This window comes from Nelumbo lutea, chromosome 4 (assembly GCF_056320005.1).
Source record: "Nelumbo lutea isolate HS-2025 chromosome 4, American lotus-T2T, whole genome shotgun sequence".
Lineage (NCBI taxonomy): Eukaryota > Viridiplantae > Streptophyta > Magnoliopsida > Proteales > Nelumbonaceae > Nelumbo > Nelumbo lutea.
In genome coordinates this window covers 13,104,183-13,210,685 of record NC_142687.1, presented here as the reverse complement: position 1 = coordinate 13,210,685, position 106,503 = coordinate 13,104,183, and the positions used below count along the sequence as shown (strand labels likewise).

Here is a 106,503-nt window from a genome sequence, read left to right as displayed (position 1 = left end):
ATGGTGGCTAAGATGGGAGTGACGCATAAGGAGTTCAAATGGCACATAGTGGCCAACTAGCCCACGACCATCGCCGAATTCCTTGATCTCGCGGACAAGTTCATGCGAACGGGGGAGGAGATCCATCAAAGGACTGGGGTTGGGTTTGAAAAAAGAAAGAAGAACTCCCCAGCCAAGGAGACAGCCGGAAGGATCCAGCTCGAGCGCCGAAACTGAGCCAGCCGTTCCGAGCTCCTGTGGCAAGTTGGACAGACTATACGCCCTCGAACACAAAGCGGGTTGAGATCTTAATGACGATCAAGGACACCTCGTATGTAAAGTGGCCACCTCGCCTAAAAGGGAACCCAAACGAGCGGAACAAAAACCTGTACTGCAGTTTCCATAGAGATCATGATCATAGTACTGAAAATTGTAATAATCTTCGCGACGAGATAGAGGAACTCATCCGTCGCAGGTACTTAAGAAATTTTGTACAACATAGTAGTAACAATAATAATAATAGTAAGACAGGTCGGCAAGGGGAGCGCGGCAAGGATGCTCCTGAATCTAGCAGCAGGCCAGCCAAACAGCCACAGAAGCAGCCTCTGAAAGAGAGGCTAGTTCGGGGGACCATCCACGTGATAGTGGGAGGTTCGATTGTAGCAGGGTGCACTTCGGCAGCGGCCCGGACGTCAGTTCGCGAAGCTGCCCAAGAAGGCCAAAATCCTCCAAAGAGGCCGAAGGTGGAAGAGCTAATTCTTTTCACAGAAGACAATGCGCGAGGGGTCCACTACCCTCACGACGATGCACTTGTGATAAAGCTGAGAATCAACAACTTCAAAGTCAGACACATGCTTGTCGACTCAGGCAGCTTGGCAAACATTCTATTCAAATCAGTGTTTGACCAGCTCCAGCTGCGGAGAAGTGATTTGTAGCCCGCGAACACTCCCTTGGTGGGCTTCAGTGGGGAAGAAGTTAGGTCCCTTGGGAAAGTGACAGTACCCGTCAAGGTCGGCACGTGGCTCTGTGCAGTCAGACTCAACCACGACTTCCTGGTGGTCGCGACCCCCTACCCGTACAACGCTATAGTAGGGCGGCCAATCACCCATGTCTTACGGGTAGTGGTCTCCACCTACTATTTGACGATGAAGTTCCCATAGACCGGTGTGGGAGTAGCGCGGGGCGACTAGCTCGAGTCCCGCAAATGCTATGTGGCTGCCTTGAAGGGAAAAACCAAGATGGCCGGCGAACTCGAACTAGAACGTCCTACGGAGCAAGGCGAAGAGCGAGCTGTGCCCACAGAAGAAACGGTCATGGTCCTGATTTCGACAACAGACCCAGCTCGGACGCTGCAGATTGGTGCTTCCATCCAAGAACCTCTACGATCCGAACTGGTAAGTTTATTACTTCAAAATTTAGATATTTTTGCTTGGTCTGCGACAGAAATGCCCAACATAGACCCTGTGCTCATAACTCACAAGCTCAATACTGACCCTGTAGTCAGACCCATTAGACAGAAGAAATGCAACCTAGCCCCAAAATGTTGGAGGGCGGTCGATGAGGAGCTCGAGAAGCTCCTCGAAGCAGACTTCATCAGGGAAGCTCATTACCCGAGCTGGGTAGCCAGCCCAGTACTGGTAAAAAAGGCAAGCGGAAAATGGTGCATGTGCATCGACTACACCGACCTGAACCGAGCTTGCCCGAAAGATTGCTTCCCCCTCCCCAGGATTGACCACCTAGTAGATGCGACCTCGGGACACGAGTTACTAGGCTTTCTAGACGCCTACTCGGGCTACAACCAAATCAGGATGGACCCAACCGACGAGGAAAAAACAACCTTCATAACCAAGTTCGGCCTGTACTGTTACAAGGTCATGCCCTTCGGACTGAAAAATGCTAGGGCGACCTTCCAAAGACTTGTGAATAAGCTGTTCCAGCCCTTAATTGACACAAAAATAGAATGTTATGTAGACAACATGGTCGTCAAGACACAATTTTCGCATGAATTAGTACAAGACTTGCATTGTGTCTTCCAAATTCTTCAACGATTTAACATGAAACTAAACTCAAATAAGTCTGTCTTCGGTGTCACCTTGGGTAAGTTCCTAAGGTACATCGTCAACCAGCGCGGTATTGAGGCCAACCCGGACAAAATAAAGGCCATCTTAGATATGAGACCACCACGAAAAGTAAAAGAGGTTCAGAGACTAAACGGCAGGATAGCCGCTCTGAGTCATGTCTAAATCAGCAGACCACTAGCTCGCATTTGACGAGCTCAAAAGATACCTCACCAGCATCCCAGTGCTGACCCGACCCAAAGAGGGTGACATTTTAGAATTGTACCTCTCGGCAAGCGACGAAGTGGTCAGTTCGGTACTAATAAAGGAAGCAGATGGGGTCCAACGACCCATCTACTATGTTAGTAAGATATTGTAGGGAGCAAAAATGAGATATCCAGAGATAGAAAAGCTAGCCTATGCGCTAGTCATCGCGGCCCGCAAAATCCGCCCATATTTCTAAGCCCATACCATCATCGTCCTCACCGACAAACCCCTAAGTCAAGTATTACTTAGACCTGTGGTCTCTAAACAATTGACGAAGTGGGCCATTGAACTCAGTGAATACGACCTCTAGTACAAGCCCCATCAAAGCCCAAGCCTTGGCAGACTTCGTTGCAGAATGCACATTCCTCTCCGAGACTCCTGGCCTAACTGAGCATGAGGCTCCCAATTCGGGTGAGCTCGGTGCTTCTAGGAAAATCGAGTCCAAGCACCGTGAGGTCATACCCAGATCGATATCTCTCCTGGTTTGGCCAAGTGCGAACTGGGATGAGGAGCCCTGGATCCTTCACGTGGATGTCTCCTCGAATCAGTAGGGCAGCGGAGCTGGTATAGTTCTTCACGGCCTGAGTGGCATAAAACTAGAGTACGCGCTACGCTTTGACTTCGCGGCATCCAACAATGAGGCGGAATATGAAGCGCTGATAGCCGGGCTAGCCCTAGCACAAGAAGTAAGAGCGAAGCACATAGTCGTTTGTAGTGATTCCCAGCTCGTGGTCAACCAGGTCACCGATGAATATGAAGCTTGCGAGTCAACCATGATCGCCTACTTAGCAAAGGTAAAGGAGGCTCTCCTCAACTTCCAGTCACACTTCATCAGACAGATCCCGAGGTCAGAGAACACTGAGGCCGATGCCCTGTCCTAGTTAGTTAGCACCAATGGCAACACCATGAGAATGGTGTATACAGAGGACTTACCTCGGCGTAGTATTCTCAGGGGGGTAGAGGAGGTCGCTCCTGTCCTTGAAGCAGAGCCGAGCTAGATTGATCCACTCGCGAGCTTCCTGCTACACGGAACCCTATCTGCAGATCGCAACATAGCTAGAAGGGTGCAGCGCTAGGTAGCCAAGTATGTCATAATAGACAGACGACTGTAACGACGATCCTACACGCTCCCCTATCTGCATTGCTTGTGACCTACCGAGGCCGAGCTCGTACTACACGACACCCATGAGGGTTTGTGCAGCGCACACTTGGGGGCAGGGCTCTCGCCCAGAAGGCACTTCGACAAGGGTACTATTGGCCAACAATGAAGGCCAAGGCCACCGAGCTCGTTAGAAAATGCGACAAGTGCCAGAGGCATGCCAACATCCACCATCAGCCTGTCGCTGACCTCAAGTACCTCACTAGTCTATGGCCCTTTGCACAATGGGGCATCGACCTACTAGGACCATTCCCGCTAGCAACAGGTGGGAGGAAATTCCTAGTAGTGGCGGTGGATTACTTCACAAATTGGGTAGAAGCCGAACCTCTCGTAACAAGCACAACTCGAAACATCCAGAATTTCTTTTGGAAGAGCATAATATGTCGCTTCGGGTTACCTCGGATACTGATCTCCGACAATGGCAAGCAGTTTGAGGACATAAAATTTCAGGAATGGTGCCAAGATATGGGGATTAGATAGAACTTCACATCGGTCGCACACCCGTAGGCAAACGAAGTAGTAATACCTGCGTTCTATGGGCGGATGAGTTACCAAGTGTTCTATGGGCTCACCGAACTACCGAAAAAATCACCACGGGAGAGACCCCCTTTAACCTCACCTACAACACCAAAGCAGTAATACCAGCGGAGATCGAAGTACCCACACTGCGACTAGAAGCATACGACGAGCAGACGAACGGAGAAGAACTACGTACCAACCTCAATCTACTCGACAAGGTAAGAGATCTTGTGTACATCTGGACTGCAACTTACCAGCAAAGAGTAGCTTGGTACTACAATGCCAGAGTAAAAAAGTGAAACTTCTGCGTTGGCGACCTGGTTCTCTGTAAGATCATGGCACTCGAGCCCGACGTCGACAAACTTGGACCGAACTGGGAAGGGCCCTACCGAGTAAAGAGAGCGCTCGGGGGAGCAGACGAGCTCGAAACTTTAGAGGGCAACCAAGTACCTCGAGTGTGGAACGTCATTAACTTGAGACGATACTACCTATAGATCACCAAGCAAAGTGGACTAAGAGTCGCTACCATAACCTAAGGGCTAGAATGCCGAGCTAACAAGGACCTCGGCATGGGCAAGCAAAGGCAAAAAATGCTAACCAAAAGCTCAAGCAAAGTGCTAACAATGAACTAATAAGGACATCGACATCTCAGATGCCAATTGTTAACACCAAAACAGGCCGCACAAGTGCAGTAACTCGGGCAAAAAATGGATTGGGCATATGGTCAGTTCGGAAGAAAGAGTGGCAACAACACTTAACCAAAAGAAGATTGTTCCATTGCAATGTACTTTGTTTACATTCCAAAAAAACAAAAAAAAAAAACCAAAGCGAGTTCACAAGCCCGGAGGTACTTCTTCACCATCAGAAAGCACTTCAACGATACCCAAAGGTCCTGCCTCGTCCTCAGAATCCGGTTCATCATCAGGAATGCTGACCATCTCCTGAGTAATGCGCGAAGTGGTTATGGCGCTAATATCGAGCTCTGGGTACGTATTCCGGATCATCCACCGGCTTAGTTTAAAGTCCCTTCTGTATGAGCCCACCATCAAGTCGTCAAAGCGCGGTGAGGCGATATAGTCATCGGCGACCTTCTTCTTGGCATCCTCGATGCCCTGAGAAAAGATCTCAGTTCTCTCCCTAATATCCTCCTGAAGGTATTCGACTTAATGCTGCAAGTCCAGCCTCAGGTCCGCCATGTGCTTCACCACCACTCCCATGGCCTCGGTGTCTCTCTAAGACCTCACCAGCCTGGCCTATGTAGCACGAGAAGCCGCTTCGGTAGCTCGCGCCTACCTCGAGCTCCTTTCCGCTTGGGCCGCTAAGGCATGGATGGAGGAGTTCACCTACCAAAAGGAAAAATAACGAGAATGTTAAAAGAGTAGCAACGAAAAGGGTAACGACAAGGAGCCCAACAAGAAGTCACTAACTTACCACCATAGCGAAAGAAGCAGCACGCCTAGCCACATGGTTCAAAGGAAGCTCGGCCCACGCTGCGACCTCCTTAGGGTAATAGGCCTCCTTACTTTTTCGGAGAGCTTGGTTTGGCGACAACACGCTCCTGAGCTCACCTCGGCCTCCCGAGCCTAAAGGACCAGCCTGAGTATAAGCGGCCTCGGTGTAATGTGCCCCTGTATAAGCAGCCTCGACGTAAGGGGCCCTGCCACTTCTTCATTGGAGGGGCCACCCCGGGCTCCCTGGGCGGAGAGCTCGGCACCTCGGGCTCCGTGCCTCGGGGCAGTGCGACACGAACCCGTTTGGTGACTCGCTTCCTCCTCTTCATGGCTTTAAAAAGGTTCCCACCGCGAGTCTTTTCTAAGTCCATCGCACCTGCAAAAAGCAAGAGAGAGCTCGACATCAAAAAAAAAAAAAAACAACAAAGGCAAGCCTCTGAGTGAGGAACCTACCTGAACTCAGGCCGGCCTGGATGAGCTTGACCTCTGTCAAATAGTGGTGGCATTTTAGCCCGAGCTAGGCCCACTCCCGGAGGCCCTTTGTCGTCTCCCTATCTAGCGTAACACTAGGGTCAGGGGCAGTCAACCCCCACCCGGTTTGAAACGGTCACCCCGGTACACTTCGTGCCACGAAGTAGTCCCGTTTCCATGCTGAGACCTTGTTAGGAAGGTCGTTTAAAAGCTTGAACCCAGGGCGAGGAGACAGGTAGTATGCCCGCCTACTCCCGGGAAGGGGACCCGCTTGCTTCTTAAGCATAAGGATAGAAGAGAAGATCTCTAGGTTTAAGGGTAGAATGTGTGCGCAAAAGAGGGAGATGGTCCCAATCAAGTTACAGATAGAATTCGGGTGAATCTGACCGACGGTAACGCCGAAGTGGTTCATGACCTCGGCGATAAAGGGGTGGAAAGGTAGGCACAGCTCGACGACGAGTTGCTCCCGAAATACCACGATCTCATCTGGACCGTGTTCCCAAGGGAAATCACTCGAGGGTATAGAATAAGTATACTCCCCGGGCAAGTTGAACTGGGCGATAAGGGAGTGTAGCCCCTCGAGCGTCATGGTTGAAGGCCCAAACTTGTCTAACGCCCGACCTCGATGGGAGGAGGACACCAAACTACCCAAGGCAACTCGGCCTACGGGTTCTAACCCTTCCTCGAGCTCTTCCTTGAGCTTTACTTCGGGTTCCGCCTCGAACTCACTAAGGCTATCGGGGGCGGCAGCTCGATTCGAGGAACCTGCGTATGACCCCCTCAAGAAGTTGTCTGAGCTGTCCGATCTAGACATGGCGAGGAAAGAAAAACCAAAAAGAAAAATAGACTTACTCGGAAAAAGCTAAACGAACTACGGAAGGTTGACGCGAGCTAAAAATCTGGACACGAGCTCAAGAAGCAAACACAGGAGAATGGCGGAAGAAAACGACTGGGGGTTCCCCACTATTTATACCCACAGTGACCAAAAACCAAACGGCTCTGATCAAGACAAATCCAACGGCTCGCGACCAGGTTGACCACACGCCTCCTAAGACCGAGACATGACTGACTGCACGTCTTTGGAAACTGAAGCAGCGCTGATGCACGTTTCCCAACATTAAAAGTGGCGGTGGTGTTTTTTAAATTTAAATAATGCCTGCTGCCACGTCTCCCAGCATTGAAGGCTGCAACGACGGGATTTTTTGAATTTCAAACGCCCACCGTCGTGCCTCCATTGAAAGGTAGACAGGCACGTTTTTTCTGGCTTTTTAGCGCTCGAGGAAACTCCTGACGTCCGCGCACTTCACGCTGTCAGTCAGAGGTTTTGAAGGAATGGGTCAAATCCACCCGTCACCTCGCGAACTCCTCGCACTAGCGCAAAGACCCTTAGCACGAGGAGTGGGGGGCAATTGATGGAGGTAAATTTGACCCGACCTCTTGACCACCCGACACGTGGAAGCAGCCAAGGGTGACCTGGCAAGAACGACAGCTTGGCACGGCTGTGCTCAAGGCGCAAGCTCCAAGAAGAGGAACCCCGAGCTCCCCCAAGAGAAACCTGTGACCCGAGCTCCCCAAAAGAAGCCCGGACTCTCCCCCTGGCCCCAAACCTTGCGAAGAGCACAAAGGGCCACAACCCAAACTGGCCCACCCCAGGGCAGTTCGGGCCACACTTCTATCCGAACTCAAGACTTTACCTCGCGTACCACTCTGGCACTGTCTCCTGGCCACCGAACTGAACCAATGTACTTGACACTAGAGCCCGTATCCCGAGGCAACGCACTAGACTGACTTGGGATCTAATGCTTGACGGCTCTGACAAAGAGAGCAGTGGCGGTTGCCTGCCCCAACAGAGGTGACGACACCCGAACTGGCAGAAATACAGAGGTAATGACACCCAACCTGATAGGAGCTTGGGAGTGAGTGCGCGAAGTGGTTATAAAAGGCCCTCTTCCCCCCGAGAATGGAGGTACGTGATAACTTTGCGCTATCTGGTTTTGATATTGCCTTTGAGGAAATACTAACTTGAGCTTCAGAGCACTCTTCTCGGGTGCCTCCCCGGAGATTCCTCGCCTTCCTCTCCGTTTCAGGCACCTATTGCTCTAATCAGAGGTAAGGTCATTGAGAGCTAGGACTCACCGGATTGCACTAGATCACTGAGTATGTGAACCAAGTTTTTAATTGCTTAATTTAAAATTGCTCCTAAAATTGTCTTTACTTTGAAAGTTTGGTAAAAATTTTGGCCAAATTATTTTATATTAATACAAGACTCCCTTTGATTTCCAAATTGACACGTGAAAATTTATAGGTCGTCTACGGAAAGCTCACTAGCCTAACCAAGTGGGTAAGCCTCTTGGCCATTATTACTTGGAAACAAAATAGTCCGGAGGGCTATGAACCAGCGGATTGAGTAAATGATTAATTAAAAGAGAGAATGACCGATCAGCCCACGTTCAGATTTGTAAGTTGAAAGTACTGTCGGGGTAGGTGTAGTTTGGAATTAATGCCAATTCATGGGCATGGTGCATAGGGTGTGGGTTGTGGTCCTTTTGAACTCTGTAAACCAGAAATCTGCATTGAGTAAATCCCTACTTCTTCGTAATTAAAATGACGATTGGCTAAAAAAGGGTGGTATTGTCCCAAAACCATACTAATTTGTTTTTGAAGATAAATAATTTTATTTTTTAACCAATGTAAAAGGGGTTATTCCGTTCATGGTTCATTGTTTTTGAACCATAATAATGATATGTGAGCGTTGATTATATATGTTTCGTTTTTTTTGGTTTTTTGAAGGCAGTCTATTTTTACTTTTTTGACAAGAAACCAAATAATGCTTTTAGTGAAAAGAGAAAGCCTACATAACGTGGGTCCGGATCTCCCGCCCACAGCTTCCTTCTTACCCACTTCCCTACTCACGCCATAAATATTGGACACATGTCCATTAGAATTAGAAAATGCCTCTTCTTCACATGTGCAGAATTGCATGTGAATTCAATGGGATGTAATTATGTAATGGGACGGATGTTATATCCATTCTGCAGAATTCACCCATTAACTCAATTATTTTTATTTTTTTACCTAAAAATAGTTAATCTTTCCCCTTTCCAAGAACCCCAATAGTTTTGTTCTCTCCATTCCATTCTCCACAACTACTATTCCAGAGACCTTCATCGGCATTCGACGATCGACAACTGGCGACGTGTTCATCGACATCTTATTCTCTCCATACTCCATGGGCTAACCTTCTATTCTCCATAATGTCCTATTCCAAGAGATTCCACCGACATCCGACAACTAACAACCAGTAGCCGGCAAGCGAGGATGTGCTCATCGATACATCGATGGTTAAGTAACCTCAACCAATACAAGAAAAAAATGAGCATTATTTTCTTATAGTTCTTCCAATTAGGTTCTTCTCACTGATAGCTATATATGCTCTATTTTATTTGATTCACTTATTTTTTGCTTTGTTATTTTTTTTGGCCAAGCACAATAATCTCCCTAGTTGCCAAAAAGTCTCTTGGAATAGGATGTTATGGAGAATAGAAGAAGGTTAACTGATGGAGTACAGAAAGAATAAGATGCCAATAAACACGTCACAGATTGTCGGTTGCTAGATGATAGTGAAGTTTTCTGGAATAGTATGTTGTGGAGAATGGAATGAAGAGAACGAGAATATTTAAGGTTCTTGGGAAGGAGAAAGATTAATTATTTTTAGATTAACAAATGAATTGGATTAATGAGTAATTTCACGTCCATCCCATTACATCCAATTGAATTCACATATAATTCTGCATATGTGAAGAAGAGGCACATGCTACTTCACATGTATCCAAAACTTATGAGATGCAGGGGATCGGGCCTCCCCAAACATGCTCAACATTGTTATAGTAAAATAAGATGATCAAAATAAGAGGCATTAGAGTCTTGGAAGCTACCACGTGAGCTAAAACATTGTGCTGACATTGCCAAAAATAAGATGATCAAAATCACACTTGTGCCCCCCGACCCGAAGGTGCTAAACCACAGCTTAAGCATTAGAAATAGAAATGATGATGGGATTTCCCACCTCGAACATGGCCAGCTCAGCCTCATGGGCTGGTCTGCAAGACAAGGTAATCAATCAAAATACTCTCATTATTTACTTTTTTATCGTCGTATGACGTATGACGTATGACGTATGACGTATGGCGTATGCATCATCAATATAGCCATACTGCGCTATGAGACAATTTTAAACTGCCAAGTCATGCTTACATTTCATTTACATATAAAATTCGTGGAGTTTGATTTGACTCGGTGCCTTCCCCATTTTCTTTTGGAGGGATACTAGCGAATTAGCCAGCAGACATCACATTTGGACTCACTATACTATCCTTTTCGAAACACCCTAATTGTGCGGGCCCATGTTCTTCTTATCTAGGCTGTTCATAACAAGAACCAAATCGATTAAATCGATTAATTCGGTCTGGTCTAATTCGAGTTGGTCGATTTTTCTTCGGTATCTATCGGTTTTGGGTTATAAAAAAACATAAATTAATGGTTCGGTTTGATATGAAAACTGAAATCGAACTGATCCAAACCGATTTAGATATATATTATATTTCAGATATTATATATATATATATATATATTAGCTTTATTACATAAATATATATATTATATATAAAATATCAGTTGTAATCCATCAAATCATTTTTAATTTTGAGGCATCCAGCCTTTGTTTTCTTAGACTTGAATCCTTTACCGTTCATACTGAGAGAATCATTCACAAAACTGACCTAATTCGGTTCAAACCGATCAGGTCGGTTTTACTTAGTACTAGATCGGTTTCGGTTTCATTTTTAGGTAAACCAACCAGGTCGGGTTGGTTGAAAAAACGCCGATAAACCGACCCAACCCGACCCATGAACAGCCCTACTCCAATCCATAACCCATAACCCATAGGATTTGCAAAATCTTAGAGTTACCCAAACGGTGTTTGATTCCAATTGTGGTTATTTTCCGAATTCCATGAGAAATTTCCTTATTGCGTAGCTTTCTCTAAGGCTGTGCTTGCGTTGATGGAAAAGGGACAGTCCAGCCAAAGGATTCCTTCACATGGCAAAAGAATTTTCAAGGATTGAAAAATGAAAACACCCTTTTCCTTCTTCAATACCATGAAAGCGGAAGTCTTGCATTTATTTTTTATCTTCTTTCCTTTTTCGTTGGACAAACAGACTACACAACCAGCCAATAGACCTTTACCCCCAGCAAGCAAGCTGAGATCAGACTGGACAACTTCAAAATCATGCATTTGTTGGGTACAGAACAATTTCAACTCACATCAGACTGGACTGGAATGTTATCTGGTGGTGATGAGAAATTAAAAAAATAAAGATAAAAAATAATAATCCATCCTAACAGTAATTTCAAAAAGTAAATGCAACTTTCTCTTATTGAATGTAACACATCATCGTCCTCTACAATCCTGTTTGTCCCAATTTTTCAAAAGGTATAATTATACTCAGATCTGGGTGAATATAGAAAAGGTCCTTCACATGAAGGAATAATGAATTCCCATACTTTCCACGGTTGGGTGTTTGTTTTCAAGAACATGACCATTTATGCCACTACCATCAAGGGATTCGTCATTCCATTGTTTGCCGACAAAGTGGGGGGGATTGATTCAACGCTTGCGCTGCTGCTTAGCGACTGAATACTGTTTATTTGGGTGGCTATTTTTACTCTCACTCACTTTGTCAGATTTCGCTGTCCTTATTGGTTGTATTACTACTAGAACTCCAACACGGAAAGCATTCAATTTTGACTCGTGCACATAATCCTCCACTTATTCTTCACACGTGATTTTAGTGTTTTTCTACAAATTTTCCTAATCTCTTTGTCTCTATCTAGAATTGGGATCTGCTCCTCACATAGGGCGCCTCACAACGATCTCACAGGCACACCCCACACCATGCATTAGAAATATTTTCCATAAATAATAATACATAAGTATGAAAGATATGCTGCTGGGATGTACCTGATGAGGTGCCCTATGTGAGAAGCAGATCCCGTCTCCTCTGTCTATCTTTCCATCCCTCAAAATGAATATGAATGATAATGGGGTTTTTTTCATTTTTGGTCAATAGGATAAATGTTAAAAAATTATTGGACAATAAGGTTTTTAAAACCAAATCAAACAACGAATTGGCCAATGGTCCGATTCCCATGTTGAATGGGAAAAATAAAAAAAATAATAAATAGTTAAAACCGCTGAATGGTTCAATCGCCCGAGTCAATAGTTTGCTGATTAAATCAACGTTTTTTGACAAAATTCTGATTTTGAGAAAATTAAAACCGGTCACCTGATCGATTCCCGATTTTTCCAATCCAACCATCTAATCCGGTCTGGTTTTGGAAACCATAATGGCCAATATATGCTTGACATTTACTTGGGTGCATGATTCAAAATGTCCAAACACCCCTTTTTGACGTAGGTTAGGCTTTTCTTTTCTTTTTTTTTTTTTTAATATCTTAAAAAAAGTATCATTACCTCAAACATATAATACTACGATATTATACGATGCGGGACATATTGTACTAATACTTTAAATTGGGTGCATCAATTTAATTCTAAATTAATAATTGTATACAAAATTTTAGGTGGGTTTAACTTAGATTTTTAACCTCTAGGTTAGGACTAAATAGAAAACCTTGAGCTTTTATTTTTCGATATGAACCTAGGCTCACCCTTTTATGTAGACCAAATAGGCCCTTCTGGGGGGTCCAACTGATCAACTTGAACCCAACTTAGGCTTGACCCGACCTAAGTGGTGTGTTAAATTTTAGCTTAAGCTGGGTCTGGGTTTGGTATATCTGAATTCACATGTGTGAACCTACCCATACGCATTGGACACCAAACCAGATCACCTGCGATGTGTGGGGCAATCAGTGTCCGACGATGTTACTCCGGCAAAAAACGAACTCCCCTTTCTTTCCCTATAAACTAACCTCTTATAATTATTATTATTATTTCTTTCTTTTGCTTTTAAATGAATCCAGAACCGGAGGTACCCTATCTCCTTCCTCTCTTAAACAACCGAAGCTTCAAATCGGAAAGAACCTCCACTCTGAAACGACTAACTACAGCCAGGAAGTAATAGTTTCATCAGGGAATCAGATGAAACCAGCTCTTGCAGTAGATTATCTGACTTTATGTTTCCGTTGGCCACTGGACACGAAAGTTTGACAAATGAATGTTGCTGCCGCCGGCTACCTGTTCGTTTAAATATTTAAAAAGGGATTTTTTTTTTGTCTTTTAGTGCCTAGTCCAATCAATGAAACAGCCGTTAACTTAACTCCGTTAGTCTGTTATTTTGTTTGTTAACCCATTATTGGTGACGTGTTCAATGTGTATTGGTGGATTTATACTTCCGTGAACTCATGGGTTTACAGGACACTCCAGTTTTAGGGTTGGGTCTAGGACCAACCTGCCCAAGTTTAATCTTAATTTTATTAGAGTGTTTTTTTTTTTTGTGAATATACTTGGAATAGCAAATTTGCAATTTGGATTCCATTAGTCGAAGGTTGATTTAGGGTTACGGTTAGGGTTAGGATTAAAAATTAAAATGGAAAACTACGGACAGACCCAATACAGATTTCTGAATTCCTGTAAAGCTATAAACTTCAATGACCCCATTCTATATATCAATGTCTGCTCCCGTAAATTGGCATCAATTCTGAGCATGCACCTACCCCAAGGTCCCCAATTATACTTTGGGCCTAAAAATTCTGATCATGAGATGAACCGTCAATTCAAATTAAAATTGAGTTGAGTTAGATTTCAATACCATCCCTTAAGGGTAGGGTTTTCTCTCTGCTTCTATTTGTTCATGTCCTTTCTTGGGTCCTCACAAGACCGCATTTATGGAAAAATATTTTTATTTATGGAAAAATATTTCAGATGCAGAATTGCAAGTGGATGTAAGGACGGTGTGAGCACAGTCTTGCAAGGACTTTCAGGTGAATGTACTCTGGTGCCAAAAATTCAGGGTTTTATCATTAATATATTTCGTTCAAAAATTTGGGTAGTTTGCATCAATATAATTAAAAGTAAATAAATAAAAATTATAGATAAGATGAAGCAAAATAAATAAATTTAATTTTAAAAAGCCAAAATTTCCAAACCTTCAAAAAGAAAATCATTTGACATCAAGGTCAAAATGACCAAAATTTCGGAAATTTACAACCTTACTGATGCCTAATCAAGTAATCACCTTTGGAAGTGAAGATTGTTTATGTTTTCTCCAACCAACAGTCCAATAGGGGTGAACAAAAAAACTGAATCGACCAAAATCAAATCGAAAATTCAGTTAACCAAATAGATCGGTATATATATTTATATATATTTTATATATTATAAATTAATAAATATGCATTATATATAAATATATATTTATGATATATAATATATTATTTATTATTTAAAATGTAATATTATATATATTTCTAATATTTTATTATAAATAATAAAAAACTGAAAAGTCGACGAATCAAACCGATAATTAACTAAATCAGTCAATCAGTTAACCGACCGACTTCAATTCCACTTCGGTTAACCCCGGTTCGGTTTAAAAAATTAGTCCAACCGAACCATGAACACCCCTGAGTCCAACGGTAGCGTAAAGAGTAAGCTCTCTTCAGTCTTGTTTAGAAGAAGACGACCAAAGTGAATTGGGCACAGTGAACCAAAGTGAGGTGAATCAAAAAGGAAGTTGTTGAAACCTACCTCCGATGCAACGGGTTCGATTCAAAATAGCGTATTACTGTTTGGCTACGTGTCTAAAAAGGTATGGCATTTTTTTTTCACAGTGGCTGCTCTTAGGACTTATAATGGAAAACATGTATAATTTATCAGGTAAAAGTCATCTCATATCTGTTGCGTGCAGATATATTCCTTTTGGATGGAGTAATAGAGACTAGAGAGGAGGAAGCAAAAACTAAAAAGAAAAAGGTGGCTATATCTATATCTGTGCTTCTGCTTCAAACAACTGATGAAAAGGAATCGATCTATCCATGGATTCCTTGCAACTCTTCTCTCTGTTACTTTTCATTTTTGCAGCTTGCTCGAATCAGCAACCTTGTTTAGGGAAACAAGGATTTGATTCTCTTGGCAGTGAGGGAAACCCCTCGATAAGAGATGAGATAATTAGGCTGTCGAACGCTCCTGACACCGTGAATTGGCTGAAAAAGATAAGAAGGAAGATTCATGAGCACCCAGAACTGGCATACGAAGAATATGAGACGAGCAAGCTCATCAGGAGCGAGCTCGACCAAATGGGCATCGAGTATCGATGGCCTGTTGCAAAGACGGGTGTGGTTGCTACCATAGGCTCCGGATCCCCTCCTTTTGTTGCTCTAAGAGCAGACATGGATGCTTTGCCTATTCAGGTCTCTCTCTCTCTCTCTCTCTCTCTCATTAGAAAAGAAAAAAAGGTAAATGCATTAATAACCATAACCATTTAGAATGTTAAAAAAAAAAAAAAACTTTTATTTGCCTCCTCATACAATACAACGCTTTCTTCTTTTTCTGCTTTAGATTTTGGGATTCCGTTTTGCAAGGTGAGTGACCTGTACCTTTGAAAAAGTTCTCTACCATCAAGAAATGGCTGTTATCTGTTACTTTACCCACAACCTGACACTCGATTATTGTCACCCTTCTGTTGGATTGAGTAAGAAATCCCTCACAGCACGTTGCAGCGGTGCATTGAAAACGTCTGATCTCCCCATGCCGATGTGCGGCTGCAAGTTCTGTGAGGAGCGCTCTGATCCCATAAATTCCGGATTGGTCGGAGATCGATGGTGGCGTCTTTTCTTTCGTGTGTATCCGTACTTCTCTGTATTCTTTTGCCTGTTCAGCATCAATGTACGGTTATTTATTTATTTACTTTTTTCGCTTCTCCACCCTGTTGGCAGCGGGATTTGATGCTGTAAGCTGTGTTTCAAATATAATATATTTTAATGTCTAAAGCTTAGATCTCCGGGAACTGTTCAAACATTTTGCTTTTGAAAACTTGACACCAAAAGTTAGATTTGCAACCCACGGAAGGAAGTTAACTACAAAACATGAAAAAATATATATATACGAGAAAATATCTGTTGCTCGGTACCAGAGAAAATATATATCAGAGATTCCAGGGCCTTTGTCCGCGAGTCTGTCAAAATTACCTGTACCTAAGAATATTTAATTAACAGGAAAACACTGTTAACCAAAAAGTGGTAAAACGATTAACTAGATGGTGTGATTCTGATCTATGGATGAATCTTACAGCTCATCAAATTGTTGACAGAGCATTCCACAGACCAGCTGAAATCTGGATTAAAACCCCAGTTCAGCCATCAAAAAGCTTTCAAACTTTCACTTTGGGCATCCATGTCCTGTACCTGGATAGTTCCTGAAAATCATACTCCAACAGTAATAACACCGTGTTCTATAGTGATCATTTCTATATTAATTCATAGACTGAGGCTCGATGAAGTAATCCATCATTCAGTAGTACTCGATGTAATTAATACGAGATTGTCCTTGTAGGAAATGGTGGAGTGGGAGCATAAGAGCAAAGTTTCAGGGAAAATGCATGCCTGTGGACATGATGCTCATGCCACCATGCTTCTCGGAGCTGCAAAGATACTGCAAGAGCTGCGAACCACGTTGAAGGTCACATTACAGTAACACAATCAATCCATATAAAACATTAAAATTGTTCTTTGTTTTTCACCTTTTTCATACTCTCTTTGACACCCCCAATATCTGAATGCTTATGCAGGGAACTGTTGTCCTCATATTCCAACCTGCTGAGGAACGAGGTGATGGGGCGCTGAAAATGGCGGAAGAAGGGGCATTAAGAAATGTAGAGGCAATCTTTGCCATGCATACTGTATATCAGTATCCTACAGGTGTTGTTGCTTCTAGGCCTGGAGAATTTCTAGCAGGGTGTGGAAGCTTCAAAGCAAAGATCAGTGGGAAAGGTGGTCATGCAGCGATCCCACAACATTCCGTTGATCCTGTTTTGGCAGCCTCAGTGTCAATAATTAGCTTACAAAATATTGTTTCAAGAGAGACAGACCCTTTGGATTCCCAGGTAACCTTCAAACTCAAACTTAACCGTGTTTAATCCCACAAACCCAGAAATTCAAAGTTTGCTGGTAGAACCCGGGTGTTCAAGAAAACAAGTCCATACAAGAGTTAATAAACAATCTAGGAATTATATAGGAGATTTCTGTTAGTTATGAACTTTACTAAGAACTGTTATAGTTCGTTTTGATTTATTCAAAAATTATACTCTGATATGTAAATGTTTGGGTGGTGCAGGTGGTTTCTGTGTCCAACTTCCAAGCTGGAACTGCACATAACATAATCCCAGACTCGGCCCTGATTGGTGGTACTTTCAGAGCTTTCAGAAAGAATAACCTTAATGTGTTGAAGACACGAATAGAAGAGGTACTATCTAACAACCTTTACACATCTCCCCATTGGCCACTGTTTACTCCTCTTTAAAGAGACTACTTCTCAATTTCAAAAGCATGAAACTTTTACTTTTAGTTCTAGATTCCTGGTACAAAGACCATACACATATGGATAGACATTGAGCCTCTCTGAAAACATTGGATGGATATGAACATCAATTAAAACCTACCAAATCCCAATTAACGAACTACACCCAGAATGCACATCGATTGGATATCTCTACTTTCCAATTAATGCAGAGGATAAAAATGAAGTTTAGCCAAGTTTCCCACATGAATGACTTAGCAGTTTTATTTTTCATGCATCAGGTTATCAAGGGGCAGGCCGCAGTACATCGATGCTCAGTAGACGTGGACTTCTCTGTAGAACGTCCCATGATTCCGCCAACTGTGAACGATAAGAGGCTTTATGATCTAATGCACCATGTTTCAACTGGGATCATAGGACATGATAATATGCATGTAGCTCCTTGCTACATGGGAAGCGAAGATTTTGCCTTCTATTTAGACCAAATTCCGGGTACTTTCCTTTTGATAGGCACCAGGAATGAGAAGATTGGAGCAATTTATCCTCCACATAGCCCTTATTATACCATTGATGAGGATGTACTTCCCATTGGAGCAGCAATACATGCAGCATTCGCGCATTCATACCTTACAAATTCAACTATAAACATAAGTTGATACACCATTCCTAACTTGCTTTTCTTTTTGCAATCCTGAAGAAGTTGAATGTAATATCACAAGTGTGATAGATAGTGAACTACAAGCAAGATGTAATTCATTCGTTTATTAGTAGAAGGATATCGAAATTGGGGGGAAAGCACCAGAAATGCATGCTCACCCAAAGTGCAGCACGCCTCAATGGAATCTACCTGTGTACTTTAAAGGGCTTTCTCTCTTTTTCTTCTTTTGTAATGGATGTAGAGGTAGCTTGGAGTTTAAGAGCGCTTTGACATTTAAGACCTACAATGAAATTTTGCTTAATGCCTTACCATATATATTACGCTTGGTAGCAACAATCACGGTAAAACATACATTGATATTCTCCCAATATAAAATTGTTGCCCATAATGTATTTCTGCAACACAATAATACTGAATTATGCACTGTTTCAACCCCATATGCACCGACGGGCATCAATTCATGACCATGGTTGATACATTTAGACGATCCGTTGCTTGCGGAATTTTTCTAATTCCTCTTGTACACCATTTTAGTCCCTTGAAAAGAGATGGTTTGTTCTGTGTTAAACAGTGCATAGAGATTTAAAGTTTTAAACCATGCCTAAAGAAGTAACAATCTCTATTTCTTACCAAGTGCAGAAAACGAAGGGATTGACATAAACTAGAAAACAGCTGACAAGCTAAACTAGTATAACATAAGATGAAAAGCTAAACTGTGAAGGTCAAGCCGTAGCAGCCTGTTTTAGTCTTTGTAATTCTCTTTCTTCGGTGCAAGCTGAATTTAAGGATATTTTAAAAGGCATTGACTTAGCTGAGGCATGTGGCTTCTCTCATCTTTTTGTTGAAAGCGATTGCCTTTCTCTTATTAACTGTTTTTCGGAGGAGAATATATAGCAGCACGCCTATGGAGAATTTCTTTTTGTCAGACATTTTGACTGAAATTCATGGTTTGAATGTCTCTTTTGTCAAAGGTGGGCGAATCAGGTTGCACATATAGCTCGTAGAGGTCTTTATGGGTTTGGTTACCTCTTGTTTAATTTGGTAGGTCCTTCGGTAATTCGAACTTTTTTTTCCTTCAGTTCAGTAATATAGATTTACCAAAAAATAAAGGGAAGTTAATAACTTCATGTTCGCTATATTTAACAGATAAACATCTCACGATTTCATAAGGGAAATTTTTGCATGAAACACTTTGCTCATTCCAATTTCCATTAGGACAACTTTCTCGCCAAAATATCAAAATTTGAGTTAAAAGCCTGTCATCAAGTTATTATACAAATGGGTAAAATAAAGAGTTTTGTAATGACAAGAAAAGTGAAAGAAACAGATCAGCTCCATTTGAAAAGTTGAAGATGATCTGTTTCTAATGGACTACATTAGAAATAAAGAGTTTTGGGTGCTCAAACTTCAAAGCTCAATGGACTACATTGCTTTCCGAGAAGATGCCTGTGGTGATCCAATTTGGATATCTTTTGTGTAGATATTTGTGAGAGCAAATAGCAGCAGAACAAATACAACTTGTGCACTCATGATTCCAAAATGGCTGATGCTATTACCTATTTCCATCCAACTTCCTGTATTTCGGACCTGGATTTATTTTGAAGCAAAATCAAGAACAATACTAGAAAGGTCATACAGAAACCTTGAGAGGTGTAGGTAAGTATACTAAGCATACCAGGAAGAAGAAATGGATGGTCATGGCATCGGAAAATAAAATGACAAGGAAATAGCATCCTGAACGTGGAACTCGAACAAGCTTGGTTATAGCACTAAACGCACAGCTGCATCCATTTTCCAAGCAACAAATGTCAAGCAGCTTATCTCAGATACCACATACTGCAATGCCTGAAAGAGATTGCAATAGTTTGGCTACAAAGAAATGCCGACTTTTGGAAATCATGCACATATCACAAAAGCCAAATTTCTAATTAGAACAGCATTAATTTTAATATATTGTATTATATCAAGGCTGTCTTGTGCGTCTCCCCCCCAACCAACCAACCTTTCAACAATACCAATTAGCAATCAAAAAAGAGTAAAAAAGGATGGCAATGATGACAATAACTTTTTTTTGAGAAAGGTACCATAATGACAATAACACTTTTAACTGAATGTGCATGCTTCCAGCAAATGTTTTCCATATTATACTTGTATCAAAGTCACAGAGCCTAGGAGTATAACTTCTATTTTTCCTATTTAATAAGAGTTGGAGCATATTGTTGTTTAGAGATACCATTTTCTTTTATCAGATTACTTATTTACCAATTAGTTTCTCCTAAATCTAGGATAATAGTCTAGTCAAATGGCTCCTATTTTTAGGTGGTCATTTTCCCTGCATTCTTCAATTCCAGTCCCTATTTTACTTCAATTCCCGAGAACTGGAGTTCAGAATGTCTTGGTATTAGATCTCAATCTCATTGAAAGTAAATAAACATTAAACACCTACTCTTTGCCTCACACTCTTCAGACTGGAAAGACGTATTAAACAACAATCCAGAAAAAGCTAATAAAATATTTCCCATAAAGTAGAAGCTCCAGCAATTAGTCCATAAATCAGGCATTTACAGAAAGGTCGCCCCATGATAGATCTGCATCTCATTGAATTGGTAATGAAGACCTAAAAGACAAACTATACAATTTGGCAGAATATGACAGAATGGTTCCTCTAAAGTAACAACTCAAAAAATGGCATATAGTTCATCAAGACCAAAAATCATGCATTTACAAATTAGTAAGAGAGACGAGGCTTGAGACTAGAGCAGCCAGACAACTTAATTCTAATCAAGTTAGACAGATGATCTTTATCAGAATCTGTTTTAATCAGAAAACAATCCCTGTTCCATAAGCCTTGGTTTTCAAACAATACGAAAACAATAAAAGAAAAGATGAAGGGACCAAGTAGTTTCTTTTCCTCTTATTTATAAAGATCAGCAAGAATGTGGAAACTATTGCTGGTTGATCCATAAATTATAGCAGATACAACCAAAATCAACAATAATATTAACATTAGCAACAAACAGTAAAACTAAATTTGCATCATAAATATAACTAACAGTTATAGCCTAAAGAGGAAAAAAACTTCAGCCAGATGCTAATCCTTACTTTCATCATCTAGATAAAATGATATAGCAAAAAAACAACAATCGCTACTGGAACCAGCCAATGAGTTTTGAATTAGAGAAAAACAAAATGTTCAGAGAGTTTGATCATGCAGAGGTTACAAATAAAAAAATTATTTTAGTCGCCTGCATCCAAGAAGTTGCCATCTCTAAGATACAATGCCCTAAATAAGATCCAAATCATGCTGATGGTTGAATAAAGATGCTATATAATTCATGTTTGAATGACTCACAAGAGGGAAATAAAGTATATAGTACTTACATGACAAGCATGAATGGGATGAATAACTTGAAAACAAGTAGCGCTGCCATCAGAAATGGCTGCAATAAATAGCAGAACACAGTAGCTTCAATAGATACCCAACATGAAAACCAATTGATTATACACCAAACATCAGACTTAAGTTTTTACTTACATTGAAGACTGTAATGAATCGATACACAGATGAAATCTCGAAGCTTGCAATACTAGCAAAGTTACCCGTTCCAAAAAATGCAACATTAAACAAGACCATCTATAAAAGAGAAGTACTATTAGACTCTCGAGACTATGGAACACTGTGGATAAAGCAGTATCACAAATGTCATATCTATTCAAATTTTCAATATGTATTCAATTGCAGATGTCAATCTTTATATACATATATCCATGTTTTTCTGTACATTTTGACCTGCAGCAGAAACTAGAAAAAATACGTTCACAAATACATTGATAATTCTAAGCTCTTCCAATGGTTTGATGACAGGCCTCTGAACAAACCTTGTTCTGTAGCTGACTGATATTGTGGTACGTGCACCTATGTTCAGATGACATCTTCAGGAATGGGAGTGTGAAAAGGTGGAAAATTTGCTGGCAAATATTGAGAATCACCTCTCTATAATTGGCAGTCAAGGCAGCCATATTTGAAAAGGGGAGAAATCAGGGGTGTTCTCTGTCAGGCCCTGTATTAAACGCTTGTCAATAGGTTCTGATTCAAATTTCCCCCACAAGCTGGTTTGGGTTGTTAGGGTGTCTTCAAAAGTGTTTCTTTTTTTGCTGGACTGCATTGTTGGGGAAATGCCTCACCAAGGAAAATATTAGCAGAAGAGGTCTCATACTTGATGGGGCAAGGTGTGCCTTTTGCAGCCACAGGAAGGAAATAGCCACCTATTCATTCATTGCAAGCCCATATGGATGGTCTGGAGTTTTTTTCTTAAACATTCTACGTATAAATTGGGTATGTCCCCAATCATCAACAGAATTGTTGGAAGGTGTGATGCATAAGGGTCTAAGCAGCGGAGGAATGAAAGTTTGGAAGCTTATCCCAGCTGCGATCCTGTGGAGTAACTTGGAAGGAAAGAAATAGGAGGGTGTTTGATAATTGGTTTGCTCAAGAAGATGAATTTTTGAGGACTGTGTCTGCTACTATTTTTTGCTGGGTATCTTCCCTCCTCCCTGGGGCTTCTCTGTCATTCCAGCAGATCTTTTCTGCTGACTTTCTTTTAATTAAGGGCAGGTGGTTTGTTATATTGGATTTTTTTTCATAATTAAAATTCATTGAGATCAATAAAGATATGTAACTGCTACAAGCATCCCAGGGAGAGGCACGAGGTGCAGCCTCACTCTAAAAGAAAGAACAAGGAAAAACTACAATTGAGCCCAGTACAACTGATCCCTAAGTACCCCCTGCTTAGCTAACGAATCAGCCAATGCATTGGCCTCCCTCCTCCCACCCATTGCATAACCAGATTCATATTACTTGTTAACCACTTGAACTTCTTCACTTCGTCCCTATAACACCACATCACTGAATCTGGATCTTTCAGCCAGCCCGCTACCACCTTGGAGCCCTTCATTGTTATATTGGATTTTTGTCCCCTCTTTTAGGTGTACTCCAGGGTTTGAAGCTCGCAAAGACATAAAAATTAGTAATCTCATTGTGGAAGGTGATTGACAAGTTGTTATAAGATGCCTGTAATAACCCATGACCTTGGCAACATCAACATGCATTGAGATAAGGAAGTTCGCACAAGACCTAAGACTAAGAACCCAATTTCTATGGACAACGAGGGAGGCGAACTGCTTGGCTGATGCTCTATCCAAACAAGGGGTTAATAGAGAAAATTTGTATTGGGGAATCTGAGGTGGGGAGGATTTAATGGTTATGGCATAGAGAGATGACGTAAACGTAATAAGGTCTTTTGGGGTTCTATGGAACATCTTGTGAACTATATTTTATTTAGTTAATAACATATCCAGTTACCAATCGAAAAAAAAAAGAAAAAAAAAAAAGCAGAAAAGGGAGAACATGGCTTACAAAAGTTAATGGGACTCTCAAGTCAGACAACTGCAAGCATCTCTCATCATACTCGAAAATGACTCTATCTTCTGCACTTCTTACGGAATTAGAAGATATGTTCACTTTACCCAAACAGAAGACTGAAAATTCAAACAATATCCATGCGACAAGTACAAGAGACAGTGCGCTGTAGAAAACAGCTTCATATCTGTAAAACAAATTTGACAATGTTTAAGGAGTAGGGAAAATAAAGCACCATAAATTTGCATATTGTTTCGCTTGCATAATTGCATGATATTGGAAAAATATAACCATGGCAACAATCTAAGAAAGAATACCCAATTGATAGTAGTAAAAAGGCAGGTGCAAAACCAAGAAAAATAGAGGTCAGGCGGGCCAAGAGATCAGTTGGTGAAAACAATGGGAGAACCATAGAGAAACCTGCAAGGAAGAAAATTCGATGTAGTAAATATACATACTTTTTTTTTTCAAATTCACAGCTATAAGCTTCACAGTCATGAATGCTTCCTCAAGTCACTGAAATATAAATGAGTGAGGGGGATATTGAATATACAAGTTTAACCTTTACAAAGCAATAACTTAAATTGGCAACAGAAGTCAACAACATTTCTAAAGAAAAAAAGAATTGTCACATAAAAATTAGATAATTCAATCAAAGTTGAATAAATTACATCAGTAATATTTGCAGCAATTTCATAAAGAGTTTTCATCCATTTTACAATACATTTGTTTTATTTTTGGTTAACAAACATGAAGATTGAAGTCTCCAAATCTTTTTCGTTACTGGTAAATCCTATATATTTAACAAGACTACTAAAATCTGAACAAACATCCATGTGTAAACAAACTTAACATAGGATGACAGAAGTAATATCTGATTGAAGTACAACTTTAAGCATTATTAACAGCCGAACAGAGGAGAAGAGAGGTAGGAGAAGAGAAGAGGAAGAGAGGAGAGAAGAGAAGAGAGAGATTTGGAGACTGCTACAGTGCCGCTACAGTGCTGGCGGCGCCAGCTTATATTAATATATATAGGGCTGCCATAATTAGAAGGGAAAGGACCCTTATGCCCCTACTTAAGTTACAGCATAAAAAACAAAAGAAAAAACTGCTTTAATTTGTCCAAACGGACCCTAACTCAGCAGAATACAAACATAATAAATAAAGTTAACATTCCAACACTCCCCCTCAAGTTGGGACATGGATGTCAGTCATGCCCAACTTGTCACACAAATTATTATGCCGCACGTGTTCAAGGCCCTTGGTGAAGATGTTTGCAAGTTGTTCCTCCGAACTAACATAAGGAGTGCACACTTCTCCGCTCACAAGTTTTTCTCTAATAAAATGCTTGTCCACTTCAATATGTTTTGTTCTATCATGGAGGACTGGGTTAGCAGCCTTGTTGTCACAGTAGAGTGACATAGGTTTGTTAACTGCAAAACCCAAATCTCCTAACAAATTTTTTATTCACATCATTTCAGCAACTCCATGAGACATGGCTCTGTATTCTGCCTTAGCACTGGATCTAGCCACCACACTTTGCTTCTTACTTCTTAAGGTGACTAGGTTTCCTCCCACAAAGGTACAATACCCACTGGTAGATTTTCTGTCATCGATTGCCCCTACCCAATGAGCATCTGTATACACCTCCACTTTCAAATGCCCATGTTTCTAGAAAAGCAAACCAGCTCCTGGGAACTTCTTGAGGTATCTAAGGATTCTTTCTGTAGCTTCGAAGTGAGTTGTCTTAGGATTATGCATGAACTGACTAAGAACACCCACTGCATAGGCAATATCAGGTCTGGTCATAGACAAAAATAAGAGTCTCCATACGAGTCTCTGGAACTTCTTTACATCTTTCAAACACTCCTCCTGACTATCTCTTAGCTGATGGTTGGGTTTAATGGGTGAATCAATTGGTTTCACTCCCAACTTGCCAGCATCCTCTAATAGATCTAGTACATATTTTCTTTGAGAAATAAAGATGCCCCTTTTTGAGCGGGCAACTTCAGTTCCAATAAAATAATGTAAGGGGCCTAGATCTTTCACCTCAAATTGAGTGGCTAGGAATTTCTTCAGCTTCTGTATTTTAGTCTTCCAGTCTCCTATGATTACTATGTCATCAACACAGACAATTAACGCTGCAATTTTCCCTTCACCTTTTTTCACAAATAAAGTATGATCTGACTGGCATTGTTTGAATCCCATCTATTGCACTACTAAACGAAACCTACTAAACCAAGCCCGAGGTGATTGCTTCAACCCATATAAAGATTTTTTTAACTTGCACACCTTCTGCTCACTATCTTTGGCACAGAAACCTGGAGGTTGAGTCATGTAAACCTCTTCCTCTAGGTCACCATTCAAGAATGCATTCTTGATATCCAACTGATGAAGTTCCCAATCAAGGTTAGCTGCCAGTGAGAGGAGGATTCTGATTGAATTCATCTTGGCTACTAGAGCAAAGGTCTTTGCATAGTCTACTCCATATACTTGTGTAAACCCTTTGGCCACCAATCTAGCTTTATATCTTTCTACTGAACCATTAGCTCTATGCTTTACTATGAATACCCACTTGCAATCCACTGGTTCATTCCCTTCAAGAAGATCCACTAACTCCCATGTGCCATTTTTGTGTAATGTATTAATTTCTTCCTTCATTGCATCTGTCCATTCAAGTTTGGATAAAGCTTCTGCCACATTCTTAGGAACAGAGACACTGTCAATTGAGGAAAGGAATGCACAGTACAAAGGTGAAATATAACCATAGGACACAAAGTGAGAGATAGGATGATTAGTAGTACAAGACCTAACACCCTTTCTCTTAGCAATAGGAACATCAAGATCATTAACAACAGGAGGATCAATATTAAGAGATTCAGGTATATCAATGGGAACAAGTGTACCTGGCTGATGAGGAGGATCTACCTCTGGAGAGTCCAATGATATTGGTTGCATAGTTTCAAGTTCCATGGCTCTTGAACTCTATTGGCTCTTATGGCGGCGAAGAAAGACCCGAAATGGAGAAGGGTCGGGAAGAGGAGGTAGTTGAACCTGAGTGTGTTTCTCCTCAACCCTACTCTCCCCCTGAGGAGAAACTAAGAAGAAGGGTTGACTCTCAAAGAATGATACATCTATGGAGACATAGTACTTGCGTGAAGCAAGATCATAGCAGCGATAACCCTTTTGAGTTAACGGATAACCAAGAAAAACACAAGGAGTGGCACGGGGATCAAGTTTACCATGAGTAGGAGACAAGTCATGAACGAAGCAACGACACCCAAAGACACGCATTGGAATGGGGGACAACAAAGTTGTAGGAAACAAGAGTTGATGTGGGGCCTTGTACTCTAGTAACCGAGATGGCATACGGTTGATGATATATGCAGCACACATAACATCCGTCCAAAAACGTTTCAGAACATTCATATGGAGTAATAATCCACGAGCTACCTCAAGTAGATGATGATTTTTCCTTTTAGCAACACCATTTTGTTGAGGTGTCCTGGCACAAGAGCTTCGATGAAGAGATCCACACGAAGCAAAGAACTCCGTGAGATCACTATGGAAGTACTCTTTTGCATTGTCTGACTAGAAAATGTGAATTTCAGTTTGAAATTGAGTGAAAACCAATCGTTGAAAGTTTTTCACAATCTTTGGCATTTCATCTCTAGATCGCATAGGATACACCCAAGAATATCTAGAGTAGACATCGGTCGAAGTAATGAAATATTTATATCTAGTCTCAGTAGGTAGAGAAATAGGGCCCCAAACATCAGAATAGACAATAATAAAAGGATATTCAGATCTTTTATTTTTTAAAGGAAAGGAATTTCTACAATGCTTGCTCAATTAGCATGTATGACACTGCAATCAACAAATTAACAAAGACTTAAACAACTTAGGAAACATAAGTTTTAAAGACTCAAACGAAAGGTGACCAAGACGATTATGCCACAAGTAGGCATGACTCTCACTAGAAGAACTTAAGGACTCTGTAGCCACAAGACCAACTTTATTCTCCAACACGTAGAGGCCATCCACCATACTTCCTCTACCAATCGTCTTCCCCGAGGTCAAATACTAAAATACACACGAAGGAAAGAAGGTCACTGAACAATTCAAGAAATGAGTAATACTGCTAATGGAAAGTAAATTGATAGGTAATTTAGGAACATGCAACACATTAGAGAGGGTAAGATCAAGAGGAAGGGAGATGGTTCCTTGACCGGCTATGGTGGAAATAAGACCCATCATCCAGTCTCACCTTATCTCTCCTAGAGAGGAGGTTATATGCCTGAAATAAATTTGACTTACCAGTCATGCGGTTTGATGCTCCAGAGTCAATTATCCAAGGGGAATCAAATGTATGAGATGAAACATGGAAGGCAGTGGTAGTGTTACCTGATGTAGACGAAAAGGAGGTAGGAGTAGGGCTAGAATCCATCTGGCGAAGTGTCCTACCATATAATTCCAAGTGGTCACGAAAGGAGTTGATGATCTCTTCCTTGGGGTCAGAACCATAGTGTCGCTCTTGGGGTACCATGGGACTAGTCTCTTGGGATGCCACATTTGTTGAGTTATATTTCTTCTAACTCTGCTGGGTTGGCTTCTTACTCAATTCCTGAGCCCATTTCGACTTGCCATGAAGATCTCAACATGTGTCTCTAGTGTGCTTGGACTTTTGATAGTGAGTGCACCAAAGTTTGTCTTTGTCATCCACTCTCTTTTGCGAATCTCCCTTTTTAAAAGAACTTCCAACATTTGACCTTGTACCCTCTTGGACAGCTAGTGCAATTGGTTCCCCTTCTGTATAGTTCATCACACTTCTTCTACTCTCTTCAGACTGAACTAGAGCATAAACTTCTTGGATTGAAGGTAGGTTCTTACTTCCTAAGATTTGTACTCTCATGGATTCATATGTAGGATTCAACCCTAAAAGAAAAGAAAAATACCTGTTGTTGGGAAACAAGTGATTTGTAGGCCTTTGTATCCTCATCGCACTTCCAATTCACATTTTGATAATGATCCAGTTCCTTCCAAATTGATGTAAAGTCTGAATAGTACACTGAGAGACTCCTCTCCCCTTGCTTGCAAGTGAAGGATTCTGCTTGTAATTGATATATCTTTGCATAGTGTCTCTATTCTGAATAAGTAGATTTTGCTTGTTCCCATATTTCACAAGTTGTTTCAGCCCACATAAAAGTCTTCCTTACTTGTGGCAGCATGGAAACCAAGAGCCATGACATCACCGTGCTATTTTCTTGGCCCCATCTGCCATGTTCAGCACTACCAATCTTTGGTTCCTTGATTTTACCATTAATATATCCAATTTTTCCTCTAGCAGTAATATAAAGTTTAATTCCTCTAGACCATTCAAGATAGTTCAGTTCATCAAAGGGGATTACAGCCATGGGGAAACTCATATCTATCCCCCCACTCATTCCATTTTGACCTAAAATTCCTGAAGTTGCAGAATTCTCAGAAGACATGATTCAAACACCTTTCAGACCTTACACACACTTATGATCCCTCCTATCACCAAACAAACAGTCCTAGAAACACCAAGGATGAAGCCCACATGCACACACTGCAATCTGGACACAATCTGACCACAAGCCAGCCTACATTATCCAAAAAAGGCAAGATTTTAGGGTGATCTCAGAGCTGATCTGACCTAGCAGTCACACTCCACCAACTTCCAGACACCCCAAACACATTGACTGCTAGGAGGGGTCATAAACCAGTATGGTTACATCACAAGGGTTAAAAGATCAAGTCACCCACGACCTACAGATCTGAATTCTCAGACATGGGATCACACAATCCATAAAAAAAGAGGTTCGAACCTCACAGCTTCTCAGAAAACATTCAACAATCTAGAGTCATATAGTTTCTTCTTGGTATACGACCAAGGAAAAGGAAAAAAAACACTAAAAAAAATCTGTACCAGTCGTAGGTCTGCACTTTTTTTTATCTCAGTTGAAGAAGACAGCAGGTTGAAGCTTGTTCGATCTGCTCACAGGCCTAGCAGAACTGCTCTGATACCATATTATCAGCCGAACAGAGAAGAAGAGAAGTAGGAGAAGAGAGGAGAGAAGAGAAGAGAGAGATTTGGAGTCTGCTACAGTGCTGGCGGCACCAACTTATGCTTTTTTTGATGAATAATAGTAAGTTTATTGATTTAGAAGCAAATTAGAATGAGTTCATACATCATCCCAGTGAGAGGCGCGAGCTGCAGCCCCTCCTTGAAACTTATAAGTAAACTAGGAAAGAAAAACAAGAAACACAATCGAGCCCAAAATAATTCTTCCCTATTTACCCCTTGCTTAGCTAACACATCTGACAAGGTATTTGCTGATCTCCCCACCCACTGTACAATGACCAACATATTCCTTGTCAACCAACTAAATTTCTTCATTTCATTCTTGTAATGCAACATAGACTCTTCAGAATTTTTCAACCAACCCACCACCACTTTGGAATCCCCCTCGATTATTAGTTGTTGTACCCCCAGCTGGTTTTCAAATTGGACCCCTTGTACAGTAGGTAAAAGTTCTGCCCTGATGGAATTACCAACTCCCAAAGGACCTGAGTAGAGCAACAAAATCTCTCCCTTCTCATTTCTCAAAGCACCCCCCATTCCGAATAATCCTGGATTACCCATGCTGCTTCCATCAAAGTTCAACTTAATTGAGCCTTCGGGTAGAGGAGACCAGCTTGTAATTGATTTGGCCTTTAAAGATGAGCACTTTGCTACTGTTAACCAATTTCTCCAAATGACATTAAAGGAGAATTGACGAAAGATTTCCAAGGTCTTCAGCCAATGTATGGACCTGTTTAGCACACAGTCTTTCAAATCTTGGCTGTTCCTTTCCTTATCTTGAAAAATTCTGAGATTCCTTTCTTCCCAAAGAGTCCAAGTCAAGGCAGCACGAGCACATCTCCACATAATTCTCCCTATTTTTGTAGGCCAATAAAAGGTAGAATGGTTGAAGAGCATGTGAACTTCTGCTGGTAGACTCCAACTACCCCCAAACAACGAAAGTAGCCAAGCCCAAAGGTCTGCAGAAAAGGGACAAGATACTAATAGATGGTAACAATCTTCACGTGAGCTCTACAGAGGATACACCAATTAGGAGAAATACAGAGAAAAGATCTTCTCTTTTGTAGGTTGTCTAAAGTGTTTACTTTCCCATGGAAAACTTCCCAACAAAAAGCCATAATTTTTGGGGGGACTGGCCTACACCAAATTTCTTTTGACGGAAAGGGTTGGTGAATAGAAAGTTGAGAGATGGACTTGAAAAAAGAAGCACAAGTGAAGGTTCCATTGGGTCTAGGAGTCCAAACCCTCTTATCTGGCTTGGAGGGATCCAAACAAACTTGATTAAGACACCCAAGCAAAAAAGAAAGAGACTCAATTTCAGCATCCCTAAGTCCTCTACGAAAACCAAAATCCCAAGTAGGATCTAAGGTGTTCCCAAGGGTGAGACAAATTTTGAGACCACCTCTTTTTTGTACAAAGAAATAGAAAAAAGCGAGGGGAACAAATCCTTTAACGGTGAGTCTCCTACCCAAATATCCTCCCAAAAAAGGATAGAGTTGCCAGAACAAACTTCATACCTGATAAAATTGAGGAATTGAGGAAGGGTGTTAATATATAGGGCGACCATAATTAGAAGGGAAAGGACCCTTATGCCCCTACTTAAGTTATAGCATAAAAAACAAAAGAAAAAACTGCTTTAATTTGTCCAAACGGACCCTAACTCAGCAGAACACAAACATAATAAATAAAGTTAACATTCCAACAAGCATCAATCACAATGCCACCATCTATGAAAGGTAAGAAAAATGTAATACAAGATGCCCTTTTGTTAGTGAAAATAAGTAATTAACTAAACTACAATATAGCAGAATTTCTTTTTACACAAAAATATTGCCAGCAAAGCAGGAAGAACAGGCCAACAACATACCGGCTACTGACCAGTTTATCAACTGGTGTAGTGCAAGTAGTTCCTGCTTCTGAGTCCGGTGAAAAGTGCATAATGACACCATTATTGATGATAGCGCAACCAGGATAGCCTGTTCATGAAAAATATAACATATTATGAACAGATCTCTCCCAAGACAAAAATAGTTGAGTTTCCATATCCTGATGAGAATTATATTTGTAAAAGAGATGAAGCTGTTACATAATACAATGAATCATGATGGACCATAGTTATTTTTACCTGCAAGTAAAAAATGTTTGGTAATCTAGGAATTTGCTTGTTGTAGCTGAGGATCTCAAGCCAATATTTACTCTTCTTGTTACTCAAATAAAACCACCTAGCTGCCACTCCTATCAGGATTATCATGGCTCCACTTGCAACACTATAGGCAAAGAATTCATGATCAAAGAGTTAAAAAATGCTGATCTCAAACTGGCGGTACCTTAATTTTTTAGTAATCAAATATAGTTTAAGGGAAAAAAAAAGAATAGAAAAATTACTCTACTTGCTGAGAAGTCAATAACCATGTAAAATAGTTATATAATTCACAGAAAAATCAAGATTAACACATTTGATCTAATCAATTAATTAATTAGGATTTTACTAGACCTAACAAATATATGAGTGTTGAAAGAAGCAAGATTATTAAAATATCAATTAATTAATTAGGATTGCAGCTAGCCTTTTACCGCATAGACACAAAAAAGATGGACATTCTATATGTCATGATAATGGTAGGATGCGGGTAAGGCTAAGGCAAAAGCAACAATTTTCAAGGACATACAAGCTAGCATTTTCAGAAACATAGTTGGGCCTGGGCTGGAAATTCAGAACATGAACTGCACTATGGTTAAGATTGGATTGAGGATTTAGGCCCACCCAAGATTACTGATACATACTGTGCATCTATTTGCAGAAGATAACTATGAGTGTGTCATAATGAATGTTATAGTGGTGTTAATACTGCCATGACTGTTGAAAGAGATAACATCAATTTCAGTAGAGCTCACCTTAATTCAGATTTTGACTCATTTAACTCTTTTATTTGGAATGTTTTGAACATTGGTTCATTTACTAATAAAAGAGGGTGCTTACACCACATGTTAGGATTCCTAGAGTTTGGATAAAAAAAATTGCAAACAGTAGTAGCAGAAATTGAGACCAGGAAATAGTTTCTACTAAGAGATTGTAGTGTAAAAAACATATAACAGAAGAAACATGGTACCCATGACTTGCATTTTACATGTAACCAAGAATATGATGTACATGTCAAATGGAATATGTTTAAGCACCATTTAGTTTCAAGTTCAACCATCTGATCCTATTCAATTTTCAAAAAAAAACACTGGTTTGCCTGTGAATAGCAACCAGTGGGTCACTAGTTCAATCCCAGCTTATTTACCATGAAGGAAAAAAGGGAAAAAGAATTTCTAAGCATGTCATCATCCTTGAAGGACTCTAAAACTCCATCCCTACCAAGGATTTCAATCCAATTATAAGTTTCTAACAAAATTAATGAAGGTGTAAACCTTGGGCAACATGACTTACACTAAGTTAGTGTTATCAGGAATTTCTGCAGGCATGAGAGTGAAAATGGACAGAAACCAACAAGACATCCATATAAAGAAGGGTAGCACAGATTTCCCTGGAGTAAAGTAGAAAAGATAAAATGCAGCAACCACTCCTAAAATAAGGAAGCATAAAGTGTAGAGCTTCCTCTCTGTGAAGCTATTCACCTGAAGAAAAAAAAAAAAATCAGCAATGGGATGTACAGAGGTTCCACCAAGGGAAGGACATTAAAGGCATGTTTGATATGCATACCAGGAATTCAAGGATGAATATGGACATGGCACAAGAGGCAAAGAGTGTAACACCATAATTAAATTTTCTCCCAGATAGTTGTTCCCACAGCACTTTTAGAAATGGATATTCACTGAATATTTGTGTCCATAGAAACACTGTCATGGTGACATACACATGGTAAAGAGGGGGTGAATGCTCCACCAACAGTAAGATACAGAGTATTACCATCAACAAACATCCAAAGAGATATACCTGCGTGGAGGAGAGATGCAGAGCATAATAACAAATGTCAGATAATAATGATAGAGCTGCATAAATGATTTTATGTTACATCTCATCTTCTGACCTGACTGTACTGTAATGTGCACTCAAATAAAAAGAGTAGATATGGTTAATGCTGTTCATTTCAAAGGTCTTAATGTTCTTTGTCAACTTGAGGTTCTTTAGGGCATGTGGGACTCTTCAAACTCTTATTTGTATTCTGGGTCCTCTCCACAGGCCACATGCCCCACATACACATACACATAAAGGGGAAAAACAGAAAAACCTCCCTATTAAAGGAAAGCTCCACCTTGAAGTAGAATCATGAACTTTATTTCATAATCAAGTCAAAAAGCTTCGTTAAACCTACATTTGGATAAGTCCTTAATCTCTTAACAAAGCTAGAAGCAATATAAAGAGACCCTTCTGAGACCTTCAAGGTTTGCTTGTTCTTCAGAGGCTGCATGTCTTCTTGGTGCTTAGGGAGGGAGGACTTCCCTCTGGTGTGAAGGTTTGGGACCCCCAGGCCACTTCAAAGGTGGTGTTTATAGCATCAACAGCTATGCTAGGCAGGTCCTTATATAGGACAAATTGGTTGATTGAGGTATGTCTTTACAAAATATGGATTGAATACTATGTCAAGAAGGATGTGAAACTGCAAATCACTTGCTCCAATACAACTTCGGCAACGATCTTTGTGCCCATCTTCTGGAGATTTTCTATATGAGATGGTGCTTTTCAAGATCCATCAAAGGAAACTTTCATGATTTGTTATCTTAAGAGTAAGCAAAAGTGGTAAAACTATATAGAGTTTATTCCCGTTGATCGGTATATGGGTGATCTTGAGAGAATGAAAAGCCAGAATTTCCCAAGCAAAGTATCTCCATTTTAAGTTGTGCCAGGGAATCTGGTAGCCATAGTTTCCTCATGCCTGGCCATTCACAAGGATTTCAGGAAAGTCCAAGCCTTCGTATATTATTTTCTTATGATTTCTTGTATATCAAGTGTAGATAATTCTTTGATTTTTTTTTAATTGGTCACTCATTGCTAGGCCCTACCATATAGCAACTTCTTGTACATGAGTTTCATATGTACATCTATTCACCCTTTCAATGAATTGATGTAACTATACTTTATTTATCAGTATTGGTGCAACTATAATTCAAGATGAGTACCCACTTGTTTCAACATCACAAACAAAACTTGCAAACTATCTTTTTTTTTTTCCTTTGATCAATGAAAGTGATTTTATTAATAAAATGATATGAGAATTAGTACAGAGATTGGGTAGCCTCAGCTACCCCAATGTCCAATAACATTCCATCTAATATTTGCTTTACAATCTTACAACAGAGCCCAAAAACAATGTTCCCTATTAGCCCCTTGCTTTGCTAGCTGGTCCGCAAACCCATTTGCTACTCTTGGAATCCACTGAAATAATAACTGCATATCCTTTGTAATGTGATTAATTTTCTTGATCTCATTTCTGAATACCCATGGAGTCTTTCCATTCTGCTTTAGCCAGCTTATAATCACTTTGGAGTCGCCTTCTACAACCAACTTTCTTACACCTATTTCCATGGATTTTTGTATTCCGAAGATCATTGCTTTTAGTTCAGCTGTAATGGAGACCCAATAGGGCCGAAAAATAGCCCCACTACACTCCCCATGTCATCTCTTATGACCCCACCAATTCCAACCATGCCCAGGTTGCCAAAACTGCTCCCATCAAGGTTTAATTTGAGGAATCCAGATTCAGGAGGATCCCAACTTCTTATTGCCTTCTTTTTTGCAGATGACGAGGATGCTACAGTCCTCCAGTTCCTGATTATATCATCCACAGTAAAATCTGAGAATAAATCCATCGATTTTACCCATGAGATCACTTTTAACATAATCCCTTCTATCAGTAATTCCTTGCACCTTTTTTTTCCTTAAAAAATTCTCTGATTTCTTTCCTCCCATAACATCCAAAATACTGCTGCCCGTGTGCATCTCCACAGAGTTTTTCCTCTTCTTTTTGGCCACCTGAAAGTGGAGGATTCAAACAGTCTTCCCAAGCTCACTGGGGTATCCCACCTGCATCCAAAGAGAGAAAAGAACCAATCCCAGATGCTGCTAGCTACAAGACAGGAAACAAAAATATGAAGAGCAGTTTCACCATTAGATTCACACAAACAGCACCAATTAGGTGAAAGGCACCAACCAGGCCTCTTCCTTTGCATCAGATCACAGGTGCTAATTGCACCATGGTAAACCTCCCAACAGAAAGCACCCACTTTAGGGGGAATAGGGCAACACCAAACTTCTCAGACTGGAAATTGGACCTTGGGTTGAAAAGATGTCAAGGTTTTGAAAAAGGACACACAACTGAAAGCTCCAAGGGGGTTAGGAATCCAGATTCTAGTATCTTTCTTAGCAGGGTCAATAAAGACCCCGTCAAGCAACTGAATAATAGAAGACACCAAATCCAACTCCGAGTCTTGCACATTTCTGCGGAGACCCAGATTCCAAGCAAAACCAGGCTGTGAAGGAGAAGGGGACAGGAAATCAGCAACCGGTTTGCCCTTAAGGCAAGACAGGGCATAAATTGATGGGAATAAGGTCTTTAAAGAAGAGTCACCCACCCATACATCTTCCCGAAATTTAACTTTGTTACCTGAGTTGAGATCAAACCTGACATGATTGAGGAACAATGGGAGGAGTTTGTGAATCACTTTCCACGGTGAAGCACTAGAAACCCTGTAAGACACTCCAACATCCCAACCATTTTCAAAGGGCCCATGAATACTAATCACAATCTTGTGCCACAACTTATCTGTTTCTTGTGGGACCTCCATAACCACTTTCCTAGTAGAGCCTCATTCTTTTCCTTCAACCTTCCTAACCCCAATCCTCCAAACTCTTTCCTCCTAGATATTAGATCCCATCTTACTAAATTATCCTTCTTCTTCTCGCCCAGTTCCCACAAAAAGTCCCTCATTATTCTCTCTAGTTTCTTTCCCATAGCTTGAGGCATGCTGAACACCGAGAGGTAGTTAACTGGAAGGCTTGCTAGGGTAGACTTAATAAGAGTAATCCTTCCCCCCAGAGAAATGTAATTCCTCTTCCACATAGCGAGTTTCTTTTCAAACCTTTCCACAATTGGATTCCCAAAACCTATGCTTCTAGGATTTGCACCAAGGGGGAAACCTAAATACTTGAGTGGCCGGTCACTTCTTAAACACCCTAGCTCCTCAGCCCACACATTAACACCTTCTTGTGCTAAATTGATCCTTGCCACCTGACTCTTATTAAGGTTCACTCTTAGATTTGTCACTTTTCCAAAGAGTTTTACCAACATTCTTAGGTTTCTTGCTCGTAACTCATCTCCAGCCTCACAAAAAATAATGATGTCATCCGCGAATTGTAGATGATTTAACACCACCCTCTCCCTTCCTACTTTCCAACCCTTTAACAAACCTGTAGAGAACACTAATGTGGACCCCACTAGTGTAGTCCCCACTGTTCGTATGTCAGCAATTAGTTATGATTAGGATTAGTCTATTTCATCTTTCTCTTTTTTTCTTTTGATAAATGTATTTCAGCTTTATCTTTTTTTTTTTTATAAATGTATTTCAGCTTTATCTTATCTTATTATCTTTCTATGTAAGCAATAAGTTATCTTGCCATGTAAGCAAGTCAGTCCTTTTACAATTATGATACTATGTATATAAATTTAAGAGTGGGGCGGCTGTTTCTAACACAAACACTCTCTCTTTTCTCAGAAATCTCTCTCTCCTTCTCTCTTCTCCTCTTCTCTTCTCTTCTTCTCTTATTCTCTTCTTTTAGTTTCTATTCAAAACCTAAGACTAGTTGCAATCTTGTACAACTACTTGGTATCAGAGTACTTGATCTAGGGTTTCTCATGTGGAATTAATTCAGCCGACCACATGAGAATTATTTAGGGCTGAAAGTTTAGAAAGATCCTTCATTCGGCTGATTCTTGGAGGTTACAAGAAGTCTTCAGCAACTGTCCAAGGATTGGAGAGTGCTCCTTGTAATCAGGAAGAATCAGAGAAGAATTGAGTGATCAAGATTAGTTCTTTGATCAAGATTGAAGTTTTCTAAGAGGATTTTCTCAAGATCAGTTTGTTTTCAGAATTTTCTGGGGTTGATCAGAATCAAGATCAGTTTTGGAGCAAGACTGAAGGTGGTGAACAGAATTTCCAGAGGACTTTTGGATCAAGATCAGTTTTTTCAGAAATTTCTGGGTAAGATTTCATTCTTTCTTGAGGTCGGCAGCAAGGATAGCTTAACCTGAGAGGTACGGCTATAAAAAAATTGCCTTTTTTCTGATTTAGGGTTTTAAGAGAAAACCCTAAAATCCAAAACTGTTACTGTGTCCGGATAAGTGATTAGACTTGCCTCTCTTGATTTAAGTTTGGTTGGTATCAGATTTCTGTTCTCTGTTCTCTGTTTAGGAATTCTGTTCTCTGTATTCAAAGACCTAGTACTGCTGAATCTGATTTCTGTTTCTAGGCCAACAGTTATTAGAACCAGCAAGCTGACTGATACAGTGATTCAAGTTTGTTTCTGTTCTCTATTTCAAAAACCCAGTACTGCTGAATCTGATTTCTGTTTCTAGGCCAACTGTTATTAGTTTCCAGAACCAGTAGGCTGACTGATACAGTGATGCATTGAATTGGAAGGTTCTTTTAATTACTGAATCTGAATTCTGCTTCTAGACCTACTGTTATTAGTTTCAGACCCAGTAGGCCGACTATTACAATGATTAGAAGGTGTTTTTGATTAACCCCTAACCAAGAATGGAGTTTAAGAGCCAAGGGAAGGGTGTTTTGGAACTGGTTCAGGTAACATGACTGAGAACACTTTCCAGATTACAACTGTTAAGTTTGATGGATCAAACTACTTAGAATGGGCCCAATCAGCCATGTTGGCCATTGGGGGTAGAGGAAAACTGAACTATTTGTTGGGGGATATGAAGGAACCAACTAAGGAGGATCCCACTTATGCTAAGTGGATTCAGGAGAATTATTTGGTGATGACATGGCTGTACAACTTTCTGCAGCCACACATCAGCTGAAACTACATGTGGGCAAAAACAGCCAAGGAAATATAAGATGTTGTGAAAGAAACCTACTCTCAACCCCTTAATGTTGCTAGGGCTTATGATCTGAAATGTGAGGTTAAAAATCTCAAGCAAGGAGAGAAACAAGTCTTTGTTTATTTTTCAACCTTGAAATCCCTGTGGCATGAAATTGACCACCTTGAAACAATTGAATGGGAGATTCAGAAGGATGCACAGACTTATAGAAAGCATGTTGAAACTAATAGTGTTTGAGTTCTTGGCTGGTCTGAATTTTGAATATGATATTGTGAAACAACAGTTGTTGACAAGAGACAGTGTAACTCTACCCCAAGTCTATTCCCTAGTGCACAGTGAAGAGACTAGGATAAAAGTTATGCTACAGCAACAGCCTTTCGAATCAGCCCTGGCAGCAGTTAGGCCCAAATCCTGGGGTGATAAGGAGAGGGATGTGAAGAAGGAATCTAAGAAGGACCTAGTATGTGAGCATTGCAAGAAACCTAAACATACTAAAGACACTTGTTGGAAGTTGCATCCACATCTAGTTTCAGCAAAACTCAGAAACAAAAAGGGGAATGCAAATATGGCTGTTAAACTGACAGTACAACCTCATTTGGCACAAGAGGCACTCCTCTAGACACCCTAGTTGCTATCTGAGCTGCTAACTCAGCTGGAAAATGAAGTTGGTAATTCAGCTCCACCTCCTCATACACCATCAGCTCCTTCTACCTCATCTTTTGCTCATTCAAGTAATCAGGCCTCAGCTCACCATGCTTCATCTACAGGTAATACAGAACATTCTTGGATAATAGATTTAGGAGCATCTGACCATATGACTGGCTTGCCATCACTATTTACTACCTATCATTTATCTTCCAGCAGAGACAAAGTGTCCATTGTTGATGGCTCCCTTGTTCCTATTTCTAGCAAGGGAGACATCAAGTTGTCTAATGTTATTTCCTTATATTCGATTTTGCATGTTCCTAAGCTTAGTACTAACTTGTTTTCAGTTAGTAGCATCACAAAAAACCAAATTGTTCAGTAATTTTTTTTCCTGATTGATGTGTTTTTCAGGACCCGGAGACAAAGAAGGTGATTGGGACTAGCTGTGAGACGAATGGAATCTATCTGCTTGGAGGGAGTTCTCATTGGGAAGATAGTGAAACTAAGAGGTCATTTGTTTCTCAATCTATTGATTAGTTGAGTAAGTTGCCATGGGAAGGTATAGATATTTCCTACTATTTGTTGATGATTATACTTGATTTTCTTAGGTCTATCTTATGCTTTCTCGAGATGAGGTTCTAGCATATACCCGGATCTTTCATCAGATGATTTTAACCCAATTTGGGGTCAAAATCAAAATTTTTAGATCCAACAATGCGAAAGAATATTTTGCAAACCCATTAGCCTCTTATTTGCTTGACCATGGGATTATCCATCAGAGTACATGTCCTTGTACACCACAACAGAATGGGGTTACGGAGAGAAAGAATAGACACATACTGGAGGTGGCCAAAAGCATTATGTTTACATCCAATGTGCCTATACGTTTCTGGGGTGATGCTATTCTTACAGCGGTATATCTCATCAATCGAATTCCTTCATAGGTTCTTGACATGAAACCTCCTATTACCCTTTTATATTCTGATAAAGAGTTATTTACCGTCCCCCTCAAAACCTTTGGATGTACTTGCTTTGTTCAGATTCTTGGACCTCATTGTTCCAAATTTGATCCTAAGGCCTCAAAATGTATTTTGCTTGGTTATGCACAAACTCAAAAGGGATATTGCTGCTATGAACCAACTTCTAGAAGGAGACTTGTCTCTATGGATGTCACATTCTTTGAGTATGTACCCTATTATCCAAGGGTTTCTCCTCAGGGGGAGCGTAGTGAGATTGGGATTAACTCATTAGAAGTTCATTTACCTATTCCATTAAGTGAAGAGGGATGTAATGGGGAGGGTTGTCAGAGGTGCAAGGATGTGAGAGTCTATCACAGACGGTGGAGGCAGGTTGATTTTGGTCATCAGCAGTCTAGGCCAGCCCCAGTTCCTTCTGTAGATCCAGATCCAGGTACCACAATCCCTTTACCAGATATTACAGATGAGATACCTTCCACCATTGAGCCTTCACCCTCATTGGATGACCTTGACCTTCCCATTGCAGTCTGTAAAGGCAAATGTTGTTGCACCACATCCACAACTCACTACATTTCCCAGTTCTTGTCCTATGATCATTTATCTCCCTCTTACAAGTCTTTTCTTGCATCCATTGCTGATATTCCCATTCCCAGAACAGTACAAGAAGCCTTGTTAGTTCCTGAGTGGAAAGATGCAATAAAAGTATAAATGGATGCCCTCATCAGAAACAATACCTGGGAGATAGTTGATCAGCCTAAAGGGAAGAAACCGGTTGGATGTAGATGGGTGTTTACTGTGAAACAGAATGATGATGGTTCCATTGAAAGGTACAAGGCCCGATTAGTTGCAAAAGGATTTACTCAAACATATGGTATTGACTACTTGGAAACTTTTGCACCAGTAGCAAAGATGACCACTATTAGAGTCCTATTATCTCTTGCAGCCAGTTACCCTTGGCCGTTGTATCAGATGGATGTTAAAAATGCCTTCCTCAATGGAGACTTGTAAGAAGAAGTTTATATGCAGTTGCCTCCTGGATTTTAAGGTACAAAGACAGGAAATAAGGTTTGTCTGTTGAACAAAGCCTTGTATGGACTAAAATAGTCCCTCAGAACTTGGTTTGATAGATTCAGACAAACCCTTGAAAGGTTCGAATATGTGCAGGCCTAGTCAAACCACACCTTGTTTATTAAGAGAGTGGATTTTTCCTTAACCTTGCTTATTGTATATGTGGATGATATTGTAGTAACAGGGAGTGATAATAGTGAGATTTAGTCCCTTAAGGTGAAAGATCAGGGAGAGCTACGATACTTCTTGGGTATTGAGGTAGCTAGATCCAAGCATGAGATTTTTGTTTCTCAAAGAAAGTATGTTCTTGACTTGTTGGAAGAAACCGGAAAGTTAGGTGTTAAGCCTGCTAACACACCTATTGAACAACACCACAAGATCAGTGTTGAGGGTGGAGAGCCTCTTGAAGATAAAGCTATGTTCCAACGGTTAGTTGAAAAACTTCTTTATCTTTGTCTCACATGACCCGACACCAGTTATGCAGTCAGTGTTGTTAGTCAGTATATGCACTTTCCTAGAACTACTCACCTCCTTGCAGTTGAAAGGATATTGGTAGAGTTGAAGAGGTGCCCAGGCAGAGGCATTTTGTTTAAGAATAATGATCACATGAAAATAGAAGTTTACACAGATGTTAATCGGGTTGGATGTGTTGATGATAGAAGATCTACCTCTGGATATTGTGCTTTTATAGGAGGTAATCTTGTCTCTTGGAGGAGTAAGATACAAAACATTGTTTCTCGTTCCAGTGCTGAAGCTGAACATAGGTCCATGGCAAATGGTCTGGCTGAGATTCTATGGTTGAGATCATTATTTGAGAAGTTGGATATTGTTTATGAGAAGCCCTTAATGTTGTACTATGATAATCAGGCTGCCATTAATATAGCACATAATCAGGTACAACACGACACAACTAAGCATATTGAAGTGGACCGACATTTTATTAGAGAAAGGGTTACATCTCAAGAAGTATGTCTTCCGTACATCACCTCCGACATGCAGCTTGCAGACCTCACCAAGGCTATTTCAAGGAAAAAGTTAGAGGCAGATCTATGCAAGTTGGGAATGACAAATATCTATTCCCAACTTGAGGGGGAGTGTAGAGAATACTAATGTGGACCCACTAGTGTGGTCCCCACTATGTTTGTATGTCAGCAATTAGTTATGATTAGGATTAGTCTATTTCAACTTTATCTTATCTTATTATCTTGCCATATAAGCAATAAGTTATCTTGCCATGTAAGCAAGTCAGTCCTTTTACAATTATGATACTATGTATATAAATTTAAGAGTGGGGTGGCTGTTTCTAACACAACCACTCTCTCTTTTCTCAGAATTCTCTCTCCTTCTCTCTTCTCTTCTCTTCTTTTAGTTTCTGTTCAAAACCTAAGACCAGTTGCAATCTTGTACGACTATTTATCTCCTCTGCCTTCGAGATCAATCTGCTAAATACCTCAGCTAAAATGGTGAAGAGGAAAGGGGATAAAGGGTCCCCTTGTCTCAGTTCTCTTAGGGCACCAAAGAAATCTTTGACTGCATCATTTACCAACACTGAGAAGTCAGAAGATTGTAGGCATCCTTTAATCCATTTACACTATCTTGCTCCAAAACCACACTTCCTTAATGCTTCAATTAAGAATTCCCAGTCCACCAAGTCATAGGCTCTCTTACACACAATGCCCTTCCTTCCTACTATCTTGAAATCCTCCACAAACTCATTGGTAATGAGTATTTGATGTGATATTTGTCTATCTTGGATGAAGGCCCCTTGGAATTGAGATATGATTGATGGGAGGGCCTTTTTTAACCGAAAGGGAGAAGACTTTTGCAAGACTACAACAAAATGTCATGGACATTGAGCAGAAAAGATGAAACAGAATAACATGATTGAAAACCTAAAACCTTCCATGTTTGTATATGACGTTGTGTTCCTTAAGAATAAAATCCAAAATACAATATTGCCCTTAAATAAAGGGACTAAAACAAAAGGCATGGCTTACCAATCAAAAGGAAAAAAATGGCTTAGTTGCATCTGTTTTGTTAAGTTGAATTCCACAAGTGATGTCTGGGTAACATAACGGTATTCATCTAAGTTACTAAATACAGTTCATTACCTTGGTGGAACTAAATAAAATCTTATCCTACCTATTTAGAGTTGGCTACATGTATCATGTTTTATGACTCCACCATATCAACCCTCAATAAGATATTTTTTTATCAGCAAACCCTCAATAAGATCCTCTCTTTGATCACTTGAAAACAGATGCTGCTTAAGTGATGTGAAGAAGCCAGTAGCTCACTTATTGCAGCAACTGTTTTCTGATCTGGTTTATTTTCTGCAACTTTCCATAAGAAGTTGGGCACTACCTAAAGACCTTTCCATCTTGATTATAGCAAGAGGATCCATTTTGTGGAATCTCCTTGCTTTTGCAGTTTGCAGGGGTCTTTGGAAGAAGAGGAATTTCCACATATTCAATGGGCAGAAGTCTAATTCCCCAGACATCATATCAAGATGAAGAGAGTTCTGGTTAGATGGATTTTGGTTCTTATGAAGTTTGAGCCCTTCACACATGACCATTTTTAGACACTGGGCTGACATTATTATTAATTCTAATTTTGATGTATAGAGAATATAAGATAAACATGCACATGGATATACACGGTTTTCTCTCTTTAACCATGTAGAGCTTATATTGAATGGGGGCCTGTTGAGAATAAATCAGTTTATGTTCAAGTATCACCAGGTTCCATTTTTACCTTGGGTTATGTCTTTTCGTTTCTTATGAGGGGGTAGAACTATCTTTTTATTGTGTTATGTAACCCAAAATTTAAATATAAAGAGGGCAGCCGATGGTAGCAGTGCAAGTCAGGCACCTGATTTGAAAACTTTACACAATTTCAGGCTCAGGCTTCTGGGATGGGCCCATTCAAATTTTAACAAACTCTCAACCGAAGCCCACCCAAGTTGTACCCTTACCTGATGGTTGCATGGTTTCTTCTTCTCTTCTCCTCTTATATCCCATCATACAGTTGCTATTTTGGTCTTCTTTCATAAGCACAATTTCTAGAAACCATATGAATTAGATCAGGAGTTATATGGTGGATTGAAAAATCTAACAAATTGATTTATATTAATCAGTATGGCCTGATTTTTTTTCAGGCGGTTTGAAGATTTTTCTGCCTAGGTATGAGGACCTAGAGATCAACCTCTATCAAATAAGGCCATTACCCAATGTTGATCCTAGACATCTTGGGAGTTGGGAGGGTGGACTGTATAAATACATAACCTGTTTTTTTAATTGTTCTTATGAGCTGAATGATCTAACCAGCAGTTAAAACTTGTAAAACCATGACCAATCGAGCTTTATAGTTTTTGTCTGGTCTGTATCTGACAACATTGATTTAAACCCATGTCCTGGCTGCAAGCCTGCAAGTAAGATGTTTATTGTTCAATGTGTTATATCTCAATGTCACTGTTTGGTGGCATATCTTAGCTGAGTACTCATCCCAGCAATTTGAAACTGGATGAATCTGGCATAGACACATACCAGACCCAAAACCAACTAAACAAAGGTGTTGCTGAAAGAATATCCAAAGTATGAGGTCACCATCTGTAAATATAATAATGTACCATTTTCAGAGACAAATTATAAGGTGAATCATTTAGAAATTCAAATAAGCTTGTTCATTCTGACAAATAGATAACTGCAACAAAAAAGAGCTTTTTGTTATACATAGAGGTGTCATGTTTTTCTGATAAAACGCTTACCTTTGTATTATCTTTCTTCAAGTGAAATGCTTGGTTTTTCTTCCTATAAAGATTCTCTGGCAGAGAAGTATAAGATTGCAGCACATGGATAATTACATAGATCATCCAACCAATATATCCAAGAGTAACTGTGGTCATCAGCATCAACCAATCATAGGTTTGAAAATAATGAAGTCCTTCGAGTGACAAGCTTCTGAGATTTAGTGATAACTCCATTGCAGAACCATAGTTCTTAATTGATATCAGATCTTCAATTTGATCTAAAACAGAGGAATAATTTTCCAATGGTTTGAAGGGCTTGAAATGTAGTGAGTTTGATTGTTTCATTTCTGCTATTGTCAAGACAACAAGAAGAAAACAAAACAAGTCCCTCCCTCACTCCCTCTGCTTTATTTCCAAGATTTGTGAATATAAAGTATATAACAAAGAAAAACAAAGAGGAATCCCTCCCACCATCCTCCATGTATTTGCATCAAGCACAATGGCCAAGTTTCTTCTGGTCAAGAAGTATCTAAGGCAGAGAAAGATAATGGTCGGTGATTAGGGTTGGGGTTTGGGATAGGGAGGATGCTACCTATTTGTTTTCCAGTTTCCCGTTGCATGAGATGTACTACAGTGTTCTGCTTGCCCGTAGTGAGGTTGATGAATTTGGCTTCTACCTCTAATGATATACTCAGTTAGAATGATGGATACCTTCTCACATCTATCCATAGATGATATTTGGAGAAACTGGCGTGAGGTGGCAAGGAGCTCTTCAAGAAAGAAGCTGCAATGTGTTCCTCAGTCACCTCCAACTGAAGATTTCACCAAGTTAAATTTTGATGGGAGCAGCCTTGGCAATCTTGGCCTCTCAGGAATAGGAGGGATTTTTAGAAACAATTATTACATTGTTCTCAGGTCTAGTGGGTATAGGGGATTCAACTAGGGCTAATGGGATGGATACAGAAGCCGGGGACTCTTATTTGGGCATATAGGGACAAAATTAAGAAGATTAAATGGTTAAGCAGTAATATGACAATGAGTGTTCAGTGGGAGAAGTTGGCTAATGGGTTGGCTGATGCTCTAGCCAAGGAAGGGGTCAATAGGAATAAGTTATATTGGGCTTAATTGTAACTCCTAATATGTGTTGTTTCTATTATGACAGGTGAAACTCACACCTCTCCTGGGTTTGCCTTGTACTTCTGTATATATATTGATTGTTCTAATAAAATTGAAATTAATTATAAAAAGGAAAACAGTTACAAGACACAGACCAGACTTAACAGTGTAATCAGTTGCCTAATGAATTTTCAGTCCCAGTTTTTTTATGGTTTTTCTGGGCTGAAAATTTTAACTGTCAGTATTAGTTATGACAGGGGGGATTCCTCCCAAGTTAGATTTCTTGTTGTATGAGATGCACTACCATTTTGTTTGCCTCCATATGGAAGCTCATGGGTTAGGCTTCTTTTCTTATGAGAACACCTGAAATTTCTACTTCTGACTCTTTTTTTTTTTTTTTGATCAATATCTACTTCTGACTCTTTCCCTAAGATAATAAATCCTCTTGATCAATTATAAATCAAAAAAGATAAATAGTGGGCATGGGGCATCAGGACCAAAGCAAAGAATGACCAAGAAATTTAGGCCAAACAAGGAAATATGATATGTACAACTTGGAATGGATGCAAAGATGATTTCTATGTTAAATATGTTTTAACTTCTTTTGCAGAGAACAAAAGCAAGCTAAGTTATTCAGAACTATTTCTGCTTTCCCCATTAAAAACCAAAGCAATAACTTCCTCAATGCACATAAATTAAAATTTCTTTGCAAATTAAAAGGAAGAAAATGCTCAAAAGCTTTAAGAAAACAATATCTCAGCCAGTTGAAGGAGTTGGAGGGAGATTGATCCCTCTTCTCAAAATGTTTATTTTATTAATATGTGCAAAGGATACGGGACTTGCGAAGGAACTGATTTAGAACTTGTTTTGTGTTAGCCAGCACTGCTTCAACTTCATCTGCCTGGATAAAGAACAGACAAAGTTTCATTGCAACTTTACTGCTTAGATTGATATTTAACCAAACCAAAGCATGGCATATGAGTGAAAAATCTAACAATAAATACACATGGCATAACTACAAGACTCTTTAAGTAATGCAAACAGTATATACAGTGAAAGTATATAAAACTAACCTCGCTCAAATTAATGTAACCCAATGGTAAATTTCCAACTGAGTTCACAGGACATGGCAAACCAAGAAGAGTTGACTGCCAAAATTTCAAGGGCCTATCAGAACAATGAAGTTCAAGGTAAATAAAGCAAATTAATTTTCTATACAAATAAGCTAGAAATAAAGAACCAAAATAAAGAGATTATAGATGGTAAAACCATTAGTGGTGCTATATCAGCTTGATTAACATCCACCCGTTCTATGCTGCTGAGGCCCCATTCAATAGGTGTAGGCATGTTATGCATATGCTCATCAACAAAACGAAAACCAGTATCAAGATGGCTACTGTGGGATAACTGTTTGGGATGCTTAACACCTGCTCCCCAAGCTACAAGAGGGGTATCAGTGTTTGTAGGATGCCCATCTCCATGACTTCCTATCAGTATAAGTATAAAACAAATTATGACCATGTCAGAATTTTTCAATGCACAGTGACTGATAACCTAGAAGGTTATAATTGTAACAAAGGCAAAATGGCATCGGACAATAAGAAGCATGCAGAAGTAGCTAATGAAATTGTATGTTAAAAAACCAAATAAAACAAAAAGAGCAAGTAATGTATTTTCTTGATAAATAGCTTATGGATATTGATATGAAGACTTCCAATGCTTCAGCATTTCCTGATTGTTGTAGTCAGAATTATGATGCACATTTTTAGACTTCCAACGCTTCAGCTAAAGTTAATAACCTTCTTTAGCTGTTAATTAATATGAATTTGCTCTATTAAATACTTATTATAGTAGTATTATTTTTGAAAATAATGAAATTAAATCTATCCTTTAGATGTGATGATTTGCCACATTTTTTGAGGAAACTTAATGTTCTTAATGAAGAGAAATGCTATTTTTTCAATTAGCATACATGCTGAATGGTATATAAAACTAGGAAACAAGCCAAAAGTCAGTTTTTTATATTATAAAATTTTTATTGCCTAGGCGACTAGGTGACTAGGCACCCCAGTGTCGCCCAGAATTGCCTAGATGCCTCGAAAACTATGCTTGCTTTCATGCAATTTCCTGTTACTTCTGCACTGTTAGATGCACTATAACATCAGTTACATAATGTCCCCTCAACTATGGACATAGATCACAGAAACCATTGACAACTAAGATAGAAGTATAGCACGATTAAGAGCTATGCAGATCAAAGAATGAGGCTTGCATAAAAGGTTAAATTCAAAAACAGTCCAAAGTTGAACTTAGAAAAGATGCCAAAGTTTTTCAAACCTTTGTCACTCATTCCATGATCAGCTGTAAAAATATAAGCTGTTTGGTTGTCCTTGAAATAACCTTCTAAAAGATTATATACACCTTCTGCAATACGATCAACAACCCTTACATTATTTAGATAGATGGATGAATAGGGCCGATGTGCATGACCATTCGAATCACAACCAAGTAGGTGCAGAAATATAACCACATTATCCTGCATAAGTAACTGCTTCACTCTTGGATCACCCTCAGACCTATTTAGAAGTTCCTGGAGCTGATCAAAGGACCATTGATCCAAAAAAGATGCATCTGTATGGGGGAAAATCAATATGTAATGCATCAAAAATAATATCCATGGCATTTACAAAGATGACAGTCTCCTGATTCCTGAACCTGCATTTTTTTCTTTAAGTGAAAAGTTTTGCTACTGGAAAATCAGTGTGATAGAAAGTATAAAATTCAACATAAAAGGGATGGCAAACAAAACAACCACTAAACATTAGACACCAGAATCGCCAAAGAAAACCATTCATTCCTTTCCCAACACTGACGAAATTTTACCCAATACTTTTTCCTTCACTAAAGCTATTCAATCCATAAATCATGCATGTACTATACAGAGTTCAAAATATCAATATAATATGCCCCGTATCAGGCATATTGTAGGTATGTCAGGGCCACTGATATGGGTATTATGAAGAGTTATAAGATTTTGACTTTTTATAATTGAAATGTAATTCATTACTCAAAAGAAAAATCTGTTACAAATAAGCCCAGAGAGAGGCTCGAGGTGCAGCCTCACTCTTTAAGAATAAATCAGCACTACATGAGATACAAGTAACCAATAGTGGAGAGATTATACACCATCACAAAGCTGCCCAGAACAGAGAATCCCTGTTAGCCCCTTGTTTTGCAAGAGAATCAGCCATCTCATTAGCCGATCTTCTTACCCATTGAATCCTCACTATCATATTCCTTGTTTTGCAAGAGAATAAGATTTTGACTTTTAAAATAACTAATATATTATGTGACAGGTCTTTTGTCAAATTGTTAGACCAAAATATTAAAAAAAATAATAGTTTTGTTGAGCTGAAACTCTCAATACACAAAATTTACACATTGAGAGTATTGATACTTTGAACCATGGTATTATAATTGTAGAGATACAGCTAATTAATTTGTGGTCCCAGTTATTTGTTATTGTTTTGCTGTTAGTTATTATTGCTTCTTTATTGTTTCTTTCTTCCATATAGGCGAAAGGGGTATTCCTGTCTTCATATCTCTTTTTATTTGATTAATATAAAGAGCAGTCATTGGGGTGGCAGGACCACAAGATTCTACACCTTTTTTTTTCTCACTCTCTCTATCCTCTCTCTTCTCCTTCTCTGCTTTCTCTCTTTTTTTTTTTTTTTTTTTTGCTGTTTTTCTTACTAAAACGGGTCTGATTAGTGGTTACCACTGGTTATGGCCAAATTGGTATCAGAGCAGGTTTAGGATCAAGTAGGGTCCTCATGTGAACTTGATCCACCCAGCTACATGAGAATTCTCTAGGGCTGGAGTCTACAGCTTTCATCACCTGATCTTGGATGTCATTGGAGACTACAGGAGGTGCCCAGGTGTGAGATCTTGGAGATTGCCCAGCGACCAAGAGTTGGAGAAAACAGGTCAGTGTGAGGTTTAGGGTTTAAAAGTGGCGCTCAGGCTTTCTTGGGTAGATTTCCCATTATTATTGAGATCAACACCTATTAAAGTATTTTAGAATCCTCTAGAGGGAGAGATTATCAGTTTGACTTTCTCCAGGGCTGATTCTAGGATTTCCTCTGGAGAGTGATCAACTACTGTTTTTCAACCAGCATTTCATCTGTTATTCCATTTCTTTAGTTTCCTGGAAAAGGTTTGTGGGCTGTTGCTGGAACCAAGGAGTCAGATTTGACCAAGGAGACAGTCAAGAGGAAGGGCTCAGAAGTGTTGGATGGGGGGTGCTTCTTACAGTTGGGGTTCCTGAGAAAAGGGCATTGAGAAGGAGGGCGGAAGTTTGGAAGATAAGAAATCTGACAAGGCTTTTCCAATCATCAGGGGAGAAAAAGGAAGTCCAGTGGAGATTGAGAGTTGAGCTACAAGAAATATCAATGTTGGCAAGAGTTTAGGATTGCTCTTTTGGAACGGTGAGGAATTTGCTAAATATGCATTTGAAGCTTTTGAAAGGAGTAAGAAGAAGGAGAGGCTAAAGAAATGCATAGTAGGAGGAGAGGCAAGAAATGAGGATGGTGACGGTGAGGAAGAAGATTTTGGAGTAGAAGATCAAATGTTGGGGTGCCAGCATTTGGCAAAAGTTAGGATGGTGGCAGTCAGGAAGAAGGTTTGGATCAGGAATTTCAATTCTGCTGGAAGATCTTTGGAGAATGTGTTTCTCTCCTCATTTTTCTTTTCTTTTCTTTTTTTTTTTTTGTGGTACTTGGTTAGTGTTGCTCTGGGTGTTGTCTCAACACCTGCTGTCATCTATAATCAGTATTTTTTTATTATTTTAATGAAATTTTCTTTTTATCCTTCAAAAAAAGGTTTGTGAGCTATTGCTGAACAGCTCTTGAAGGGACTAATTTGTGTGAAAAGGAGTGGAATTGTGCAGTTTTCTCTTAGCTTGTGAATCAGTTGAGGTGTGTTCAGCATAGAGACAACTGGAAATGAATCCAAATCACATGGGGAAGGACTTGTGGGCAGTGTTTTAAAAGTACAAGGTGCAAAAAAGGCGCAGGGGTCAAATTGCGCCTAAGGCACAATGCAAGGTGCACACCTTTTTGAAGCAAGGTGCAAAATTACAAAAAAAAAATGCTAAAAAATTAAAAAAAAATGTCAGAAAATTCAAAAAATATTAAACATAATATAAATAAAAAATATAAACTTAAAATTTAAAATAATGTTTTAAAAAACCTATTATCTAAAATTAAAATACATAAACATAAGATGTAAAGCATATTCAAATGAGAATTTAAAAATAAAATCAAGCATATAAAACATTTTCAAGCATGGAAAACCTCTAATCTCTTTTTTCACTCAATTGCATTACTTCAAGTAGCTAATGTAGTGTAAAATATATTACTTCGCTCGCTCACCGAAGCTCTGAGAACCCTCAATTTAGTAATGTTGTCCATTCATTCATCCTAATAAAATGTCTTATTAAAAAGCAATTAAAACTATAAAATCATTATTTTTTGTGTGAAAACTAAGAATTTAAGACCTAACGTGGACTTATTTGAGTTGCCTCGAGGGGCGTGGCACGGGGGTTCAGGGGCGGAGCCCCCAACCCAGCTGCTATGTTCAAAAAAAGCAAAAAAGCGTCAAATTTTCAAAAGGTGCATGCCTAGGTGCACCAGGCGTGCGCCTTTTGAAAGGGTTGTGCCTAGGCCTAAGCGAGGCGCGTACCCTGAAATGCGCCTCGCCTGTGCGCCTAGGCGTGCCTTTTAAATCATTGCTTGTGGGGGCTGGAAATGTTGTAGACAGCAATTCTTTTCAGATTACCACAGTAAAATTTGATGGAACAAATTATTTGAAGTGGGCCCAATCAGTCATCATGGTTGTTGGAGGAAGAGGAAAGCTAGGATGTGTGACAGGAGACACTAAAAAACCAGCAAAGGAAGATCCATCACATGGTAAGTGGGTTCAAGAAAACTATCTTGTTATGACTTGGTTGTCCAATTCTATGCAGCCTCATATTAGCAGAAATTACCTTTGGGCAAAAACAGCTAAGGAGATTTGGGATAATAGTGAGGAAACTTACTCTAATCCCCTTAATGTTGTTAGAGCCTATGAGTTGAAACGTGAGATGAACAATCTTAAACAGGGGGAGAAACTAGTATCAGTCTACTTCTCCACCCTAAAATCATTATGGCATGGGATTGATCACTTGGAGACAATTGAGAAGGAGAACCAAAAGGATGCAACAACATATAGGAAATTAATTGCATCTCTACAGCTAATCATGAATGTATTATACAAAGTTCGAAGTATCAATATGATACGCCCTGTATCGGGCGTATTGTAGGTATCTTAGGGCCATTGATATGGGTATTATAAAGAGTAATAAGATTTTGACTTGTTAAAACACTAATATATTATGTGACAAGTCTCTTGTCAAATTGTTAGACCAAAATATTAAAAAAAAATTGTTTTATTGAGCTGAAACTCTCAATACACAAAATTTGCATATCAAGGGTATTGATACCTTGAACTAGGGCTGTTCACAGGTTGATTCAGTTCGGTTTTACTTAATATTATCAATCGAACCGAAAAAGTCGGGTTATCCTTAAGAGCAACCGAAAATTATCAACAACTAAAGAAAAACGACTTCCTTTTTCATTTTACCTGAAATCGATTTAATCGGTTTTAATTAAAGCAAACCGTAATTAATGTTTATTTGAAAAGGTCAATTGTTGATTGGCCCAACCTTTAACGGCTATGCCTACAATTATTACCAGCCTATAGCTATGCAGGCTATACCTACATCTGCATGTCAGTCAGTCATGTCAAAAGTCTGTCAAAATAGGTATATTAATATTTTTCTAAAATTTTTCTATTACTTTGTAAAACATGATGTCTCTTGCCAGATTTACTAACGTGTCAATATAGGCAAATGGATTGGACATGGAATGTAGTGGCTGTCAAACTAAGAAAAGACCAAAATCATTATGCTTTTTTTTTAACATTTTACATATACATGAAAGCTTTTCCATCGGTTCAGATCAGTTTGAAGTCGGATTATACAAGGTCAAAAACCGCAGCTGAACCGAATTGTCGGGTTCTACCATTTTTTAAACTAAAACAGACCAACTGCATTTTAGAACTGACCATGTTGGGTCGAGTTGGTTCAGTTTGGTTGGTTTGGTCGGTTTACAATATATTATGAACAGCCCCACCTTGAACCATGGTATTATAATCACAAGTAGAACTTGATCAAGTAGAATTGGTGAGAAATTTTTTTTACTCTTATCAATCGTTGGCACCTAGAGTGAAGATCTTGCTCACACAAGTCCCATTGTTGACCAACTTATTGACAAATGGCCTTGCCAAGGATAGAGTTGGGAGGAGCAAGTTGCATCTAAAGCCTGGAATCTAGGTTTTAAAGACTAATGGAATTTTCTCGCCTTATGTTTGTTCACATCCCTCTTTTCTGGAGGTGGGGTCTCTTCCTCTTTGCTTATAAGGTGTTGTAAAAGGTTATTCCTCCACTCCTACCTCTCAAAAAAGGCAAAAAAAAAAAAAATAATGTGGAATCTCATAGGAATAGGATATTTAATACCTGTAAATAGCTACAAAGGAAACAAGACACAAGGTTATATCCTCAGTCCTCACACACACACATCGTATGTCTTGAATATGGAGAATTGGTGAACTAGTTGTGCATCCAAAATAAGAGCATCTTTAAAATCTAGGGCTACTTAACTTTCTCACCTTGGCATCAACTGTTCCTTTCTGAGGACATCCAACATCTCTTTTGGAGTTGGCAGCTAGTGGTCTTTCAATATTAGGGGAAAAATCATGTGGATATGCTCATTGCATGCTGCAATGAGAGATTTTATAGGAAAGAAATCCAATTTTTTCCATACAGCATAACTCATGAGGAGGTAGCATGAGTGGTTACCTTTAGAGTCATCTATTAGGATGGGTTGGAAGCTTCCAGAGGCATCTCAATCAGTCTTTTGATGAGAGACTAGAGTATCATAGAATTCTCTAACACAATTTGGACAGTGGCTGATTTTCAAGAGGCATTTCTTATTGCTGTTAAAAACTTGACTTTGACAGGTGCTCCACAAGAAAACTGAAGGCATCAAGAATTTGAGGTGTTTTTAAAGACAGTAAAGAAGTAATGCCTCTATCAAATGTTGAAGAGAGGTGAGAGGATTTCTAGTTGCAATGTGTCTATACCAGGAATTAGCACTTTAACACACATCCCAAGACCCAAGACCCATATAGCTGGGACCAACATTGGGTAATGGCCTTTTAAGATATAGCTCCAGAAATAGAAAACAAAAGTAAGTTAATTAAGATGGTCTCGGCATATGGAGAGTTGACACACCCAAAACAATAGTAAGAAGTGACTTAATGCAACTAGATGGTTCTAGAAAACTCCTCCTACACCCAAATATAGTTGGGATAAGGCTTAGTTGAATTGAGAGGAATGGAGTTGCTAGCTCATTTAGGTCCTTGGGGTTTGGCAATTTGGTGATGGCTGAGATTCATTCCCTCCTACATGGGCTTCAATCACCCTTCTCACTACAGTAGCACTTGAGAGGCTTATTATACTAGAGAACCCAGATTGACAGTGATTGGATAGGTGTGGAGTTTGGTTTGTTATTTTGGAGCATAGCCTCTTTTTTTTTTCTTTTTGATAGGAGAGCACCTCAACCAGACCAGGTGATCCGAACTATACCATAGAACTAAAAGGTATGCAACTTGGGCTGGGTTAGTTAAGCATTGTTAAATCTTGAATAATACCAAGCTTGATGTAGTTGAAATTCTTCAAATTGGGCAACTTCAGTATAGAGTGAGTGTTCAGGGACAGCAATTAAGCAATACCCTTGTTGTTTTCAAGACCAATAAGAATTGGTGACTCCAATAGAGCAGAATTGCTTGCACTGTAACAAGGGTTAAGGCTGTGCAACCAACCAAAGAAAGGGTTAATACTTGGGTAAGCTACTGAATTTTAGAAATTTGATAATAGAAGGGGACTCAAGGACACAATAGTGGGCTGGTTAAGAAACAACAAGCAACCATAAAATTTGGTATAGTTAACAATAAAAAAAATGCACCCATAGAAGTAGAACCCAGTCATACCAACTTGACTAGGCTGGCCCAAATACCAAGGCACAAGAGACTACTACTGTGCATAAAATTTAGCAGATTTCAGATCAGAGAGGCAAGATCCTTGGCACTAGTAAACACTTTTTATGTTCAGTGTGGAGATTCACCATTCAAACAAATAATAATTTTTTATTGGTATTAAAGAACTTGCAAGTTGCAAGTTGAAGGGGCTAGAAAAGCTAGGAATAGAGCAAAATGGCCATGGGTTGAAGTAATAAGAAATGATTTAAAATGATCATAATTTAACAATGGATATGGCATTAAGCAGAATGAAATGGCAAAACAGGATTCATGTAGTCAACCCCATATAGTTGGGATAGGGCTTGGATGATGATGATGATGATGGTGATGGTGATGATTCAAGAACTTATGATATTGCCAGAGAGAGGCCGAGAGGGCTTAAAGGGGAGAGAGAGAGAGAGAGAGAGAGAAAGAGATTTGGTTTTATGTAATAAAAAAATAATCATTAAAAGAAAAATGAAGGAGATACAACAGGTGATAAGAAATAACCTACAAACAAAGATAAAAAAAAACACCCACATCTAAAGTCCTCTCAAGACACCAATTCCACCCAACAAAGAAAATAAAGTCCATAAAGGAAACAAATAACAACCTCAAAGCACTCACACCCCTACCAAAGCCCTGGTCCAAGCCGACACCAACAGCTATAATCAGAACACAAACCCCTATAATACCTAGGCTACTAATAAAAAAACTCCAGAGAGAACCCCCAAAAAACATCAAAACATGCATCACACAGCACCCCCACCCCCCTTTACATCCTCGAACCCCCTCAATTCCTCCAAAAGATTCATTTTCTCGCCCCACCACCTGAACTTATTTGCTGGACTCCTCACCAGTGGATTTAGCCTCCTTAAACCTCTCCTTTTCTTCCAATTCCATAAACATCTTTTGGCAATTCCTCTCACCTCTCCTTGAAGGAGAGAGATTTGTACTGAGGTTCTATTATGCAGATTGGTTCTTTCAAATCTCCAAAAGGTTAGGTCTATATCTAGTTCACGCCTCCTAAGATCCCAGATAGCTGGAACCAACATAAGGTAATAGCCTTTTTTGGCCATATATGTGCACTGGGAGCCCATTGCTACCTTTGGGCTTGGTCAGCCCTATATTCTTTTCTTTAGAGCCTAGGGGCTTTTGCATCATCATTTTCTTCATATAGCATTGCAATATTTACAAACATATAGATGGGAAAGTGAGCAGCCCTAGATTCCTTTTTTTAGAACCTATGGTGTATCTTCCTAGCTGATTCTAGGTCAAAGTAGAGGAGAGGAAAGAAGAAAGAAAAGAGAAAGAAGAAGAAGGAGAGAAGAAGAGTGTTCGGCCAAACTAGAAGAGAGAATATGAAAAATCACTCTCCTAGCCGACCCACTTGAATTTTATTCATAAAACTTAGAGTTACAAGAAAGACAATTTTGTCCCTCATAGAAGATGGGACACACAACTTAAACTCAGATACAATAGACCTTTCACTTTCAAGAAAATACACCAGATGACCAAAATACCCCTGACTCGAGCATTCTAACACTCCCCCTCAAGCTGGAGAGTATATATCATATAGTCCCAGCTTGTTACAAATGTAATCTATTCTTCCCCGAGACAATCCTTTTGTGAAGAGATCTACCCACTGATTTCCTGAGCTCACATGAGATGTAGTTATTACCCCACTTATCACTTTCTCTCTCACAAAGTGACAATCCACCTCAATATGTTTAGTTCTTTCATGGAAGACGGGATTGGATGAGATGTGAACAGTAGCTTGGTTATCACAATATAGTTTCATGGGTTTGTCAATTGAGAAACCCATGAAACTATAGTAAGTTCTTCGGCCATACTAGTTCACATGTGGTATGGGTCATAGCCCTATACTCTGCTTCTGCACTACTTCTTTCCACCACTATTTGCTTCTTGCTCTTCCAAGTTACAAGATTGCCACCCAGGAAAGTACAATACCCTGTGGTTGACCTCCTGTCTGATATAGAGCCAGCCCAGTCAGCATCTATGTACCCTACTATTTCAAGAGTTCCTCCCTTTTGGTATAACAAACCACGACCTGGAGCACCCTTTAGGTACCTAACAATTCTCAGAATAGCTTCCCAGTGAGGAACCTGGCAATGTTGCATAAACTGACTCACCACACTCACAGCAAAAGATATATTTGGTCGGGTAATGGTCAGATAGTTCAACTTTCCCACCAACCTTCTGTATCTTCCAGGATCATCAAACTCTTCTCTTGCATCCACACTTAACTTGGCATTGAGTTCCATAGGAGTCTCTATTGGTTTAGCACCTAACAACCCTGTTTCTCCAAGTAGATCAAGAACATATTTTCTCTGACATAGGTTGATCCCCTGTTTTGACCTCGCAACCTCTATTCCTAGGAAATACTTAAGCTTCCCTAGATCTTTCGTATTAAAGTGGCCCTGTAAGAATTTTTTCAGCCTGTCAATTCCATTGTTGTCACTTCCAGTTATGACAATATCATCCACATACACGACTAGCAAGATTTTCCCATCCTTTGAGTTATAATTGAACACAGAATGATCAACTTGACACTGTTTCATCCCAAAGGCCTTCACCACTTCACTGAACCTGCCAAACCATGCGCATGGAGATTGTTTCAGTCAATAGATTGCCTTTTTGAGCCTGCACACCTTATCAGCCTCCCCCTGAGCAACAAACCCTGGTGGTTGCTCCATATACACTCCTCAACAAGATCACCATGTAGGAAGGCATTTTTTATGTCAAGTTGTACGAGAGGCCAATCATACATAGCAGCTAATGAGATCAACACCCGAACTGAACCAATTTTAGCCATAGGAGAGAGTGTCTCCATATAGTCCACACCATATAACTGAGAATAGCCCTTGGCCACTAACCGTGCATTCAATCGTTCCACACTGCCATCAGGAAGATGCTTCACTGTATAGACCCATTTACACCCAACAGTGTGTTTACCAGGAGGAAGGGTGGTGAGTTCCCACGTGTGATTATGTTGTAGAGCAGAGAGTTCTTCTTCCATGGCTTGCCGCCACCCTGGGGAGGTAAGGGCTTCCTGTATAGTCTTGGGAATGGGAACCAATGAGAGTAATGATATAAACTTGTAATGAAAAGCAGAAAGGTGAGCAGTGGAAACATAGTCTGAAATGGGATGAGAAGTACAAGTACGTTTACCTTTTCGCAAAGCAATAGGGAGATCAAGATCTGAGGGAGAAGGAGCAGTAGCAGGATCTGTCGACAGGTGCTGAAGTGGAGGAGGGGCCGAAGCACTTCTGCAGGTATACACTTGAGTAATTGGCAGCCTCTCTGTAGGAACAGGCATATGATAAGCATCTGCAAAAGGAATGGGATCTATGGGAAGAGGGTCCACAACCGGTACAGGAAGAGGAACCACAGAGGGAGAAGAAGAGACCCCGGCATCTAAGAAAAAAGAAACTGATTCAAAGAATGTGACATCAGAGCACACAAACGATTTATGAAATTTTGGGTTATAACACTTATACCCTTTCTGAGTCCTCAAGTAGCCAAGAAACACACACTTCGTAGCTCGAGCATCTAGCTTGTCTACTCCAGGCCCCAAGTGTTGAACAAAACAAACACAGCCAAAGACTCTTGGGGTGAGAGGAAATGGAGACAAAATGGGAAACAACATGGAGAAAGGGGATTGACTTCCAATGATTGACATGGGCATCCGATTTATCAGAAAACAGGATGTAAGAACAACAACACTCCAGATATGCTTTGGGACATGCATATCAATCATCAAGGACCAAGTAGTTTCAAGAAGATGTCTATTTTTCCGTTCAGCTACACCGTTTTATTGCGGGGTGTAGGCACAAGAAGTTTGATGAATTATTCCATGATGTTCTAGGTATTGCTGAAATGGTGAGGAGATGTATTCTTTGGCATTACCGGAGCGAAGTATTTTCATATGAACACCAAATTGAGTGCGTATTTCAGCATTAAATTTCTGAAAAATAGAGAACAACTCACTACGGTCTTTCATAAGATAGATCCATGTCATCCTTGAAAAGTCATCAACAAAGATTACAAAATACTTAAACCCATTATATGACATCACTTTAACTGGACCCCATACATCAGAATGAACTAAAGCAAAAGAACTTGAGACAGACTATCAATTCTTGGACTAAATGAGACTCAATGATGTTTTCCCAACTGACATGACTCACAATCTAATGATAAAAGATGACTCAATGAATGAACTAGCAGCTTCAAAGCATTGAGAGAGGGATGACCAAGTCTGTAGTGCCATTGGAGAGAAGTAAGAGACGACTGAAAAGCCACTGGGGGGCCACCACCATCAAGGTAATACAAACCACCTGCTTCATGCCCTCCACCAATCTTCTTCCTCGTCTTGAGATCTTGAAACACACAAGAAGAATGATAGAAGGTTACAGAACAATTAAGGGACTTGGTTAATCTGCTAATAGACATAAGGTTAAAAGGGAACTTAGGAACATATAAAACAAATGCTAAAAACAAGGAGGAGAGATCAACATCACCAACACCACAAATAGGAGATGTAGAACCATTAGCAAGTGTAACTGTCTGAGATGTGGAGGAGCGAGAAAGGGAAGAAAATACATCAAGGGTCCCAGACATATGGTCCGAGGCTCTGGAATCAATGATCCAGGGTGAGGCTTTGGAAGCTAAACAAGTCATACCTGAATGGGCAAGTGTAGTTGTGTTCTGCTAAGCTGTTTGAAGGAACTGCTCATTTATTGCCCGTGGTACACTCATCATTTCCTGCCCAAAAGCATAAGCGGGTGTGGAGGGGGTTGGGCAGTTTGCTGGTTTCAGTAATTGTGCTACTACACTTAGATGTAGCATGATTAGCCCCAAGTGTTGGGTGGACCACGCAAATTATAGCAGAAATTAACTATGTGCCCCTCTAAGCCACAATGTGTACATTTTCTCTAAGCATTACTCCTTCATTTTCCACGGCCTCCCCCTGACTCTCGGCCTCCAGTCCACTAGCCCGGTTAAACATGTGTCCACCACGGTTGCTTGGAGGGCCATTGTTGCCACCACCACTTCTACTTCCACGGACACTCCCTTTAGTCACTACCAAACCAGATCTATCAGAGAATGAAGAATGTTCCACCGGCTCAATGGATGTCCTCTTAAGACGGCCAAAAACTTCTTCAAGTGAGGGGAGAGTTGATCCCCCCAATATCTCTGCTCTGACAGGCTCATACTCAGCCTTCAAGCCCACAAGAAACCTAGTCATATCAAGTTGTTCACGTTGCTGTTGTTGGATCTGGACATCTGATGTTAGAGGGTGATACACATTTAGTTCATTGCGGACGTTCTTCAAACTTGCATAATACTCTTCTAAGCTTTGACTTCCTTGCTTCAAATTGAAGTACTCTTGGTATAATTGATATACCTAGTTGCGTTGTCTTGTCCAGAGTACAACTTTTTAGCATGATCGCAGATCTCTTTGGTTGTATCTAGGAACATGAAGTTCATACTAATCTTTGGTTTCATGCCGTTCCAAAGCCATGTCATTATCTGTGCATCATCTTGTTCCCAATCACTGAACCCAGGGGAATCAGAGGGAGGTTTCTCCTCCCTCACATGTTTTACTTTCCTCTTAGCCTTCAAGAACACCTCCATAGATTTTGCCCATGATACATAGTTCTCACCATTCAACTTGATGGATGTCATTTGAACACTTAGATAATCTGGAGAAAGCATGATGCCGGTTTTGTTGTCATTCACATCTACAGATGAAGCCATCTCAATTATTTCACCTTTGAATATACACCATAATCTCACAATCTTCATAAGACTTATCTCACTTATGATACCACCAACTCCACCTTCTTCAACTGCACATTACACACTACACTCTAAAGCTGAAATCATTCAGTCAACACATCAAACACTTGGACTACACACCGCAAAACCATTTACCATCAACACACCACGGCTGAAATTGCTCAATCATTTCATCGAACACTTGTTCTTCATACTGCAGAACTGATTACACACAAGGTCTAGGGGTTCATTTTTAAGCATTTAGAATCATAGATATGTCAGCCACCGCAACACAACCATCATCACACCACTGTTGTCGTGGACATCAGTAGTCTACTACTCTTCTTTCAGCACACATGCGAGCAAGAAAACAAGGAACATGACTGATATGTGTATCAGTTTCACCCAGCACCACAACAATTAACTTTTGAAGCACAAAAATTAGCATTCACAGTCCATTTCTGAACACACAACAGCAGTGTCCATACCTGTATATGTCCATCCCTCTTCGTACACTGAATAGAGGGTCTAGTATACCACTTCAACGACCACCACAGCACCGGCCAGAGGCATTCTCACCTCCAGGCCCTCAAAACGGCAACTCCTTTTCATCCCTTTATCGAGTCTTCAATCAGGTCAGCTGTAGGATGATGAAATCTACTGTGAAACTGGCGGCGAACCCAGGAAGAAGACAGAAGCAAGAAAACACGAGGCCTTATTGCTCTGATACCATGTGAATAAACCCTAGTTGATTCTAGGTCAAAGTAGAGAAGAAGAAAGAAGAAAGAAAAGAGAAAGAAGAAGGAGAGAAGAAGTGTCCGGTCATATTAGAAGAGAGAATATGAAAAATCACTCTCCTAGACGACCCACTTGAATTTTATTCATAAAACTTAGAGTTACAAGAAAGACAATTTTGTCTCTCATAGAAGATGGGGCATATAACTTAAATTCAGATACAATAGACCTTTCACTTTCAAGAAGATACACAAGAATGACCAGAATACCCTTGACTCGAGCATTCTAACACATCACACAACACCCCCACCCCCCTTTACATCCTCGAACCCCCTCAATTCCTCCAAAAGATTCATTTTCTCGCCCCACCACCTAAACTTATTTGCTAGACTCCTCACCAGTGGATTTAGCCTTCTTAAACCTCTCCTTTTCTTCCAATTCCATAAATACTCTTTTGGCAATTCCTCTCACCTCTCCTTGAAGGAGAGAGATTTGTACTGAGGTTCTATTATGCAGATTGGTTCTTTCAAATCTCCAAAAGGTTAGGTCTATATCCAGTTCACGCCTCCTAAGACCCCAGATAGCTGGAACCAACATAAGGCAATAGCCTTTTTTGGCCATATATGTGCACTGGGAGCCCATTGCTACCTTTGGGCTTGGTCAGCCCTATATTCTTTTCTTTAGAGCCTAGGGGCTTTTGCATCATCATTTTCTTCATATAGCATTGCAATATTTACAAACATATAGATGGAAAAGTGAGCAGCCCTAGATTCCTTTTTTTAGAACCTATGGGCTTTTGTATCTTCCTTCTCTTCTTATAGCTATACAATATTTGCAATCATATAGATAAGAAAAGGTAATAATAAATAAACCCAAATTCCAAATAAAAACAAAAGGCAAAAAACTAAATTTCACTGATACAAACCGTGTTTTAGCAACATGACTAAAATAAACAAGGAAAAAGATAAGGGAAACGGAAATATTTTGTGGCATAAAAAAAAAATACATGTAGATGTTGAAAACAACAAGGTGAAACAAAAGGGAAAGACTAAAAAACAACCACGGTCAATGAGATAAGGTACGACATTATCTATGACAAGCATCTTAGCTTTTCAGCTCTCACGAGACAGCTACTTGAGTTACTTTTCTAGTGCTCACGCAGTCAAGTTTAGAAAACAATTTATTGAAAATGTGTAAAAAAAAAAGAGTTTGCATTAAGATCTTGTAAGCCTAACCGGTTGCAAAGTCTTCATACTCGTGTGGATATGTATTCCAGCTGCTATGTGGCAAGGCACTGCAGAAGATTGGGACAATATCTGGACTACCAAAAGCAAATGTATAATGGCTCTGGTTAAATACAGAATCAAATTCAACTGGATTAGCTTTCCATCCTGCACATGCACAAGATATCTTTAGTGAATGGTCAAGTTAGATGTAATAAAAAATAACAATGTTTAGCATAAAATATTCAGAACAAAGCAATTGAAATTCTAATCATTAGCGTCCAGATTAGCATTGATGTTGTCTTTTACTGATGGGGGAAAGCTGTTTGTGATTGAAGCAGGCTCTGAAAAATAAGTGTGGATGATACAGGCTAAAAGTAAAGCCTGACCAAACTGACAATTTGGTGGCACACACTTCACGAAGTGGTTCAAGACATTATAGTAGTCCAAACAATGAAATAAATTCACTTCAGGTATTCATCTTTCGACCCATAAGTTCATCACATAAGGTGGATTATTGTGACAATAATATTGAAAAAAAAAAAAGTCCTGAACTGGCATTGCTCAAATTTCTACCAAATTCCTATAATGAAACCACTTTAGGTGGTAAACTTCTGGTCTCAAATGCAATTTAAAAAAAAAATGAATAAAATTGCACTATTGTTGACACACCTTTGGTAACCGCGCTAGGATCCTCATAGAAGCCAGCAATAATTGCGACATGACCCGGCCTTGACTCTGTTGGAGGACGAGCATGGGATACTCCCCAACGACCTTGTCCTTTAATAACATTTCTTAGAAAAGGTGCTCTGAACTGTCCTTTCGAATCCGGCTCGAAGAATTTATCAGCACGTAAACCATCCGCTGCAAAAGCATTCGAAGCACATCACTACTTAACGATTACTAGAAAATAATAATGAACTGATAAAATCCAACAAGCACTTGAAATAACAAGTTCTTGACCAATTTAGCTTTAGCAAAAGACCATGGCAAAGGTAGCAGAGTAAGAATGCAATTCCACATTTTGGACCTAAAGTAGTGTCAGCAACAAATCCTGATTCCTGAGACACGACTAATGAAGATACCAGCATCCTGGCTTACTAAAGTCCATCTAACAACCCAGGTTTAGCAAGCTAATTCTGTAAACAGGAAACGAGATTGGACTATATATTGCAATCCATTCTGATGTGTTATATGCAATTAATAACGAGAAGATGCAGATTCATTTCTGTTGTAATTCCACTTGGTCACGATAGGTTGGGACGAGCGGAACACGCATAGAAACGAGAACAAGAATAAGATAAGAAAAAACGAGAATTACTTCTAAGACAAATCCGCGAACAGATGCTTGAGTTAAATGGCACCTACCGACGAGGAGGACGAGGCGCTTGGCCGGGGCAGTGAATCTAGGGGAGACGGGATCCATGCCGTGGACGATTGGTGTCTTGAAGTAAATGTCGAAGATGCTGAGCATATAGACAGCGTGGAGTACAACGCCCAGAACCACGAGCCATCTCTCTCGACTCTTCAACCACCTCCGCCTGTTTGAAGCTGTTTTGCCTTCTTCGACATCTCTGCCTCCCAATATCCCATCTCTTGCACCCATGCTTTCGGCGCCTGTTTCCTTTGTGTTCTTCTCCTCACTGTTGGCGTCGACTCAGGTGCATGCATCCACGCCCCACGGAGAGGAGAGGAGAGATACCAGTCAGTCGATCACCGGTCCAAGCAAACAACGAGCTCCGATCTGTGGAAGCGTGATGTGGCTGAGCATCAGGGGTATTTTTGCCCATACATGGCATATGATGTATGTCATAATTACTAAAACACCCTTCATTACAAGGTAAATTACAGACTGCCAGCATTTGCTTCCGACTATGAAGTCAAAGAATTTCATGGAAAGATAGAAACCCTCAAGCTTGGCATTTGGCTGATGTAAGGCAATCCACAGCTTTTGATTGTTATTGATCCAAAATCGCAGTGGTTTTTGAGAATGAAAGATTTGAATGTTCTGCATATAGGGCAAATGGTGCATAGTTCATAGCAGATATTTTGAAATATAATACATCCATATCTGCTCTAGATTTGCACACCAAAGGAATTGGAGATGATATAGGTGTATATGAATGAAATATTATCATTATTTGGTGTTAGATAGTTTCTCTCTCCTATGTTTCTTTGATTGATGTTTATACTTCTATTTGCAGGGTGCAATTTATTTTGCTCATAGTTTAAGTCATTAATGAAGCTTTAACTTCTCTTTATCTAGGGTTTAATGAAATTGGAGTATGCACATCATGCGTGTTGTTTTCACTTATAGAAGGCAATAGGTTCTTATGCCACTTAATTGTTTTATATATGTAAACAGGACAATGGGACCTTTGCCATTGCCCAAGCACTGGAGGCTGATGGAGATGTGTCAACTGCATCTTTGATCCTTGCCAAAAAAAAAAAAAAAACTTCATTACAAAATTAGGGCAGGTAACCACGCGTTTTTCCCTTCCTATTTTTTTCCTTGGTAATTGCTTGAACAGATAGCCGGGACCATTTACTTGGTGTAATGGTAAAATTTCAGGCTGGAAAGCATGACAATGTGGCTTTGAGTTTGAGAAAAAAGAATGTCAAAGGTTAGGACTGTATCCAGTCTACCCCTGATAACTGGGACTAACACTGGGTAACAGCCTTCGAATTGATTCAATGAATATACTTGCATAACGATATGTCATGCTGTATAGGGTTCTTTGACAAATGCAAGAGACCATGTCTATAAGATGAGCGAAAGAGGTGGTGGACATTTTTGTCTATATAACTTCACGTGTAGAAGATTCTTTTTCTGTGTAAATACATAATAATGAGATCAAACATCATCTGAGGTTGTTAATTATTTTTTCTGTAGATTCTTCTCCCAGCAAGTGGTAACTCCATTCTCTTGGTTCAAACTCATGAATTCTCTAAGCACATATTCCAAGAAGAAGAGGGTTGGATTTTTGGCAATGGGACTATAGCATAAACCCATCTTTGATACTGACTATCTTGTGGGAATTATGGTTTTTTTTTCACTTACATACAGATGGAAGAAAGAAAAGAACAATTCTGTTATGCCCATCTAATTGGACCCACTGTAGAATATGGTGCAGAATACAAGCTTCTGTGTTCACCACAATGACCATAATGTTTTGGTGCAATTCAAGAACATAGACCATTGATTTTGTGTATTTATGTATGTACATTTCCTTCTTTTACATGACCATCTGATCACGATCTCCTTAAGTACCATTTTTTGGGGGTAAGCAACCTGTTTCCTGTGGTTGCTATGAGGCAGCTTGCTTATGTACATACTTACCTACTGGGTATGTTTTCTTGTGTATGAGAACGATATCTTCTTGTCCTTACCCATTTCCTTTTAAAACCTCTTTAGAACCTTCAACTTGTGATGTTCAGATAGCTGTGATAACATACAGTAAAATCCTCAAAGTTGTTGGTCACCAAAAAGAAAAACTTCAAAGTTGAAAACCAATCTGATTTACAAATCATTAAGCATCTTTAGGTGATTAGCATTTATTCCCAGTTTATAACTAGATACCTTGAGTGGCTAGGCTTTTTTTGGAGTTTATCTTACTGAATCTGATACTTGTCTTTTTGATATTGCTCAGGACTACCAATTACCAATTTGCTTTGGAGTTTGAAACCCCCCCCCCCCCCCTTCCTTGAGATCAGGCCTAAATCCTTGAGGACTTAATGGAACATGCTATTCCCTGTCTTTTGTAACTCCCTTCCTTTGATACTAAATGAAAAAAAGAAAAAAAAAAAGTTTGGACCAAACATTGTAAGAATGCAGATTGACCTTGGACAGATGCCAATCACATAGAGGGCTAATTTATGGTGGATTTCCCCATGTCTGTTCAGGATTTGCTAGACAAGATCTTCAGGCCTTCATAACTCATATAGCTTATGGTGGACATGTAATGTGACTATGCCAATTAGTTGTCTTGTCTGGGAACTCAAGAAATCTCAGTTGATGACTGCCTTGTAGTTTGGTTGACTTGTCTCATCATCATCTAAGCCTTGTCCCAACTTTATGGGTTCAGATAGGTCTGGTTAATTTAAGTTGTTTCAAGCAAATTTCACTTGTAATGGAATCAAATCTCATGTGATAGGCCTATCTTCAACCAAATACTTGAGAAGCCCCCCCCCCACCCCAACATCTGATCATCATCATCATCTAATCCTTGTGCAAACTATTAAGTGCTTGCTAATTTTTCTTGTCCATCTTTTCTTGCACTGCCAAGTCAGCTTCCAGATATGTACTCACTTTCTCAATTGCCTAAATAAAATCTGGGTCTTTCCGAGATCAATGCTGGAAGCCCTTCAATCTGCCTCCCCAATTCAAGGCACATTGGTGGTTGGTACTTGGTACTTAATCCCTGCAGCCACCCTCTAGTGCATTTGGATGGAAAGAAACAACAGGATCTTGAACAGTAAAGCTTCTCATGCTCTTTAACTTTTTGTGTGTAGTATACTTTTGTTGTTTGAAATTGCCTATACTTGTATAACAGTTCACTGTATAAGGGTTGTCCCCTCTTTTTTTGATCAGTTAATGCATAAATAAATAAAAATGCATGTCCATCTGGTAGTAAGGGTTGTAGAACTATAGCTTGGTCTCTTTTACCAATGGGGTCTTCTTCGGGAAAGAGCTAACAAACTTGATAATTTTGTTCTAAATGATGGATTTGAGCATTTAATAGATGCAGCGGACATTTTGAAACATATATTGATGCAGGGTGCATCAAGTGTCTTTGAGCAGGGGATGATGAACAAAATAGGCCAGCTTGAAGAAGTGATACACTGCAACATAATAGTGAATGCAATCTTTGTATCTTTGATAAGACAATTTCTACACTTAGGTATTCCAAGATGCTTCTGAGATTGGTCATAAAAACTAGATATTTTCAATTTTTCATTGCTCTTCTGTTACCTTAACTTGACATTACATCATTTGTTAACAACTTTTAGACATTTTTCTTTGGGATAGGCTGATAGAATTCGATCTTCAATGAGGTTGAGTATATTGTTTTGAACAAGGTGTCATTTGGGTCCACTAGCATGTAACTAGTACATAACAAATTCACTTGTCAGCATCATTAGGAGGCATTACTGTGTTCTTTAGAAACAAATATCCATTAGGCTCAGTTTGGAAAGAGTACAAATACAAATTTGTAGAGTGCAAAACCTTGAATTTTGCATTATTTAGTATGTATTTGCATTGTACATATTTGTATTTGTATTCCTTCCAAACTGAGCCTTATGGGCAAATTATTTGTGCTTTTTTTAAAATAAAAAAGAATTGGAAGTTTAAGTTGATGTTTCTCCAACCAAATTGCAATACAACCTAGGGTATAGGTTGATTGGATCCATACCTGATGAATGATCTGGATTGGCCACAAGGTTCCTCCATGCAACAAAAATAGGTGGGTCCAGTGAACTTTCCTCATTGACACGATTTGGAAATCTTCCTCCTGTCTTATTGTCTTCTAGTGAAGATATTAAGGCCTATTTTGGTGATCCCTCTGTTAATGCCATTGGAGAATAGAACAGGAGTGCTATATTTGCGCCAATGAGTGACAAACAGGATGGGTCACTCATGGTTTACCTAATCAAAGTGTGCTCATTGGATAACTAGTTGTAGATTTGGAAGATTCAAAAGCATGCAAATTTTCAACCACCAAATGGTGGAGCATTTAGTCTACAACAAAATATTAAGAATTGCTAAAGAAGTAGAGGGCCTCACAAAGATTTATCAGACTATAGGTGATTAGGTGTATTGAGAATATTCAAAGCTCCCTCCAGCCTTTAGGCCAGGGTAAAATAAGATGAGACCTCATAAAAAACTGGTAATCAGTTTGTCATCCATTGACCTCTCTTTCTTTTGGCTGACTGTCCGGCAATTGTAATCAGATCAGATAACGTGATTATTATTGCACGGTAGGTAGCTGCAATATCATATTGGACTGTCGATCAGTAATATCTTTGTGGACCGTTGCTTGTCGACATGGGAAGCTCTCGGAATTAACAAGCGGGCTTCGACCATAAATGCCAGAGATTAGTTTAGCCCAACCCTCCCCGGATAGCTCTGTGGGTCAGTTTTTTTTTTTTTTTCCTGGTGCAGAAAATTAGCTATCATTAATATCATGATCCACCATAGCCAGCAAACCAGAAGGAAAGGCAGAGAGAAACCCAGAGCGTGGGCAGCAATAGTATGAGCTGATAGGGCAATTTTTTATGGGTAAAAAACTTAAAAGATACCCTGAGTCTTCATTAATTAACTTAAGAAGCATACCCTGAGTTTCTCAAAAGGACTTAGGCGTTCTTTTTTGGGATTTTGAAAGGGAGGAAAGTTGGTTAATGGGATTTTGGTTTCCATTGACCAAGAATCCTATGTTATTTTTTCATATTTATGTGGGGATCCGAGAAAGATTATTTTCTTGAGTATCACTTACTCATCTCCTAAGGGAAAAGTTGCCAATACTTGAATCGGACAAAAATACCCCTTTTAATAATAGATTTTTATGGTTAAAATGGCCAGTGCCTTATTTACCTAGGAAATAAAAGAACATGGGTAAATGCATTTACCCGGGTAAGTATTTCCCAGGAAAAACTTACCCAAGTAATTGCATTTACTTGGATAAGTAACTTACCTAAAAGCGAATGGAACCTTAAAGATACCTTGTTGGTTTACCCCATTAGACTTAAATATACCCTCCATCAATGAAATGTTTATATCTAAATTCATTTAAATCCTATTTTACCCTTTAACAAATGAACCTTGTTGTTTGTTCACCTATTTTATTATTTGAATTATATATAACAAGGATGGCCTTCACTATTTTATTTGAAAAATTACTGGTCAACAATTAGCTTGGAAAACAAGTGTTACGCAGTGGTGTAAACCAATGCATATCCATTGTATGTTGTGGTATTAGTTGGAGGAATAGGCATGAAGTCTCTCTAAATAAAATGGTTTCATTTTTCATATATCACATCAATGCAACTAGGGGTGGCAACGAGTTGAGCTTTTCACAAGCTACTCGAGTTCGGCTCGACTCAGTTTCAACCGAGCTCGAGCCCAAATCAGTGGCTCGATTAATAAATGAGTCGAGCTCGAGCCTATTAAAGCTCGGCTCGTGAGGCTCGCGAACCGACTTGAATATATATATATATATATATATATATATATATATATATATATATAAAATAAAATATAAAAAATAATATATAATATAAAAATATTATAATTATTAGTTATTATAGTTCTTAATTTTAAAATTTTAAAATAAAAATTATATATAATTTTTATTTTTATAAAATATTTTTTTCTCAAAATCGAGTTCAAGCTTATGAACTTTTGACTCGAGCCGAGCTCGAACTCAAGGTTCTGGCTCGAACCGAGCTAGAGCTCAAGCCTTGTAGAATAGTCTCAAGCTGAGCTTGAGCCTGATACTATTCGGCTTGGCTTGGCTCGAATCCACCCCTAAGTGTAGTTGCTCTTTAAACATTCCAGCTCATATGGGACCAAAACCTTTGAATTATTAAATCTAATTCTTTTAAAGATGCATATGCTCCTCATTCCTTGGTACTATATGGATCTGTCATTTCAAATCTTCTTTTTAGCTTTCTATTTGTATAATCAATATCTACAGCTGTTAAAACATCCATCATTAGAATTTCTATAGACAAAATTCAACCTGGGTGGGGTTCTAGATCCGTATTAAAGCCTCATTTTCCATTCTTGCTAACGGTTGGAGGGGAAAAAGTGATGTTCTGTGTAATATTCATTCATATTTGAATTTATAATCCTTTTGGTTCTTTTTGAAAATTTAAGAGAAAATAAAGGATACAGGAGTCACAATATATCTTTAAGTCCATTTGAAAAATTCAAGATATATTTAAGTCAATTAATAAAAACTCAGGATATGTTTAAATCATCTGTGGGCGGTATTCTATTAAACTCGCACAGCAACAAACCCCACTTACAAATTAACAAACAAAAACATGGTATGGTTACAGCATGTGTCAAAATCATCAAAAGAAATGGAGTTTCGGCATGTCAAAGTGTTTGAAAATTTAATTCTTTTATCCCTTCAATATATGATCAGTGCCGTTGTCTTATTCAATATGCACTGTGGATTGATACGGAAAGGTAATAGCTACCAGTACACGAGTATCACCGTCCGTTCACTCTTGGGTTGAAGCTAGTGATTGATATAAGGTATCAATTAACCGCCATCTCCAAGAACGGCCTATATTGATTTAGAAATTAAGAGTATTTGGTATTAGGTTGGAATTAGAATTGTTTATTTTCTTTGTTTGTTTGGTTTATACAATTGAATTTTGATCAATCAAAACCCACATGCGAATTTTGATAAATTGTACGTATTTGATTGCTTAACATACTAGTTGATTGGTTACAAATTTTCGGAACCCTTATATAGATATATATGTGACTCTTAAGGAGGGGTTGGTTAAAAAGAAAGTGGGTTTTGAGGGTTTTTAAGCTACTTAACTTTTGTTTTGTTGGTTTGAAGGATATTCTCATTTCTAAAGGAGGAGCTTATTAGCCATATAAACTATTACTAAAAGTGTGAATGATAGTATGTAACTTTTGTTTGACTAAAATACTCTAGTCTTTTAATTTTGTCACACTTTAGTTCTATTTGAACAATTATTTTCCTCTTCATTCAAATCCCTCCCATTAAACCTTATATTTAAGGTATTAATGCCCACTAACATTCATTGAATCCTATTATTGGCCATAATAACTCTATTCTTGAATTTGGTCCCTATCCAATTGTGAGGGAACAACACGTAATCTAATTTACTACAATTATTCTCATTCAATCCCTTCTCTTTAAGTTTTATATTTAGCTTATTAACTCCTATTCTTTCACTGAATCTATGTTAGTTAATCATATTAAAGAAAATAAGTATGGTAAAGAACAATTGTTTGTAATGATGATAGAAATAAAATATAAATTTTAAAAATAAATTTATTTTCCTGTTTGGTGATGAGTCAATAATTCAACCTTTTTGGGTCAAATCTGTCAACCCTGAATGTTATAATTTAATAATAATAATAATAATTGGAAAAAAATGAAAACACAAAAAAGAATATAAAAAAATAAAAAAACATTTAGACACATCTCTAATATTGCATGCTTATTATATTAAGCAAAAATGAGTGTAACATATAAGAAGATAAAAGACTTAAACCTCCCTTAAGGTTTCTCGTAAATACTGAAACCTCCCCTTTCTTTTCAAATTGGACTAACACCTCCTCTATAGGATGATGTAATCGGACAAAGGCATCCCCTCCATTGCCAATCTGAAGATTTGTTTACCCCTGAAATTTTTTAAAACCCAAATTTGCCCCAACATTCCTTGCATTGGGAGTTTACACAGTGGTCGAAAAAGAAAATTGATCTCTCATTTTCGGTTTGCATCTCTTGAAGGAAAAATAAAAAACAAACAGCAAGGAAAACACTCAGATCAGCAGTGAGACAAAACAAAGGCAGTTCAAGAACTCAAAATGCTTGTATTTTTAATTTCACCTGCAATTTCGATCATTGAATGGAAGGATTTTAGAAACATTAAATGGTCTCTAATGCTTCGCCTGTGGAAAAAGGAAAACAAAACAAAACACAAAGTAAGCGCCTAAGACGATGAACAAATGAGAGAAGAAAACCTCCAAAGAAAATAAATGGAAATTATACAAATATTGAATATGAACCCCAAATTTCATATCTCATTTTAAGATTATATCCCTAGAAGTAGGTGTTATTGTTGGAAAATCTCCAACCGTCTTTGGATGCTGTACTCTACATAAAAAAAAAAAAAAAAATTGTTGAAAGAAATCATTCTGGATCCTCCAGCAACTGTTGTGGCACCTTCTCTTGCAGACTCGGTGGCTTCGTTTTGTATCACCAGCTGCACTGGCGGTAATTCCTTTGGTTATAATGAGGAACATTCCACGGAAGGGAACGAAAAGCACCACTGCAACTGATTGTTGTTGGGTGGTGGAAGACTCTAACAAAGGCAAGTTGTGGTCCCTTAATTCTACTGAGAATTTTCTAGAAATATTGGTTTTTCTTCTTTTTTTTTTTTTCATCTGAATCCATCATCTCTGCAACTTGACTAGTCTGCCCCAATACGCACATTAGAAACAAAACCAGTAGTCAGTAGATTCATCCACAAAGTGACCTTCTCTCTCTCTCTCTCTCTCTCTGTTTGTTAGTTAACAAGTAGTTGCAGATGGCCAGAGGCGATTCCAAGAGTGGCCAAGGTTTCTACTGTTAAGTTAAATATAAGCAATCTAAAATATGAAAAATTAAAAAGATATTATTTGTGTCTGAAATCTGAAAAGAATTATAGTTATTCTTCTACTTTTTAGAGGCTTTAAATGTATAAATTTGTTTGTGTTGGATCAATACTTTACCATCTGAAATTCATTGATTTTACTATTTTACCCTTAAAACATATTATTTAGAAATATTGAGTTCAATTCTCATTATCTCATAAAAAATAATTTTCAACTTCAAAATAATATTGAAATAATACAAATAAAAATAATAAATTAATAATTAAAAGCACTAATTAATAAATGAAACAATTAAAATAAAAAAATAATTAATGACTAAAAATATTAAAATAATTAATAATTAGTAAAAATAATTTGTAATTAATAAATAATACTAATAATTAATAATAATAGTACTACTAATTATTATTATTAGTTACCCTCTTAAGGTCGTGATAGTGGCGAAAAGACATGGGGGGAGAGAAAGAGAGAGAGGTCTAATGGGGTAGGGGTATTTTTGACTTTATGCCACATCTGAAACATGCCAGAATATGTTAAGTGACGGGCCTCAATCTTAAAATTTTAAATTTGAAAAAACTTTTTACGTCATATTTCAAATACAATATCATATAAGCATTGTATATGAAAAGTAGATATTTCAAATTCAGGCGTATGAAAAGTGTTATCAAACATCACCTCCAATTAAAAAAGTGAGGGGAGGTTTTAATATTTAAAAGAAACTATAAGGAAAGTTTAAGTCTCTTACCCTAATTTTTATAAATATAGAAATATAAAATATAAAAAAAATTGAAAAACATATTATTTTTTATTATCATAAAAAAATTATTATCTACATGCACACTTACTATTTTGCCTCAAAAAGAAAAATGCTATTCTACCTATGGAAATCTAAAATATCATTGTAACTAAACCGTGGGCTTCAAATATAATCCTAGATTTCTATTCTTGTAAATATAAATCAAACCGACTTGAACTTTGGGCGGATCCAATTGAAATTTTGGCAAGTCAAATCCAAGCCCAACCCATAAGCAAATCTAATACATGATGTTACCAATGCATGCATGATGAAATGTGTATACGGAGCATTGGGGCGCAGATGTAAATTCTTACCATCGTACATCGGGATCATCTTTACAAGAATGGCAAAGAAGATGTTCCCGATAGGCGGATGCTGTTGAAGCAGTTTTGGGAGAGTTGTATTGCTAGCAAATCCCTACCCATAACTTTTACGTAGATGCGACGATGACATGCGCGTGTCTGGATTCTGTTGTCGATCAATAATTGTGAACGATGTGGACTGTCAAAGGTACAGTTGGGAGCTGGCTTCCATCACGGAGCCAGCTGGAACCCTGATCATCAAACCCCATCTTCCTCCCCTTCAGGAAAGTAAAAGCTTAAAAAAGGCATACATCTTCGTACGGACACAAATGATGACACTGTCATAATACGGACCTCCAGATGAGATGGACTGGGTCTCACGTCCCTGTCCCCGAGGTCAGGTCGTCTGTCCCTTAGGGACAGAAAGATTTCTGTCCCTCGAATAACAATCCAACACGTCATTTGGTCTCACTCAATATTTCAAACCGACGGACTTCAGAATTAACGCCCGTTGGAATTCAAATTTACTTTAGTTTTGATTTAGGAGCTCAACCTATTTCCGTTCTTATTTTTATTTCTCTCATGCTCTGTATCTCATTTCTCCTCTCTCGTTCAATCAAACATGCTACAATTACCAACATTTAGATCTAGTCGATGAGATCACAGAATCAACCGAAAGCGGCTTTTCTAAACCTAATAGATTTCAAGAAAAACAATTGGTTTCAGATATTCCGATCTATCTATCACATGGTGAAAGAAGTAAATGTATAACCAAAGGAATGAATGAAAAAAGTGAAAGCAACTCAGTGCCACTTCTCTCTTACTCTATTTTTAGATTTCCAAATTCCAATTTCCAGGTGATCTCTGATTTATTGAAAGGACACGCAGTGGCTCTATATAATTGAAATGTATGAAAAACTATGTACTTTTGAAAGAGTTAATGACTCCTCATATTGTTGCCACTTAATAAAACATCTTGTTAGCTTTCAACTTACATAGTAGTTCTCTGTTGTTGTACCGACAAGGCAAGAACTATTATCGGATCCTAACATATATGCTCTATTAATGTTTCTCCTTGTGAGGAAACTATTTCTTTCTTTCTTTCTAGTGAAGTGATATATAAATCTTATAAACAGATTAAAAAGAAAAGATGGTAAATCATATGGAGGAACTTGTATCTAAATTCTACGTTTTGGGAGTCAATGAGGATGAGGAGGATCCCCTATTTTATACATATAGTAGTAGATTAATGAACTTGGCGAGTTGAGAACTTAGGGAAAGTAAGGCAAATCTCATGCATTTCTATCACCTAAAAAAGATTCACACTTAATCCATGGGTAATGGAGATTTTGCTTTCCATTTCTTTTTTTTTTTTATATTAAAAGAAGATCGATACTTGGAATTTATGAAATTAATTTTGCTGTGTGGAGGAATCTCATTATAATTTCAACTATCCAGATATTGCATATCAACTATGTCTTCATTCTTCTCGAGCTGAAGATTATTCACCGGTGGAGGAATCTATTTTAGATGAAAAAACTATTCACGGTGAAACTGAATGTTAATAGGGGAAAGACAGAATCATAGAACTGGACATCGGTGTTTGTAGTATGTTCGGTTGAATAAAAGAGGAGAAATGAGATAGAACGGAGGAAAGAAATAAAATAAAAAGAATGGAGGTGGATTTGGCGCCTAAACGAAAACAAAAAGGAATTTGGAGTCCTGACAGGCGTTAAGTCTAAACTCCGATGATTTGAAATGATAAATGGCACCTATGACATGTTCAATTACTATTGGTGGGGACAGAAAATTTTCTGTTCCTTAGACGATGTAATCTCCCTGTCCTCATGTTTCTCTTTTCTCCCACACAAAACACCAGCGCCAAGTGACTAAACACCGGGAGTGAGCCATACTATAGAAACAAACGCTACCAACACTGTAGAGATATATATATAGAGAGAGAGGAGGGACTATACTATAATACTGTATAGCAACAAGGATGTAACAATTCTCACAAATCTGCCGTCTTCAGCTGTATCGCCATTGAGGTTGATCAGGGGTACCACCATATATATATATATATAGATAGATATTGACCATACAAATAAAATTTTGTTTTAGATGGAAAGACGCACATAACTATCTACAGTCTACTGTTTGGTGGGGACTCATTGCACAGTAATAAATGATAAATGCCCAGTGTGCGTTTGTCCGAGTGTCGACAAAACATCCGTCCTGACTCCTGTTGCACAAAACCTCGACATATGTTCATAGATTCTACCACACACTACAGTCTTCCACCACGCTTTTTTTTTTTTTTTCTTTTCAAAACCCGGTTGATCGAGTCGAATTTCAAGTGTGTCGTTCTAGGAGAATTTCAGCGGGTCGTTGCTAGGACATATCACAAACAATACAACTACAACTACAACCCATGGCTATTGGCTACAGCCAGCTTTACCCTTTTCTGCTCCATTATATATGGGCTGTGGGCTGGATCGTCTTTGTGCCATCTCATCCATGATCCATCTGTCATGTGCCAGCCCAAGTGCCAAACGCAGTGGTGATGACGGACGGTGAGTTGGTTGTTGAGGAATTGCATACCCCCCTCCCTGCCGGACCGAAGACCGACCCTCGTACCCTCACTCTGACCCTAGTTTTTTGGGAATCTCGGTTCTTTCTAGTCGACCCCGTTGTTCGGTTTCGGTGCAACTCTTTCGGTTTCTGGGGAAATTGGGAACATGAATGACGTGTGTACGGTCTACCTAGAATTTCGTCACGTATCGCTCTCTCTATCTCCTATTTTGTCGTCTTGTCCAGCACCATTCATCCCAATTCTCAACTGAGAAAGGAAGTAAATATGGTGTGCCGCGGTAATACGCGGTACTGAAGCACCATTATTGGACGAGGGAGCATCTCTACTTCACCAGGGGACATTTTCTTCATCAAAGCCAAAGATTCCATTCGTGCCAATCTCGACGTTTCAGCATACTAACCCTTCTGATGGTGAAGTTTCAGCAGCGAACCCGTACTAACCTCCTCTAGTGTCTAGACACGCGTAGTCGAGGAACAAACGACGATGACCATTTGACAATTGACAAATGACAGCACGCTTAGCTGTCTCCCTCGTCGTCACCTTCTCCTTCCTTGAATTCTTGTTTGTTTGTTTCTTCACTTCTTCTCTTTTCTCTCTCACTTGCTTCATATTCAATGCACCACCCAAAGCAAAGCCCGAGACCCCGACCGATTCAGCATTCAGCAATTTCTTCGAATTCCGACACAGCAATTTCTTCGATTCAGCATTTCTGCATCCCGTTTACACAATGACAAAAATACCCTCAGAAAGCATTATTCATCAAACCCGACCACGTTCCATCCACTCACTATATTCCAATCGAAGGATATGATGGCTGATGGGTCAGGATCTTTGGATGCTTCTGATTTCACACTGACAATATGCATTTTGCTTTGCTTTATTTATTTATTTTTTTACCATCGACTTTTGTGTTTATCCCCATCTATCAACTTGCATGCTTTTCGGCACCAGGCACGATGTCACATGTTATGTACTCGAACGGTTGAGATTAAACCTATATCCACCTAGATCATTGTGCAGCAGAGTGTGGTCGGATCGTAAATATCACCCGGGGATCGGGGTAGTCTCCAATTTACCATCGTTATAAGAGTGAGCCACCCACGGTCCCCAAAACGTCTGCTACTAGTGTGCTTCAGCCTTTATTCTCTCTGCTTCTGGATCAACAAAAATGGCGTTACGTGTGCTTCTAGTGGTGGTGGTTCTGCTCATCTGCGTCGCCGAGGTAAGACTTAACAACAAAACTATTTGCTTTCCCTCCAAAAGAAGTTGACCACGGGGCCGCTTGGGCTTTGGTTTCTCTCTTTTCCGAGTTTTGACAAATAACGTACCTCTTGTAGGTTCCGTCGAACGTTGCCATAGAAGGTGAAGGGAACTATATTAACCAGGTATATCAACAAACCATTCTTTCTCTGTACTCCTGAAAGCTTTAATATTTCTGTTCTTCTTCTCTTGAGTGATAAAAGTTTAAACTCACCGAGATCGTCATTTTTTGCCTGTTTCTCAGGTTATTTTTCCTGGAGGGAACAGGAGGCTTATGCAGTCCATCGGTGAGTTTTGCTTTATATTTGCATTACTTTTGTCGTATGGAGATTTCTTCCCCTCTCATCCATCATTTGGTCCATTCAGTTAAGTTCAGATTGTACTGTAAGCAGTAAATAGGCTAGAAATCTTGAGAAATTAATTAAATGGGTTTGGACTTTGGAGCGAGCCAAGGTTGGAAATAATTAATATATGTTCTGGTTGGCATGGCATGTTGTAGATTGTGATGGGTTGTGCAAGGTGCGATGTGGCCTACACTCAAGGCCGAACGTTTGCACAAGAGCATGTGGGACTTGCTGCAAGAGGTGCAAATGTGTTCCTCCGGGCACTTACGGAAACAGGGAGATGTGTGGAAGCTGCTACACGGACATGAAGACTCACGGCAACCGGACTAAGTGCCCATGAGCGGTTGAGCCAAGCCTATGACAAAAATGGCCAAACAGAAATAGCATACTGAAATGACATAAAGATACTCTCTCTCTCTCTCTCTCTCTCTCTCTCTCTCTCTCTCTCTGTTCATACCGTGTAGACAAGTCTTCTTTCTTTTGTCTCTCATCGGACAAAATTTCCTTTTTTCTGCCTTGTTGTTGTTGCTATGGTAGTAGTAATTGTTGTACTTGTAGTGATTACATATGGAGTTTTTTTTTTTTTTTGAATAAGTAGTGATAATGAGTACGGGTTTGTGTATAATAGAAATGTGGTTATGCATAAGCGTGCTTTACTGCCTTTAATTAACTAAACAGACTGTTTGCATAAACTTTTGCTTTTGATCCTTGGGCTGTGGAAAACAAAATTAAGCCAAAAAGTGTTCTTAGTGTTTGGTGAGAAAAGGGAGATTTTTTATGTAGAACTTTGGGCCTTTGTGATTTTGGGTTTCGAAATCTGAAACTATATTACATGCATGCATGGATGTAAGCAACTTTGCCCCTTTAGGAGTAGTTGAGATTGTTAAAATGAAGCTTTGTTTTGTTGTGCCACTTCAACTAAAACAGGAAAAATGATTCAATGAAATTGCAGTGGAGTTGGGCCACCCAAGACCCAGACCGTATGATAGGGGGCTCACATCTGCCCCCCACATAGTTTCCCTCCCGAAAACGTCCTATACATTCTACGCGCGCCGCGTGTCCTCAAGCACGTGCACTAAGATGGCTCGTGCGGCCTCTATTTGATGTCCGTTTTTCAAACACTTCCGTTAATTTCATATCGCCCAAAAAGGGTTTAATCCCCTGTTCTGGGTATTATTCTCCCATTATGTGGCCCAATTCAAACCTTGGCGCCTCCTACTGCGGCGCGCGTAGGATGTGTGGGACGCTTTTGGGGGGGCAACTATGTGGGGGGCAGAACCCGTATGATAGCTGACCACACCTGACTGTATTTTCAGTCCGCCAGAGACACTAAGGGAGGTTTTAACTTTTTTTACCAACAGAAAAAAAAAAGTAGGGTCATTTATTAAAAGTTTAAAACACTCCCTATAATTTTATAAATTTACTTCAACCTATAATGTAGCTTCTCTTTTAAAATACATCTTGTAGTTTTAAAACACCCTTTATAGGTTACAACCTATTTGCTTAATCGACCTTTCTTTCACTTAAAAATATTTGTTTTTTCATCTAAAAATAATATATCACCTCAATTTAGTGAAAATTTTTTACAGTCAAATAAGATGGTTGCTTCCGTCTTAGACAAAATGATATTTTATTTTTATTTTGATTAAATTTATTCAAATAGATATAAAGAGTTAAAACTATCATTTTTAACGAATACATGTTTTAATAAATGACCCAAAAAACTAATAGAGATTTAACTAGATAGCACTAGAGGGCCTTATCCGTGGTTAGATTAGAATCTACTTTGACAATTGACACCAATTTAATGCGTAAAAGCGATTAGTGACCCCACTCCCTTGGTAAATTAAACTGCGAGCCTTGTTTTAACATGCAAGGTTGCATTTTTCTTGTTCCAGATTATATAATTTTGCCCCAGTCCAATAAATATCAATGAGATTGACAGGCTCAATCATAATTACTCCCTATTAATTTTTCAAACTTCATATCTTTTTTGGGCTTGGGTTTGGGTTTGGGGAGACAAAAACGAAAACAGATTGGGCCCCGTAGGCGTAGTTTGCCTGATGACCTAAAACTAATCCAGGATTCCAGGGTGGAATCATCTGGAGCTCATAGAAAAGGAATTTCTAAATGGGTGATTCGGATTTCCACTCGGGATTGCATCCTGCCTACAGCCTATAGGTTAAGTCTATTATTATTAGTCTAAGGGAAAATATTATGTAGATGGAAGGTTACATTTCTGCTTGACATGGGATGTATCCAGCATCGAGGCTTTATCATTCTTGGCCATGCGTTTATATTCTAATCTGTCACAGATCCATCTCTCACCACTTCTGTGAAGCCTTTTTCCAAGTGATGCTTGCCTTTTAAAAGTTTAAGAGGAATAATTTGTTTGCTATCGTGGGTGAGGGTTCTTGGGCTTAGATTTATCATATACGGCTTTGTTTCTCAGTGAGTAAAGGGCGGCGAAAAGGTCACCGACCGGGTAAGACACGTGGGAGATTCATCTTCTATCGCTATCTTTATCTTTGCCACTTGGCTCACAAATTGTAAATAAGGGAGTTATGTCAAGCGTAATGAATTACGAGTTGGACATAGGCCTCATGAGTCACGCCTCAGGCCCAATGTTCATCGATTTGTGTATGGCGTTGGCCATTGCAAGAGATTGTGGATGGTTGTACTGCTTTTCGAGACAGAGCAGAGACTGAACATTGCGCTCTTCTGCGAGAGCTAGCTCTGTTCCTTTTAACTGTTTTGTTGAGACTGGTAATCCATCATGATAAAAGCAAACAATACGTAGTTCTGGTTTGCAGAGAAGAAATTGGCGACAAACGAAGAAGTGAAGTAGCTGATGGGCCAACGTGCCTTTCCATTTAACCAAGGCTCTGTTTGGTTGCATACAAAATGAATGATTTCCTCAGAAGGGCATTTTTATGGTGTTTGGTTGCATGTAAATTGGCCATGAAAAGCAAACATCTTCCAAAAGGTGATTACCATTTACCAACCATGGGAAAAAGGACTATCCTAATCCTTAGAAATAAAGCCTGTACCGAGTACCCTCCCCACCAGGCCACCACAATCATAGAAGTCCATAAGCATGCTAGCTAGACATCTCATCCATGCCTTACGTCTTGCTCACAGCACAGCACAGCACTGCCTTGCCCTCTCCTTGGTTTGTAGTTTTAAATGCATGATGCATCTAACATTTTATTATTTGTACATGGCAGAGGTAGACTTGTCATTTGTGAGATAGATTGATGCCTTCGCGAGAGATGAGTACTGGGAGGGGGTTGGGGGCTGCCCTACTTGTGGCCCATTCACATATTCGGGTAATACTCATAGCCCAAAATAACTTGAAATAAAATTTTAAATTTTGTCAAAAGAATATACTTATTTTTCATTTTACCTTCCAAGCTTCATAACATCCTGAAGGCTCCAGTTCTCTTCCTCTCTCTCTCTCTCTCTCTCACACACACACTCTTCGGCTCTCCTACATCACTAGATGATGTAGCAACAATCATCCCTCCCTTTCCCTCTAGACGTCTGGTCTACCACACACACGCAAACACAAGAGTGAACCGATGAAGTAAAAAAGAAAACTTGGTACTAGTTAAGGTAGGTCAAGGACACTTGGGCTGATTGCCGTGGGAGGTCATGTCAGTGTAGCATTTGCCGCACAACTCCCTGTTACCATATGTTCCGGGTGGAACACATTTGCATCGTTGACAGCAAGTGTAGCAGATTCTGTTGCATTGTCTTGGCCTCGAATGCAATTTGCACCTTCCAGCACACAATCTCGGACATTCTGAACACAGTTCACATGCAATAATAGAAAGGGTTCTTTAGAGAGGTCGCCCTCTAATCCATAACAAGCACTCGTGAAAATTGTGTGAAGCCATCTAATTTTCAAATTGTAATTAAGGCAAAGTCACCTGCAATGGGGACTGGTGATAGGACTGGAGTTGGAGCTTTGGCATGGGTTGGCGGTGGAGCAGGAGGCTTCACTGGAGCTTTTGCATAGGTTGGCGCCGGAGCAGGTGGCTGCTTCACTGGAGCTTTTGCATAAGTTGGCGGTGGAGCAGGAGGCTTCACTGGAGCTTTTGCGTAAGTTGGCGTTGGAACGGGAGCCCTTGATGGAGCCTTTGCGTAGGGAGTCTGCACCACATAATCAGTCTTCAAATTTGTTTGCTTGATAAGAGTATTTGCAATATATATGATTTATTCGCAAGAATCATCTCTGATCCTTTATTACATGCAATTGAGCTAGAATGTTTGCTCTAAGATGTTTCGAAAATTTTAATCCTATTCTCGGTGGCATGGATGACATTTTAGGGTCCGTTCTGATTCCATACCCCTACTCCTGTGAATCAAAGGAGCCCTTAATTTGTATCATGGACTTATAAGGATTTCAGGGGAAAATGGGTTTTATCTCAAATATCAAAATGTTATTCGAAACATGCGTACTTATAAAGAACCGAAAATCGAGCTAACGTTGAAAGATGTTATATAGGTTTGCACATTGAACCTTTTAGCAACCAAAAGTTATAGCAATATCTCAACATACCTCCGTAAAGAATTCCTCGTCTCTACATGATGCCTACAACATAAAATCCAAAAAACATCAATTAATTGTTGGAGAAAACAGAAACGGAATATATTTTTTTTTCTCTGGGGGATTGTTTCTTACCCTTATGGTAAATAGAAGAAAAGAGGCCAACAATAAGAGTACGACTTTATTGAAAGCCATTACCGAAACAGAAGGAAGAGGAGGCAAAAAAAATGGTTTAAGTGATACTGAATGATATATGTATGATTCAAGCTGCTTGAAACTGTATGGTATACAACTACATATAGAGCAGGATCTGTACAGAGAGAAGGATCGAGAGAGTTTCCGGTAAAGAAATAAAAAGATAATATATCTAAGCTTGGAGAGAGGCTAGCTGTATTATCAGTTATCCCTTAAGTTTATTTTATTGACCAACTCACGAGGTTGTTCTTTAAAAATTTTACAAGGAAGCTGAATTTCATTGATCGATGTTTCCGATTTTCTTTTTTGACCGCCTTGTGTCTTTGTTAGATCCACATTAATTTCCAATTTAAATATATCGGCTATATAGAGAGAGTTACACCACTTCCAACTCTGTCATTGTTTTGTACGTAACCACAGTTACCAGAACAAAATTCCCTACCGTAGACGTTGAAGTTGATAAAGGTGTTGTGTTGGTAGAACTCCATGGTCCAGCAAGACCCAGTTAACTCGATCAGTCTATCTGCAGCAAGACCCAGCTAGAATTGTATTTGAAATTCAGATGGTCTGATGAGTGAAAAGCATAAATAAAAGTGTGGCAGTGAGATTCTGTAAGGCATTCCACATGCAACGTCACATGCGTCGAACAACAGTGAAACTAGAACTATTCAATTGCCTATTGGACTTGATGTTTGAACGTGAGATTCAGTGGAAGCTCTAGTTCATTCAGGGTTCTCACCCTTTCTTTCAGGACTTGGGAGTCGTAAACTATTCTGTTAAATTGATTTGGATCGTTTCCGAGAGCTGGATCCCGACGCCTGCTTCGGCATCTTTGCATTGGATGCGGAAGCTATTACTTACGTCTCCACCGCGCAAGTATCAAGCCATCGACCATTCAAAATGTTTTCGGAGTCCTAGGAATCCCGACTACCAAAGATGAGGACAATATGTAGTAGAGTTGTGGACCACGAACCTTCTCTAGACCCTAGTTAATAGTTATCGGGAAATTAAAACTCATTTTGCTATAGGAGTGGAGGTGTTTGTTTGCCACTTTGTGACGGTTTGATACATGCTTAGCTTTGTCTACGTTTGGCAGGCTTACGTTAGGGATATGCCCATCATTTTCGCCGATAAGATTTTTGGGAGAATTGATATTATCTTCAGGCAGACCACCAAAAGCTTAACGTATTCTTTGAGGAGGGGTGGTCGACCTCATTGGGTGCCTAACCTTGGCACTCCTAGACCATCATCCCCTTGCGGGGCGACCCTGGTTAACGGCTAGCATGGCTACCAGGGTTCCTCATGGGCGCACACTTGCTCATGGGGACAGTGTTGGACCGGCACTGCACTGCCGTTACTCAAGGGAGGCTTGGCATGCGGGCTTGGCTCAAGCACGTCCCTTCACCACGCCAGTCCCTTGCCCAAGCTGAGTGAGCTACCCCGTTGCCCTTGGCGCACGGGTGTGTTCCGGCCCAAGCGGTTGCCTATCATCATGGCACACAGGTGCCTGTCATCATCGGCTTTCAGGAAACCCATCACATCGGTGCCAAGTCACCTCATCGGTGCATGGTCGCCTTTCATTATAGTTGTCCCCTTTATCACGTAAGCGGCGCCTCCCATGAACCGGTTTGAGCCAGGAGAGTGCCTCGACCATTGGACTTTAGGTCATGATCCAGTGCTACTGACTTTGGTGGAGCCATCCCATCGGGCAACTCCTAGCCTCTATGCGTTACAAATGCTTGTTCTAGCCTGCATTGGCCAGGACGCCGCACGGGTTCTTCCGCTGTATAACTACCCCTTTGCCATTGGCTTTTAATACCTACTAAAAAGTGCGTGGAAAACGTTTGATGCAATGCCTTAAAGACTAGCAAATTATGACTTTTTAGCGTTGCTCGCCAGCAGCATTTCTCAAATCTCAACTGTTTGAAATTTGAAGTCATTTTTTGTGCAAACAAAGCTACCCATTTGCTCCACACATATATGGGCCGGTTATGGGTGTTGTTATTAAGTGCTTGTTTGGGAGGGATTTTACGCAGTGGCTTTCAGATTTAAGGGTAAGCCCTACATCGAAAGCGGTGAGCCGTGAAGTTATATATGGTGAAAACTTGGAAAGCCCAAAAGTCTTGTATTGAGTTGAAAAATCAATTTTTAAGTGAAACTAGCTTTATTATTATTTTTTTTTTGAAGACGCTCAATCAACGTTGAAGCCCCTCAAATAGGTCCTAATTATGGTTCAAAGAGATCGGTGGGCCTGATGTAAATTATGAAGAGCTCGTACGTAGTCATCCACCACCCACAAAGAAACTACCACTCGTACTCACGAGAGACTGCAGTTGTGCATGACATTGTGCCGCTAGACTACAGCTGTGCATTGGGAATATCTCTCACGAATGACACTGTGCTGTAGTGCCTTATGGGTTATGGATCTAGACTCAAATTATGAGTTATAAATCTCTTTCATCTTGATGTAGTTACAAATTAGATTTCTTGTGTCTAGCCCACCAAACCCAACTTCTTGTAATCCACTCAAATTTACAGGTGTAAATTTGGCAGGTTGGGCTGGATTTAAACTCAACATAGGCTCAACCCTAAGAATTGAATTTAAAGGTCAAGTCGAAGGTTAAATTTGATTTGTTCAACTCAAATCCAGTTCAAACTAAAATTTGATGCATCTAGATTGGGCTCAAATTAGTCAATCAGCCCACACTAAAATTTAACATATATATGCATGCAATAATGTATCTAACCTGAATAATTTTAACTTTTGGTCCCATGCCCAGCCCAATAACAGAAAATCTAAACCGAGCATGCTTAAAACTGCCAAGTTGCACCCTCCTCAAATCCCAACTTCGGATCTTCTCTCCTCTGAAGACTTTGGTGGATTGGGGTTGGACTAGTGGGTGTGGGTGGGTTCATGCCCATTTAGGTTCTATGCAAATAGTGGTAAATGGCTTGATGGGTTGAATGGTTGGTTGTCTTGCAGCTCAACCATAGCCCATACCACCCAACCGCTACTCACAATTAGGAATGGGGTCGGGGCAGGGTAGCACTTGCCACTTCCCATCCCCGTCTCCGGCCCTGATCAGGTATCACAATCCATCACCATTCTCACCCCTATCTCCACCAAAGCAATCACCATTCCCTACCAGACTGGGTTGGGGGAGCCAGGTACCCAACAGGGATGGAAAATTGACATCCCTACTCACAATCCACAATTAAAGGTATGGTGCAGATTACTTTGAGCCAAAATTTCATCATTTTAGGCTTTTAGCAGTTTCCTAACTAAGGGGTGCTCAACAACACAGATGGTTTTGTTTTTGATAACAAAATCAAGTTGTCGACCACCAGTTATGTATATCATTATCAACAAAATTAACAGCATTTATACTGTAACTAGGGACGGAATAGGGGGACCCAGGAAAAGCCAAGGCCCCCTTTATGGCCCAGAAACCCCCACTTACATTACATTCTTCCATATATTTCCTCCTCTCCCCACTCCCCACCCCAATGGTTGCTTCCCACAGCCCATCCATATTTATTCTCTCCCCTTTTTCCAATTCATTTTAGTTTTTGGCCCCCTTATAAAGTATTCTTGGCTCTGCCTTTGACTGTAACCAACTTGGCACCTTGTGCCACCACTCAGCCTGATTATCAGAGGTTTTTGCTTGCTGAGTTATTTCCTGAGCCGCCCTGTTGTGTAAGACACAGGAATATATACAAATACAATTTTTCAGAAAAAAAAAACATAAAATATTCTCGAGACTATGTTTGGTTGGATAGAAAATAAGACAGAAATAAAAAGTTAGAAGGAAAATGTTTAATAAATTTTGTAAAATTCCTTGATTATGTTCACTCAACTTTCTGTTGCTCTCTTATTTTTAAGAGTCATTTACTTGAACACCTCCTATAGTTTCATAGATTTACTTAAACCTACCATATAGTTGCATTTTACTAAAACACTCCTTATATTTTGTAATCTATTTACCTAAACAATCTTTCATTAAGAACTATTTGTTTAGCCATATGAAAATAGTAACATGATCACCTAAACTAGGTGGAAAATGTTTAAGGGCATGAACCCATGGTTGCTTATTCCAAAAGTACCCCTAAACTGAGTGGAAAATGTCCAAGGGGTATGGATCCATGGTCATTTATTCCAAAAGTACCCCTAAACTGAGTGGAAAATGTTCAAGGGTATGGATCCATGGTTGTTTATTCCAAAAGTACCCTTAACACCTTTTTTGTATAGAAAACAAAATTGACCAAAGTGAGAAAAAATAGAACGGTTGTCCATGTTTTACTAGGAGCAAAAATGGAATTTTTGTTTTTAGTTGATTTTGGTTAAATTTATTTGAATGGATGTTAGTGTTAACAATGTCATTTTCAACTTTCATCTGATGGAAGGTCAATTAAATAAATTGATTGCAAACTATAGAGGATGTTTTAATAAAACAAAAACTATAAGGTAGGTTTTAATAAATTCATGAAGTTATAGGGGGTGTTTTAATAAATGACAGTATTTTTAATCAAACCTAACACACCTTAGACCATTCAAAACACTCCAACAAGATTCAAAGACAGCTACATCCAAGTACCCAATTCATTCTAGACTCGTGAAAGCCATCCAAACACGCATGGAGATCTGCACTTTCTAGTGCATCAATCAATATATGGTTCGATTGTTTAGATACTTGGGGCCAGCCTAGAATCAATCTTCTTCCTGTCTTCCATCTCCAATATTGTTCCTATGGCTGCGTTTGGAAGCAATGTAAATCAAGATTAATGTAAATATTTACACCTTTACCCGGTTTGGTTTTGTTGACATTTGGAAAGAGTGTAAACAAGATCGACATAAAAACTATACTTTGGTTCTGTTTTGTATGCGTTTGGATGGAGCGGAGTTTTACGTCATAAATTGATGTAAAACTTCATCTAAAGTAGTGTTTCACATTGATTATCGATGTAAATATTACGTTGATAAAATCGATGTAAAATTCTACTTTTCTTGTCATGCTTTTCGAAATTCAAGTGGTTCGATGTAAAATGTCATCAATGTATTTTACACTGATGATGTTTTACATCAATTCCAACGCAGTCTATGGATTAGCACCACAACTATTCTATAGCCCATAATCTATGCAGCCCTAAGAGGCGAGGGATTTTTTTCTGGATAATTATTTATTATTAAAATATTTTAGTATTTGGTTCTCCCATAGTAATAAACTATAATTAGAACAATAATGTATTACTAACAACTCTCATTCATTGCCTAAACTAACGGAATAACTAGGGGTGCAAATTGGGATTGGTTAGGTCGAGTATTTCTCATAATTTTGAATGGGCCTGAACCTTAAGGTCATATTTGGTTTATTACTTTGGGCCTCATTCTTTTAATTCTTGTTCATGCTTGGAAAGAATGGATAGAATAAATAACATTAGAGCATTTGTTTATAAAATTCTTGTCAGGGGCCTCATTCTTTTCAAAATGAAAAGTCAGCCCATAGTATAAATTTTGAGATAGCCTGCAATATGAAAAATAATCATGCCCCGTCTTGCTCATTTTCATTTTTTAAAGAAACTCTATGACAACGGTGGTTTAGATCTACAAAATCGTTGCCATGTGTTTATTGGCAAATTGTTGTGGAAACTTACACCAACATACATTGACTACCGGCTATCTGGTAAATATCTATGTTGATGGTTTTGGGGAATTAGGCCGACAGTTTATGCCTATTGATAGAGTTTTTTGAAGAATGAAAATGAACAACATAAGGCACTTGTTAGTCTGAAAAGAAATCATTTTTTAAGAAAAAAACATTTGTATTTTCTCATTCTGCCCATTTTTACTCATTCTTGCCCATTTTAAAATTTTATCTTGGGTAAGAATGAGTAGGTTCTTCAATCCATACTCTGAGTGGGTATTGAGTAACCAGATGGAGTTCGGTTGAACTAGGCCCGGACCCACTTTTAGTAGTTTGGTTTCTAATTATACATTGATATGGACATCCAAATCCAAGTGTAAAAAAAACACTTTGGCAACCGTTCAAGTTTGACAATGATGTAGCTTTTAAGGTCAGATTGGATTTTTTGGGGTTAATTATTTAGGTGGTGTTCAGAACTGTGGCTCAGCCACGATATAGTGCAAATTGAAACACATCATGGCTTTCTCTCACTGTTTGGTTGCACCGTGGTGTGGACCAAACCACAATATATTGTCGAACGGTCACACCAGAGGGTAAAATATTGTCTATGGTTATTTCTCATGGACAGGTCCACGCTACCGTGGACATTTATTTTCAGATTGATCCCATGCTTTGCACTACTCTCAAATAATGTATTTTACCCTATAACCATAGAACATGTGTTTTACCCTAATTATTAATACTATTCATTATTAATTATATTATTTTATTAATCAATAAGTTTCAAATCTTATTTTTATTAATATTAATAATTACTTTTAATTATTATTAATTTTATTAGTTATTTATCATGGTTTTCAAAATTAGACCAGACGGTCAGACTAAGAAACCTGGGAACCGATCAAGTAACCAGTTTTGTTTCACCTTAAAACCACATTTTGGTCAAAAATCATTGATTTGGTCAACGACCCATTGACCCAGGCAATTGAACCATTGACCCAGACATCGGTTTTTTATCACTTTTTATTTTCTTATTTTTTTAAGTCAGAACGAGTCATCCATTTGTATTGGACAATTGGACCCCTTGACCCCGAAATTGGTCCCCATAATGGTTCCTTTTCCAATCCAAATTTAAAAACCTTGAGTTATTATTAAATATTATTAATAGTATTGTTAATATTATTACTCGTTCTTAATTATTATTAATATTAATAATTGTTATTTAATATTAATAATTATTTTTATTATAATATCTTTAGTAGTTTACTAATATTTCTCTATTATGTAAATTACTAAAAAAATAAATTATTGTTTTTAATGATTAACGACATACATCATGTTAAATGTTCCTAATGAGATGCATGGAATTATAACACAAGGTATAGACTAAAATGCACCACACCTTGCAGAATGCCTATGGAGATGTAGTGTGGTTCAATGCTTACATCTCTGTCCATGGTGCAGAACAACTACTCTATTGGGAGTGATGTATTTTCATTCACACCACTCAATTTCTCATCTAAGAACACCCCCTTAAAAATATACTCTCGTTTCACTAAACTATTTATATATATCATGTTGCTTCTAAAACTATTTAAATATATTCTGTATGGGGTGACCCCACTCTTCATTAATGAAATGGTTTTTTTTTTTTTTTTTTTTGCGTTAAAAAAAATAGTAAAACGTTTTTGGCCGTTTGTATTAAAATTTTTACCCCCATTAGAGATCAATCTATCAAATGCAAAATAACTTCAAAATCTCATGTCTCAAATTAGGGTTTCGAGGAGGGTATGCTTAGTTTCTCATGTCTGTATTGAAACTGATGAGGGCAGATTTTGCCCTCTAGTGAAATTGTGACAAGTGGCACCTCGTGACAACTAGGAAGACACCCAGCCAACAAACTTACAAAGTTGGTGACCTGCCCGGGCACCAGTTTGGCCGGCCTGGCGCGACCTGCGTGCGGCCTGATGTGCGCCTGCGCGACCTGCGTGAACTGCGTGCGGCACGCGCGACCTACGCGAACTGTGCGCGACACGCGCGAACTACGCACGGCCTGCGCGACCTGGCCGACCTGGACCAGCCTAGCGCATGATCCGGCCAAGCCGCCCATAAGGCGCCCACCGAAAAACCTGGCCTAGACACTGACCCGCCGACTGACACAGGCGCCAACTTGATGACCTGGTCTAGACATTGACCCGCCGACTGACACAGGCATCGACCTGACGACCTGGCCTAGACACTAACCCGCCGACTGACACAGGTGCCCCCCTGACAACCCGGCCCAGGCGCCGACCTGACCGCCTAACACAAGCGCCAGCCTGACGACCTCGAGGAGTTCACCACCGTACCCCGGTTCTGACAGGATGCGACGAGTCTTACCGTTTGGAGGCTTTTCACCCACCTAACCCGCGAGGACTCCGGTATATAAAGACCTCACCCCCCAAAGGGGAGGGGAGGAAAAAAAGGGAAGTAACCCTGCTCTCTAGCTCTCTCATATTATCTTCAAAGCTCTCTACAATAAGAGTGCTAACTTAAGCGTCAGAGAGCCCCCCACTGGGAAAATACCCCCGAGACCTCTGATTCAGTTCTCCCAGGTCCTTCAGCTCCCGCCACCTACAAAGAGGAGGAAAAGATGGAGTTCTCGCAGGTCCCTCAGCTCCCGCCCACCTACAAAGAGGAGGAAAAGATGAAGTTCTTGCAGGTCCCTCAGCTCCCGCTGCCTACAAAGGAAAGAAGACCACCTCATGCTGAGGGCAGTCGGATTGCGCCGCACCAGGGAGCTCCAGCATTCTCTAAGTCACCGGCCGCCTAGTAGGCAGTTCGCTACCAGGCATTTTGCTACCAGGCATTTTGCCACCAAGCAGTTCACCACCGAGCAGCTCGCCACTGGCCAGTTCGCCACCAAGCAGTTCGCCACCAGGCAGTTCGCCACCAAGGAGCTCGCCACCAAGGAGCTCGCCACCAGGCAGTTCGCCACCAGACAGTTCGCCACCGGGCAGTTCGCCACCAGGCAGTTCGCCACCATGCAGTTCTCTGCCGAGCAGTTCGCTAGTAGGCAGTTCACCACCAAGTAGTTCATCACTAAGGCACGCCACCACCGGGTCAAATAATGAGGTACTTAGCCAAAAAATTTTACATCACAAAACATTGGTACGTGGCCGAAAACGGTTACATCAATTGGCACCGTCTGTGGGAACACACTACAAAAAGCTAAGTTCTCATCTTGCCAAAACTAAGTCCTCACTTTTTAGAAATTGAAGCTATCGCTTTATAGTTTACATTTTTTATGAACTCATAGACTATGCAGGGAGCTAACAGACTAAGTAGCTCTACCAACCTTACTTTCAATTCAGATAATGCCACATCAATCCTCTCCGCAAGGTCCCCCCTACAAAGATGAGCTCTTTGTGGCTTCCACGGGAGTTGGCGGCCAACTGACTACATAGGCGCCCTTACCGGTTGAGCCTTCCAAAGCTCCCGTGTGAGCTGGCAACCTAAAGTTAGTAGTGCTGCCCCCGAAGGTCGAGCTCCTAGTAGATTCTTGTAGGAATAGGTGACCGGCATTACGAAGCTGATGCAGGCCAAGCCTACTGGCCACATTACTACTTAAGACCCGGTCGCCTCTCCGGCACGGGCAAAGTCAGAAAAGAGTAGACCACTAGTCATTCCAAAGCCTACGGGCCACATTACTACTTAAGATCCGGTTGCCTCTCCGGCACGGGCAAAGTCAAAAAAGAGTAGACCACTAGTCACTCCAAAGCCTACAGGCCACATTACTACCTAAGACCCGATCGCCTCTCCGGCACGGGCAAAGTTAGAAAAGAGTAGACCACTAGTCACTCCAAAGCCTATGGGCCACATTACTACTTAAGACCCAGTCGCCTCTCTGGCACGGGCAAATTTAGAAAAAAGTAGACCACTGGTCACTCCGAAAGCCTACGGGCCACATTACTACTTAAGACCCGGTCGCCTCTCCAACACGGGCAAAGTTAGAAAAGAGTAGACCACTGGTCAATCCCAAAGCCTACGGGCCACATTACTACTAAAGCCTCTCCGGCACGGGCAAAAGTCAAAGAAGAGTAGACTACGAGTCTCTCCCAAAGCCTACGGGCCACACTAGTAATTGGATCAACACTTACTAGCTCATTGACTTACGGGCCAAAAGAAATCTACTCCCTTCGCTGAGTTAGTATCAACTCGAGAGTGGGGGGCTATTGATGAGGGCAAATTTGGCCCTCCAGTGAAATTGTGACAAGTGGCACCTCGTGACAACTAGGAAGATACCCAACCAACAAACTTACGAAGTTGGTGACCTGCCCGGGCACCAGTCTGGCCGGCCTGGTGCGACCTGCGCGGCGCGCGCGCGCGGCCTGCGTGAACTGCGTGCAGCCTGCACGAACTGCGCGGCCTGCGCAAACTGTGCGCGACATGCGTGAACTGCGCACGGCCTGCGCGAGTTGTGTGCGGCCTGCGGCCTGCGCAACCTGGCCGACCTGGACCAGCCTAGCGCATGATTCGGCCAAGCCGCCCATAAGGCGCCCACCGACAAACCTGGCCTAGACACTGACCCGCCGACTGACACAGGCTCCAGCTTGACCACCTGGTCTAGACATTGACCCGCCGACTGACACAGGCATTGACCTGACGACCTGGCCTAGACACTGACCCGCCGACTGACACAGGCACCCCCCTGACAACCCAGCCCAGGCGCCGACCTGGCCGCCAGACACAAGCGCCAGCCTGACGACCTCGAGGAGTTCACCACCGTACCTCGGTTCTGACAGGATGCGACGAGTCTTACCGTTTGGAGGCTTTTCACCCACCTAACCCGCGAGGACTCCGGTATATAAAGACCTCACCCCCCAAAGAGGAGGGGAGGAAAAAAGGGAAGTAACCCTGCTCTCTAGCTCTCTCATATTATCTTTAAAGCTCTCTACAATAAGAGTTTTAACTTAAGCATCGGAGAGCCCCCCACCGGGAAAATACCCCCGAGACCTATGATTCAGTTCTCGCAGGTCCTTCAGCTCCCGCCGCCTACGAAGATGAGAAAAGATGAAGTTCTCGGAGGTCCCTCAGCTCCCGCCACCTACAAAGAGGAGGAAAAGATGGAGTTCTCGCAGGTCCCTCAGCTCCCACCACCTACAAAGAGGAGGAAAAGATGAAGTTCTCGTAGGTCCCTCAGCTCCCGCTGCCTACAAAAGAAAGAAGACCACCTCATGCTGAGGGCAGTCGGATTGTGCCGCACCAGGGAGCTCCAGCATTCTCTAAGTCACCGACCGCCTAGTAGGCAGTTCGCTACCAGGCAGTTCACCACTAAGTAGCTCGCCACCGGGCAATTCGCCACTAGGCAGTTCACCACCGAGCAGCTCGTCACCAGGCAATTCGCCACTAGGCAGTTCGCCACCAGGTAGTTCGCCACCAAGCAGTTTTCCACCAGGCAGTTCGCCACCAAGGAGCTCGCCACCAGGCAGTTCACCACCAGACAGTTCGCCACCGGGCAGTTCGCCACCAGGCAGTTCGCCCCCAGGCAGTTCTCTATCGAGCAGTTCGCCAGTAGGCAGTTCACCGCCAAGTATCTCATCACTAAGGCACATCACCACCGGGTCAAATAATGAGATACTTAGCCAAAAAATTTTACATCACAGAACATTGGTACGTGGCCGAAAACGAATACGAACTGTACAAATCAAGTTTGAGTTATGTTGAGATTTATTGTTTAATAAATTTGAGTAATGATAGGATATACGAAGGTTTTTGGATGGTTTTGTTTTCATGAATGGCTCCGTAACTTACTCTTTGGTGTAAGGATTTAAATGATTTGGTGTATTTTGTGGTTTTTTTTTTTCTGAATTTTCTATTCAGAAATATGGAACCCCCCGATTCCTGCATTGGAATGTACAAAGATTTATGCAAGCATCATGTGAATGAAGTGCCAAGACTGACCTCGGGGATGTTTGGTTCAGTTTACGTTTATCAGATAAACGCTGCCACTTCAGCGCTAGTTCAGTTTTGGGTTTAATAAACGTTTATTGGATTTGAAATAATTGTTTGGTAAGAGCCTTTACTGAAAAACGCTAATAAGTGTTTCTTTATTGATTTTCGTGAAAAGAACCGTTGGGGGAAGCGGGAAGCGAGAAATGGCACACTTAGTTTTTGATCCGGTACATCACGAATCTACCATCCCACAAGAAAAAAGCCAATGGGGTCCAGAGTTCGCCGTTGACACTCCGTGAATCCCCCGCCTTGCCCTTGTCCTCGCCTCCATCGACCGACGTCTTCTGCGAGGAATAGCCTTCGGATTCCTCCTCTTTCCTCTGATCAGGCGAGTCATTGAGATCCCACATGGTGTGTCCTCCGTCGTCGTCTTCTTTTCCTTGTTTGTCTGTCGTGGTGGTCTCCAGAATATGGAAGATCCAAGTTGCTCTGACCTTGTATGAACAAAGAACAAACTAGGATCATCGATCATCTCTCTCCATCAAGTTCGGAATTTGGATTGCTGTCGGCAAAAGATATATTGCTTTCTTTCCACTCTGTATACCGGCCAGACTTGAGAAAACAAACGTAAAAGAAGAGTTTCGCTGCAAAAAGGCACTCCAGAACTGCTATCTTCCCCAAAGTGCCCAATACATTATAAGCGAGGCCAGGACGAGAAGGCTTAGCGAAAAGCAACAACGGTTGCTCTCTCTCTCTCTCTCTCTCTCTCTCCCTCTCTCTCTCTCTCTCTCTCTTCTATCCCCTAGTTTCAATCATTCATATTCATAGACCCCCTATCGCACATCAACAAACCCCCAACCCAAAGACTTCAACTGATTACTCATCACACTCTCTGTCTCTGTTAATTTCTCTCTTTAGACTTATACTGGTTAATTTCTCCATTACTTGTAGTGAAGTTAGAGGGGAAAAATCAGAAGTGGAAAAAGAGAACAATCTCTTTCTTGGTCATATTGTTCCCACGTTAAGCAAATCAAAAAGCATCCTCTTTCTCTCTCATTATGAATTTCATTATCCATTATTAATTACTTGCTTATTTCTTTTATTTACTTACAGTCATTGGCTATCATTTACAGTCATTGGCTATCATTTATATGAGAGAGATGGAGGGTGATATTTCACCGTTCAATCTGAAAATCATTCTTTAGTTACAAGCACATGTAATTTGGACCATTGGATTGTCTAATAGATCTTATACACCAAAGTGAAAGTGTCACACTGAAACATCCATATGGCTTGAAGTGAGAAAATGTTTATTGTGCTGAGTTGTGAAGGGGCATTTTTTGAAACGCCCAAAATAAATCTAACCAAACAAAAAAAAAAATTAAAGTGGGTGTTTATCAGATAAATGTTTTTTATGATAAACGCCCATCCAATAAACATAAATGGAACTAAACACATACCTCATGTTTAGGTGTTATAAAATAAAAACTTATTCAAGGACATCACTTAATAGCTTAACCCTTTAGGTTTAACAGTTTTTTGACATGATATAAGAGTCGGTTTGACCAAATAGTCTATTGTTCAATCCTCACCCTCATTATAATTAATTAAATTTCAAACACAAGGTGTGAAAGGGCCTTTATTTGTCACACTTCATGCCTAATGGGCTTTTGCGTGAGAGGACGTGTTAGAGAATAAAAACCTACTTATGACCTCACCTAGTAGCTTAAAGTTTTAGGTTTAATGGTTCATTGACATTGAGGGCATCCATGTGATAAATTCATTAAGTTGTGAAGTAGCAAAGAAAGTAAAAATCAATAAAGCAATACTGAAATACAAAAACAATTAGAACATTGCAACAATGGAGAAATACTAAAAAACATAACATCTCAATTAACATGGGAGCAATTATCAAATTCCAAAAATGAAATTGAACTAGAAAAAAAATGGGAAATGAGGAATAAAATTGAGAGCAACAAAGGAACACAAGAATAGAACATAGCTTTGATGTATTTGCACTTTAGCAATATAAAATAGAAAGGGTAGATCAGATATAATAAGAGTAAGGGGGGAAGAATTGATTTTTTTTAAGCCTCAGGCAAATCCATTCACCAATCCACAGAATCTCACAATTGAGTGCATTAGAGAGAAAATGAGGAGAGGACCAAGTCTGAATTCTAGACTAAGTCAAAGCAAAGTGTGCCAAATTAAGAGTGGCAACACAATTAGCTTTCCGCTATATATGAGACATTCAATGAGATGGAAGGCAGAGTATATTCCTGCTTTTTTTATCAAAAGCCTATTTGAATACAAACTTACTTCTTTTTTATTGATGTGCTTTTGCATCTTATTATCAATGTAAATATGCATTGGTCTGTCATTTATTAATGCAAAAATGCAATGTTGCCAAATGCAGTCAAAAGTGAACTAGAGTGTAAATTTACCTTGAACTGGGATTTACACTCCATTTGTATCATTTCCAAACACAGTCAGAAAAACGGCCCTAGAATAAATCAAATTACCCAAATGGTTTCATGAGATACAACCAAGAGTATTTACCAATTGCGCCATCAATACTTAACTTCACCCAATTAGATGGGGTAGACATCCATCGTGATGGAGGGATATGTGTGGTAGCATTAGGAACAACATTTGTATTTCTAATAAATGATATATAGTGTAAATTTTGGGGTAGGGATGGCAATTTTCTCCATTTTCCCAATCCGCATGGGGATCCACACCGAATGGGGCGGGGACGGGGATGATTTCCCCCCGTGGATGGGGAAATTTTCATCCCCATTAGCGGGGATGGAGTGGGAACAAGGAGAGAACTCTCCGCCCCGCGGGGACCCGATCCCCGCCCATGGGATCCCCACTAATATATATGTATATATGTATGTATACATTATATATGTACACATATGCCTATATATTAATGTTTTAAAAATATGGTTGAATATGTTTGAATCTTTTTTAATAGATTGTAAATTTTAATTATTTTATTTTTATTTTTTAAATAAAATAAAAAAACAAAAACAAAATTATTAACATTATAAAAAATTATGGGATCCCCGTGGGGATGGGGATGGGGATGGGGATAACCTTGTCTCCGTTAGCGGAGATGGGGAGAGGCTCCCTGTCCCCACCCCGCCCTGTTGCCATTCTTAATTTGAGGGAAGAATCAATTTATCGAGGGCATTTTTTGAATAACAATATAGTGTATATTTTAACATTTTAAAGAATAATTAAGGGTATTTATCTTTAATTTTTTTGTCAGCTGTAACGATTGAATGCTTTAATAAGATGCATTAGAGTAGTTTTGAAAACTGGGGGATATGTTTAGGCTGTTTGGTAATGTGTCTATTTTTTAATAAATTTAATATTATTTGACACTATGTCTTATTAGGCACTACATAAGCTGAACAATAAATTGATCTATTGGTGTTGAGGGAAACCTTAAAATAAAACTTTCCTCGACAATTAGTGTTAACACAAATCAAAACAAACGTTTATTTTATTGACATTTTACCAAACAGAATTTCAGAATAATGAGTATGTGGCAATGAACTGGTGAAGTTTATTAAATACACGCGATGAAACCAAACATCTTCTAATTAATTAGCCCTTTTTTAACAAAAAAAAACACACTTACAGTGGCACTACGAACCCTCTATTGGTCGGTGAATTTTAATATGATCGGACCAGTTGATAATTGGACATAATAGAGGAAGATATTTCTATAAAGATAAATAAATAACAGAAGAACTAATAAAAATTTCAATCCTGATTTATCTTTAGGTTATGTTTGGTTTGAAGGAAAAAGTAGAGAAAGGAAAGGAAAGGAAAGGTATCAAAACTTATACGAAGTTTGTAAAGGTTTCTTTATCTTTTTTTTCCTTTCTCTACTTTTTCCTTCAAACCAAACATAGCCTGAGTTTCTGTTAGGGCAAGTCTGTGGGACTCCCTTCCAAGCTTATTTTGCAATCTTGCAATAAGAATATCACTCTATAAAATAAAACACATAAATAGGAAAATATTCTCAATGCAAGGCTGTAAAAACTGTTCGAATGGACTTTGCCCCAACCGCAGTCCAACTCGCCTCCAAGGGCCCAACAACCATTGCAGCGGTAGATATTTTACCAATATACAGCTGCAATTAATGGCTGTTGGATCATATCCGAACCTGTGAAGTTTGGAGGATTTATTGGAGTCTTACAACGACCCAGTATCTTGACTCTTGAGCACAGTGGTGAAATATATGATGTCTCCCCAGTCCCCACTACAGAAGGTGAATGACAAACCGAAAAGGCCAAAACACTCTAAAGCTATAATCTTCCTGAACCTAGAGTCAACTAGGCACGTTGCACAGAATACCTCCAAATTTGTGCTGCCACATTTGCATTTGCTTGCCCAAAGACGAAGAAGAGAAGAAGAACGGCCTCAGCTTCGGCGAACAGGGCCGATCAGGGGATGTCATAGTACAATATGCTGCAGCCAAAAATCTACCCGTACAGCTCTTGGATTGGGAAGAACCAAATTCAATGCTTGACGTCCAGAGACGGAGAGGAGACGAAGATATCCCGAAGCCGTACCACCGCACGGACGCCCAACCCTTCTTAGACATCGCCCATCGGATGCAAATGTCAAATGCCTTATGGCTCCATCAATTCTCTTTCCAGGAAACCCAATTGGACATTCCCCGAAGGAAACTCTTTTTCCACCGTATACTGTGTCCTGTCCACTTGTGGTTTTGGCGATAATAGCAGCAGCAGCAGCAGAGCTAATAAAAAACGTCGGCCCTCCAAACTCCAAAGAGTAGCTTCTGAGTTATAGACTCGTGATAAATGTCGTACAGCAAATCCAATCTAAACAAACACCTCCTACAAGCTACCAAACTCCGTACCTTCATGGATCGACTCGACGCCCGCCATCCACTCCACAGGCCACAGCCCAATCCGTTGGGCATCATCATGATGTGGCCCCGCTTTTAGGTGGTGGGCTTTTTGTATTGTACTCTTTTAAAGCCTGTCGAGTGTCGAGTGTGGAATGGAATGAATGAATGTCCAATAAAAATACACGTGAAGCAAAAGGGTGGGTGGTTAGTGGGTTTCCACTTTCCACTTTCCCATTTGATCAGTTGCATTAAAGATGTGGAATTCAATTGTGTTGTTTGGATGGGGAAGCTTCAAAGTTACCAGGAGGAACAAGTCTCAACCAAACACTTATGCCTTGGCCCCACTTACTATATGTGGCCAGCTCCAACCTAGTACTCCATCTCCATGTGGCCGAAGGAGCCCCTCTTTGTCGTCTATCTCATCATCCATCTGCCTCAAACATGTTCCTTATCAAGTAACACCTCCAAGACGCACATGGCCAACAACTCTATTAACTTGGCCATTCCTTGAAGGTTGATGGGACTTGATCAGTTAACTGGGAATTGCAACCATTTGATAGATCGACAGTAGCTTCAACTCTTATTCATGCACAATCTATCATTACTGATACAGAAAATGAAAGGCATGAAATCAGAAATCCTTCCTCTTACATGAAATGAAGGAATTGGACTGAAAGGGCACAAGCAGTGTCCATGGTCGTATCCTTAAGTCTTTTTTATATGTGTGTTTTTGCTTTTATTAAGCCCATTCAACCCACAATCAAAAATCCACAACCAACTTTCAAGGAAACAAAAGAAAGGTAACAAAAAAAGCATAAGATTCTTATCTATTCTCTTCCAATTAGTTCAAAATTTATTAGTTTTTGGGTAGTTAGAATCACAACGTATTTGGGAATTGACTTTTCCAGAAGCAAACATTTCTCAATAAGCGCCCACTATTTGATCAAATCATCAAATAGGGCCGTCCTTGGGCCAGGGTGTTGATTTCAAATCCTCCAAAGAGGCAGATTTCAAAATGAAATGAGAATTCCTCCTTAAAGGATTTTATCTGAAAATCACTAGTTTTGAGGATTTGATTTTCGTCCAGTTCTAGACATACTAGGGTCCAAAAGCAGCATTAGTGTAACGGGGCTATGTGTTGGGGCCCCGTGTGGCACTCATTAGTCGACGAATAAACCTATAAAGCCAATAAGAAAGCAACAAAGCAACAATAAATGTATACAAATTAGACAAAATGCTCTTTGTATTGCATAAATTTGTGGCAAGCACAAGCACACAGTTTGTGTCGAGGGGATCTCGTGTTTAACCTTTACACGCTAATGATTCACTCGATTACCTACCTCCCTTCAAAGAGTATATTAAGCTTTTGGGGAAGTGATAGAGTGATACATCAAAATACTAAATATTCATACTAATATTTACATAATTTCCATTGGCATACCCCCTTTTACAAAAGAGTACAATGACCCAACCCAAGACACATGAAGACACTTAGATGGCGTGCTTGATGGTGATTATGGGGGCTGATCCGTCACAGTCTCCCCCACTCAATTCAATCTTCGTCATCGAAGATTATTCCTTAGGTACTCGTTCAGCTTCACTGCGAACGGAATGAGGTCTTCAACAAGCTCTCAGGTGACTTTTTCTGCAAGTCCCTTCCACTTCACCAGGTACTCCCATTCTGATGTTTGGAAGGATTGGGACAATCTATGGTTGAGGATGGAGTCAAGGGGTCGGTTCTTGGGTGGTTGGTAAGTTGGATGTGCGTGTTGGCTTTGGCTTCGGGAGGTATCTTGGTTGTCAGCATGGTAGGGTTTAAGTTGGCTTACATGAAAGACGGGGTGGACTTTTAGCTAAGGGGGTAGTTTGAGTCTATAGGTTGATGCACCTACTTTGGCTAGGATTTCACAAGGTCCCTCATATTTTCTTACAAGCCCGGGGTGTACTCTTCGAAAAAACCTAAGGCAATGGGTATGGAGTTTTACTAAGGCCAGGTCACCTACTTGGAAGTTCTCGGGTCGTCTACCCAAATCGGCCCATTTCTTCATTCTTTTGGAGGATTTCTCTAGTGAGATAAGGTCAAGGCATTCTTTCCATTCCCTGGTGAAAGTGAAGGCTCAAGGGCTTCTTCCTCGATGGTCGTTGACGATGCTGTGCGGACATCTTGGTAGTTGACCGGTGACAACTTCAAAAGGACTCTGATTGGTAGAGGAGCTTTTCTGTGTGTTGAGGGAGAACTGTGCAATGTCCAGCAAACAAACCCAATTCTTCTGTGTAATTGATACAAAATGGCGGAGGTACTCTTCAAGGAGGGAGTTCATTCGCTCTGTCTGCCCATCTGACTCTGGATGGCTGTTGTTGGATAAGTTCAAGTTTGAACCAAGAAACTTGAAAAGCTCTGTCCAGAAACCATTAGTAAATTGGGGATCCCGATCACTAACAATGTTCTATGGGACTCCCCCATACTTCACAATGTGCTTGAAGAAAATATATGTCATGTCTTCAACTGAGAGGTGCTTTGGTGCTGGGATGAAAGTGGCATACTTGGAAAATCTATCAACAACAACAACAATGGATGCATAGTCTCCCACCTTAGGAAGACCACTGATGAAGTCCATGGAAACACTCTCCCAAGGTTGTGAGGGTGTTGGAAGAGGTTGTAGGAGTCCAAGTGGCTTGGCGGGCTCAAGCTTGTCTTGATGGCAAATAAGGCATGTCCTTGTATATTCCTGAACATCTTCCTCCATGCGAGGCCAATAATAGGCATGTTGTAGAAGGGCCAAGGTACGCTGCCACCCAGGGTGTCCTGCCCATAAGCTATCATGACATTCACGCAGGAGAGTCTTCCTCAAGACTTCAACTCTCAGTACAAACATTCACCTTCCCTTTGTCAAAAGAAGGCCTTCATCAACCCAAAATCACCTAGTCTTCCCTTCACGAGTCGTTGTCAATAAACTCTGAGCAATGGGATCCTTCTGGAGTCCTTCCTTGATACGCTCAATTAGGTCCAGTCTAATTTGGCTTCTAGAGGGACCTTCACCTGTGGATGAGGCTGCAAGCTCTACCTTCTTGCTAAGTGCATCAACAACCCTATTCATCGGCCCTGACTTGTACTCTAGAGTCATGTCAAACTCCACTAAGAAATCTTGCCGTCGAGCTTGCTTAGGGCTCAGCTTCTTCAGTGACTGAAAGTAACTAGTAGCTATGTTGTCAGTCTTGACCACAAACTTGGAGCCAAGCAGGTAGTATCGCCATGTGCGGAGGCAGTGGACAATGGCAGTCATCTTCTTCTCCTGCACAATGTACCTCCTCTCTGTGTCATTCAGTTTGCGGCTCTCATAGGCGATGGGATGCCCTTCTTGCATCAAGACCCCACCAATGGCAAAGTTAGAAGCATCTGTGTGTAGCTCATAGGGCTTTCTAGTGTTTGGCAAGCCGAGGATAGGTTCTGTTGAGACAGCTCTCTTCAAATCATCAAAAGTTGTTCGGCAAACTTCATTCCAAGTCCAAGTGCTAGTCTTCTTCAGTAAGTTGGTGAGGGCAGTGGCTCACGTCGAGAATCTAGAGATGAATCTTCGATAGTAGTTCACGAGGCCAAGGAAGGAGCAAAGCTCGGTGACCCTGGTGGGAGGTGCCCAATCCTGAATGGCCTTGACTTTAGCTGGATCCATGCTAATTGTGCCTGCTCGAATCACATGGCTGAGGAAGGCCACCTCTTCTGTGGCGAAAGAGCATTTCTCCTTCTTAACAAACAGGTTGTTGTCTCGCAAAACCTAGAAAACAATACAGAGGTGGTCAACATGTTCCTCCAAGGTTCTACTATAAATTACAATATCATCAATATAGACAACAACAAATTGGTCCAGGTAGGGATGAAATATCCTATTCATCAATGTACAAAAGGTGGCTGGAGCATTAGTGAGCCCAAAGGGCATGAAAAGAAACTCAAAGGACCCATATTGGGTAACACAAGTTGTTTTGTGTTCATCACCTTCGGCTATACGCGCTTGATAGTACCCCGACCTCAGGTCTAAATCGGTGAAGTACTTGGCCTGGCTGAATTGGTCAAAGAGGTCGGCCACCAAAGGTATGGGCTACTTGTTCTTGATGGTGAGCTTGTTGAGGGCTCGGTAGTCAATACAGAGCCGAAGAGATCCATCATGTTTCTTCCGAAATATGATCAGTGCTCCAAAAGGGGCCTTAGAAGGCTAAATCAACCCAACATCCAACAACTCACTCAACTGCTTTCGGAGCTCAGCCAGCTCAGGAGGAGACATTCTGTATGGCGGGCATGCCGGTGGTTTGGTTCCAGGCTCCAACTCAATCTTGTGATCAACTTCTCTCATTGGGGGAAGCTTCTTTGGTAATGTGGGAGGATGGCATCCTTGAATTCTTTTAGCACTGTTATAACTGCTAGCGGGATATGCCCACTTGATTGGCTAGGCATGTTGGAGTCCACCAATGTGGCTAAGTAAGTGGTTTCTTCTTTCCGCACTCCATCTTTAAGTTTCAATACTGAGAGCATCTTGGGGGTGGACTTGGTCTCTAGCACAACTGGAACCACGCAAGGAGCCTGATCTTTGAATATGCATACTAAATTGAGGAAGGGCATGGGCACCGCCTTTACTTGAGTTAAGAATTTCATGCCAATAACAACCTGAAAATCATCCATGGGCATGACCGAGATGTCTATCTTCCCTTCCCAGTCACCAAGTTGCAAGACCATCCCACGAGCTATACCTTGTATGGGCTTGGCATTAGAGTTCACAGCCTTCAACCATCCAACTTCCTTGGTAGGTGCAAATTCTACTCTGGATACCTCCTCCATAGAGATAAAGTTGTGTGTAGCACCTGTATCCACCATGGCTCTTGTGGGTTTACCATTCAAGCGGATATCTACATACATCAGTCCTTTCGGCTTGAACTTTGGTGCTTCTTGCGGGCTCACATTCTTCTTCATTGTATTGAGTCTTTGTAGAGCCCCCATTCTTGTCTCCTCTGATTCTTTCTCCTCCTCGATGTGCTCATCATCACTAAGCTTTGAAGGCAAGGCATTGAGTTTCCCCTGACTAGGACAATCCTTGGTCCAAAGTTTTCCCTCACAGATGAAGCATGGTGAGGGAGGTGTCCTCTTCCGAAAGTCTGCCTCAGGTTTCTTGTAGAACTTGAAAGTGTTGGATTTACTTGGCCCGGAGTCTCCCTTGGGCCCATAGTAAGGTTTCTTATCACCTCCTGTCTTCCCTTGGCCCTAATATGAGTTGGATTTAGGGCCGCCCTTGCTTTGTCGCCTGTTGTCTACCAATTGTTCAGCAACAACCATGGCTGTGGTGAGGTCCTTCACACCTCATCGTTGGAGTTCAAGCTCGGCCCATTGTTGTAGGTCGTCCATAAAGTTGAAGAGCAAATCCTCGTTTGAAATGTCCATGATCTCGAGCAATAGTGCGGAGAACTCCTTCACGTACTCATACAATGAGCCCGTGTGCATTAGGTTCTTGAGCTTCCGACGGGCTTGGTACTCCACGTTCTCTGGATAGAACTGGTGCTTTATCAATGAAGCATAATCCTCGCTCCACATTGGCACATCTCCTGCACTACCATAACATAGCAACATCAATAAGATACATAACAACAATACGCACCTTGGCCGCCTCCTCAACAAGTTCAACGGCGATGAAGTATTGTTCCATTTGCCATAAGAGGTTGTCAAGTTCCCGGGCATCTCAAGTCCCTACATATGGGGTAGGCTCGCAGACTTTGATCTTTGGAGGGGCTGGAGCAGTAGGGGCACTGGTTGTACTGGCTATCAGTCTCTTCAAAAGGGTTACTTCGCCCTTCAAGTCATCGAGTTGGGTCTGTAGGCACTTCACCAAGTCTTCTAGTGGGTTGCCTAGCCTATTGGAGCTATCAACGGATTGGTCCTCCAATCTTCCAACAACCATTGCCACAGTCTCAAGGTTGAGTTGAAGCTCGTCCACACGATCACGAGTTTCACCAACCACTACTTCACAGCGCATGATGCACTTGTCCATTGCCGCAAGCTTGTCAACCGACTTGTCACGCTTGCTAGGCTTTGAACTGACACCTTTGTCCTTGGGAAAGCTACCTCTAGACTCGTCCTCATCATAAACCCGTGAGATCCCTTCCTGGGTCTCCTCTAGCATATCTCACTTCTTCATCGGGCTGGTGTTGTTGTAGGGCACGACAGGGACTCATTGGGCTTGACAATCGCTAGCGTCATCGAAGCTCTGATACCAACTGTCATGAGACTATGTGTTGGGGCCCTATGTGGCACTTGTTAGTCGACGAATAAGCCTATGAAGCCAATAAGAAAGCAACAAAACAACAACAAATACACACAAATTAGACAAAATGCTCTTTATATTGCATAAATTGGTGGCAAGCATAAGCACACAGTTTAGTGTCGAGTGAATCTAGTGCTTAACCTTTACACAC

The 106,503-nt window shown here is 40.1% G+C and overlaps 3 protein-coding genes and 2 long non-coding RNA genes across 10 annotated transcripts; 3 read left to right on the top strand and 2 right to left on the bottom strand.

Moving 5' to 3' along the window:
* Positions 1-14,598: 14,598 nt before the first annotated feature.
* On the top strand, positions 14,599-18,407 carry LOC148854012 (IAA-amino acid hydrolase ILR1-like 2). Of its 2 annotated transcripts, XM_088985223.1 has the most exons (6): positions 14,599-14,731; positions 14,831-15,332; positions 16,474-16,599; positions 16,709-17,023; positions 17,254-17,382; positions 17,718-18,407. In XM_088985223.1, the coding sequence occupies exons 2-6, from the start codon at positions 14,958-14,960 to the stop codon at positions 18,090-18,092; spliced, it is 1,320 nt and encodes a 439-aa protein (XP_088841349.1). In that variant the 5' UTR covers positions 14,599-14,731; positions 14,831-14,957; the 3' UTR covers positions 18,093-18,407. The 2 variants fall into 2 exon arrangements, with proteins under 2 accessions (XP_088841349.1, XP_088841348.1); XM_088985222.1 differs by lacking the exon at positions 14,599-14,731 and having other exon boundaries at positions 14,798-15,332.
* An 862-nt stretch (positions 18,408-19,269) lies between these two features.
* Positions 19,270-65,137, bottom strand: LOC148854011 (sulfatase and phosphatidylinositolglycan class N domain-containing protein). 3 transcript variants are annotated; one of them, XR_016094847.1, is made up of 18 exons: positions 64,538-64,933; positions 63,842-64,033; positions 63,182-63,337; positions 48,567-48,860; positions 47,499-47,716; positions 47,303-47,377; positions 47,064-47,130; positions 45,132-45,460; positions 33,326-33,559; positions 33,053-33,240; positions 31,745-31,886; positions 31,487-31,595; positions 23,831-23,933; positions 23,511-23,700; positions 21,630-21,728; positions 21,476-21,534; positions 19,770-19,939; positions 19,270-19,681 (listed from the first exon to the last, which is right to left on the bottom strand). XR_016094847.1 is itself a non-coding variant. In XM_088941114.1 (18 exons), the coding sequence occupies exons 1-18, from the start codon at positions 64,773-64,775 to the stop codon at positions 19,517-19,519; spliced, it is 2,964 nt and encodes a 987-aa protein (XP_088797240.1). In that variant the 5' UTR covers positions 64,776-65,137; the 3' UTR covers positions 19,270-19,516. The 3 variants fall into 3 exon arrangements, 2 of the variants coding, with proteins under 2 accessions (XP_088797240.1, XP_088797241.1); XM_088941114.1 differs by having other exon boundaries at positions 19,770-19,875; positions 64,538-65,137; XM_088941115.1 differs by lacking the exons at positions 63,842-64,033; positions 64,538-64,933 and having other exon boundaries at positions 19,770-19,875; positions 48,567-48,944; positions 63,182-63,320.
* Positions 64,988-66,378, top strand: LOC148854010 (uncharacterized). Of its 3 annotated transcripts, XR_016094851.1 has the most exons (4): positions 65,145-65,282; positions 65,535-65,647; positions 65,742-65,950; positions 66,063-66,378. It is a non-coding gene; the product is annotated as an uncharacterized LOC148854010 (long non-coding RNA). The 3 variants fall into 3 exon arrangements; XR_016094850.1 differs by lacking the exons at positions 65,145-65,282; positions 66,063-66,378 and adding an exon at positions 64,988-65,101 and having other exon boundaries at positions 65,742-66,050; XR_016094848.1 differs by lacking the exon at positions 66,063-66,378 and having other exon boundaries at positions 65,079-65,282; positions 65,742-66,050.
* Positions 66,379-72,426: 6,048 nt separating this feature from the next.
* Positions 72,427-73,439, bottom strand: LOC148854009 (uncharacterized). Its single transcript, XR_016095125.1, has 3 exons — positions 73,108-73,439; positions 72,772-72,833; positions 72,427-72,665 (listed from the first exon to the last, which is right to left on the bottom strand). It is a non-coding gene; the product is annotated as an uncharacterized LOC148854009 (long non-coding RNA).
* A 4,413-nt stretch (positions 73,440-77,852) lies between these two features.
* LOC148854008 (cypmaclein-like) lies at positions 77,853-79,476 on the top strand. Its single transcript, XM_088983748.1, has 4 exons — positions 77,853-78,451; positions 78,567-78,614; positions 78,734-78,776; positions 78,989-79,476. The coding sequence occupies exons 1-4, from the start codon at positions 78,398-78,400 to the stop codon at positions 79,171-79,173; spliced, it is 330 nt and encodes a 109-aa protein (XP_088839874.1). The 5' UTR covers positions 77,853-78,397; the 3' UTR covers positions 79,174-79,476.
* Positions 79,477-106,503: the final 27,027 nt, after the last annotated feature.

What these genes read in the sequence shown, in the direction of transcription:
- LOC148854012 (XM_088985223.1), top strand. Translation starts at nt 14,958, where the DNA reads ATGGATTCCTTGCAACTCTTCTCTCTGTTACTTTTCATTTTTGCAGCT. An exon ending in AGCTGCGAACCACGTTGAAG is followed by an intron (nt 16,600 to 16,708) that starts GTCACATTACAG and finishes ATGCTTATGCAG; the next exon opens with GGAACTGTTGTCCTCATATT. An exon ending in CAGACCCTTTGGATTCCCAG is followed by an intron (nt 17,024 to 17,253) that starts GTAACCTTCAAA and finishes TGGGTGGTGCAG; the next exon opens with GTGGTTTCTGTGTCCAACTT.
- LOC148854011 (XM_088941114.1), bottom strand. Translation starts at nt 64,775, where the DNA reads ATGGGTGCAAGAGATGGGATATTGGGAGGCAGAGATGTCGAAGAAGGC. An exon ending in GTTACATTAATTTGAGCGAG is followed by an intron (nt 47,131 to 47,302) that starts GTTAGTTTTATA and finishes TTCTTTATCCAG; the next exon opens with GCAGATGAAGTTGAAGCAGT. An exon ending in CCATCCATTTCTTCTTCCTG is followed by an intron (nt 19,682 to 19,769) that starts GTATGCTTAGTA and finishes AAATAAATCCAG; the next exon opens with GTCCGAAATACAGGAAGTTG.
- LOC148854008 (XM_088983748.1), top strand. Translation starts at nt 78,398, where the DNA reads ATGGCGTTACGTGTGCTTCTAGTGGTGGTGGTTCTGCTCATCTGCGTC. An exon ending in AAGGGAACTATATTAACCAG is followed by an intron (nt 78,615 to 78,733) that starts GTATATCAACAA and finishes CCTGTTTCTCAG; the next exon opens with GTTATTTTTCCTGGAGGGAA. An exon ending in GAGGCTTATGCAGTCCATCG is followed by an intron (nt 78,777 to 78,988) that starts GTGAGTTTTGCT and finishes GGCATGTTGTAG; the next exon opens with ATTGTGATGGGTTGTGCAAG.